General features: G+C 40.0%; 6 protein-coding genes across 9 annotated transcripts; 3 read left to right on the top strand and 3 right to left on the bottom strand.

Annotated features, from left to right (window-relative positions):
- Nucleotides 1-9,832: 9,832 nt before the first annotated feature.
- Nucleotides 9,833-12,436, top strand: pmch (pro-melanin-concentrating hormone). Its single transcript, XM_042510940.1, has 3 exons — nucleotides 9,833-10,075; nucleotides 12,067-12,208; nucleotides 12,378-12,436. The coding sequence occupies exons 1-3, from the start codon at nucleotides 9,833-9,835 to the stop codon at nucleotides 12,428-12,430; spliced, it is 438 nt and encodes a 145-aa protein (XP_042366874.1). The 3' UTR covers nucleotides 12,431-12,436.
- Nucleotides 12,437-13,291: 855 nt separating this feature from the next.
- LOC121961732 (PARP1 binding protein) lies at nucleotides 13,292-31,942 on the bottom strand. Its single transcript, XM_042511790.1, has 11 exons — nucleotides 31,892-31,942; nucleotides 31,339-31,494; nucleotides 29,389-29,625; nucleotides 29,171-29,275; nucleotides 26,730-26,900; nucleotides 26,428-26,582; nucleotides 22,578-22,761; nucleotides 22,252-22,433; nucleotides 20,069-20,150; nucleotides 14,209-14,395; nucleotides 13,292-13,664 (listed from the first exon to the last, which is right to left on the bottom strand). The coding sequence occupies exons 1-11, from the start codon at nucleotides 31,916-31,918 to the stop codon at nucleotides 13,345-13,347; spliced, it is 1,806 nt and encodes a 601-aa protein (XP_042367724.1). The 5' UTR covers nucleotides 31,919-31,942; the 3' UTR covers nucleotides 13,292-13,344.
- nup37 (nucleoporin 37) lies at nucleotides 18,394-48,464 on the top strand. Of its 4 annotated transcripts, none has more exons than XM_042511794.1 (10): nucleotides 18,394-18,554; nucleotides 33,754-33,951; nucleotides 34,160-34,281; nucleotides 38,210-38,282; nucleotides 38,491-38,585; nucleotides 45,671-45,761; nucleotides 47,136-47,317; nucleotides 47,422-47,472; nucleotides 48,068-48,161; nucleotides 48,252-48,464. In XM_042511794.1, the coding sequence occupies exons 2-10, from the start codon at nucleotides 33,796-33,798 to the stop codon at nucleotides 48,363-48,365; spliced, it is 978 nt and encodes a 325-aa protein (XP_042367728.1). In that variant the 5' UTR covers nucleotides 18,394-18,554; nucleotides 33,754-33,795; the 3' UTR covers nucleotides 48,366-48,464. The 4 variants fall into 4 exon arrangements, with proteins under 4 accessions (XP_042367728.1, XP_042367726.1, XP_042367727.1 ...); XM_042511792.1 differs by lacking the exon at nucleotides 18,394-18,554 and adding an exon at nucleotides 32,211-32,287; XM_042511793.1 differs by lacking the exon at nucleotides 18,394-18,554 and adding an exon at nucleotides 32,286-32,345.
- A 7,373-nt stretch (nucleotides 48,465-55,837) lies between these two features.
- Nucleotides 55,838-63,572, bottom strand: th2 (tyrosine hydroxylase 2). Its single transcript, XM_042511027.1, has 12 exons — nucleotides 63,327-63,572; nucleotides 61,579-61,753; nucleotides 61,287-61,375; nucleotides 61,127-61,194; nucleotides 60,366-60,416; nucleotides 60,132-60,274; nucleotides 59,149-59,287; nucleotides 58,999-59,068; nucleotides 58,031-58,087; nucleotides 57,296-57,391; nucleotides 57,077-57,210; nucleotides 55,838-56,293 (listed from the first exon to the last, which is right to left on the bottom strand). Exons 1-12 carry the CDS (start codon nucleotides 63,564-63,566, stop codon nucleotides 56,128-56,130), a joined length of 1,428 nt encoding a protein of 475 aa, XP_042366961.1. The 5' UTR covers nucleotides 63,567-63,572; the 3' UTR covers nucleotides 55,838-56,127.
- A 1,145-nt stretch (nucleotides 63,573-64,717) lies between these two features.
- On the bottom strand, nucleotides 64,718-81,392 carry pah (phenylalanine hydroxylase). Its single transcript, XM_042511026.1, has 13 exons — nucleotides 81,282-81,392; nucleotides 79,413-79,535; nucleotides 73,383-73,566; nucleotides 71,311-71,399; nucleotides 70,785-70,852; nucleotides 69,811-70,007; nucleotides 69,497-69,632; nucleotides 69,339-69,408; nucleotides 68,775-68,831; nucleotides 67,830-67,925; nucleotides 67,189-67,322; nucleotides 66,919-67,034; nucleotides 64,718-65,061 (listed from the first exon to the last, which is right to left on the bottom strand). The coding sequence occupies exons 1-13, from the start codon at nucleotides 81,351-81,353 to the stop codon at nucleotides 65,018-65,020; spliced, it is 1,386 nt and encodes a 461-aa protein (XP_042366960.1). The 5' UTR covers nucleotides 81,354-81,392; the 3' UTR covers nucleotides 64,718-65,017.
- Nucleotides 81,393-97,198: 15,806 nt separating this feature from the next.
- Nucleotides 97,199-135,315, top strand: LOC121961685 (histone-lysine N-methyltransferase 2B). The gene is made up of 11 exons (XM_042511751.1): nucleotides 97,199-97,399; nucleotides 101,309-101,374; nucleotides 107,745-107,928; nucleotides 110,219-110,668; nucleotides 112,243-112,725; nucleotides 116,277-116,429; nucleotides 120,613-120,813; nucleotides 123,372-123,448; nucleotides 125,021-125,123; nucleotides 131,120-131,350; nucleotides 135,203-135,315. The coding sequence occupies exons 1-11, from the start codon at nucleotides 97,232-97,234 to the stop codon at nucleotides 135,313-135,315; spliced, it is 2,229 nt and encodes a 742-aa protein (XP_042367685.1). The 5' UTR covers nucleotides 97,199-97,231.
- Nucleotides 135,316-144,179: the final 8,864 nt, after the last annotated feature.

Raw genomic sequence — 144,179 nt, 5'->3', positions numbered from 1 at the left:
GTCACAAAAATTTAGCCCTGTATATTTTTCATAAAAGGCAAATTAGCTATAAAGACCAAAACTGTTTTTTTGTATGGCTGTAAACATGTTTGTTTCTTCTGTAAAGTTGGACACATTAACATGGGGGACAATGGAGACTGACTTACTTTTGGAGCCACCCCCAAGCGGCCATTAGAGGGACTGCAGTGTGAGCGATAATGGAAAGTCAAACCCTTTATACATGTGATCGGCCACATATGAGGGGTTTCTGGGAGGTGGATGAATTGTGGGTTCCAAACCTCAGGATGAGCTGAATTTCGGCTCAGCTTTTGAAGTTATGTGATGCAATAACACCTCTTGTAGCACCTGCTGCATCATACTCGAGGGAGACAGTTCCTACTGACACTCTTTGGTATACATCATGTGACTTAGAAAAGAGAAAAAAAAAGAGTTTCCATTGCAGTTTTGCAAAATAAGGCTCTTTCAAATTAAGGGTTAATGGAATCCCACCTTTTGACCCAAGCGGGAACTTGCAGGCGTAGCCCCACAGACAGTGGGTTGCATATCATTGAAGTAAATCTGAGAGCTTGAAACTTTTTAAGCGTATTCACCAGGTGAGCAATTTTAATTGGATTGAATAGGCGCCATCTTTGGTCCGGTATCCAGAGCTAGTAATACATCCATGATCACCTAACTCTGCTTTGTGTAAAGTTAACGAAATCCGCCTTCCAGCATCTCCTAAGCTCACAAAATAACACAAGAAGCGACCACATGAAACCTTAGAGCTGTTTTTGCACCTTAGTTCCTTTACAGATTGAACAAATGAGATGTGTTTGTTAATACGCAAGTTTTAGAGGTGCTCATTGGCAAGCTAGCCAATAAGCAGTTTCCCCTTCTTTACAGTCTTTATGCTAGGCTAACATAATTGGCTTCTGGCTTTTGCTTGATATTTAGCATTCAGATATGAAAGTGTTCACATATTCTCATCTAATTCTGGGAAAGAATGCAAATAAGTGTATTTCTGTAATTGTCAAACTATTGCTTTAACTTTGCTTACATTTTAGCTAACATTAGCCTGCATAAGCTACTGGTCAAATAAGGCTGTAGTGACAAAACCCCTGAGTGTTAAGCAAAGCAAAGATGCATTATGCTGATGATGAATTCAAATTTAAATTTGGGGAAGAATGTTGTTTTTCTTCAGAGCGTTACATCGTCTCACGTTAAGAATAAGCCAGGAGTTGACCAAAACATTTTGGGTGCCATGCCATTGTTCCAACCGCCCCAAATTTCGAAGCATTATTAGTCTGAAAAATATTTTTAGGATCAAAAGCCCTTTTCTCCAATAGTCTGTTTTTCCAACAACAATGCCAAATGCTTCAAAATGAAGTTTATTTGAAAATACCCACTCCTTGCAGTTAATTTCAGTTTCCCATCTGCAATTTTTGGCTACAAATTCAAGGTGTTTTTACCAACACTTTGCAGAGTTTCTCAGTGGTATTTGAGCCACCAATCTCGAGTGTTTTTTATTGATCGTTCATAGTGTCATATGAGTCACAAATACTGGATGTTTTTACCAACCCTTAGTGGAGTTGCAGTGTCGATTGAGCCATTGATTGTAGGTGTTTTAACAACCCTTCACAATGTTTCTCAGTGGTGTTTAAGCCAACAGTAATCTTCATGGTGTTTCTCTGTTTAAGCCAAATTGCAGGGAGTATATATGGAAAAATGGGAGCAATGGACGTTTAATTTTAGGAAAATCGGGCTGTTGGAGAAATGGGCTTTCTGCCCGATGGGACATTTTTCAGACTAACGTTGCTTCAGAATTTTGGGCTGATAGGATCATTAGGCAGTCTGAATTAAAATTTATTTTCACTAATTAATTTAAAAGTGTATTTTTATTTGTTACTATTAAAAAGTCATAATTTGTATGTGTACAATGTGTCTAATCCTGACAAATTATATTTTCAGTCGACCTGGCAGCTGAAGTAAAAAAAGACGCTGGTTGTAAAACAACTCTGGTCCTCCAAGATTTTCAGATATAAAGTACAAACCAAAGACTTTTTTAAAGAGAAAGAAAAGCCTCACTCAGCATTATTTTACCATGAACTAAACTATTAAAAATCCATTGATGCCATCCTTGTCTGAACTGCACTGCAGCTATGAAAAGCCCCTCGCGCACTGTCTGAAATGCAGCTTATAATGTAACAGTAGCAAATTGAGCCAGACAGAAGTCCTTCTGTGTAACTGGTATAAATTTGAAGAAAGCTACAGCTAAACAACTATAAATCATGTGACTATGAATCATCCAAACATGTCTGTCTGTCACTTGTGTGAAATAATAATAAAGTCTAAAATGTGGGAGTGAGAGATTCACGACTCTGTGAGGTGTTCAATGAGAAAACGTAATTTCCTGAAGCTCACTGTCCAAGAAAGTGTTTGATTACAGCGCTGTTATTTATGGTGCTCGATTGCCTTCTGTAGAAAAAAAAATACTGACAAATTGTTCACCATTCCTGCTGAATAAACCACTTGTCAACATCACAGAAACGGCTAGGGTGCTTTTTTCATGCAGCTTGCACATGCACTACAGTCAGAAAGTATTCACTTTTTTCACATTTTATGCTGCAGCCTTAAAATAAAAGACTAAAATATCACATTGACAACGACATTCAGACCCTTTGCTGTGACAATTCAACTCAGGTGCCTCCAATTCCTATACCTCGATTGGAGTCCACCTGTTTTAAATTCAGCTGATTGGGCATGATGTGGAAAGGCACACAGCTGTCTATATAAGTTCAGAGAGAGGACTGTCTCGAGGCACAGATTTGGGGAAGGAGACACAAACGTTTTTGCTGTATTGAAGATTAGAGCAAAGTGGCCTCTATAAGTTTTAAAACCTAGTTTGGAAAAACCTAGAGCTGTCTGCAGGGCCAAACTGAGCAATTGTCAGAGAGATGATTGAGCTCCAGAGCAGAGAAATCTCCAGAAAGACAACAATCATGGACTTTAATTGACTTTTTGAGGATTAATGTCATTCTTGCTTGACACTTTTGTATTCAATCTGTAATCTTGTAAAGGGACCACAAAGGTGGCACAGGATGTCAATACAATGTCAGACAAACAGACATTAAATTTTTGTAGGAAGAAAAATTGGGTTGACTTTATTTTTTTATGTCTAACAATGTTTTGCAGATTTTGAGGTTTGGTTTGCGTACCTCACAACTAAATGTCATTATTTTCTATCAACATGGCATTGAGATGAGATGTTAGGAAGATGTTGGATTTTGGTTCCACAACACAACTCAAAACCAACATCATCTTTCATCGGTATTCTGTTAAAATGGAGTTGGCATTAGATGTTGTCTAATTTTGGCTGCCCAACATCATAACCTAAATTCAACCTAATATCAACAACTTTGGTGGCCTGCTGGGAGCCCTATGAGTTTTTTTTTCTTTTCTTAATTTGCGACAACTTTAAATATCTGTTGAGTCTGTCATTGTGATCAGCCTGTCATGCAGCAAGCTTTGCAAAGCTTGTTGCATCAGACCCAAGTAAACTCGGGGCTGTATTGCTGCCAAAGTGCTTCAACTAAGTGCTGAGTTAAAGGTCTGAATGCTTGTGTCAGTGTTTTTCTTTTAAAGAAAATGTGCAAAAAAGATCTAAAAATTCAGTTTTTGCTTTGTCATTATGGGGTATCAAGTATATTTTCAGGGGCAAAATAAAATGATTTAAACTTAGGGCTGCAACATGACAAAATGTGAAGGGGTCTGAACACTTTCTGAATGCACATATACTCATAAAACCTTTTGGGGAAACACCATCCCATAAAGACACAACTCCCTCTATTATGCAACATCACGCTGGTAAACTCTATGCAGCTTTAATGAGGAACCCTGCAGATTCAGACACATAAACAGCAGATAATTGCAAAGCAGATGTTTGTCTCTTAAGCATGTACAGTACAAATCTTTTAAGCCATTTTAGTTATAGAAAAAGTCGTAACTCAAGCTGCAGCTTGGAGCACCATGCAGTCTGAAACTGTGTGCAGAATGACAAAGTGATACTTCCTAAGAGGTGGCGGGGTCTGCCAAAGCAAACACGGCGGGGCGTGGTGCTCCCTGAGGCCAGAGCTGCATGTTCAGCTCTTTGGAGGATGCTTGCAGTGACAGCGCCGAGCTCTAACTCACTCACTGTCAGCACTTTTAAAAAAACGGATGTATGTGGGACAACAATCAAACCCTTATAAATTGACTCTCTGGCCGGCGTGGAGCAGACGGCAGAGATCAAAATGTGGAGCAGCAGGGAGGTTGGCGAGGTCCCGGTCATCCCGGCCATGCTGGATGTTATTTCATCCATCTCCATGACTAATACAGAATCAATTATCTCACCCTAATGGTCCAATTGCAGGCTGCAAGCTTGCAAGATTTAGAGTTCAAATAAATCAGAGAGTAATTGTGTGCAGAGAGGCCTGGGCAGTGGCGGGCAACCAAGCCATCACAAATAAGCCAATTATCAAAGTGAATACGGATGTACAGTATCGTCCAATTGTAATTATCATAAAACACAAACGTCAGGACGTCTTAAAAATGCTCTGTTTATCCTCTTATTTGTGCTAATTTTGGATTACATGGTGACTCACAGAGTGCAACGCAAAGATGTTTGAATAACCTCAAGAACCAGGATGGTTCTGGAAAAAACTGTTCCCATTGATCTGCGTGCACTCAGGATACAGTGCATCTAAGGACACAGATTTTGGACAGAGCGCTGAAACACAATCTCTCCACACTCTTCAACTCCTCATCTTAAGCACACAATTGTCTTTTGAATGACCTTGTGGTCTGTTTTACTACACTCACCAATTTTACTACTTATTCTACTGGTTGTTTTACAGGAAAAGTGGTTGTAAGGCTTCATCAGTCTCCATTCATTTTTTTATTCCCCCAATAGGACACACAGGATTTCACTTTGCTGAGTTTAACCAAGTAGCAACCGCCAAGGCTGAGAAATGAAGCCAATGCGGAAGTGCCAAAAACTGCAGTTCCTCTAATGGCCACTTGAGGCTGACTCCAAAACAGAGTCAATCCTCATAGACCACTATGTTAAAATGTCCAACTTTACAGTAGAAATGAACATGTTTACAGCCTGGTGCAAAAAATGGTTTTGGCACATTTTAGTAGGGCTTAATTTTACACATGATTAATGGTGAGGCTGCCTTGAGTGGCTGCTTTTGTGTTGTTAAACCTCTCAATAATCATTAGGTACTGTTCGTCATGTGATGCTTACAGTTAGCCCTGTTACTGTGTTTCTTTCCCCAGACACTATTTTACAAGGGCACTGTCGCTGGATCCTGGGCTGCCCAGGACGATTGTGAGACATGCAGACAATCCAGAGCGCTTCTCTCTTCTGTAGAAGAGTGAAAATGTGCATCCAGACCTTTTTACAAGTGCTGGCAACATGTGCTTTAGAGATATGTCTGGCTACACAAGACTGTTGTCTTGCAAGTCTCAAGTCTTTGCACTCAGGTCCTGTGTGAAGTTCCAAGTGAAGACCGATAAGTCAAAGTCCAAGAGCCTAACTTTGAGTTTCAAGTCCTAAAAAAGCCATAATACCCACTTCACGAAATTTAATGCATTTTAACAACAAACTAATATCAGATTTCTTTTTAAATTTACAAAAAATCATGAATGAATTTAAACAAAATGTGTATTTATTTGTTTAAACAAGGTTATTTAAAGTTGTTGCATCTCAGTCTTTTATTTCCGACACTGGAATTTGTTTTTTGTTCACCACCACGTCGTTTTTTTATGTGACCAAAATGATCTTAGTAATAATTATTTCCAGCTGGTGCTCAGCAGCGTGTTAATTCTTCATGGTTCTCTCCTGCAACTTGAATGGATGCTGTCAGATTGGTTTAAGTGTCGACTTGCTGGAATTGAGTAGCATTAATGTTCAGATTCAAGTAATAAAAGGAAATTAATTGATTTGTGGCATGCTCTTTAAATAACATACTCTTTAATCTTTGGGCTTGGGGGAATGTATCAAGTATTTTTAAGTCAAAAGGTTCAAGTCCAAGTGAATTCACAAATAGTTGGTGTTATAGTCCAAGTAGAGTTGTAACTCTTTTTTTTTGATTTTGTCAAGTCTAAAGTCATATTTGTGACTCAAGGCTAAGTCATGTGACTCAAGTCCAAGCCTCTGACTCTATAGCTTTTATGTCATTTCTTGTCTCTGATCCCAAATACTGTCACATCCGGAGGCTATAATCCAGCCTTGGCTAGTGATGAGTCCATCATGACAAATTTACAAGTAGTCTTGTGTCACATTTTATTGTCACAGCGAGCCAAGGCCAGATGTAAAAAGAGAGAGACACAAGAGTCCAACAAGTGCACCGTGAGCCTCGCACTACTACGGGAATGTCAGCAGTTACATTAAACCATGTGTAAAAAACACCATTGGAGGAGATTCTCCCTCTTTCTCAATTTCAGTCGACAGTGGAAATTCACTGAGGCTTGATTATAGCAGGAGAGAGTGTTGGCTCAGCTGTGTGCTTTAAGAACCCATGATGTCAGAGCCTTATTTTCCTTGGAGAGACTCTCATCAGCTGCATTGTTCCAGGAAACCATGGTCTGTTCTCTGGGCAACAAAAAAAAAAAAAAAAAACTGCCCAAAATGTGGTCCCCCTCCGTTTGCACCCGCATCTCTGCTGAATGCAGCACGCCGTCCTCTGGCACAGCTCTCTGCAGCACACACATATAGAAGACGGAGCATCACATTTCCCTGCAACCGGAGCCACTGTTTGTTTTTTATATTTTCTATTAGAAGACGAGTGTCGGTGATGAAAGGCAGCGTGTTAATAGAGGACGAGGAAATAATGCGTTGGCCCTCTGAGGATTATAAAACAATGCTGCTACTGATGTCATAGGGCCCAGACTTCTGAGGCCTCTTTATGCACAAAGCTGTAGGCGGTGTGATTGAAATACAACACCGGTGACTGACAGGTGATGCAAGCAGCTGACAGAGCCAATGAAAGAAATACTTCAAAATTTAAAGCATGCACAAGGCCGAATCAAATCTGGACGCAATTATGACCGAACAAGACCAAATATAAATCAGTGACAGTAGTTGAATAAACTTTACTGGCATCGGCTGAAGCTTTGAGGAGCTGTGTTGTGGAAACATAAAGATTTAGTAAATAATGTTCATGGATACCCACCGGATCACATCTGGTCCTCATAAGATTATTCAACTCTTGGCTTTTTTTTAATGTTCTTTGTTAGAGAATTATGGTAATGATTTCTTAGAAATTCAGACCAGGGAAAAATCACAGTTACCAGATAAAGACCTTCACCACCACTCAGAGTTCACTGAATCTTCTCTGTAAGCGCCAAGGAAGCTGATAGAAGCTTTAAATCAGGTGGTATCGGTTTCCAGCGTCCATATCAGCAGGTTAATACGGACAAAATCAGGAGGAATATGGGAAAAAGAGAAGGAGAGATTATCAGAAAGAGAGAAAAAGCGAGAAAGGTTACAACAACAGAGCACGAAGCTCACAAGTTCAGTTGTGCTTCTGCTGGAACGGCCGTGCCCCTGTGGACAAGTTCAGTCCTTCAGTAGAAGTCCGCACCCTCCAACAATAATACTTACAAAATAAAGGCTGACCGCTCCAAGTAAAATCACTTCAGCTGAGTTCAATAGCTATTATTCATGTCCCGGCTCTCCATCCCCTGCGCTACGGCTCCTGTGATGTTAATAAGGTAAGCCTTTTGAGCCGAGGAGAAGCCTGCGAGGAGCTGTGTAAACATGGAGGCCCTTTTGGTTTTTTATCATCAGCTGATGGGTGCATGTCGATGAAACGCTCCAAAAGTTTGATCAAAGAGTCGTGGTATATTAAATTCAGACATTTGGGAATATATGTTTATTTGCTCTTTTGTTAAGAGTTAGATGAGAAGATTGATACCACTCTCATATATATAAACTCAGTATGAGGCTATCCATCAGCCTGTTACCATAGCATTGCAGAGAGTTTGGAAATACGGTGCATACGGCTAACCTGGCTGTGTTCAAAAGCAACAACCCTTTGCCTACATGCAACTAAAGCTCGCTCAAACGTGATTGGTCAATACTACCTTGGACTATAAATGGACACCACAGTTACCAAAATCTTGTCCCATTGTCTACAAGTTCTGCCTACAAATGCAAATATCTTTTTATCAGCTTGGTCCCAATTATATATTGACACTTGGGGCACCCTTTTGCATCTGTAGGAGACGCAAGGGGCTTTCCACCAACTTTGATGTAAAATCCGTCCATGTCATTATTAGAGGTTCGGATCAACAGACATAATTTAAAGAGCGTGAAAGTCTGTTCATGGTGGGCAGGACAGGACGTGGATAGGCCCAACAAACACAGGACTTTGACCCAAGAGAGCAGCGTTCTTGTCTCATGTGAAACTAAAACTCAGTCTTGAGCTCTTTTGCCTCGTCAGTCATTAATCATTTGAGTTGTTAGATACGTCAACGGCAGACTTTTCTTAACCCTAACCAAGTGGGTTGTTGCCTAAACCGAACTGAAACCGTGAGTCGACACGTGATTTACCATTGACCCCTTCTGCATTAACTCTTTGAAACCTGTATCGACATCCCTTTTCTTGTGCTGCATCCAGACACCATCACGAGAATTTAAAACTTCAAAATCTGAGCCAATGGGTTTAATTTTGGAAGGTTTTTTTGGTGGGAGGTTTTGGAAAAAAAAAGGAAAAAAAGGCAATGACCAACTTGGCAAGAACTGTTTTTGCAAATTGGAAGAAATTAGTACATTTGAAAAGTTATTTTAAAAAAAAAAGCCAGGGAAAAAAGTAAAAAAAAAAAAAAAATGAAACAATCTAATTTCTGTAATTAGATATTCAGAATTATTTTACAGAATTATCATTATTCTTTAAGGACTTTTTCAGATCATTTTCTCGTTTCTAACTTTATTTTTCTTTGGGTTTTTTTTTCAAATTTTCAGGTAATTTTCTCATAGTTTTTACTAAGATTTTTTGCTAATTTTGGGTCATTTCTTCTGAGGTTGCTCATTGCCTTAAAAAATAGGTTTTTGCAAGACATTAAGCCAATTTTCTCAGGTCTTAAAGAGTTAAGATACAACACGAAACAACACGAAGGGCATTATAGTGACTTATACCCAAGCATTAAAATATGACAAGAAGGGATGAGACAACTTTGTGTTCATAGAGATTAGATGTTAAACAGGTGTAATGTTACCATGTTCACCATCTGAGAACATGGAACTTTTCTTATAAAAGTCCTCATAATAATTTCCTGCAGAAAGTTGTGATCATTAATCTCACCAGCAGCTACAGTCTGGAGGCTTTCATGCATGTAGCTGACCTTTGCAGAAGGTCCATCATGTTTAGTTACTGATGCCACTCAAAAAAAATGACGCACTTTGACTCATTCAGTGCAGTCAGTCTCTGTCCTCACCTGCTGGGCTCATTTCAGATTCTGAAGGAAAACATCCAGAATGAATCCCTGCCCCTTTGACCTCCTGTGGACCTTTTGGACGCCTCTGTGATGAGGTGGAAATTACAGCCCTCCATGTTTCAACACGTCTCAAAACAGACAAAACAGAGCTATTCAACCTTTTATTTTACAAAGAAACACCTATTAATGGAATTAAAGCTGTGACCTCTGAACGTCCGGTAACCTTTAGCCTTTAAGATGGATGCACCTCTGCAGGAGACTTTCCTACATATAACAGTTTTAAGTTGTGAGCATAATGCTTTCTCCTGGATATATAAGACAGCTGAGAGCCCGGTCACAACACTCATAAGCTGAGAGACAACTCGTAGACACCATGACCTCGGTCTACTCTTCCCTGTACTCTCTGCTGCTATTCTCTCAGCTGAGCAGACTCTCGGTTTCAGTGGCAATGCCTTCAGCTAAAGGAGAAGATGGCGCAATGGAGCAAGATGGCCTGTTCCTGGGGGCCGAGCCCATGGCTGAGCCCGCTGTGGTTTCCCCTGTGTACAGGCGAAGCCTCGTGCAGGAAACGAATGAGATGAATGAAGATGGAAGCCCTAAATTCTTCATCCTCTCGGTAAGAGGCACATCGCAGCTGTTTGAAACAGTTTTAAGGTCCAGTGAGTAGGATTTAGCGGCATCTAGTGGTGAGGTTGCAGAAATGAAACTTCTTCCATGTGCCAAGCGTGTAAGAACTACAGTGGCCGACGCAAGAACGCAAATGACCCTATCTAGAGTTAGTGTTTGATTTTTCCATTCTGGGCTCATGGCTGACTTTGTGAGAGAGGACTGTATGTAGATATAGTAAACAGCTCATACTACGGCAACAAAAACACAACAATTCTGATTGTCAGGTGTTCATAAACTACTGAAAATATAGTTGCTAATATTATATGCCATTTCTGCCAGTAGGTGCCTCTAAATCCAACACCCTGGACCTTTAAATGGTAACTAATAAATCCTTGTTAATAAATCTAATGCTTTACAAGCCATTAAAACGATAAACATAAAATATGCTGCAATTTTTTAAGCTAGAAAAAAATAAAAAACTTACTCTACAAGGATAATTTTTATCAGAGAAAAATACATTTTCTTTTTTAATGCGGAAAATACAAAGTCCCAAAAGGTGACATTTTTAACTTGTGTGCACAAAAGAAGTTAATTATCTTTTGTGGAGAAGCTGTAATTTTTTTCATGCTGTGACCTAGAGGGTTTTCACAGGTCTACCCAGACCCTAGGACCCGAGACCTGACCCAGAACTTATACTGGGTCCACGTTTTATTATGGGTCAGTCGGGTCTTGGTCCCATTCTATTACCCAAGTCTGTTTATTATACCAAAGTGGAACTGAGTAGACTCATGATCAGCGCTGATCCCAAAAGAAACGCATACTAGGGAATCAGAGGCAGATATTTTAAATAAAATAAAAATAGACACCTGAAACAGTATCAGACATTATGTAAAGTGAGATAAGAACAGTATCTGACATTATAACATTTTTAGCTGTTGAATGGCATTTTTAGTGGCAATTTTAACTGCCTGGTTTATCAGATCTGTAAAATAGACTCTCCTCTTGGACATGCACCAAGTTGAGTCTGTAATGTCTCAGGCAAATATACGTCTGGTATATACATTTTTAACAAAGATGTGGTTGGAACAAATTTCCTGGGTCCATAAAGGTTCAGGTCTATCATTTTGGACTCATGTGGCCTCTACTGTGAGCCTTTTTTATTAGGGTGAAGCAACCCTTTAAAGCTGTTTGCTCAACAATAAATTAATCCAATCTAAAGTTACCAACTATTTTGACTGCTCGCAGTTTATCCCAAATAAATGTATCTGGCTAGTCTCCGTTTGCAGCCATTGAACTCTGCCAACAACAGTCATGCATCATAACTTTTCATTGTATGACATTTCTTTCCATAAACAACCGCAGCTAACCAGAGTTCAACAACAAAGAGTACATTATCTCCATCCTGTGACTGATCATTTGACCCCTTTCAATTGGTCACCGTCCTCGTGTCTACTGTTAAGTCAATATTTCATGCACATCTATGAAAAACTTTTACGGCAGCGCTGGAAAACCGGGAAATACTATTAGCCGAAAAGGTCAAATGATCACAAGCCTATAAAGATTTATTGGAATCACAGTGGGAAGAATGATGATATATCTGTGCTCCCTCAAACGTTTGGCCGCAATATGCAAAGAGTTTATCTGGCGGTTGCGTCTCCTGTGTGTCATGAACATGGTGGTTATCTCTGCGGTAATGGGGAACAGGCAGCCATGTTGGAGAGAACAAAGCCATCTGGGTGAAGCAAGGGGGGAAGTGGAAGAAAACGGGCCACTGTGATATAATAAAAAAACGGGGAAACACATTTCTTCCATTTGGGGTTCCTGCGGCTTGGATCAGCTGGTAGAGACAGATCCAACACCTGTGCTGCAAGTGAAAAGATAATCTTTGAAAGCTGTTGCAGATTTCGCTGTGACGATCCAGAGTTCAGATCGTGCAGTATGTAAATGTGTGTGGTCTTGCGGTGTCACATGCAATCACTGATCAATACTGTGTTTCAGGACATGGGGCTGAAAGAACACGGTATTCGTGGGCTGAACCCGGCCTTCACCCGGTCCTTTCCACTGCTCACAGACCGAAGCTTGAGCCACACTCCCGCTGAGCACAGTTTGAAAATTGATCGCAGAAACACCGACATCGACAGTAAGTATCTGTGAAACCATATTTCTGTTTAAACATTTAAAAAAAAAAAGTTGAGTAAAAGCTTTTTTCTAAAGTACAACCTCACCAATAAAGTTCGTGTATCGAATTTCTTCATGTCCACATTCACTAATGCAAGTATTCTTCACTTTCTTTCTTTCTTTTCTTCCAGTACTGCGGTGTATGATAGGAAGAGTGTACCGACCCTGCTGGACAGCAGTCTAAATGTCTCCCACGTGCTGCCGTCCTGTCCTGACTGTGCTGTGAAAATGTCCTTATGTTACACTGAAATGCATTTTCTTGTAGAAAACATGCACTCACAAATATGTAAAACAAAAATAAAAGTTTATTAAAAGTGAAAAGTGTGCATCATATTTACAGAGATCATTTGTGGATTTTACAAGTTAAATAAAATGTACAATTAATGATTAAACAGGCTACATTTCAAGCGCAAAGCAGGTCTCAGTGAAAGAAAGTGTACTGACCAAATTTCCCAACAATGAGCTGTCAAACTGATCTACTCATGTTGCAACCACACACATTTTCCACACAGCTGAATATGTAAAAGTGGCTCTTAAACTAGTGTGGAAACAACAAATTGCTTATAGTTTATTAACAGAAAATTAATCTGCAGTAATTTTGTCTAGCGATTCATAATTTACGTGCTTTTTCAAGGAGAAAATGCTAGATAATTTGCTAGTTGTTGCTTCTCAGATTTAAAGATTTTGCACTTTTCAACCACTATCTATTTTACATTTTGTAGTCCAAGCAATTAAATTAATGGTTTGGCATTTTGGGAAATACACACCTCTCTTGCTGAGAGTTAAATGAGAAGATTGATACCACTCTATTTCTTGTTTAGCACAGCCAAATTAGCTATATTTAGCTCTAATATATGCTAGAGACAGGCTGTAATTTAAATCTCAGTAAGTCATGAAATTAGCATATTTCCCAAAAGGTTTTCATTGAAACAACAGTCAATAGATTAACTGAGACTGAAAATCTTCATTAAATGCATCCTTCATTAGGACACTCACATAATACACGAGATTATTAGTGATAAAAAAAAAAACAGCAGCTGCTTTGTATGAACTTAGAAAAAGTCCACACTCCCATCATGAAACCAGTACAAACAACCATTAGACTCTGAAGAAGCTGGTGAGCTTTCCCTGTCCGGCGATCAGCTTCTTCTTACTCGAGGCCTTGCTGGCAGTCCTGCCAGGCATTTTGACTCCAGTGACCTGCTTCTTCTCTGGCGGCTCGTTCTCAGACCCTCCATGCTGTTCAGAATCCACCTGCTTCCTCTTGTTGCCCTTTTTCTGCGCCTCAGTGCCAGCACTTTTTTTCCTATTGCCCGCTCTCGCATCTCTGTTTTGGGCATTTCCACTTCTTGGCGCGAGAGCAGCCCCCCGCTGTACGCCACTCTGCTCCTTATTCGGGCATTCAGATGTCGACTTGGCTGGAGAGATTGAAACAAAGCAAAAAAGCAAGTGTGACAACCCGGTAAGGAAAAAAAAAGGGGAAATGTTGTGACGAAATTGCTGACGTTAGCTGCTGGTGGAAGCAGGCTGTGTGTTTATTCTGCGAAGCTGAAATTTAACATTTGTCATGTAACCTGATGGAGCGGAGCCTGAATTCCCACGGAACAAAAGACAGAAGGGGAAATGGGCAAAAAGTCTGTGTGAGCGTGTGTGTGTGCTTTTTGGTTTTTACTACAGATGTGGGTGTGAGCAGGTTTTATAGAATAGGAGAATAGGGGTTCATTTAATGGCTGATGGTAAGTACCAGTCCCAGGGCTGGGGCTGGGACTGGGAAGGGTTCAAGGCTGGAGCTGAGAAGGTGTGCCTGGGCCTCCGTCCAGCTGTGTGGCGTCAGAGGAAACAGAAATCTATCCCAGCAGAGACAGAACGCTGCACCGCTTGTGTTGACATTTGGAGATTTTCTCTGCACGCAGTGGAGCAACAAAAGTAGAATTTGATGAATTTAAAAGGTTGATTTTGTACCTTTGGTCGTCTCTTCCACATCGAAGCTGCTCTCCTCATCCTCAGCGGGGCTGGTTTGGAGTTTGGGTGCTGGGTGCACACAGGTTGGGACCTGGCTGGTGCTGGGGAACTCCAGCACACGGTTGAGTGGCAGTTCGTCATCTTTGTATGTGCAAGCAAACTGGGATCGAATAACTCTGTCTCTGGGCTGGAATACACAGGAAAAAGACATAAATCCAGCTGATATGATATAATTACACACAGATGATGAGCTGTATCAGTGCCTCAGGGCAGGTGACATAAATGTGCTTAATTTATGGTATTTACTTTGGTCTTTGGAACAAAAAAAAGCCCCCTCGTTCACATAAAAATTCCAAGACAGGCTGCGCCAAATCTCAAGATATTTCACTGAAAGAATATATCAATTATGTCAACCTTATGGTGGCACTAAAGTCAGGGAATCACCAGGATTCATCCTCTAAGAACCATAAATATCTGTACCTACATTCATGGCAATCCATCCAACGGTTGTCTATACATACATGTCTTCAAAAACATTGTTGCAGTATCAAGTTGTGCAAAAAGAACATCACAAAAACTGCAATATTGTACAATAATTTATTTAAAACCTTTACTGAAATAAGAAAGATTACGTGCTCTCGAGCCTCATGCAGCTCTCAGCTCAACAACTCTGCACGACATTGAGATTAAACGATAATCGTTTTATCAAAATTCAGCATGCATGCATTTTCATGGGCGGTATCACTGTATAACAATATACCAGGGTATTTAGGATACCTGAAGGAATGTCTTTCAATTGTCTCTTTTAAATTTAAACAAATGGGTTTTTAAGATGAGTTAACAAGGCAATTTTCTTAACATTTTGTGGATTTCTATTTCTATAGATTTTATTTTTAAAACAGTCATCTTTGTCTTTTAAAAACTAACAATATACCTAATAAAAAAGCTTATTTTTAGAGCACGAAAATCAGGTTAAATTAAGGAGTTTGCAGAAACAACAACAAAAAATAAAAAAAAATCCACATAACATGCTGTTTAGCCATCCTTAAACACCGCAGGGGAAATTCCTTTTCCATGACAGCCCTGGCATAGATGAAATTGTGAATGCCAGAGAGGAATTTGTGCTTAAGAAAAAAAAGGATGTAAGGCATCTGGCAATATTTTGGATAAAGAAGAGATGATGTGGCATGAGCACAAGTAGTCTACAAGTCTGAGCAAGGAACTGAGAACATTTTATATCTGTCTATTTATAGCACGTAATGTAGTCGCCATTATATTCAACAATAAAACAAGGGTGGAAATTGACTTTTTTGTCTGCCTTGCCACTGAGTGCAGTGGATTCCAAAATCTACCAATTCAATAGATAACCTAATAAATCTAGCAGCTACTTGAATAATTCACATTTGGCTGGTGCTGGTGCTAATTCCCAATCCTATTACCGCGTATTTTCCTCATATCGTGTAGCCGTATTTGACAGTTTACTGAAAAAAAACTAAAAATACCAACTGTGACATAGTTGATGATTTGTATCATTGCCTACAGGGTCATTTCCAAGATTCCTCGAGATTTGAGGAATGTCTTTCTTTGAAATTAAAAAAAAAAAGAAGTGCTTTCAGGGATTACAAGCCACTTGATGATTGCATTAGTCACTAATAACGGTTGACGAATCATACACGAGCACAACTTTAAACAGGAAAACCAGTTTCTCCAATCTCATCATGTCTGAGACAGTAGCACAGCACCTCATTAAAAACCCTTTTTCGGACAGTTGTGAATGATACTGAAGGCTCCAATCCTGGCCCTGGGGCACACAGATCCACAGCTTTTCAACCCGCTGTTTGATCTACGTCTGCTTGGGATTATCACAATCCAAGGATTTCACCCTTCAGGCCAGTGGGCCACAGTAGGGAGGAGAAATCTGAGGGAAAAAATACAGCGAGCAAAGCTGGGTGGGTCCGCGAAGCACAAAGGGATCAAAGCCTTTGTGCTTTTCAAAAGAACTTCTTTAAAGAGCGCCTAAAACAACAGTAACCCTAAGAACGAGGCACACTTCAATAATGTAAAAATGCATGCTGCCCTGGTTGCATGCTAATAAAAAATGTCTGAAACAATGCAAAACAAAAAACAGCCAAACTGCGATTGATCGATAATATCTAATCCAATTACAACAGGTGAGAGCCCAACGTGGCACCGCGTGGTCAGACGGCCATCGTTCACGTGAAGACGGCCGTCCTGAAATAACCCCTGCACGGCGCCTGAGCCGACGCTGCCAACACCTGACCAACACATTCTTGATAGCGCTTCCAAAAGCAGGTGCAAGCAATTTCTGCAGCCTTGACACGCAGGTGATAGAAGTGAGAACAGGTGCACCATTAATATTATCACGGTCAGACGCTGAAACAATCACTCCGAATTAAAATCTATCACGTAATCAAATCTTTTTTTAACAAACATCACGTCAGAGAGGAGCAACGCTAAATAGTTTCAGAGTTATCTCTGCGTTTGGATCATCTGTGGCACAGAGACAAAGATTTGGAAACCTCCCAAATAGCAGAAACTAAATCTGTCCATCTCCGTGTGTGCCAGTTGACGTCAGTGCATGATGAAACCGCTGGAGAAGTCTGGGATAAAGTCATTCAGCAGACAACAGGAAACAATAACCTTTCAAGTTTCCCTTGCTAGTCGAATTACGCGACTGATATGGCATCTTCAAAGTGAAATTGATGCAGAAAGCTTCCGCTCACCGAGTTCAGGAAGCGGTGAGCTGCCCAGGGACCATTACAGCGCACTCAAACAGGAAGGCAGCCAGATTGTGGGGAGCTAAAATGACATCTGCTAGCGCAATCAAATAAAGGAGCCATTTCACAAAATGTGTTTAGCATACATGTTTAAAAAGGAGTTCACACAGTGGAGCTGCTTCGTGCTAAAAGAGCAGCCCTGCCTTCACATCTAAAGCTGGTGTTGTCAGTGTTGTTTGGGTGACTCAGCAGTTTTGGAGTGCATGCAGTAGAGGGAGAAGTACTCTTAAAAGTAGTGTGTAAAAGTGTGTAAAAGAGTAAAATTACTTATTAGGGTGCAGAAAACCTGCCTTTAGAGTTATGTTATACTATAAATATTATGATAATCAGTGGTTCCAGCCGCAAGGTCCAGATTTCTCCTTAACCACTATTTTAAGGTCCACCTATTAGATGAACTAACACCTTTCAATTTTATTTTACAAAATGTAAATAAAACATTGGCTTAGAACATGAAGAAATAAAACATTTAAAGAATAAACAAAAAAACCCACTTCAGAGTAAAAGCTCTGTGCCAAAAATTCACTGTATTACCAAATTTATTATTATTATTATTTTTCACATTCTCAAGTTACTCATGGTCCATTCAGAATCAACCTGCGACACACTTTTAGCCCGCAACCCACCAGTTGGGAATCACTGACATATGCATTTGCATGTAAGCAGCTGTATGTTGTGGCTGGAATAACCCGACCAGCAACGAAGTTTTGATAATGATGTTGCTATTTTGTACTTCAAAAAAAAAAAGGATTATTATTATTAATAATAATAATAATAATAGTCAACTGCAATTTTTCTTTTTTACATAAACATATAATGTTTTTTATTTTTTTTAAATCAATGCAGCAGTGCAGAAGTTGAAAACAGCTGTGCTTACAGTGTGGGTTTTTTTGTTGACAGTTGGCAGTTCAGTGTGCTGAGATGCCACCAAAATGCTGGAAAGTGGCTACTTCAAGCCACTACATTCAAATTTTGGAGAATCAAATGAAGTAACTATTTACTAGATTGATCTATTTACTACTAGGTTACTGTTTGTTTTGTTTTGTTTTTAAGATTATTTTTTAGGTTTTTTAATGTATTAATGTAAGTGTGAAGGGGGAAGACAGAGGTGTTGACATGGTCGAGGCTGGAATCGAACCCGCGGCCGCTTCAGCGAGGATGCAGCCTCTGCGCATGCGGCGCCCGCTATAACCACTGAGCCGCCCGCTATAACCACTGAGCCGCCAGGCGTCCCGGTATTATAGCTTTGTAAACGACACCCAGCCCTGAGCTGCGTTATCCCACCGTCGGGTTTGGTGGGTTGGGCTTACCTGGGACCTGTGAGTCTGACAGGTGGCGGGCGGAAGTAATTAGACCAGGTGCGCAGCCTCAGCGGGAAAACATGTTTTCTGAGTGGCAAGAGGAAGATGGGCGGTGGAGTTTCCTCTTTTCCCCGTGAGGTTTTGTTTTCCGTAATTGTCCGCGTGTTTAATGTCTACAATGAGCTGTCAATGGAGAGCGAGCTGACCAAGTGACGGCCTGCGGCCCCGGGCCGGGACAGCGAGGCAACAGGTAGGTCCACATCTCTCACCTTCAGCCCGGCAGCTGAACGCGCGCTCTTTGATAATGTATATACAGGCAGCAAAGCCCTGGGAGCCCTAGATGAGTGTTTGTAGAAAGTAATATAGGGTTTCCACACATTTTCATAGATAAAATTTCAAAACGTTTCCATGACTTTTCAAGGACCCATAACATTTTTTTTTCTTGCCCCACATGCCCAGTGTTTTTCAAACATAAAAGTTAATTTCTATCCGGACACAATTTGAGCATCCCACATGATGTGTCCAAGGGCTGTTGGAAATGTAAAAAAATCAGCAATTATTTTAGTTTTTACAGTTTCTGGCTGTGCTAAATTGTTATTTTGGCATTTTATAAGGTAAATATTCCTTTTAAAAATGCTAATGCCTAAATAAATAAAAAATAAAAAAAATCACAAGAGAATTTTGTTTAAAATTTTTCTATAAAAATAGCCACAAAAAACAAATCTCAATTTTTATAGGTTTCTGTAAAAATTGCCCCGCCCCAAAAAGAAAAAAAACATGCCATGTTTCAAGGCATTTGGCAGTCAAATAAATACAAAATTTAAAAATGTATGGCTCTCCACTAAAGCAAGAAGTGCTTCAAAAAATAATTGACAAACAACAAATAAACAAAAACATAACCAAAACGCTGTTACACGTCGACACATATTAGAGCTACATAACATCATCAGCTACAGGAAATAAATACATTTTCCAACTTTTTTCTGAAAACTTTCTTTTTTTTACTAATTCTATGACTTTTCCAGGCCTGGAAAATGTGACTGTGAAATTCTGTGACTTTTCCAGGTTTTCCATGATCGTGGGAAACCTGTATATATGAATCAGCCTAAAAAAATCCAGTATCAGTCGAGCTGTATGGCGTACGTGTAAAACTGCACAAAGTGGAAAAACTCTAGTACCTAAGCAAATGTACTAAGTTATTTTCCATCTCTGAACATATGTTATGATAACTGTGCTAAATCAAGAGTCAGATGAAATAATACTCTTTGCTAGATTAAATTAAAGCACACAGTGCAGTCGGTGCACTCAAACCTTTTTGGCAGCAGAGGCCGTATAATCACAATGAGACAGATTCTCTCACACTGATCCCAGAACAGCTGAGCGCCCAGCAAGGAAGGAAGATATTGATATCAGATATACAGTGTGTTATATTGTGCACTGTAGGCAAATGGACCGGGGCCCTGACAATAGGATAACTTATCATCAGGATTGGTTAATGGTTTGAATCCCCCACGAATAAGTCTCTTTATGCCACGGATTTAAACAGCACCCTCAAACCAACACTAAGAGCTAAAACACAGCTGTGCAAACGGGAACGGTGGAAGTCAGTTAAGATGTGAGCTTCAGCTAAGCAAATAAATAATATAATACCAGGGAGAAATTACAGGATGTAAAGACATTATTTTCAATGTTTGTACATCTGATTCAATTTGAAGTAACTGATGGTTTGGATTTGGGGCTCTTGGACAAAGGGGCCCACGTTACCTTGGGTTTGAGCAGGTCTAGCCGGCTCTGGACTCGGTTCTTTAGAGGTTCTGGAGAACATCCAGTAGACACTTCAGGGGATCTGAGGGGCGAGCCACAATGAGAAGCAAAGACAAGAGGTTTATAAATTAGAAAAGCAAGAAGGTTACATGGTCACACTAACCAAGAAATCTCCCCGCTGCTGCTCTCTCTCTGTTGCAGCTTTGCATAATATTTTCAACATGTAAAAAGATGTTTTCATTCACGTCAGACCGAGCTGACGTTGGGCTTTTGCAACATCTTGGATATCAGCCATTCAATGTCATGCACCGCCGACATAATGTAGGTTCCCCCCCGACCGCAGCCAGTGGCTATTTCTTTTTTTATATTATTATTTTTATTTCAGATGTTTGACCAGAGAAATTGTTCCAGTGTGGTGTGGGAGGATTTTCCTCCATATGGTTTCAGTGGAGAGTTTCATGTACAGTCTCATGTTGTTTTAATTGCCGTTTCAGGGGTTTTCCCACTCTGGCTGAATCCCGCGGTAGTGAAAATAGTCTAATCTAATTCAAAGCTCTGTGATTTTTCCATAGTAAAATAACTTTTAATTTCACAGAGTTGTACTCGACCCCTGAAGGATGTAACAAAGCATTTAGCTGAATTTAAAGGGACAGGGCAGGTCTTTTTAAGTGGGGTTGTATCTGGTACTTATTCACAATCAGTGTGTTACATACTGTCGATGTCAGTCGGCATGCCACCACTTTGGAGAAACAGGCGGGAGTACCGATACTCACCAAAGAGCTACTGTGGACGGGGTCAGCAACAAAACGTATTTTTGCCACCTTCTTTATTTTCATTATTGTAATTTATTTGTTATTTACCACATCTATTGCACATCTGTCCTGGAAGAGGGATCCCTCCTCAGCTGCTCTTCCTGAGGTTGCTTCAGTTTTTTTCCCCCCGTTACAGGGTTTTTTTGGGGAGTTTTTCCTGAGACGATGTGAGGGTCTAAGGACAGAGGGATGTCATATGCTGTAAAGCCCTCTGAGGCAAACTGTGTTATGTGATAACGGGCTTTGTAAATAAAACTGAATTGACATGAATTAAAAAGATTAATATCAGCTTCAGTGTGTGCAATATTTAGAATATTGTCACCGCTTTAAGGCTCCTTGACACTTTTTGCATTGAGCGTCGATGGACAGCTGCAGTCACATGCACATGGTTCCATTCATAATACAATTAAGGGTCCACGTCCCTCGACACCAGGTATTAAACTGGAGGGCTGGGAGGTGAGCTTATTGTCGTCATGCTGCCAACATTCAACATGTTCTCATCCTCACTTGTCACAAATTGCTGCTTTGCAGTGGCATTTACTGGCAGCATTTTAACGTGATGCCGTCCTGCCACGTTTCATGGTCTGGCAGCGTATAATAACACTGCGACCGGTTCTGTGTGGCCGTATTCTTAGCTGACGCCATCCAGCAGTGTTTCATGTGCATGTGAATGGTGTCTTTTGGTGTTGCGCTCTTACGTCGAAAGCACTGGCAATTTTACGAGTTCGGAGTCGGGTGAAACTGAGAAGATGCTGCTGGGTCCGGAGTGAATGTCTGTTGAATATTCAACTCAAAAGTAATTTCACTTTGGAGAAGCAGCTGCAGTGCTGTGAACTGGACTTAAGTTTGGAACAAGATATTGTACCCTGCACAGTTTGCATGTTTGCCACGCGTACAGTCGGCATGGTCACGTGTGGATGATGACATTTACGTCATTTGGACCTTTGTCGACACAAAAGCTAGAAATCGGCCTTCACCTTGCCATCAGACAGCGATTTCTGGGAAACTGAAGCTTCAGTTGTGTGAGAGCCTGCATCAGCTGACCAAAATGTCAGAAATTCATCTGACTGTTCAACGCCCGCAGTTGCACGGCTCGAAAATCAGGTCTGTTTTTGCGTATGCTTGACTTAACTTTGTGGCAGTACTCTTGCCTGCATCTTCAAACTGGGGGCGCGCTGACAGCCACGCCACCATATTAAATAAAACACTGACTGTGGATAAGTAACTTATATTGCTCTATTTTAAAAGGTCTGAAGTATCCCTTTAAGACCCATCTGAATCGACAGTTACAATCTATGATTAAAAATAAATCTATAGCCCTGAAATACCAAACTTAATCCCACTTTGTGTAGTGTGAGTGTTTGTACCAACCTGAACAAGTTGAGGATGCAAGTCGCCTCTGCTCCACTGAGGACGGGCTGGTCCTCAGACAGCAGGTCTGCCTTGTTCTGACATGGAGGACTCAGCGCCTCCTCATCCAGCAGAGCCATCAGCACCTTCACAGTGTCCCGACCTCCGTACGCGGTGCAGTGATTGACTGCAAAAGCCTTTGGCTGGAGGGGAAGAGCAGCACAGCTACAATCAGCTCACATAGCTCATTGTTGGAGGAGATGAAGTGGGTTTTTGTATGAATGTATGGAAAGACACAAAAGCCAGAATTGCAGCTGCCTGGCTGGAGAGCAGAGGTTATACATTACCCTGGCAGGGCTTATCCCTGTCCCACTTCCATTAGCAATCTGTTTCTGGATCTGATGTAGCTGGCAGATCTTCTCCCTCAGCTCCATCGTCGTCTCCTCGGCTGCAACGTGCACTGCATCTCCGCTGCTGCGTCCCTTCACCAGCGCTGCCCTGATAGCGGTCACCAGTCTGGCTCCAGATACACTGAGACGTAAACACAGTGACAGTCACAATGACATCTTCTGGGAGAGTGTTATTGTGCCATAGGTAGAAAAAAACTGTTTATTTTGGAAAGCAATGGAGTCTTTCTTCTGCAGAGCGCACATACAGGTTTTCATCTGGATGGAATTAATAGTGTTCAAGAGTTCAGCCAATATTTGCCAACATGAATAACTCTCTCCTAAAACTGAAAACCCAGAAAAGCCAGGCCTTAGTCTGAATGTCTTCAAAAGATATACTGCAGCTTCACTTTCAATTAATTGGACACTGACTTTAAGGGCTCAGAGTAATTGTTTCGGTGTTAACATCCAGTTGAGCTTTATTTCACTGTAGTGCTGCTTTGCCAATGTTAACAGTTATGAAGCAGAAAATGTGCTCCAAATCCCTGTTAAAGTCACCCTGGGCACGGTCACTGCGCTCACCCATGGACTGTCAGCAGACAAACTCCAGGATTTTCCTCTTTATAGTTCTGGGGGATTTTTGCCCGTGCTTGGTTGCGCTGCATGTCCAAAAATCATAGCAACATATCACTTCTGTAGGTTTCTACCAGTCACGTGCAATAAAGGTCCCATACTATGTGCATTTTTGGGGTCATACTTCTGTTTTTTGGATACTCTGGGTTTCTACCAGAATATGTTTACATGGTGTAATATTGAAAAAACACATTATTTGTCTCATGCGGTCTGCCTGAATACACCTGTATTCACTCTCTGTCTGAAATACACCGTTTAAGCGCCTGTCTCTTTAAGCCCTCTTCCTGAAAAAGCCCAGTCTGCTCTGATTGGTCAGTGTTTCGGAGTCGTCCATATAAAAGTACAGAACACTGTAAATGAATAATATAATAAAAATTACACCTCAAAGTAGTGTTGTAGCTGAACCTAACATTCTCAGTCAAAATCTGCTGAAATTTAGCTTATAATTCCAATATAGTACAGCTACTTCTCTAAAAATGAACAAAAATTTCATTTCCACTTAAGTGGAGTAGTGATGGATTCTGAACATGCAAAATAGCTGTTTCTACTTATATGAGTATCAGGATTACTATAAAACCTGAATATCTGTTGCAAATTATGCTTTCTGTGTACGACACCTGTGTGACTGTGGATAGAAACAAAGATTTAGGCAGGGAGCATGCTCAAAATAACCAATACTAATCAATTAAAAAATGCATCGACCGGGCTCGATACTGATCCTTCCGATCGGGACATCCCTAATTCAGTCTGTAGTTGTGACATCACATCTCACATTAGTCCTGATGGCTCCTTTAAAGTCACAGTTTCTGAATATGGACTGTGTGCATTTCTCCATGAATTGTGCATTTTGACACTTTTTTAGTATTTATACAGAACTATGCCAGTGCTGCAAAAAAAAAAAAGACATGGGAATCTGACTTTTCACAATATGGGCCCTTTAAAGCACGCTCAGACAGATTGCAGTGAGGTGGAGAGGCGGTGATTCAGCCCTGACCCAGCTCTGATGTGAGCGAGCGCGGCTCAGTAACAGAATCATTTGGGAAAACAGATGTTCAGTGAACACGGGGCCCTGAACTCTCCATAGAAGGTGTTTGTATGAGGAAATACAGTACTCCGCTGAGAGCGTAACGGCACTGCCTGTTGAAAGACACATGTTGGCTGAGTTCATCAGTGTCTCATCAGACGTGCAGCGCTCTCATCAGCCTGCATGAACCGAAAACCCTCAGAAGAGCAGCGGGAGTCGAATCCACTACTACACAAACATCACAATGTGTTGTTATGGCTCGGCCGAGTGGAGCTAACGTCGCTACTGGGACTGCTACAAAGGGTGCCTTCAACAGCTTCACCTCAAAAAGCTCAGCCCTCACATGATTGAACGGCTAAATCATTTCTGATAACCGCTTCTGTTGTGCTGCCAGACGCTTTGACATCCAAAATAATCTGTAATGGTATGGAGAATGATCTGCGGGACTCGAGGTTTGATGATAATTCATCAAAGAAGGAGCTCCAAACAGGGAACAAGTTATTTAACAAAGACAGGCTTTGATGTTGCAAAGATGAACATGCTTTAGCAATCCAAATGTTATCATGAGGAGCTTAGATGGGAGCCATTACGGGGATTGAGGGAAATAATAACGAGCTGCGGTGGGACAGGTGCATTTTATGATCACAGGTGTGATTTCGGTACACAGGTGTCTGCCAGGCTGTGAGTATTCCTACCAGCAGCCCCCTCACACAGAGCTGATATTTTAATAAATTCACAAGAATTATTTCAGCCACACCAGATAGGAAACTGAATTAATCTGATCTGCTGGAAGAAGTGAAGAATTTCAAAGAATATCCCACTCACTCATAAATCACGAATTTCAGTGTATTTGATGTAATTTGCTGCCAAATACAGAAGAATGCCCAACTTTTCTTTGAATCTGTTATCCTCCTAATCAGCTCAGATGATTTGACTGGAAATTGAATATGTGTTTATGAGTATTAGACTACAGTTGGTTAAATACAGCTCTTTTTAACGATGCAGTATTTGAAATGAAGTGTTACTCATACTAGAATGTTTAGCTACCACAAATCATTGATTTAAAACATGGCAACTAAGGGAAAGAAACTGCAGTAACAGTTAGGATGACTTTATTTTACTCAGAATATCACAGTTCAGAGAGGGAATAGTCATTGCTGTTAACTGGTATACTGATGTCTATGAAAACTAAAGTTTTCCTCCAAATTTTGCCTCTTGGCCACATGCAAGCTGAGTTTTAGGTAGTTTTCCAGTGTATAATATCAGCGTGCCCAGTTCTGACCGTCCGCGCTCTAAACTGACGCCGTCCACTGTCATTCCATACACATGCAAAAGGTGCCTTTTGGCATCTCATTTTGCACCAAAACCACTGACAAAATGAGTTTGTAATAACAACGGGCTGGGGTTACTGTTAGTGTTGTTTGTCAAGTTTTGGAATTGAAATTCCTTTTTCTTTTTAACCTTTTGTTACCGGAGCATATTGGCTTGAGAAGATGTGAAGAAGGCAGTACAAAAGCACAAAGTTAGTACAAAAAAGGAAAAAATTAATTAAAGTTAAAAAAAAAAAATATCTAAGTTTCTAACTGCTTGTTGCCCCCTCCCCCACACTTTTACCAGAACCCCCCCTCCTCAAAAAAACAATATGCTCAACTGGGCTCAAAGGTTAAAAAAACATCGATCCAGGTTTCAAAGGGTTAAAATATTTCATGTAATTAGAAAATAAGACTGCAATTTGTTTGGTTTCTTGTGGATGCCTTTGTGAATTCTTAGTGTCTCTGACTGGACCACAGACAGGAAGATTGCGATGACTCTTAGTGGCTTGATTGTCTCAGCACGAGGGTCGGTTGACCAGAACGAAACAGTCTGATTAGTTCCTAGAAATCGCCATGCCCTGTGGCGATCGTAATTTTTCTGTCTGATCTTATCAGGATTTCAGACGCAATTACAACAAAGTCCTGCAGTGTTTTGTAGGATCAGGGCCACAAACAAATAGTTTAAGAATAGAACATGAATTTAAAGTTCAGTCCTTGAATGGAGCACATGCCAAACTCCGAACATTTACAGCCGATTGTGTCACACGAAGGGAAGCATTACCTCAGAGGCAACAGTAAGACAGGGAGCAAGTGGAAGCCTGGATTAAGCTGCATTGTGTACCTTGGGTCCAGAATCTCCCCGAGTATTTCTTCCAGGTTGTCTAGAAACTGGACAAAGTCCGACAGGCCTTTGACATGTTTCCTCAGTGGGTCAGACTCAGCTGGAGCGTAGCCCTTCCCTCCGAGCTGGATGGCCCTCACAAAAGATGTCACAGCCTGCAAAAGCATAAAGGAGACCCAAATGTTGCGCCAGAGAGGATTACCCCGTCTTTTAAAGTAATTGTTTTGGATTTCTAGTAATGTAAAGTGTGAATACATAATCGCTGAAGCCTGAGCACGTGCTGAGAGTGCGGGCTTTCTCACCAAGAAGAGGGAAGTGTTGTTTTTCTGCGCAGCGTGCTTAATGTCGGTAAATGCCTGACGTCCAAGAGTGCGACTCGGGACATCGAGGGTTAGCGCCAAGGCCAAGTCGTTCTGGGCGTTCACAAGCAAATTTAGATAGGAGCAGAAAACCCGTCTCAGTGATGTTTTCACCTGTTGAAAATAAACAAAATGAATAAGTGCACCATTATCATTTTTGGTTCGAAAACAAATTGAAAATCGGTTAGTCCAGATGAAACAATATTTTGAGAGTTCATAGCTTTGGCATCGTGACAGATTTCCAAGTAAAACAAGATAGGCAGGCAGGGTATAATGTTGGGAGAAATTTGGGAACTCAAAATGACCACAAAGAGACATAACAACACCATAGAGGTCCCAAAAAACTGCAAAGAGACACTAAATAATTACAAAAAGGGGCAAAACAATGATAAAGAGACACAAAACAACCACAAGGAAACACAAAATGATCAAAAATTGAAAAATTACCTCGGAGTCACAAAAAGACTCAAAGATGCAGAGGAACTCCATAGATACACAAAATAATTACAAAAAGGGGAAAAACAAACATAGACACAAAAAACAGAGACAAAACATCCACAAAGAGACAAAAAATGGCTACAAAGCATCACAAAATGACCAAAAAAAAAGACAAAGTGATATCAAAGAGAAAAAAATTACCTCTAAAGAGACCTAAACAACTACAAAAAGACCTAAAACAATCAGAGCGAGACTTAAAAAGACTCCAAACCTGCATACAATTACCAAAAAAGACATAAAACTTCAGAGACCCAAAAAATGACAAAAAAAAAAAAAAAAAAAGCGACACAAAATGACGAAAAAAAAGGCACAAAACTGCTAACTTCGGCTGGCTGCTAGCTTCCTGTTTAGTGCTAACTTAAATTGAGATAAAATGATTTAATCATGCTGCTTTTTTAAACTTTGGAGCCGATAGTAAGGGTATCGATAGAGAGTCCCGGGGGATTTTATGCTCTCAAAATTTGTATGCATGTATCCACAGATTTACAGATGTCTCTTTTATCATGCAAGTCAATGGGAAAATTTTTTTTTGGGCCCCATGGCATCACATGACGGTATAATTTCACCTCTGGCTAGTATTTAAATTTGGCTTCAAAGCCAAAGCGGTGCTGTTCCTGTTCAAAACAGGACTCCACAAATCAGTGAGTGTTGTCACGGTGGATACGTACATTTTTCAGAGTTTCTATAGAATCAGCGTATTTCTCAAAATGTCAAACTATTCCTTTAGTAAAACTTTTGGCTCGGGTCCAGTCCATGTTGTGTTTATAAAACTACCAAAAACGGACAGTAGCTTTACTGCATGAGTAAAACCACTGAAAACAGCAGCTGACAGCCCGCGTTAAACTCCAAAAAATGACATCACTCTGCTCTAGCTGTTGGTGCGGCAGCAAGTGAGCCTCCACTAAAAACTCATAAATTCACAAGTGACAGAGAAGAAGTGGAGGAAAGAGACTGTGTTACAGAAGCTCTTGTCCAGCCCCACGTTGTGTTGTTTTAAACATCTGCCTGGTAATTGAATTCACATTGCGCTCTTAAATCTGAGTGATATGATATAGAGTTCCTGTCAATAAGAGCAGGATGGATTCCAGACAGAAATTAAGTACGCTGAAGACTGGGAAAGTGAATGCATGGATTTTTGCCAGCAGGAGAAAAAGCATTTCACTCTCCTGCAAAAAAAAATCTTTATATGGAGGGTAGAGGGCAAAGTGGAAAGAGAGGTTTCTTATGAAATAAGTTGCACATTTTATTAGTGCGTGACAGTGATGGAAGAAGTATGCAGATCCTTTACTTAAATAAAAGTACTAATACCACCCTGTGAAAACACTCTGTTACAAGTAAAAGTCCTGTGTTGAAAATGCTACTTTAGAAAAAGTAAGTAAGTAAAATCAGGAATGTAAAGTAAAAGTACACAATGCAGCAAAAAAAAAAAGCACAAAAAACTTAAAATTAAATTAAAAACAGAAAAAACAACCCAAAAACTCAAAATGATAAAAAATAGAAAAAAAACACCCCCCAAAAAACGCATTATTGAAAAATTAATGTTAATTAATGTTAATAAAATAGTTCAATTCATTTCCTGTGAATCAACAGGTTGATTTATCAAATGTACTTTTATAACAAAACATTAAACATTATATTTTATAAAGTGTGTGTTTTTATACAAAAATCTCAATTTGTTAAGTAACTAAAGGTGTCAGATAAATGTTGTGGAATAAAAAGTACAATATATCCCTCTGAAGTGTAGTGGGGTAAAAGTATAAAGTGGCATGAAGAGAAAATACTCAAGTAAAGTACAAATGCCTCAAATTTGCACTTAAGTACAGTACTTGAGTCACTGTCGTTAGTTAGACTGCAGCAGTGGTGTGTGACAGCAGGACTGGGTTTACCTGTGAGCTGCAGGGCCTGATTGTACTGGACGGCGTTGACGGGACGGAGGAGTCTGGTAACTCTGAGACCTCCGTGTTCCCTGATAAGAACTCAAACAGCTCCATCTTTGCAAAAAACAAAAAAGAAAGCAGTTAGAGAGATACATTGATTGGACTTTTTTTTGCTCAGGAGCCAATCTGATCGTCCACAATCATCAGTGTGATTTCACCCAGCTCACCGGGCTCACGGGCTCCTCAGGGTCCGAGTCCACCACTCTCAGCTGTTTGTACATGCAGAGGATATCAACCAGGTCCAGCGTGTTGGAGCGCTTCAGGAAGGATTCGTATGCCTCCAGGATGAGATCATAGTTCTCCAAGCGTGCAAAGTCGGGGGGTGGCAGGTGAAGTTTGTCTAACAGTAAGTGTTTCCAGGCCATCAGGACATCACTCAGAGCCACTTTGAACTCTCCGCCGTGCTGTCACAGGAAGAGAGAAAACAGTGAAAGCAGCAGCCGTAATTACCGACGGCCTGGAACCAATCAGTTCAAACGCAGAGAGACCTTCTCCCGCCGTCCAAAAATGGGTCAGGAGCGGTCTCAGCCGGAAATCTGTGGGAATGTCATCAGTTATAGACGTGATGACAGTCGGCCTGATGGTTCAATTGAATTATGCCATGATGATGATGATGATGTGAACTGGGCTTCGCTTTTGGGCCGCAGCATAATTTACAACAAGAACACAAGAAAATACTGACTGCTCTATTCCTGTTCTCTGGAAATATGTTGAACTTTTTATTTTGTTTGTTGATTTGCATCCCTTTGGGCCAAGAACAAGAACCGATCGCAAGGTGTTGTCGGCCTCAAAATAAGCAGCAGAGCACAGAGACCCCTCACACAGTTTAATACCAAATAAGCCACCAAAAGGAACAGAGATTCAGTAACCGCAGTACAAGACGGGGCATATTTATTTTGTTTATGGCTGCAGAGGTATAACATGAAACCGTATACCATGGAATAAAACACTGACAGTTATTACATTATGTGCATTTGCCAATCTGTGATATCAAAACAAAACAAAACAAAAGAGAACCTTTCTATTCCTCTTTGACAGCCTCTCTAAACTCCTCTTTTTCGTTCCTTTAACAGTCATTGTAACTACTACTAATAATAGTTGTGTAGTGATGAATACTGCGATATTGTGCAACCTTGATATTTTCTGAGACAGTTATTTTTCTGTTAAAATCTCATATCGTTGCAACCGTAGCCATGGAGTCAAAACTGGGTGGGAGTCCACAACCCTATAGAAAATAATTCAAAGTTTGAAAACTAATTTGACATTATACTATATAACATTGTATTGTATTGTATTGCATAATATATTATTACACTGTTATACTAGAAGTGGTAGTACTTATAAGAGCAATTTGTTAGGTTTACTTAGGGTTATGTTTACATTTGATTAGGTTTTTTTCAGACAGCATTGTGAAGTTAGGTATTATAGCATAGAAAATTATAAATAGATTTTTATAAAAACATTCAAGGGTCCCTCACATTTTCATGGACAATATTTCCAAACTTTCCCATTACTTGCCAGGAATCCATAATAATTTTTATTTTTCTTGTCCCCCTTGCCTGCCGTTTTTCGAACATATCAGATTCAATCTCTATTTCAATATACTTTCAGGTGGTTTGCGCACATAAAGGGATAAGAGAAAGACAGAAAGCGGAGAGAAAATGAAGAAACCTATTTGATATTAAACAAAACATTATGTCATCAGCTAAATTTGCAATTATGTCACATTATGTGGAAGGTTATCCATTGATAAAATTACTATAACAACTTAATAACATGCATGAAAAAAATGACTTCACCGTAACTTTACTTGTTCAGTGACCTTTCCTGGCCTGGAAAATGTGATTGTGAAACTCCATGACTTCTCCCACATTTTCCATGACCATTGAAACCCTGTATTTTGGGGGTGCATTTCACGCGTATTTGAATATTGGTCAGATTCAGTATATATATTGATAAATACACATGCATTTCAACTCCATCCTTGCATTATCATAGGTGTATTTGTATTTTAGACTTTTTTTTATGTTTGTATTTATGCCACAAAAGGCTACAAATTAGTTCATACCGAATCCAATCGAAGAGCTGTTGTTTTAAGAAAAGCAATGATCTGTTACCTGCTTATTCACATCAGCCATGGCGAGCTGCAGCAACATCAGCATGCCATCAGCTCCATGAATGGTGGTCCTCTCAGACTGTAAAACTCTGTGGCACTCTCTCCTGAAGACTTTAACCATCACTTTCAGACGGTCTCCTAAAGTCTCCATTTTCCCCTGAAACAGCAGTATAGACAAAAAAACTCCCTCAACACCTGTAAAAACATCACTTACAACAAAGACAGACTATTGTAACATCACAGAAAGTTGATCATAACCATGAAAATGTAACTTTTAAAGAGCATATCAAAGCCAGTAGCCTTCCAAGTAAACACTAAAGTGATATCTGAACAGGTTGTAAATGATTAATTTATTTTTTCATTAAAAATAAAGTCTTCAGAGTCTTTGGCCTCAGTGGCACAATGGTACTCACTCTTAACTGACTATTAATTACAAAAAATGCCTCATAATATGTCTTTTTGTCAAATAGGAGACGATGCACATATCTAATTAAGCGTATTGTATGATTATGGATACAACTAATCAAAAACAATATTAGTTTAATAGTGCAAACCTCTATTATTGTAGAAGTCTCCGACATCACACACGTCCACAGAAAGAAGCAGTTGTTTGAATTTTTAAACTCCCAATGACGTTATGCCTCTTAACCAATCACCTTTCAGTATACAACAACGGGCGAGCTAATAAAAAAAGTATTTCTCTACTGCATTATTTTTTCCATAATTCATGACAGAAGACCAGAAAATATTAATTAGCACGAATTAAACGATACAAGTCAATAAAATGCCAAAACATCAAAATGTAGTTTTAATATTTTCAGTTACGTTGAGCGAGGTCCCCCTTCGATATGTGAGCTCAATGGTACGTTCCGTGACGTATCCGGAAACAGCTTGAAAACATCCCAAACGCGCGCACTGTTTGATTTAAAGAAATAATTGAAAATAAAGAGGTAAAGTTAACCAGTCTGTACTGAATTCTGAATCGGAATAGTGTCTCATAACCAAAAGGTAATCGTTAAGTTGTCAGTCGAAGCGTTAAATTGTAAAAACGAGCAGTTTAAACCTTTGTTTGGCTAATCGCTAGCTAGCTGTGCACTTACAGATAGCAGTCACGTTTTAGCTCTTAGCCCGGTGACACTTTACCGTTATTAAAACGTTAATCACTTGACCACGGGAGCTGTTAATTTAACGTTAGCTCATATAAGGTAACGTACACAATATCGCTACCTTGTCTTGTGCCAGAATAATCCACTAGCTGTTCAAAATCTGCCTTGTTTTTCATGAGAATATTGGCCTAAAATCTGACTTGACTCCAGCTAAATTAGGGTAATATCCAAATTTGAATTAAGTGTATCTTTAGAAAACAAACTGCTTTGTGTGTTTAATGTTTGCCGAATTGAAGAATGACCAATATAGTTTTGTAAAAATACCTACATGTTCTACTAGCTATTCATGCCAATAAGAATATATAAAATACGCAGATATTTGAGTGAGGATTGGTCTGACGTACCTTTTGAGTGTCCCTGATTTAACTGTTTTAACCGTGCGCCTCAGAGGTCTAGGACCTATTTGATCTATGACAGCTAAAGTTATAGATCCATTATTTTATAGTCTAGAGCATAAATCGAAATATGGGCTGTCAGCATAATTCCCACATTTTTGTTCCACTATAAATTATGTCCTCACAAAAAGCCATACTTGAGGTCCTACTCAAACTCGGGGTGAGAGTTTAGTTTAGTTTAGTTGTATTTGTAAGTACACATGTATAAAAAAGGCTAAAGAGCAATAAAAGTTTAAACACTTTGCAGGAGAAGTTAGAAGCCAAAAGGGGCCCATTGAGATACCTCCCCTATTAAATAACTATAATCATTCAAGAGAAAGATAAAAAACAAAGATTACATCATTAATAAAATAAATAGTAAGACTAAGCAGTAATACAAAGTTGATAAAAATGTACAAATGACAAAAAGTTGGTATTTACAAAGTGAAATGCATTACAAATGAAACACTGAAGTTTTTTGCAAATTAGAGTCCTTTTCAGATGTTTTTTTTTAATAATGATCTATAATGATTTTCGTAATGGAAATAGATTGTTCCAAAGAGATGGATAGATGAATATTGACTAAGAGAATCCAGATAATATAGAAATATATACATGGCAACATATACAATCCTTTATCACTGACATGCAGTTCTATATTGTGAGACTGATTTATTGCAATATAGTGAAAAACATCTCACTATATATATATATATATATATATATATATATATATATATATATATATATATATATATAAATATTCAACTAAGGTGGTTTATTCAGCAGGCATTGTTCTTTTGACAGTGATTAATGTCATTTTTGCTGATCAATAGATTAATGGTTTAGTGTTGTTTTTTCTTTGATTTATTACAGTTCTAGTTCTGATCTGCAGCCAGCGTTACCGGGACACCCAGCATGCAGCAGGACTCAAGCCGCAGTCCCACTTACACTGTGACATGTGAGGACTATGTTCATGTGGTTGAATTCAGTCCTTTCACATCAGGTACCCCTGTCTCTCTCCTGGCCTATGGTGGAAACCAGTATGTGGTCGTGGGCACCTGCATGTTCCAGGTGAGAAATGAAACTTAACACAACCTGTCTCGTGTATTAACTCTGTACATGTTACGTATTACAGGGTTCCCCCAGCCCCTTAAAAAGCCTTAAAAGGCATTCAGTTCAATAATCTAAATTATGTCCTTTATTTGCATTAAATTGACTCAAATTCAACCTCAAAGTCAATAAAATACTTAATAACATTAATAAATACATGTTTCCACAGGAGGAGGATATGGAGATTGAGGGAGTTGAATTCAACGTCCTCCGAGCTTTCCATCATGAATTGCGTGTTGATGCTCTCGCCTGGAGCCCTGAGTCCCGGCTGGACAGGATACCAACTATCAGGTACGTCTACTTTGTTTCCAGCAACTTGTGGTCTGCAGGACAGTATGGTGGTAATGTCTGTCTCTGTCTTTCTGTATAAGTTGTTAGGGTATCAAAATAAAAAAATATATATATAACACTGTACAAATTACGTCACTGCTTCATAGAAAATAAATACTACCAATCATGACTAATCTTAAACGCAGTGTAGTCCAAGGTGAACGACCACCTGCTACAGCCATACTCAGTGAACAGCTTAATTTAGCGTATTGAGAGAAAAGTAAGTATACTGTGTTCATTTTTATATCAAAATTTTAAATGAGTAAAAACGCCAAAACAAACTAGTAAAAAGTTGGGTTTTTTTTCAATTTTTTTTTATGTTTTAATTTAGAGAAGGTAAAGCCAAAACAGGACTGCTACAAATCACATACGCACTCACAATATACAATGACATACCCACCATCATTTTTGTCCAAAGTCCCTCTTCAGCAGTCAGAGGGCCCCTCTAGTTGGCTCAGGAGCTGCTCTGTTGTGCCAATAGTGCCAAACTACTGCTTGGACGTGTAAAAGGGTTTGAATAAAAAGGTACACTAGATTTGGTTTCTGAAAAGGAACCTGGTTAATGATATGGGCTAAAATGAACATTATCTGTTTCATAACATTAATGTAGATTTTTTGTCCGCCTTCCTGATTTTCATATTGGTTAAAAAAATAGTCCCTGAATATCGTGCTTTTTAGCTGAAAACTTGTTCCTACCAACAGTGAACACAACAACTTTTCAATCTTATTGTTGCATTATGACTCAGTACTTGTTGAACCTTAACAAGAAAAGAGGGGACAGAATTTCTGGTTGATCACCTGTTACATAACCTTTATTTAATTTGGCAGATGGTTTTATCCAATGTTAGTTTATTTTTTTGGCTAAGTTATAGGTATTTTTTGTACTCATTGCCGTCTTCTTGTGTTTTTCAAAGAAATTAAGCCACTTTGCTGTGGTTTCAAAGGGTTAAGAACACTTTGACATGTGGACAGGAGGAGCTGGGGATAAAAACCACCAGTGGGCATTCCCCTTTACCAACTTAACCATCCATGTATAATTTGAAGTGGTGCTGACATATTTGCTGAGTCATTAATCAGATTAAGTGCTTACCTTATTAGCACAACTGGCTATTTTTAATAAAAGATGGTGCGACATCTGCAGCTCTCGTTATGTAAGAGGTCATCAGAGCATTGTAATAGGATTAGGAGGTGTCATATTTCAGCAACGTGACATCTCTGTCTTTAAAAACAACTATAATTATGCACAAGCACTCTTCTTGCGAGCAGAACAAGAGGCAGTTGTGGAGAAAGCCGCGCTGTGTGAAAGTAGTCATCAGCGCTCTCACTGTCACGCCGCAGCTGCCAGGATGTGAGCCAAGTTATTTCAGGTGGCCTTGGACAGGAGGGAAGTAGCCTAACTGTAGATTGTTAGAAAGCAAGAGTTTCCTCCTAATTGGAGCGGTGGATGGGAAGGTTCCACGATCCCCCCGGAGGTGTTTAGCCTTTCTGTAATTGAAAAGGAAAGGCAGCGATAATTCCTGGCCTTCTGTGGTTTACTCCACAGGGCCCTCGAGCCAGCGCTGTGACGTGCGCACATGTTATTGCGCTGATGACTGCCCACTCAGGTTCCATCCCTCCCTTCGATCTGCACGTAGCCGTGCCTTCCAGGAAAAGTACAGCGTTCTCACGGGCTTGCCTCAAGCAGGGGCCCCAGAGAGTGAGAGCGATGAGGGGAGGAGAGGGGGCTCGGGCTGCAGCGCTGCCACCAACCACCACAGCAGCTTGTAATTGAAGATTACTGAATCCTACAAAGACCAAACACTCCACACGTAACGACTGACTTCCACCAAATGCACAGATTTTTCACTTTTTATAATCACAAAGAAGCACATATGGGAAAAAAAAAGTCATTTCAGCATTTAATTTGCAATTTACTAATCTAATAAGTAGAATGAAGCCCACGATTGTGCACTAAATAAACCAATTTACTGCTTGGTGGAGACTAAAAAATGTGCCGTGGCATGGCTGGTCGCAAAGACAACTAACAGCCTCATTTAATTACTTTTTTGGTCAGTGCTATTGCACACATGTTGTGGCTGCACGGCAACCGACCAATCACAGTCCTCCTCAGAGCAGATTTGTTCAGCATACAACGGAAAAATCAAGCCTACAAGGAGTGAAGAAGAGCTGTTGTGGAAAGAAAATGTTACATCTGCTATTTGGAAGTATTTTGGTTTTAAAAAAAAAAGATGATGTGGAACAACAGCAGGGACTTTTTTCTCTCTGTCCAGATTCAGGTCAAGAAAAAAAGCTGCATAAACAACATTTTCTGAAATTATGGGGTTTTTTTTGTTTTTGCCAATACACAGAGGTTCAGGCTACCTTCCATTGTTCCCCCTCGGCTTTGCATGATTGTGACCAACCGGTAGGGGTTTCTAGAGAATTGTTAAGTACCCTGACTGGCTTCCCACCCATTTATGATTTGTAATTTATTCATTTAAGAAGGGCCAATGTACATCGGTACTCGATATACCAGCAAACCATCACAACACCTCTCTTTGTCCTCTTCAAACCACCCACAAACTTTAAATTTAAGTTGTTACATTAGGGGACCAAAGAAATTGCAGCTTCTGAGTATGAGCTGCAACCTTTGGAGCAGGGGGTGCCAACTGGTAGTTCGCAGTCCAAGAGCGGGTTGCGTAATGGACCCCAAGTGACTTCGTAAAATAAAATAAAACAATCAAACAATAACTCTATTTTGAAGTACAGGAACAGAGCTTTTATTTTGAAGTGGAATTTCTATTTACTCTTGCAATATGTTTGATTTCTATCTGTTTGAAGCTCCCATGTTGGTTACATTTTATTAAATAAATTTGAAATTAGGTAATTTATCGAATCAGTGGACCTTGAACTATTCCCCCGTGGCTAGACCAGTTAGGGAAGAGCAGCATATTTATGGCACAATATGCAGAATTTTAATTCTTTGCACTCAGATGTCAAGAGTTGACCCTGAATCAATGCTTACACCATATGTATTGCTTTTCACTGAAAATAGTGGTTTTCTGTTTTTTTTGGTTACTTTGTGCTTTCAGGTCTGTGTTGAGGTTTAGTTTTTTGATGATATCACATAGGAAAGCATGAACTCTTGTCTCTCTCTTGTGCTAAAACAATAATCACAGTGCTCCACAGCAACAAATGTCAAACTCACCGGTGTTTCCCTTGTAATAGTGACTTGTATTGTATTACCCAAGATTGTTGGAGATCAATAAAGAAAATGGCTTTGACATTAAAAATTTAAAAAAAGCAAAAAGAGCCAGAAAGTGTTCCATGCTTTCCTCCAAACTAATTTGTAGGGTTAGAAGGCCTATCCTAATATAATCTAATCTACTGTAGCAGTAATACCCCGAAGCACGTTAAGGGTGTTTGTAGTGACATCATGCCAAATCCATCTGTGCCTGCGACTGAAAATGTGTGAACCGCTGTCTGTTTATTCTGGTGATATGTGTGTGTTTTTCTTGTCATAAGTGAGTTAGTGTAATTGTGTGAATAATTGCAGGCGCTGGTGTATACCAGGGCTGATTAGAGGGAAAGTCCTCTGCCTGGCTCCGCGCAGGTTTTTGAACAGAGACATGCGTAAATGGCGTGAGGAATCTTGTTTTTCTCCGTGTTTATCTTAGCTTGCAATTAGAATCTCCCTGGCAGCGTTTCTACTGATCACCGTCCAAGTTTCTACCACACACACTGACACTCTCATCCAGAGGTGTCAGTCTGGGCGGTTTGCAGGCATGCATGTAGGAAGAGATGTCGTCTGTCATTGGGTCGACGCAGTCTGATTCTGTTTTGATGTTCTCTCTTTGTTTGTTTTCACATCCTCTCTTTCTTTTCCTCTTCCTCTCTTCTCCCTCTGCAGATTTTGCACCGCTGCAGCTGACAGAAAGCTACGCCTGCTGACTTCTGATCTTCAGGATAGGCATGAAGTCAAGGTAGTGCAACATCTGGAGCGCATTGGCCAGAACTGCGCTTGTCAGTTGGCATCAAACTTTCTCTACTTAGCACTGACATTTGGTACTTAGTGATACAGGAAATGTAGAACGCAGGGCCAGTGCAGTGAGCCCAAGTTTGCTAAAAATGTTTTTAGTTTATTGATCAGCTGTTTTTGTTTACGTATTGTTTTTCTGTACTGTTGCCTAGGTGATGGAGGGCCACACCAGCTACATTAACCATTTGGTGTTCGAGCCCACAGAGGGGAAACAAATTGCTTCCGTCAGTGATGACCACACTTGCAGGTCCAAACCGTTTTATTTCCATTTGTGTGTGTGTGTGTGTGTGTGTGTGTGTGTGTGTGTGTGTGTGTGTGTGTGTGTGTGTGTTTGTGTGTGTGTGTGTGTGTGTGTGTGTGTGTGTGTGTGTGTGTGTGTGTGTTTGTGTGTGTGTGTGTGTGTGTGTGTGTGTGTGTGTGTGTGTGTGTGTGTGTCTGTGTGTGTGTGTGTGTTCCCAGCTTCTGATTTTCAGTTCTGTTCTCTGTTAATGGTGCAGAAAGTCCTGACTGTGTTTCCACAGTGAAACATGATGCTAAGCACAACATGCGCCGGTGTGGCTGTGCGTAAGCACAGAGCTGCTTTGTAGCTTTTCTAGCTAATTGGTTAAATATGGAAATCCAATTAGCTGCAGAAAGATTTTCCTCTCTAAGGGGGACCTATAACAAGGTCCCCAAATTTTCCTTTTCAATTAACGCTAGAGGAGGGAAAAAGTGTGTCAGTAGCCAGGGTCATGTCAGGGACACCCCCTCTCTACATCAGCAGGCTGGTTCTGCTGCAGCTGTGTTGCAGCTTTGGGCCCTGCTCTTATTTTTTAAGTACAGTAAGTGGATAAACTCTGTTTAAGGTCCCATATTGTAAAAAAGTAAAATCAGATTTCCATTTTGTTCGTAACCTTTTGGAACCTGAGAAAATTGTTCTGATTTCTTTCAAAAACATTGGGGGAGGTGACAAGCTACTTAGCAAGACATAGTCAAAAAAAGGCTAAAATAGTTGAAAAGTTACAAAAAGATTTCCTAAAAATAAGCACAAAAAGAGGAAAAAAACAAGAAAATGATCCTAGAAAAAGTGCTGAAAATAAAAAAGTGTTTTTATTTTGTACTTTTTATAATATGTTTTTCTGTTACATATTTAAAATATAAATTATTATAAATATATAGTTTTCTATTTGTGCACTATTTAATAATAATCCTTTCCCCTTTTTTGAAAGAAATCTTAAGGTAAAATTTGCTGTAATTTGTGGGACAGTTCTTGCCAAGTCGGTCATTTCTTTTCTTCCCTATGGTTTAAAACCAACTTGCTCACTTTTCAAAGGGTTGTATAGCTTGTACAAGTCATCTGAAGGCAGCACAAGAAAACTGATCTCAGTCCAGGTTTCAAAGGGTTAATACAAAGCAGGTAAATAGGCTTCTGTGGATTTGTGATATCACAAATATACTACATTGGCTGTTTTAGACTTGTAACATAAATATTCAAAATGGGTCCGTTTGTTTTTCTGTTGGAATGTTGTGCAGTGTATCGCTGCATTAACAAAGTAGACAAAACATCAACCCCGAAGTTGATGTGTTTGTCTTATTTTGCACAATGAATGAATATTATAAATACTGAAAAACATTGTGTTTCATGTCTCCATCTGCTGGTGGGCCATCACAACAAGAGTATGCATAACATATTGTTAATTCCAGTATAGAGGAGACTTTCACGCTAAAATTAGGTGGAGAAAAAATGTATATATCGGCGTCAGTTATCAGCCAAACGAGCTGTTATATATCGGCATATCAGATATCGGCTAAAAATTCAATATCACTCATCCCTGTTTTCTACCCTGCTCGTCTCTCTCTCCCTCTCACACTATAATCTGTCCTTTCAAATAAAGGCAAAAAGAAAAAACTCTTAAGGAACAAAACACGTCATTTAATCCCAAATCATTTTAACCATAAATAACAGTAGCACCCGAAGCCAGGTAGCAACATCAAGCAGCGGCACATCGATAGTCGCCGACTTGATGATTGTCTTGTCCTGTTTCGTGCCTCGTCCTGCCGCACAAGGCCTCCACTCCGTCCACTCTCCTCTTCCCCAGCCTCCGCTGACCGGCCAGAGAAAACAGGAGTGCGCTCCATCTGCTGAAAGATTTAAATTCTGTCATGTTGAGAAAATATGGGACGCGGGAGGAAGACTGAGGCGGAACAAGGGATAGATCAAGTTAACAGGAGAGGACCTTCCAGTCAGCCCACACAAACTGAGCCTCGATATGAGAGGAGGAAACTAGTCCTGCAGAAAGAGAGGGAGGGGAGTGTTTGCCTGCATGTATAGGCTCATGACCTCTCCATCACTCTGTTAGGTTTGGCAGCCGTGCCTCTACTATAAGTTTGCTTAGCTTTGTCATCACTGTCCCCTGCAGTTGTGGGAACTCGGCCGCTGCCAATATGCAACCTGATGCTGCAGCATCTAGGTGGGGAACCAGACTCCACTCCCTCAGGGGAGTTTACATTTGGTTCATGTAGTCTAAACAGCTCACGGTATCAGTATAGAGGGAGCGGGGTTAGTGTGCGGCGAAATGTGCCACCTAGAGATGTAAAGGGCCCACTGCAGGAGCCTGAGAGGATTTGGGGTCGACTGAGTTCGCAGATGAACTCAGAATAACGCACACCTGCTGCTGCTGCATTATGTATATGCTTTAAAGCATTTTGTTCTGTTCCCAGTGATAATCCGTTTGTTTTCTCTCGATCCCTTATGTCGTGTAAGGGAAACAAATTACAGCTTGACATGCTCTCAGCCTATCTACTGTCCCAATCGTTATGAACTGACATACCCCCACAGCTCCACCTGTCATGTTACAAATGTGCTTGGTTTTAAATTCAGCTGTCATTGTTTTAGGTCAATGGACGTTTAAGCCATTTATTTATTATCTATTACTTTTAGCTAACCATGTTAAGCTTTTATCCACTACTTTAAGCTATTTTAAACATTTTCTGAAACTTTTAGCTATGTTTTAATTTTTTAGTTATTATTTTCTATGTATTTTAAGATTTTATCAATTTTACTTATTTCAGCTATTTATTACTGTCAGCTAACGTTAGGCTATTTGTTTCAGCTTTTTAGCCATTACTTTTTGCTTTCTGTTTGATCTGTTTTGCTATTATTTTCAAGCATTTATCAATTACTATAGCTATTTATTTTTACTTTTAGCTAATGTTATCTATTTCTACTATTTAGCCATTAATTTTAGCTAATGGTAGCTAAAAGTAATGGCTTAGCAGTTATCTATTTCAACTGCTTTTCAACGTTTAAGTTATCTATATTAACCACACATCCATTACTTTTAACTATCTATTTTAACTTTTTTTGCTTTGATTTTCTATATATTGCAAGAAATTATTTATTGCTTTTATCTATTTCAACTATTCATCCATTACTTTTAGCTAACATCTATTTCAGCTGTCTAGCCTTTACTTTTGGCTGTCTGTTTTAGCCGTTGAGTTATTATATTTAGCTGTCTATCAACTGTTTTGATGCATATGTTTAGTTATCTTTATCAACTACTGATCCTTTTACTTTAAACTTACTTTAATGTCAATATGTTGTGTTAATGTGTTACGATGTGGTAGGTATAGGGTGTGCAGTCTGAATAACTTATTGTTAATATTCAAAAGATCAGCTTCACACCCAATTGAAATCCTATTTTGTGTGTTCATTGTGGATATACTTTTTCAGTTAAGCTACTCTACAATATTTCCACGTGCTGTATCCCCTTGCAGCTATAAGTAACCCCTGGGGTTCACGTTTTCCTGGTTGTGAATCAACCTTCTATCAACTATAAGACAAACTTTTACATTTGTGTACATTTATCGTTACAAAGCTTTATAAAGAGGTCCCTGGACTCGCCAGGTGTATGGGAGAAACAAGCCAACCCAATAAACATGTCAAATGCTTTCACATGAGTCTGTCAAAATCAAAAGTTGAGCAGGTCCTGAAAATAAAAAAAAGATGCTGATGTGAACATTGTGCACCTCAACGTGAGCGATCCCTTGACGCACTGTGATGGGATTATATTGTTTGACTCTTCCAGTTCTCTCCCTCCAGAGAGTCACCTCCAATTATTTACTCTGCTCTCTACAATAAATTAGATAACACAGCGCTATCGGCATTTCCCGTTTTCTCCACTTATGGGAAACATTGAAAATTGCTAACGCTCCGGCCGCGCTGTTTTCTCACTCAGATAACACAATACAGGACTTCAGATGTCCTTTTCAACTCTGATGTACATGGAAGCAAAGTGTTATTGCCTGATGCAGTGTTATGCAATTACACAGTGTTTTATCAGAGGCGGTCACGCGTGTTTTCGTGTCTCATGTCTTTCACCTCGTTTGGCGAAGGTTATGTTTTTTTGGGGAGCCGGTGCTCTCCGTTTGAAGGGCAGAGTGGTTGACCACAGTTTGGCCGCTGGTGGTGTAGCGTGCAATTGAGCTCTGCTTGGCTAGTGGTCTGAAAGAATAGGGTTTAGTCGTTGTTTTCCTGGTGTGGTCTGGGGGTTTTTCTTTTTTTTTTCTGCTCAGCCTCACTCATGCTCCACGGTGGAGACTCTGGCTGAGTCGGCACATGGGCAAAGGAAAGACGCCCAGAGTTTCGACAGGGCTCTATCCTGCTGCAGGGGAGATGAGGCAGGAAAAGTTGAGTGTTTACTGAGGTCTTCATCTGAGACGGGGCATATCCTCCCCTACACCGCACCACTGAGGACATCAATCTCTCCAACAACACACTTGACATTTAGATGGTGTTTGGAGGTACTTTTTGGGCTTTATTAGATGATGTCTTCTGCATGACCTCATCAGTCAGCGCCTTCCCATGCTTCACAAGCGTTTGTTTAATATTCCCAGAAACACTTGCCCCCCTACACCCCCAACCCCACCTTTTCTTCTCGTTCAGAGATCGTTCAGATGTGGTTAACCATAGATCCAGGTCTCAGAACCCGCAATTCTCCCCGTCCAAGTGATTCATTACATCCGTGGTCTTTCTCAGCTGCTTTTGCTATCATAGATCTTATTAGCTTTAGAATCGACTATTATTTAAATGAAGATTGGTCATAATCCTCACACGAGCTTTGGTTCTTGGTTGGCGTTTGCTTGCTTGTTTCATTTGCACAAAGTCAGATGCTGTTCAACTTCTCTCCGCTGCTCTTCCTCAACTGACGTGCATCCTGCTGCCCTCTCTGTACTCCGCAGAAAGTGAATGGCAGCGGGCCGCCCACAGCGAAACATTTGCTGTAATGTGAGTGGAGCGTAACGCCGACTCAGGCGAGGGTGATGCCCCCCCACCCTCCCTCTCTCCTTCCTCTGCTATCATAGCTCAATGTAATGTGAGGCTGGCGTTTTCCCCGAAAGAGGAGTTCAGCATAAGTCTGTCTGTCTTCACAGCTCAGGGCCCAGATCTGAGAAAAGAGCCCCTTTTCCCTGGAAAAACACGAAGACCTTGTGCACAACCAGCAGAAGTTAGATCAATTAGGAGCAAACATGGACTTGGATGAAAATATGTTGTCTATCATTTCCAACGCTGTCTGCAGTAACAGCCTCTTCATTGTGTGTCTTGTATAAAAACTTGAGCATGAATTCTGTCCAAAAAAGCATCAGAGGAAACAACTAAATGCATTTTTAATGCCTCTGCACCACTGATAGCTGAGGCCAGAAGCATTATGTTTTCAGGTTGTTCATCCGTCCCATTTGTGTGAACACGATATATATTAGGAAAACCAATGTCTTTAAATTTGGCACGAACGTCCACTTGGACTCACTGACAAACGATTTAGATTTTGGTTGTCAAGGTCACTGTGACCTCATTCATCCTATTCTTGTAAACCCAAAATCTAAGAATAATCGCAATATATAATAACACTTAAGGGATTAAGGGATTTTTTTTTTCTTTTCAAATTTGGCTTAAATTACCACTTGGACTCAAGGATGACCGATTAGACTTTTGTCGCTCAAAGGTCAAGATCATTGTAATCTTGTTTGTCTTACTCTTGTGAATGCAATATCTTAACACCTTGAGGGAATTTCTTAAAATTTGGCACAAACTTTTGCTTCGAATTTTGCACGAATGTTGACTTGGACTCAAGATTGAAGTGATTAGAACTTGGTGGTCATAGGTCGAAGTCACTATGACCTCTTCTGTGTCACTCATGAATGTGATATCTCAAGAACGCCTTGAGGGAAGTTTTTTAAATTTGGCACAAACGTTCAAAAAATGAACTGATTAGTTTTACTTGTCAAAGGTCAAGATCACTGAGAACTTGCATACATCTCATTCTTGTGAACATGATATCTCACACACGTTGAGGGAATTTTCTTTAAAAACTGGCACAAATGTCCACTTTGAGTCAAGGACGAACTGATTAGACTTTGGTTATCAAAGGTCAAGGTCACTGAGACCTTGCATCTGTCTCATTCTTGTGAACGTGCTATCTCACAAACACCTTCGTAAAAATTTCTTCAAATTTGGCTCAAATGTCCACTTGAACTTAATGATGAATTGATTCGATTATGGTAATCAAAGGTCAAGGTCACTGAGATCTTACCTCTGTCCCATTCTCTTGAATGTGACATCTCAAGGAGGCCTTCAGGGAATATCCTCAAATTTGACACAAATGTTCACTTGCACTCAAGAATGAACTTATTACATTTTTAGTGATCAAAGGTCAAGGTCACTGTGACCTTATTTAACATGTTTTTTGTCATAACTCAATAATTGTGTGTTAATTCTGTCAGAATTTCATGACATGGATGTAAAGTGTAACTGCACCTTGACTGGAGTATGGAGGCATAATTGTAGTTTAAAGAATATTTTGGCATAAGGTCATGAAGGGAGCTTGAGACCTTCTATCTGTGGGGATCGAGGCTGTGCGTGTGTTATATTAAGGCCACCTTGGCGATGCCATTTTCGTTTTGGATCAAGCACCACAAAGGGAGAAACCTTCGGAAGGTGAACTCCTTTTAGGGAATTATGTAAGCTTCTCAGGGTAGCTCAAATGCTGACGCTATTTTTGGAGGAGCTCTAAAACCCCATCTTTGTTGTTAATTAAGAGGTAGTGGATTTTGTTTTTAAGGCCAAGAGGGGTTCACACATCAAGTCGAATCAATCTGTAACATTGGTAATGAGAACTGATTAAAAGTACAGTGTTGTTTCCCCATTCACAAGAACTACATGGCTTCTCACAAAGCTTTCAGTGTAAAATAAAACACATATAACATTTAACAATTTTACAAATATGGTGGTACTGGATCATACAATTGACCCATCTTACCAGTGTTACTTTGATTCATCTTGATTTATCTCTGCAGGGTGTGGGACCTGGATGGAAATGAAAGCACTACACTCAGACTTCGCTCTCCTGGCATCAGTGTGTGCTGGCACCCAGAGGAGGCCTTTAAGGTAGGATGGCTTTGATTCAGGTACATGCTTGTATACTGAGTACTGAGTTAGTAACTTGTCTACATGCAACTTCATACTGTATTTTAATTACATAGTCAGGCGTGAGGTGTAAATGTAACTAAGAGACACTTAAACCCCTAATTAGAATGTACATATTTTTCCTTTTACCTGAAGTGCTGTTTATTAATCTCGATTGTTCTGGTGTGAGTTACTGAGTGTTGGAGATATCAGCCTACTCTAACATTTTAGAGGAGGCTGATATCTCCAACACTCAGTGGATCTAGATAGCACTTGGCTTGATGTGTTCAAAGCAGCAAGAAAAACCTATGGCATTATTATGACTTGTGGATATTGGGGGAAAAAAAGAAGAAATAATGGAAAAAAATGTTAATAAACAAATAAATACATTAAAAAGTTTACTTTTTAATGTATTTATTTGTTTATTAACATTTTTTTCCATTATTTCTTCTTTTTTTCCCCCAATATCCACAAGTCATAATAATGCCATAGGTTTTTCTTGCTGCTTTGAATCAAAAATATATAAATAACTTAATATTTCAATATATAATAAAAAAAAAAAAAAAAACCCAAAGTAATTCAATAAAAAAATTAAATATTTAATCAAAATAGAACTTTAAAAAAATAATTAAAAGAAAAAAATTAAAATAGCATATAAAGAAGATTAAATACATTTGAAAAAGTCAACAGCAGTGCTCGCTTTCAAAGACAGTTTCCCTTGCATTGAGCACATCTGAGGGCCAAAGCTTTTAGAGGAGGGCAAGATGTGGAAATTGTTTAAATGGGGGTTTCTTTCTTGATAGCAGTCATGGAGATGTATTTGTTTTGAGAGCGTGAGAGAGAAGTTCAAGCTCTGCTTACTCCTTTACCTCTGCACACCTGAAAAGTCACAGAAATTGACCATTTGACAAGCTTTGGGGATGAAGCCCACCAAACCCTTAAGCATTGAGGGTGTACAACCTGTTGAAAATGTTTCCCTTTTTCTGCCTCTGCATGCTGCGACAGACTCGGCATAACCCAGACTGAGAATAAGTGCAAACTGGAAATAGATTAATGAAAACTAAGAACTGTATTTATCAAAAAAAAAGTTGTGCAGCTGTTGCAGTGCAAAGTAGGAGAGAGTGCAAGTGGAAAATATGCATGAGAAGAGGCAATGTCATATTTCAGCTTAAGGTTAGTGTATATGGTTAATTCTAAATGTTCAGCAATTATGTCGATGATATTGCACTTTATGTCTCTTAAATCAGAACATTCAAATAATCACAATCCAGAAGAGGGATTAAACAGCTGCTGAGTTGGACCAACATGGCAACATGAACCTATATACTGGTTTAAATGACCGTCTATCCTCTCCAGTTAATGGTGGCAGAGAAAAAGGGAACTATTCGCTTCTATGACCTGGTGACCCAGCAGGCCATTCTGTCACTGGACTGTGGTCAGTCCCCACTCATGTCAGCAGACTGGTGCCTCACAAACACCATCAAAGTCGGGGCCGTGGCGGGAAACGACTGGCTCATCTGGGACATAACTCGCTCCAGGTAACCGGGGGAGCGTGGGTAATTTACCATTGATGCTGCATGATGTATTGATTTGGGATGTTGTGCATAACATGATGCTTTAAACCTTGTTGCATTGTTTGCAGTTACCCACAGGAAAAAAGACCAGCCCACATAGATAAAGCACGATTATTCAGGTAACAGAAGTTATTGCTTTATTTTTGCTTATTGTTTTACAGATTTTCTCCTGGATATTATGTAAAACTACATGTCCTTAAAACATTTTAAAATTTCTTAAATTTAATCTCATAAATATTGGACACTAAAAGTCATTAGTCTAACAATTTAAATGTCTAATTACCACTCACAGTTGATCTAATTTCTTTTACCCGTCTTTTAATTACTAAATAAAACCTTCCTTTGCACAGGACCTCATATATATTATTTAACTTTGTACTTACTCAGATAATTTATCCAAAAAGTAATTTTAAATTTGTTAAATATCATCTTAAGGATTAAATTTAGGCACCTGATATCTGCACACACCCTGTTTTTTTGGTGGTTAAAATATGTTTCGCTGCTGCCGCCATCCACAGCAGCACATCGCTGAGCTTCAGTGACGGTACACTGACTGTAAAAAGAACCTCATACAACATCACTTGAAAAGAAAAATCCAACCATTCCTTTAAGTCAGCCAGTTTTGGGTGCAGGTAGTTAAAACATCTTCATTGATTCATATCGATCTCCAGCTGTTTTTAATGATAACTTATAAAGAGATGCGCTCTTCTTCAGGTGGTCTCGAGCCAACGAGAACCTCTTTGCCACCACTGGATGTCCAGGAAAGATCTGCAGTCAGTTACTCATCCACCACCTTGGCCACCCACAGGTGATTAAGATGCTTCTCACACTCCAGATATCTCTGTTTTCGATGTTCTCCGCAGCTCCGATCTCATGTCACATACTGATGTCGTTACAGCCGGTGAGCATCGGGTCGGCCACGGTCGGATCTGGCCTCAGCTGGCACCGGACGCTGCCGCTCTGTGTGATCGGTGGTGACAGGAAACTTTGCTTTTGGATGACTGAAATGTAGACATCTGTACGGCACCTTTCACAGCGGACAGCTAAGTCCAACTAAATGTTTCTATTCTAGAAAATGTCAAATAAAAAAAATATTTTTCTGAGTATCTGCCGAGTTAGTTTGGAATTTGAAATTGGCTTCATCTTTTTAGCTTTGTTCTTTTTTTAAAATTTCTGACAACCCCTCAGGTTAGCTGCACATAAACAGCGGGCCGGTCGGATCTCTGCGAAGAGCTCGTTTTTCTTTTCTCTTAAGAGTAAGTTACATCAGCTGTCTGTAATGTCCTGCCAAGAAAGCTGGGCTTCAAAGGAATGCATCGAGGCGTCGGTGCCAACTCCACCAGTCAACTTGATCATCTTATACAGGTGTTCTCGCTCTGAATCATATCTGTAATATATCTTTGTATGGGCCGCTCCACCTGCTGTGGAGTACAGAACATCCACAGGAAGGTCAGAGTGGAGGTCTGGCCGAGCTCCAGCTGCTGGACAAACCCTGCAGGGGAGCTTGTAAGTGCGATCATAGAAGAGCTTTGAGGGCCGTTTCAGGTCGTCCCCGACCTCGGTGGCATGCAAAGTGAGCGCCTCGTGAGGATGCAGGGAGAGGAAGCATCACCTTACCTTAGCGAGTAATTATCAATCCTCCACAGACCAAACATGGAAGATCATTTGGCAGGAACTTGTAATGCCCTCCAGTGAAACAAGGACTCATTGTACTGTCGCAGGAATGCCATGTGTGAGAAACCGTCGTCTCCATTTTCAAGGCAGTCATACGCCCGCTAAGCTGCAGCGGGCACTCATTTAATTAACTTGATCATGAATCATTCGAGGTGACAGCTGATCACTTGTTTCCACAGATGTACTTAATCTTCACGGGTGCAGCGTTGGATTAATGTGCATTCATACCCCAACAGAGCTGTTTATTGTACTTTATTAATGTATATGTCAGCTGGAACACTAGCGTGTATTGTACAGCAACGCCTCTGCACGACAAGCACAGGCCGCGGAGACCTCCACTCTTTCAAACCAGTTCGTCAACCTCGTATGTTTCTTGGACGGGACGCGTTAACCGCCATCCACAAAGCATAACATGCTACTGCTCTCCTGCTCCACGCTTTTGTTTGAACAAGTCCAATGTGGTCTCTACGTTTGCACTGCTTTAGGTGCAAGTGGGGCCGGAGCAGCTGCATATAACACGGGAGATGTCGGATGCAAAGAAGCTGCCATTTTCATCTGTGCACACTCCAAAGAAAGCTCCCCTGGAATCGCTAACTGAGCCACTTTCCCCTGAAACATGAGTCATGAATCTCAGTGGCTTCACAAACGCCAGTGACTCGAGGACACCATCTGATGGCTGCCGAGCAGAACAGCATCCGGATTTTGATTCTAGTCTGGGAGCTGATTTCTGCAACATATGATCCATCTTGGAGATCTTACAAACTCACCTCTTTTCCTGGAAGCACGTCCTCAGATGTCACTGCCCCCGGGCCTCCATCTGATGATACCTGAATGAAGCTATTGTGCCTCGCAAACAGTTTTGATCTCTCGTGGTGTGTGTGGACTAATAACAAACTGTGAAATGGATGAAAGAGGGATCAGGCCGCCGTAAAATCCTCACCAACTTTCTCCTAATCTCCCCCCCTCAGATAATTCTGCCAACTTTAAGCCCGGGCTCAACAAAAAAGAGCAAATAAAAATAATGAGGAGCATGATATGAAGGGAAACAAAGAGAGAGATTAGAGCTCTTTGAGGCCGGTGTTTGATTTAATCTCAGGGCTGGTTTGTTGTGCAATGCTTTTCCCAGAATGAAGCGATTACGTTCATCTTGATGAGTAGAAGAGAGTCGGCTGGAAAGTGCCCCGTCACAACTTTAGAGTAGTTTGTTGATCATCTAAACCAGGGACACTCCGCTCGATTTGCTCGGAAATGACAGGGAGCCAGGGGCCAGTCGCACGAGCCACATACATGTTTCCAGGATTTCAAAATGTTTCCACGCTTTTAGGACATTTCTAAGATTTTATGACATTTAGGATTTCAGGATATTTCTAGGATTTTAGGACATTTATAGGTTTTTAGGACATGTAGAGAATTTCAGGACATTTCTGGGATTTAAGGACATTTAGAGGATTTTAGAACATTTCTATGTGTACAAGACGTTTTGAGGATCTTATTAAATTTCTAGGATTTCAGGACATTTCTAGAAATTTGTGACGTTTCTTTGATTTCAGGACATTTCTATGATTTTAAGGTGATTCAGGGTTTTAGCACATTTTAAGGACTTTTATCGGATTTCATGTCATTTCAAGGATTTGGGGACATTTAGGATGTCAGGACATTTCTGGGATTTATGGACAGTTCTAGGATTTTAGAGAGTTTCTAAGATTTTAGGATGTTTCTAGGATTTTGGGACATTTTTAGCATTTCATGACATTTCTAGGGTTTCAGAACATTTCTATGAGTTTAGGCCTTTTTAAGGATTTTAGGACATTTCTAGGGTTTTAGGACATCAGGGGTTTAGCTGGACCAGTGTCTGGGGATTAGGGGGTTCCCTCCTCTGGCACTTCTTTGATTGTTTTATGCACTCTGGCACCTTATCTCCATTCAAAGTACAAAAACAAGTGAAAGTGTGAATCATTTTATTTTTATGTGATATTTAAATTGGTTAGGGGGGCACCAGATACCCTACTGGGGGCCAGAGTTGGCCTGCGGGCCGTAAGTTGAGTATCACTGATCTAGAGTTTGACAGCTGCATTACGACTTTGTTTGTATCAATTTTTAGTAAGCCAAAAGTTGTAACCGCCGGCTTTGTTAATAATGAATCAATCATTTACTAATGCTATAAAATCCAGGCATATGTGATTAAAAAGAAAAATTGTTACATAGTGTTTATGCTCCTCCAGTGTGTCCTCCTATGAACCATTAGCTCACTTATTTTCTGTGAAAGTGCTGCAGGGCATCTAGACCAAAGTCCATTAACAAATTGTTAATATTTACATCTCCAAACTTGGCCTGGGTTAGCAGTTAGCTCTGTCGCCTCACAGTAAGAGGGTTCCAAGTTGGAAATTGACAGCTGGCTGGGTCTCCTCTGTGTAAAGTTTGCATATTCTCCCCGTGTCAGTATGTTTTTTTTCCAAGTTCTCAGGCTTCCTCTATAGAAATGTTAGTTAGCTGTTGATTAAATTGGCTTTAAGTTGTTATTGTGAGCGTGAGTGGTTGTCTTTCTCGATATGTCAGGCCGGTGATTGTCTGGTGTCTCGTCGAGGGTGTAACCCGCCTCTCGCCCAATGTCAAATGACATAACGTTACAGAGCATCTATTGGAAAAAGTAATAAAAAAAGATAATTTGTCTACCAAAACAATGCACTGGTCAACAAAAAGTAAATTGTGGTGTGCAAAACTTGGTGGTTTAAAATTTACAGATGAAGATGCAACAACTCTGTTCACTGTTAGAAGTTGCACAAAGAAAGTCGAGACCAACATTAACATAGTTAGCGAGCTAATGCTTACAACGAAGCAATTTCAAGCATGTGCTCACTAATCTAATTAGTGTTACAATAATTGTAAGAAGTTGAATTATAAGTAAATATAGTAATTACATGCAGCTAATATCAACCCTCTGTCTGCATTTGTGGACATTTACTGTAGTAAAGCTCTCCCATTGCGTGATTTGATTGGCTGCCTTTCCCAAAAAGTGTTTATCCCGGATGGGCGTGGTTTTGCAGGATGTAGCCTTGTGCTGGTGAGCTTTGTTTTCATACAAGATCGGTTTTGATTCAGGGCAGAGCCGAGCCTTAGTTTACATTCGTGTGGCGTAGGTCTGTGTATCTTTTAAATTCAACTTTAAACAGGAATTAAGTCACTGCAGTGACAGTAATTAAAGCAGGTATGGGTCATGGAGACAAAAATGTTCAATTAAACCTATCCTATTACATGGGCCACCCCAGTAAAAATAAAGTCTGGACACGCCACTGCGTGCCTTACACTGAAAAGTAGAGAATATACTTTTATATCATCTAGTAAGTGCAACAAAGACGGGACATGAAGTGCAGGAGAGGAGCGCATGCCTGCTGCAACAAATGATTTCGCTAGTGACGCATTTCTTTTGACATATCGCAGAGATCCATATAGGGTTTTTTTTTGAGTGCCAGCGTCTTTTTTCGGCCCAATTGTTGGAAAGATGTGGCTTTCTAGACAAAAAGCTCTCTTGATTTGTGTAGCTGCTCTGAATGCTTTTAGTTGCAAATCTGAACTTAACAGGTAGACTCCGCACTTTTTCTCCAAAAAACAAACAAACAAACAAAACATGACACTCGGCCTTCCTCTTATTATTCCCCACCCTTGCTAAGATGTTGGGTCTCAGTCCACACAGGAGCTAGCTGCCCAGCTCATCAGTCCGAAGGCTGTGCGAGGTCATTGTAGACCTCCAGGTTTTCGGTTGAGTTCATCTCAGTCCAGCTTCTGGGACTCACATCTGCTTTGTTTGTGGCGATGCTTCTGTATATTCCAATGTTGTGGTCTTGTTTAGCCAGGCGACCCGACATAAACTTTTCAGGCCTCACTGTGGAATGCCTCTTTTTCACGTCGCCAGCGTTCAGACAAACAATAGGATGACCTTGTTTCACTGACGGACCTTTAGTTTTCAGGCTGTAGTGCGAAGACGTCCAGATGTTGCAGTGTTGAGAAAATGCGTCTTTCCCCCGTCTGCCTGTGAGGATTTTGCCTGGATGTCCACTAGAGCTGCAATTGTTGATTATTTTCATTGTTGATTAATCTGTCAATTATTTTCTTGACTGATCAATTAGTTGTTTGCTCTATAAAATCAAATCACGTCCGTTATTCCCTCAGATATGGCTGCGTTCAGATATGGACAGATAAAGTACACGTTATCAAGAGCTCATGGTCTTTTAAAAAGAATTAAAAGGAAATTATCATAACATTTAATTCATGATGTTGACTTATATCTGGATGTGCGTTTATATATATAAATATTTCCTTTTCTCCTTTATACCTTGTATAGTGTTTTATGTACTTGGTTTTTATTGGATTAATGATTACTGACTGGTTACTTTTTCTGCTCTTTGTTTTCATATGTTTTGTTGTATTTTTATGTAAAATGTTGTTTTTTTGTTAGTTGAGGGCAGGGTCCGTTTGTATAAGTCTCTCCTGACACTTTTTTTTAATTAATCTTGATTTTATACAGTATTTAATTGTATGCAACTAAACTAAAATATGAGAAAATGGTTCAAATATTAATCAGCGTTTTCCAAAACCTATGACGTCCTCAAATACCTTGTTTTGTCCCAAATCCAAAGATACTCAGTTTACTGTCATGCTGGTTTTATTGTATAAAGCACCTTGTGTTACAGTTTTGCTTGTATGAAAAGTGCCACACAAACAAAGTCTGACTAAACTGAACGGTGTGTGAGCAGCACAAGCAAAGTGACTGCAGGTTTCAAAGGGTTAAAGGCCGACTTATAAAGCGTTATCAAATGATTTGTAAACTATTAACAAAGCTTTGAGCTCTCTCTCAGGCCTTAAATCAGTGGCTTCGCTCACCTCTCTTGCCGTATCTCCCTCTGTGAGCTCAGGCCCGAGGACACAGTGAACCTCATGACCCTGCCTCCAGCCCGGAGCAGGCAGCGCCGCCAGCGCGCGGATGGGATGGCCCTGACATCAATAAAGGAAACACTTATGGTTGGAGTCAGGATGATACAGCGTTTGGGATTTGCGGCGAGTACTCTGTGTGCTCTAAGAATCTAGCTGGATCCCTTTCAGGTCACCCCGTCGCCCTGGCAACCTGCTTTTTGTTTAGCGCTCAGCAGATTCGGGTCCTGGCGGTGGTATCGGGGGGATTTGTGGATTTGAGAGTGCTGGATGTAGAAGGAGATGCGAGAAATTATAAAGTGTTTGCTCGGAGTGTGTGTCCCTGCACACTTGTCAAGCAGTAGATCACTCGTTGCTTTACCTCCTCCTCTCTCTGACTTCACACACACTTTTTTCTACTCCACAAACACTGGGTTTCCTAGGGAGGCCGGAGCGGGGCTTGATTTACTGTACAGCGGAATTATGGGCAGGGAACGCTTCCCAACACAAGGTGGCCTTTTGGAGCGTTTGCCAGCCTCCGTGTTGATAGTGGTGATGCTTTACGAGTCCTGCACATGGAGATGATTTGTCTTTTCGAGCTTTGACGTGCGCAGCTCTGATATGCATTGTCGCCCGTGTGGAGATCAAAACGCTGGACGTCCGTCAAAACCCTCCCGAAGGCCAAATCCTGCAGTTGCACGGAGAAAGAGAAATAAAGAGAGAAGAGCATCTGTCAGCAGTGCAGCCCTGCGGACCGTGCTGTGGTTGACTGTGAGGTCCCGGTGACCTGGCCCTACTGATGTGCTGGGCCCCAGCGCTGGCTCTGGCCTTGACCAGCAGAGGGAACATGATACTTAAATCATTCATAATTAGCTCCTTCCCTTTGCTTAATAACACATGAAGATAAATGGCTTCCAAGAATTTTCCAAATGGAAATAGTCGGTTTGGAATTAAAAAGCAAGAAAATGGCCTACAAGCTCTGTATTGTAGTGGTTCGCTCGCTCTCTCTTCTTCCTCCTGCTGGCAACGACAACTTCTCTCCTCAGCACCTTTTCTGTCCTCGCTGCTGCCGTGTAAACAAGTACTTTTACTCTAGTAGTACTGTACTCAGTTTCACGGTACTTGTATTTGACTTGAGTATTTCCGTTTTAAGCAGCTTTATACTTCAGCTTCACCACATCTCAGAGGAAAATTATGAGGTGATTCAGATTTGGGTTTTTTATTTTTAGGGATGCATTTTTTTTTTAACCCTTTGAAACCTGAGCAAATTAGCTTTATGTGGTTCAAAAACATGGGAAAAAGGCAATGCGCAACTGAAGGAAGGGGAAAAAAGCAAGAAATTTGTAAAAAGTTGGGAAAAAAATGACAAAAAATCTTTGTTGTTTGTCTATTTGAGGGAATTTTGTGTCTTTTTGTAGTTTTGTGAGGTCTTTGCAGAGATTTTGCCTGTTTTTGTAGATGTTCTGTGTTTCCTTGTATTTGTTTTGTGTCTTTTTGTAGACACATTGTGTCTTTTTGTAGACACATTGTGTCTTTTTGAGGATGTTTTGTGTCTCTGTGGTTGTTTTTGTATCTTGGTGTTGATGCTTTGTGTCTTTTTATTGTTGTTTGTGTCTCTTTGAGGTCTTTTTGTAATCATTTTGTCTGTTGTAGTTGTTTTCTGTCTGTTTTCCTCTTTGTGGTCATTTTCAGTCTCCTTCCATTCAGCTCTTGATCATTTGAGTAACATTTTGCAGGTTAAAGCCAGAGAGGCCTGCTGGAGCTTCGCCCGGTAAGCCCATTCACTAATCACTGGCGTTCAAATTCAAGTTCAAGTCTTTCTGATTTTATCAAGTGGAGATGAAAGCCATCACATTTCTGACTCACGTTCAAGTCGTGTGACTCAAGTCCCCACTCCTAATTTTCACGGTGGCATTCGTACTTTAACCGAAATAAAGAATGCTTTGTTTCAGTCTCCCTCAAAAACACTCAAGTTTTGAATGGGCTTTGTCATGAAAATAAACATTTATTTCTTTGTACATAATACATTATACACTCAAACAAATGGCCATGTGGAACCTCACAAATATGACTAACTTATTATCTTCTGTATGTGTTCTTCAATATAGATCTTATGTACAATATTTACACCGGCCAAATGTCCTTTTCGCTTTTGACATGACTGTCTTCTCTCTGCAGAGCGTCTGTTGGGGGTCTTAAGACGAGCTGAACTTCTCCAAGGCGCTGTGAAGGGTCCTCAGGTCTTCTCTCATCTGGCTCAGGGCGTTTTGGATCTTGCCCGGCTGATCCAGGACCTCCACGCTGCAGGTAAAGGGGTCGTAGCGAACTGTGAAGGGACGCTTGATGGTTGCAGAGTATCTCCTGTGGAAGTGAATGAATATATATGGCAGAGTATTAACAGCTGAGTGATTAATATCAGGAAAAACAACATTAGGTTCAACATGGATATAATAATTTGGATACAATAGTTTCAAAATATTCAGAAATATTAACTTTAGACATTAATGATACAATGTGGTTTTGAGAGAAACACTTAATGTAAATAGAAACTAAATTAAAAAATTTCAATAAGTATTTCATTAAAGTATTTAAAATTTTTTTTTTTTTTTTTTTTTTTTTTTTTTTTTTTTTTAGATCTTATGTACAATAGTTAAAGATCCAAAACGCCCTGGGCCAGATGAGAGAAGACCTGAGGACCCTTCACAGCGCCTTGGAGAAGTTCAGCTCGTCTTAAGACCCCCAACAGACGCTCTGCAGAGAGAAGACAGTCATGTCAAAAGCGAAAAGGACATTTGGCCGGTGTAAATATTGTACATAAGATCTATATTGAAGAACACATACAGAAGATAATAAGTTAGTCATATTTGTGAGGTTCCACATGGCCATTTGTTTGAGTGTATAATGTATTATGTACAAAGAAATAAATGTTTATTTTCATGACAAAGCCCATTCAAAACTTGAGTGTTTTTGAGGGAGACTGAAACAAAGCATTCTTTATTTCGGTTAAAGTACGAATGCCACCGTGAAAATTAGGAGTGGGGACTTGAGTCACACGACTTGAACGTGAGTCAGAAATGTGATGGCTTTCATCTCCACTTGATAAAATCAGAAAGACCTCATCATTTCAAATAAAAAAGTGAATACCTCAACTTTGTTTTTGCGTCATCGAAGCTCTCGGACACAAAGTAAACAGGCTGGTAGGTTTGGTCCTGGTACGGCTGCACTGCAGTCTCCTCGGGGTTAAACGTCCTGTACTCCGGCTCATTAGACAGAGCGTACTGGAAGGGACAGGTCAAAGGTCAAAGACTGTCCGAGCACCAAGCAAACATTAACATGATGCAGCAGAACAAAAGAGATACTCACAACAAGCTCTCCGTAGGATGACAGCAGTCCGGCGCCGTAAGCTTTCACCGTCCCGTTCTGCTTGCAGAGGCCGAACTCCACCGTAAACCAGTATAACTGTAAAGAGAGGAGACCAGTAAAAAAGACAGATAACGAGTTTGTCAGGGAGAAAGAGGTGGTGGTTCAATAATGCGCAGTTATTTATTCGAGCCACTAGATGGCAGCAAAGATCCATAAAATGCCCCTTAACCCTTTGAAACTTGGGAGAATTTGTTATATATCTTGCAAAAATAAGGTAGAAGGCAATGAGCAGCACAACAAGACATGGCCCAAAAAATTGCAAAAAATAATAAAAAAAACAACTGAAAATAAGGAAAATTAAAAAAGAAAGGGGATGGAAGAAAAATTTTAAAACGGAACAAGAAAATGATCCAAAAAGTGCTGAAAATTGCTGAATTTATTTATTTTTTCCTCCTTTAACATACCTTATATATATATATATATATATATATATATATATATATATATATATATATATATATATATATATATATATATATATATATATATATATATATATATAATTATATATATATATATATATATATATATATATATATATATATATATATATATATATATATATATATATGAGGTCTTTTTGTCACTTTTTAAGGATATTTCTTGCAAATTTTCTCACTGCTCTCAGTTCCCTTTAAAATATAATATAAAGTTTAGGATTTTAAAAAAACGTACCGTTGACAGTTTTTCAATGTCTTCATCTGAAGCTCCGAGTGAGGCCAGTCCAATCTCCTGAAAAAAAGTTCAAATTAATAAGTATTACACTGTCACAATCAGTGTTGCTGCAAATCACTGACATATCCCAGGCTATGATAATCCAAAAAAATTACTTTGGATGTAGTATATTGAAAATAAGTCATTTTCTTGTGTTCTATTATTCTAAAAAACAGCGTGGCATCATGACAAAAACCTGGTATTTAAAGGGTTAAAGTTCTTAAAATTAATCAATATTTAATGTTTATGATTAGGACTGATTTTGGTTACAATAATTAAGTCAATAAAAGTAGAAAAATCATATTAATGTTTGACAGTTTTTAACACCGCAAAAAAAAATAATAGTGTATAAAAATACATTTTGCTGCTAATAATAGACAAATCCCAGACTATGAAAAATAAAAAAACTACTGCATGTAGTATATTGACAATAATTTTTTTTTTTCCCATTGAAATCATAATGGCATCATGACAAAAACCTGGCATTTAAAGGATTAAAATTCAGAAAATTATTGAATATTTATGACCAGTACTTATGTGGTTAAAAAACAACGCACTGAAAGTATAAAATAATATAATGTATGATATTTTTAAGAGCTTAATTTTGAAAAGCACGTTTTTTGTGCACAGAGCGATACTATTAAAGCGGACTCTTAAGGGTTAAGGAAATATTTCCAACATTTTTTTATTGTAAAAAATGAATTTAACATAAAAGGCACCAATAAAAAAAATTATAATAACATTTTAAAGTGCAATTCTCTACTGATGCTCTCTGTCAACTCAAATCCCTGAGTGCAATATTTCACTGTTTTATGATGTGTCAGTAACACAAGTTGACATCAGGAAGACGATTAAAAAAGCAACATATTCTGCAGCCAAACTAGATTATATTCAATATGTCAAATCTGAGAAACCAGTGCAGCAGTTACCTGTGAAAACTGGGCAATTTCTTTATCTGTCAGCATGGGGATGTGGCCGAGCAGTTCATGGCAGCAGTCTCTGTCAGAGCGGATAAAAATAAGAGTCAATGAAAGAAAAAGCAGCTGAATACGTAAATAAATGATGTCTAAAAAACTCACGGCTCGGGGGAGTGCATGGGTGCAGAGGAGTGACGGATGTGCTGAGTGCACTGAAACACCCTGAAGGCCAAACTGTTGAGGAAGTCTCTGGCTGACAGCAGGCCGGCGACTGGGCGCAACTGGAAACCAGTTTTTCTCTGAAACGAGGAGAGAGACACCATCAAAACACACTGGTGGAGCCTAAAAACTGGTGACGGCCTTTTCATAAAGCTACGCTGTCTTTGCAGAAAATTTACTTTTGACATTTGTGCTTCATGACCAAAGAAAAGAGAGATTCACTTTTGCACAAGTAAATAAACGAGATGTAAAAATAAAAATACAGTAATCATGAACAATTAGCACAATATGGAAATATTTAAATATTTTTTTAAAAAGTACAAAGTACATAAATGTATACATATGTGTGTATGTATGTATACACACAATAATTTACATTATTACTAATACAACGAATGTTTATAATAACTCAAATGCTTTTTGGGAAGCTTCCCTACAATAATCATTCAAATCTTGACCATACACAACTGCAGTTAACCCTTTGAGACCTGAGCTAATTGGCTTGATTTCATTCAAAAAACTTGGGAAGAGGGCGCCAAGCAAAAATTGAAGTATATTTTTTGTTTGTTTTTCGCACATAATTTCAAATTTCTCATGATAATAATTCTAAATATAGTTTACGGGACATGTCTCCCTTGTTTTTTGAAAATGTCTCAGTTTTTTTTTTTTTGCAGTTCGCGGGACATTTCTAACCAAGTTGGTCATTATTTTTTTCCCCATGATTTTCTCAGGTTTCAAAAAAGGTGTCAAAATGCAGAAAAAGACAACTGATGCTGCTCTAGGTATTAAAGGGTTAATCTCCATACTTTGATTTTCTGTATGTAATTAACCTGCACACACTCCTACGCCCCTGTCTGTAAGTCATCTTTGTGTCTTTGTTATTGCAAATAAGATTTCCTCTATTAATTCAATATTTTCATCACCTTTCAGGAATGCAGAGACCTCTCTGAGCTGCGGGATGCGGTCCTCTCCGTAGCCGCACTCTCTCTCCAGCTGCAGCAGCCCGTCCAGGAACTGCCTGCAGGCCAGACTGGGATAAATACTCCGCAGCTGCCGGTAAACCTCCGTCCTGTTAACACAACAGCACATCATGACACTTCAGTCACCCTCCACCGAGCATCTGCATTTACAACAGGCAGCACAGTGCAGCTCATCCTCACCATGTGGATACTTCCTCCGCTGTGTACTCCACGGTGGGCAGCGGGTCCCCTCTGTGACACAGAAAATTCATTTATGAGAGAATATTTCAATGATACTTAGTGCTTAACCCTTTAAGACCTGAGCAAATAAGCCTGATTTTTTTTTTAAGAAGTTAGGTAAAGGACAATGAGTTACTTCAGAGGAAATTACCAAAAATTAGCAAAACAACTGTAAAAAGGATTTTTTAAAAAATTACCGGAAAATTAGAAAAAGGGAAAAAAAAAATAGTAACAGGAATTTAAAAAAGAAAAAACAGAAGAAAATGCTACAATAATAAAAATAATTCTGTAAAATAGTTTTTTGATATACAATTATGTAATTAATTTTATATATAGATATAATTAATTACATAATTATATATCAAAAATTATTTTACATAATATATATAATTGAAAAAAAGTAAAAAGTTTAATAAAATTACATGAAAAATTAAAAGAGAAAATGACCTTGAAAAAAAAGTGTTTAAAGATAATAATAATTCTGTTAAATAATTTTAAATATTATAAATATAGATTTGTGGAAAATATTCCTGAGCTTCTTTAAAAAACTAGTTTTCAAAATCGACTAATTTCTCGCAATTTTCAGGACATTTTTTGCCAAGTTGCTCATTGCCTTTTTCACTATTTTCAGAAGAAAGCAACTCAATTTGCTCAGATTTGGAAGGTTTAAATGCTTGCGAAAGATGCAGGTTTCAGTGATGATGGATGAAAATGTGACTCACTGTTTGTATCTGAAGGCGAGCTCAGAGATGAAAGCTCGTCTTTTTCTGTACTCTGGGTCGCTGTATCCCTGCAGAAAAAGATGTTCAGTTAGAATAATAAGCTTTATTTTGTGCGATTAATTTGATTTAATAGTGTGAGGCAGATATGTAAAACACTCACCGGATGATCCTGGTCCATGTCCGGATCAAATTTGGTTATTAACATGTTGCATTTGTCGAGGTCTTTTATCTGTCGGGGAAACCAGGGAACTGTGACGAAGACGGGAGGAGAAATGATTAATTAGTGCTTTTGTTGTTGGCCTTATTATCATATGATAACATAAAAAAATCCTATGAGCATTATTTGATTTAAAAAGGCATCTAACGATTTAAATTATGCCCCTAACATGCATGTACCTCACAATATATTTTGAAAGGTCTTACAAAAAGGCATTAATTATAAACTCGGGTACCTTTTTCTTCTGGTATGGAACGAACGTCATCGACCACTCTCTTCAGCGAGTTGATGAAAATGTCCAGGTCCGAGCTGTGAACTTCACACTTCATGAAGAACTCCAGGTCCGTCGTGCTGTTCTTTGATTTCCTCCCCGGGCGACTTTCGATGTGGAGAAGTTTAGCCTCAAACGTCTGTAAGGGATAGAAAATAAAGAGCAAAGGATGTTAACCCTTTGGAAAAAAAAATTACAAGAAAATAACCTTAAATTAGCACAACAAAAAAAAAAAGAAAAAAAAAGCTGAAATAGATTTAAAAAAAAAAAGAAGATATTAATATATTCCTGTAACCTACCTTTAAATGTATAATTATAATTTTTAAAAATATTTTTTCCAAGTTATTTGACAGCTTTCTAATGATTCTCTCTCCTTTTTGGAAAGATAATTTACAGTAATTTTCTTGTCACCTTTTACTAATTTTTTTTTGCAGTTTATGGGACATTTCATGCAAAATTGCTAAGTGCTTTTTTACCATGTTTTTTTTTTTTTTTTTAAAAAATCAAACCAATTTCCTCAAGTTTTAAATGCTTCAGGCGTCTGAAGGCAGCACCAGAAAACTTATGTCGATCCAGGTTTCAAAAAGTTAAAAAATGTACAAAGAAAGTCTGAAATGACCAAAGACTAAGATATTGACATCTGAAGAAATCTAATTCTTTAATTCTGTAAAAATAGAATAATTAACTGAGGTTCAGGTCATTCTGCAGCATATTTCATGCATTTGGAACAGAGAACATTGTTTTTGAAACGTTCCTCAAGACAAAATTTGTAACCCTGATATGAAAAACAATATTGGAGCCTCAAAGTCATGAAAAACAGGAGGCTAATAAAGAAAAAAAATCATTATTGTCATCATGTATATGTATTTTTAGAATGCATTTTCACATTAGCTCACATTTGTTCATTTGTTGCTTTGCCAATTAAGATCAGTCAAGACACAAATTCTGACATATAAGTTATATATATATATAACTATATTATATATATAACTAAAAATATGACTAAAATTAACATTAATTTGGTCAAATTAATGGATTTGGGCTGATTTATTTATTTATTGTCATAACTGAAAATATTAACCACATATAAAAGGCCTATGTGCAGAGATGAAAAGTACCAGGTACTTAAATGCTGCCTACTACTGTCGGTTCTTCTATTTCAAAGGAAATATTGTACTTTTTCTTTCTTTTTCTTTCTTGTTTTGACAGCGGTTATATTTTAGATTACAAACTAGAATACAAAATGTGATTATCTCATAAAAATATTTGTTACATAATTCCTACAATTGGCATCACATCACGTAATTGATTAGTGGCTCTGGAAAATAAATGTAAAAAAAAATAAAAAATAAATAAATAAAAAAAACAAGTAAATTACCTGAAAAAACTGGAATAAATGATTGCATATATATATGTTAGAATAATTCGTTTTTGGATATTTTATCCTTTTTTTGTTGTTAATTATTTTCGAGTATTTTACTCTCTCTCTCTCCTTCCGGTTATTTTTCTTATTGCCTTTTTTCTATTTTTGTTTTGCTTTTTTTCCTCTTTTTTTTTTTTTTAAAGATATCAAACTAATTTGCTCATGTGCCAAAGGTTTTAAATACACATGAAAGTCGTCTGAACCGCAGCACAAGAAAAATGATTTCTATCTATAGGTCTCAAAGGGTTAACGGTATTTTCACAGTAAAATGTCTAAATTGAATCCTTACCTCGAATATTTTTCCCGTTTTGAAGAATCCCGCGTTTTTCTCGTTGCTGAGCGTGAAGAGGACGTTTAGAGTGACTCTGCCGTCCTTCTCCTCGAACACGAAGCTGTCTCCGTACCTGGAGGGCCCCGGGGGCCCCGGGGAGCCCACCGAGCCGCTGCCGCGCTCCCTGCGAGCGTCCTCGATCAGACTCTGCTTCCTGCCGCTGAAGGGCGCCGTCTGCACCCCGCTCTCCGTCTTCATGTCTGCCGCGGGCTGCACGCGGGCATCACCTCCGCACAGGTTTATATACTCTGACATCTGACGGACTTATGGAGATGAGTTGCGCAAGTGCTGCACGTGCGTTTGGCTTTTTTTAGGCCCGTTTTGCGTCATGATATTACATCTCCTCATGGGAGAAAAAAAAGTGTTATTAGGAGGGAAAATAGCCCACTAGAAAAAATGGATTACAGATGCATTCAGCCAAAACGGGTCACAGGGTAGGTTACATAACTGTTCTATATTTTTATTTCTAAAAGAAAAAAAATGGAGGTAATTAGTGATGCACCCTTAATTGCAAAATCAATATCCTAAACAATATTTGCATCAAAGTTTTTTTTCCCTTCAATGACTAAAAGCAAAAATTTTTTATTTTATTAAAGCTGTAATGTTTTTGGCAACAGTTTATTTACACCCTCATTTTTGATAATTATAAAACCGAACGATAATGCAGATGTAAATAGCTGTAAACATCTCAAATATATTTTATTAATAAATTCGTCAACACTGAATGAATGACTGAATATAATCCAATCAAATCCAAATATTTTTTTAAAGCACATCTAAAAACAACAGTTGACCAAAGCTATGCAAAAATAAAATAAGAATACTATGACTATAAAAACAATACAGGAAAACACAGACCATCAATAATAATAACAATAATAAAAATTCTATATATAGAATTATTATAATTTTTATATAACCAAATGTATAGATAGATTATTTAATTCACTGAGATCCCTTTAGTGTTACATAGGAGCCATTTTTTCCACTATTAAGAATTAATATGAATATGATTTCACTTTAAGATCAGAAAACTAAAACAATTTACTGTAAATTATCAGTGGTAAAGCTTCTGGTTATTCTTTATTTTAAAACCTGATAACTATAAACGGATAAGTGAGAGCTACCAATAGAGGAGAATGACAAAAAGAGTCAAGAGAAATATTTATTTGTTTCATTCAAACATTTCATGCATATACAAAACTTATTTCAGCCAAGCAAAATGAAATCTAGTGACAAAAATTATCTCTCAACATGCCTTTAAGTTTAAAATGCATAAAAAAAATTCAGGCTATTTCAACTGTTTTTACATGGTCTGAGATATAAAATTTGACTTTTACATTTTGGGTTTTTAATTCATTTAAACCACTGAAAAGATGTTTACTGACAAAACCCTCTTATTTTGAAAAACACATTGCTTAATAACACTAAGACTGTAATAAAATTGACAGTAAATACATTCATTATCATCCTAAATGAGTAACAGGCTACATTTTATTCACTTAACTAAAGTACTAATTGGATTACAGTAATATTGCCATTATTTGTCTTGCATATTTGTTTTAATACAAAGAAAGCTAATTTGCAAGCATGCTAAGCAGAACCACACGCAGCCTCATAACAAGCTGCGGCTCAGATCACACGTGCAGTTACTCCAGTTTCCGCAGGGCTTCGCACAGTTTCCCCAGTTCACCTGAAATCACAGAAAAAAAAAAAAAGTAATAAAAGAAATAATTAAAAATATTAAAATATTCTAAAAATCAGAGTTGTCGAAAATGTCCATATAGTTATTTCTGATGATTCATTTCTATTTAAAATGAGAAACAGGTCAATAAACTTTCATAATCTGACACATTTAGCAAGAATAGCCCCGTTATGTCATCCATGGCCAATATCCCACTGTGCTTACTATTGCATGATGAAGCCAGAGCCACGCTATTATCAGTTTTACTTTTCATAACATGGTCCTTTAAATCAGAGGTTACCACCAGCTAGAAGGAGTCACAAGATAAATCTGAGGGGTGACATGATGATTAAAAAAGGAAGAAATAAAACACCAATGTTAAACAAACTTGCCTTTTCCCCCTGACGTTCTGACATTTTTTTGCTTTTTCCCGAATTTTACCTCTTAAAGGAATACTTCACACCCCAAATTACCTTTTGTCAAATTACCTATGCCAGTTACTCATGCGATTTACGTTTGTTTTTGAATTTTTTTTGCCTTCAATGAATGAAAAATCCAAAAACGGTGAAAATTTGTTATGAATCGCAGTCATGGGGTCCATGTTTAACAACAGCAAAACTTCAAACTCCCGAACAACTTGTGCAGTAAAATCAAAGTCTCATTTATTCAGTTGTATGCTCAGTACTTCACAAACACAGTCCTTATTGAAGTGAATTGAAAGTGAAACTTAAATCTGCTCTATCTGAGCCAGACTCCATTGACAAAAACAGTCATTTTATCTTGGGGAGTACAGGAGCTGCTGATCTGCCACAGCATCGATCAGTTAGTTTGTTTGTGTGATTGTGAGTTTGGCATTTCAAAGGGTTGGTCTGGATTCACCAAAGTCTCACAGTATCACAATCAAACTAACTGGATGAGGCAGCAGCTCCCATATTCAGTGAGGTGAAATCATGTTTTTTGTCAATGGAGTTTGGCTTTGAAGAGAGCAGAGAAAAGATTCACTTTGAGTTCAGTTTTCTGATGGAAAGAGCTGTTTGTGAAGCACTGAGCATACGACTATAAATCAGACTTGGATAATACTGCACGAATCATGTGAGACTTTGTCCACATATGTTTTGATATAGTTTTGCAGTTGCTGAACGTGGACCCCTGTTCATCAAGAAATGTTCTCCTATTTTGTTTGTCCACTGGAGGCATGCAAGAAAAACAGAGCAGACATTGTGTCATCGTAAGGAAACTAAGTGCAGTCTGAAACCTGCGTTAAATAATACATACATCAATTTAAGTAATGAAAAAAAAAGATTTAAGTGTCCACACGGGCTGCCCCCTGAAAGCTGAAAATTCAAATCATCAATTAGAGACCCTCAGTCGACTGAGATTGCTTCAAGGCGAGCAGTTGTTTGTTTTCTGTGCGGGGCACTTTTGGGGACGTTTTGGTCACCAGATTTTGCTGCAGAGTGAGTGCTCTGACTTTCACTCTACTCTTTGGTACAAGCAGCTGCAGATATGCAGCCAGCAGCACAGAGGGAAAGAGAGGCCGCACTGTGAGGTGAAGAGGTGGTGAATTTATAACTCACAGCAACTCAGTGATACTGTCTCTCTTTTGATATCTAGTGTTGCCAAAAAATGTTGTTACGCATATTTGTGATCTGTTGTTAGCTTGTTTAACATATCATGTGAATGCTGCTGTCACAATAACCGTCCCATTGTACTCATTAAAGCTTTTTAACTTTATAAGAAAAAAAACCAAAACCTCAGGTCGGTGAATATTCATATTAATTGACTGAATCAGATTCGACTGGTTTAAATTTGCGACGGGTGCAGCTCTAGTGTCCACTATGAAATAATAAACGGGGCGGTACATACTGTTGATGCTGTCGGCCAGGTTCCTGAGCTGCTTGGTGTTGTCCAGCACTTCAATACTCTGGGTGTAGGGGTTGTAGCGCACTGTGAAAGGTTTTGGGATGGTGGCTGCAAATTTCCTGCGTTCAGACAGATGTTAGTATTAGACAAACTCTGTACGTAACTTAAACATAAAGGGTAACTTTTTCACATTTTTAAATGAAATTAAGGAAATTTTCTCAGGTTTCAAACAGCTGAACTTGAACCAAATTTTAAAAAGCAAAATGTTCTTACCTCACTTTCTCTTTGGCGTCCTCAAAGCTCTCAGCCACAAAGTAAACAGGCTGGTACTCTGTGATTGGGTATTTCTGGAGGCTGGTCTTGGCGGGGTCAAAGGGCAGGATTTTGGGCTTGTCTGTCAGGCAGTACTGAAAGAACACAGTGTATATTTAATCCTGTTTTTTATTTTTTACTGTATGGATTTCAGTTTCTCAATGAGTGTCTCTGTTCCCATCAGTGCTGTCAGTAAACAGGAAGTGCAGCATGATTCAGGGCTCTGCTGTCCCTGCTGATGTGACTTGGCAGAGTGCACATCCTCTGCTCACAGCGGCTGATGTAACCGGTGACCTCGATAGCGAGCTGATCATCTTCTCTCTCTCTCTCTCTGCCCCCACTTACCCACTGAACCACTTCATCCAAAACCCCGCTGGGCAGGCAGGCAGACTCCCCCAGTGACACATAAAACCCAAATCTGAGTGGACCACTAACCCACTGCCTGCACCGCCGCGGTTGTGCAATAAGGTGAATGTGTCATAACAGCTGATGAGGGGTTAAACTATTCATATTGCTTCTGCGGGGGTCCATGTTTGCAGAAAGTGGTGCACAGCTTGTTTTCTTGGAGCCTCTGAGTCATGTGTTGCTCCTCTCCTTCTCACCTGCAGCTCTCCGAAGGATGAAAGCAAGCCAGCTCCGTACGCTTTGATCTCCGAGCCCTGCTTACACAGGCCAAACTCCACGGTGAACCAGTACACCTGAGGACACACGTAAGGTTCATGAAAATGTGATCAGTACTCCAAACTCAGGCAGGAACCCACAAAACAAGAAACTTCTGTCTGTAGGTGTCTTTAAAATCCACAAAGCCAGAGATTTAAAGGGTCAATATGTATTTTCTCATTTAAATCTTTTACTATTTTATGACAAAAAAAGTTAGATTATGACAATAAAGTCATAATTTTGAGAATAAAGTCATAATATTATAAGAAAAAAGTACTAATATGACGAGAATGAGATCACAGTTTTATGAGTAAAAAAGTTGTGATTTTAGGAGAATAAATTTGTAATATTAAAAGAATAAAGTTGTAATTTTTCGAGAAAAAAGTTGTCGTTTTATGAAAAAAAAGCAATAATTTTACAAGAATAAAGTCCTAATTTTTCAAGAATAAAGTCACAATTTTACTAGAAAAAAGTCATAATTTTACAAGAATAAGGTTTTTTTTACAAGAAAAAAAGTGCTCGTTTTACAAGAAAAAATCATAATTTTTCAATAATAAAGAATGAATTTCACTAGAAAAAAAGTAATAATTTTACAAGAATTAAGTCATATTTTTACAACAAAGGGGATATTATATTATGTAAATAAATAGTATAAATTGTAATTTTGGGAACTAGCTATTTAAGGCCCTCAAAAGTGAAATCATTACATGCAAAAAAAAAAAAAATCACCCTCAAGCAAGATTTCAGTTACCTCATTTATATATTTCCAGGGGTCCTTGACATTAAACCTTGTTAGTACTTGTTCTAAATGCAGCTTACTGGAATTTGCTCTCTCTTGCTAATAAGTTAATCAAATATTTATTATTTTTTATGTGCGCAGTACTCACAGTAGCAAGTTTCTCAATGAACTCATCAGGGGCTCCGAGGGAGGCGAGACCGATTTCCTACGCAGAATAGAATCAAAAGACATAGATTAGAAACTGAACAGTTACAGAATCACATATGCAACATAGATTTCTATGTCAACGTTAAAACTTTGAAACAGACGCTTCCTCTCCATATTTCATCCCTTTTAACCCCAAACTCACATAATCTTGGTACTCAGTTGCAGAATATTTTGTTGTGCCACATTCCCCAAATCACAACTGAACTACGAAAAATGTCATTTTCTTACAGTGCTCTTTATACATATAATAATCGGCAAAGGAACTTAAAGTTGGACACTTCCACTATTTCGGCTGTTCAAACCAATTTTTTTGTATGATTTTGTTTCTATTTTAACTGTTATTTGATTGTTTTTAATGTCTTTGCTCATGCTTGATGTCATTGTAAATTAGGGTCTCAACAAAGCACGTCATTGATCCTTAAATTGGCTGATTTATGTAGATTTGTAAATACATTTTATTGTATGAGCTTTTCATCCTTTCTGCTCTGTCAGGACAGCTGGGTACCTGTGAGAATTGGGCGAAACTGGAGTCAGCGAACAGAGGAACGTGTCCCAGGAGCTCATGGCAGATATCCCTGCAGTATGAACCAAAATGACTCTTTAAAATCACATAAATCATCTATTTTCTCGTTCTTTTTATTAATATAGTTTCTCGTCACTCACGGCTCAGGTGTGTACGTGGGCTTGGAGCCGTGACGAATGTACTGCGTGGAATGAAAGACGCGGAAGGCGAGTCCTGCCAGGAAGTCTCGGGATGAGAGCAGACCGGCCACGGGGCGAAGCCGGAAACCTGTGCACGCTGCAGGAGAGACGGACAGATGAACGAGGTGAGTGATTCTGTGCTGTTGAATAAGAGAGGGAGGAATAGGAAGTGGGGCATTTGAACAGGCTCTGCCTCCCACATTCAACACCCCGGGGTTGCCAAAACGAAGATGTCATTTGTGGGACCTTTAGGGTCAAAACAGGACAGGACTTACACTGCAGGAAGCGGGACACGTCCTCCAGCTGTGGGATGTTGTCCTGCCTGTAGCCGCAGTATTTCTCCAGCAGGGGGAAGACACGGTTGTGTTCACGGCAGGCGTGAGTCGGGTACAGAGTCTTCAGCTCCTTAAACACTGTCCCCCATGTGACCTTCTCCTCCTCTGTGTACTCCACCCGGGGGATGACTTGGCCACTGGGACACAGACGGGAGGTTACTGCATGTGTTCTGTACTCTTTGTTGAATTTTGTAGTATAATAAGTATAATTTTAGGGACATTCATATTTTTGTTTCTGTAAAACAGTGATTCCCAATTGGCCCAGCCACTGGGTCCAGATTTCTCCTTAGTCATTAGTTCAAGGTCCAACCGTTACAGAAATAATCAATTAATACATTTTAACTGACAAAATGTAAAAACACAAGGGCTTAAAGCACAATAAAATAAAAAAAAATAACAAGAATAAAGTATAATTAGATCAAGGTTAGTTCAAGGGCATTTCTAGAATTTGTAGATTTAAAAAAAAAAAAAATCCAAAATGGTGTGAAAGGATAATTTTCTAAACACTTCAAACAAACGTGTTTCAATCTTTTTTTTGTTTGTTTGTTTCTTTAATGTTCCTCCAAAATTTCCCTGTGATGATAGGCTGCATAGGCTGAGCATCACTTCATTATTTGTTGTATCACAGTATTCAGATATATAAATGCTCAGTGGGTATTTCATTGGGGTTGGTGCTCTTTGTAGTCCCTGTGAATAATACTTGTTAATTATACACACAAAGAGCCTTTAAAGGCCCTTTAAATCCACCATTGACTGCCTGTAATTTATCCCTATTTGTTTATGATAATTTTCAAGGCAAAGCAGAGAAAGAATTAATCACTTTGGTATAAGAATATTTCAGCCATATCAGGCCTAAAAAACACCCAAAATATAGATGGAGTAAAACATTTAAGATAACTATTAGGAGTATTTACTGTCTGTAGTTGTAGGCGATGTCAGCAAACTCCTTCCTGCGGGTTCTGTACACTGGATCTGTGAAGCCCTGAACACACACACACACAAAGAAAAGCCATGTTAGATCTCATGATCGCGGCCCGGCCACTCACAGCTAAATCAAAGAGTGGAAATCCTCCGCTGAGGCTAAACCCTGTGGCCTTTGACAGCATTATGCACTCCGTCTCTAACAAGAGCACGCAAATACATATTCAAATGAAGCCTTTGTAGAGTGTTTTTCAGCTTATGATGAATACATTTCGCTTTAATGGCGGTGGCAAAAGGGAGCAATTATCTATAATTATAGGGGCTCAATTAAAGCAATGACATCAATTTGTGTGTCTAGATAGTTTCCATTAGAATAGACAGCAGAGTGCAGCCTGTCATCTCCGCAGACCCGTCTTTCATAAGACGTGGGGGCGTGAGTGGACACGTAATCACACACAAACACACACATGCAGAGGCAGGATATGGCACACAGACAGTGATGGATGAGTCAGTCCTTACAGGGTGATCAGCGTCCAGCTCGGAGCCGTAACTGAGGATCTGGTTGGCAAAACGGTCCAAGTCCTGAATGTCATTAGGGAACCAGGGCACTAGAGAGTAAAAGCAGTTATTAAACACTGATAGTTTGTTTTGATTTAATACATATTTATTCATATTGTGCACAGTCTACGCTCCGTAAGTTATTATGTTGTGCGATCAAGATAATTATCTTGTGCAAATAAGATGATTTTTATCTTGTCTTATCTTGTGGGAACAAGTTATTATCTTCAGTGCATGTTATTTTCCTGTGTGCAAAATCAACTAATTAATCAAGTCAATTATTTTGTGCAGTCAAGATAACAATTTTCATCTCTTGCCCACAAATATTTATCTTGTGGGAACAAGTTAATGACTCTTGATAGGACACGAGACGTTTTAAAGACGTCTTGGAATCAGAAAACTAGAATGGGCCTTTTTAATTATTTTTGCAGACTTATTGATTAATCGGCAAAGAAAATAATTATTTGCTACAACCTGAATATTGTGTGATTCTTCACCAATATAACTTCATAACGTTGGCATCGATGTTGGCGATGTGGAAGATGTTTTCCAGTGCCACAACATTTTGACACTCAGCAGAACTGTAATCAAGGGTCATCTGCTTCTTCATATGGATTTATGACACTCAAAAACACTGGTGCTCAATCATTAATCTGCATTTGTGCAGTGTGGTCTAGCCTCAGGGCTCCAGGAAGACAATATGTCCCCTGCCAGGCTTCTTGATAAACAGACAGTCTCCGAAACAGGCCATAAATATCCCCAATCAATTTGACCCTGACCAGCAGACCACAGTGTCTATGCTGAGGTCAAAGGAGAATCCATGGTGGCCCTGTCTGTCTCTGCTAGCCGCGACCTTGGCATGTTCTCCTTCCCCGTGTTAGTGTGGGACGAGGACACACAGCTCCTCTGTTCCTGCTGAGCCTGTTGGTCCTCAGTAGCTAAACTAATGCCATTCTGGAAACAACTAATAAAGGGGTCTTGATGTGAGCGATGGGTCATCCGTCTCATCGGCGACGCTGGTTGTCCATTACCCAGTCTGGCTGGAGAGGGTCATGAAGCACCACCCAACAGCCAACACTGTCCCCCGTTAAAAAATTGACTATTTCAGGCGTATTGATCTCCATTTAATTTGATTTTTTTTTAGCTGTGTGGCCCCAGGGATGGCAGTGTCTGTCACTTTTGTCCAGAGTGAAATATCTTAACAGATATTGAAGCAATTGCCATAAAATTTTAAACAGATATTCATGGTCCCCCATGGATGAACCTTAATGACTTTAGTGATACCCTGACTTTTCTTCTAGCGGCACCAAGTTTTTTTTTGTTTGAAATACCCTGACAATCATTGGATGGATTTCCATGACTTTCGGTTCAAATGTTCCTGATCCCCAGAGGATGAACCATATTATCTTTGGTGATCCGTGACTTTGCCTTTAACACCATGAGCAGGTCAGAAGTTTTTACCTTTGTAACAAAACATCTCTAAATTTAAAGGAAGAATTTGCACAAAATCTGATAAAGATATTCATGACCCCCACATTCATGACCCTCATGTTGGCCCTTAGTGACCAACATGAGGGATAATTTTGTTTTTTAGTGAAATACCTCGATAGTTATTGGATTGCCAGAACATTTAGTTCAGATGTCCTTGAAACCCAGAGGATAAACCCTAATGACTTTGGTGATCCCCTGACTTTTCCTCTGACACCACTAGCAGGTCAAAGGTTTAACTTTTTTAGCAAAGTATCATCTACTGAATGTATTGCACAAAATCTGATGAAGATGTTTAGGATCCCCAGTGGATGAACCTTATAGATTTTAGTGATCGCCTCACTTTTCTTATACTATAATACTTTGATCACAAACCAAAAATCTGCTAAACTCATTCCCATTCCCATACTAAACAATACCTGCTAAAAATCAGCATATAACATTGTTATTGTATGCATGTTACTGTGCCACCAGTACGACTGTAGAGTCTGTCATGTTTGGGATTTGAGCTTATCCTCTCAAAATAGTTACACAAACTCACTAACCTGTGTCCTTCTCTTTGTTGCGTGACAGCTCATGCACGTGGCCACTGATCTGTGTACGCAGGCCGTCGATGACCTCATCCAGGGCCTGAGAGCAGGTGGAGTCCACACTGATGAAGAACTCATATTCGTCTTTGTTCGTCCGCGATGGACGGGACTCGATGTGCGTCAGGTTGATGCCCTTCTCCTGTGGGTCACAGGAAAAAAAAAAGAGGTGAAACCTGATTTGTTTGTGTTTTTAGATGTTTTCAGTTTCCTTTATATTTTATTTAATTTTCTATTGTCTGAGGGCAAACCTTTCATCATGGAAACTAAAGAAATTACTTGCATAAACATCTATAAAAAACAACAGTGTTATTGCTGCAACAGGCTGCAGTACAACCTTTGTACCACCACCAGAGGGCGATATATTATTGCTAAAGTGATGACTATTTATCAGACTTTTCGGAGGCCACCATGACCTCGGGTCGGAGCTGCCTTGAACCCTCAATCTGCAAACTGACACTGAGCCAGACAGACTGGACATGCACAGTAAGGGCATTCAGCACATATTGTTGTGGTTTAGTGCAACATCGTCCAATAAATCATCCTGCCCTGTCCACATTTAGGCTTTTCTCATTCTGCAGCATGAACACAAAACCCTTGGGATGGCTCCAAAAATTTTTGGATGCGAGTTCCTTTTAATGTCCAAAATGCAAATAGCTGGAACGCTCATGGTAAAGAGCGTGACTTAAAGTGGTAATTACCATCTATAGTGTATTTTTGTTTACGTAACTTTGGGGAGGGAGAGGGAGTACGTTGTTCTCCGTCTACTATAGGCCAAGTAAAGAGGAGGAGAGGAGGGTGTGCACAGCAGGGCCTCCCTTTTTTTTCTCCCATCTGGATCCTATTCTGCTTTTAACAGCTTTTTTTTAAGGACCATGTGGTCCTGCATCCTCTGGGAGTGATAGTCGAGATTGGCATTTGAAAGAAAACATGACTTGCTTTTTGTGATGTGCTTTTCTCTTTTCACTGTCATCAGATGTGCTGAGGCTTTCAAAGCACATCAAAGACGCAAAAACTATGTTTTCCGATTGAAATTGTCAATTATTCAACCTAAGTCATTAAGTTGAATAATTGTAATTATTCCTTGTAAATTTAAAAATGATAGACAAAACTATTTGTATGGCCAGCACTGACTTACAACATTTTTAACCCTTTAACATCTGGTTAGACATCACTTTTCTTGTGTGCATTCGGATGCCTTTCACAAGCATTTAAACCTCTGTAACCAAAAAAAAAATGTGTTAGTGTGTTTCAGAAATACATGAAAAAACATATTGAGCAATTTGTTGAGAAATGTCTTGAAAACTCCAAAAATTAGTGAAAGGTGACAAGGAAATGATCTTTAAATTAGCTACCTGGATTATGAGATATAAAAAAGGGGCGGTGCCTGGTAAACTATATTTATAATTTTCTTAATTATATATTTAAAATTATGTTACATAAAAGAAAAAGAAATATTTAAAGCTTTGCACTTGAATTGATATGCTTTTTATAAAAAAACATTTTTTTTCCTTTTTTTTTTAAACTTAATTTGAGATATTTGTAGTGTAATTTTGCACTGGGCCATTTCTTGTTAAGATGCTCTTTACCTCCTTCCCATGTTTTTGAAATAAATCTAGCCACTTTGCTTGGGTATCAAAAGGTTAAAGTTTAGAAAATTCGGATTTGAACATCATAAATGTTTCCCTGTCCTCAAACAAAAGCTTAAAAAGTTCATGAAATTGCTGTTTCTGTGCACAAAGAAACCAACGCGTGTGCTATGGTCCGGCTTAACCCTAATCCTAAAACCAGCAGGATGCTGGGGTTATTTTGTCCGATTTCTGTACCCCTCTGAGCCGTCCCTCGACTGTAAGGCTGGTGACATTTACCCTCCTGTCTCCCTGACTGAGGCGCAAGGTCAAGGCCGGCGCGTGGCTCTGACTTGTCACATGAACACCATGTTGCCGTGTCACATGTGCTTGAGTCCCTCGTGGATAAACAGTGTAGCGGTTTTTAGTGAGCAAATTTTTTGACTGAAATATGGAGATTAGGCATTCACAAGATGAAAATGAACACGTGATAAGATGCCGTGGCTGCTCGGCTAAACGTTAGCACATGGCTCTGCAGAGCAGTCACTTTTAGAGCACAGGGAAGTAATGAAGAGCAGTGTGATTTCTTCAAAGCTGTGTTTTCAGGGAGATCAACATGTGCTGCATGGCTGTAAGGGAGAGAAGGGGTACGTTGATGGTTTGGGGGTAATTTTGCCTATTTTATAGAAAAAATGTAAAGAAGAGGAAATTAGGGGGAGGAAGGGGGTGGAGTAGGGGGAGGATCGGAAAAGTGGGAGTTCATAGGTTCAAAGAGGATCCTGTTGTTTAATGCTGCATTTGGAAAGCAGCACTTACTTGATATTGAACAGATTCAACCCACTTCATCTGTACCCACGCTAATACGTCTGTCCAAAAATGTGTTTTTCTTCAACACGTAATCTGAAATCGTCTTTTGAATTGAATTTTTGAATTGTTTTCCTGCAAAATGTTCTGGACACAAACGCTGTGTTTTGCCTGCAAGAGGAGCAAACTGGAACCTTGATATGACGTCCACGTTGAAGATTAAACAATAAAGGCGCTGCCAATTGGTGTTTACTTCGAGCCTCGGACAGTCACGTACGCACTGGCAAAAAAAATTTACTCTTCATGTGTTTTGTTTTGTTTAATGTTAATCAGTAACTTTCGATTGTGAAAGAACTGAGAGTTTCATCATAGGCTCGTCATGTCCATCTGGATCAGACCATCAAAGGTTAGCTTTGGTATTTTTGGAACTGGACCCGTCCTTAAACTGGCCAAGAATTAAGTGAGATCATTACAGAGATGGACCTTTTTTTAAAGATCCTTTTTGTTCAACCAAAAACAGCCCTGATGTTACCATTGCCAAACCCACCAGACTCCATTTAAATAAACTAATTTTAGTGCATATAGAGTCAGCATATTTTCCACATCTAACTGGGTGACTGGTGATTGTTGTAACAGTGGAAACACAAAACCAAATTATCTTTTTGATTTTTTTTTTTTTGTTTCTGTGGAATTTCGGATTGTGTCTTACAATATGTAGTAATTGTAATTGTTGCTCCTATTGGTCACATAGATACAAAAACGTGAAAAAAGGCTGAAATGTTATCCTTTAACGGTACAAAGGAACTGTTTGACATTTTGGGAAATATACTTATTTGCTTTCTTGCTGAGAGGTACTTGAGAGCATTGATATCACAAAAACTTTGCTTTAGTAAAGTACAAAACCAAATGTTTTTATGACCCAACAGTGGAAAAATGTCAAAACTGGACTTAGTACAGTAAGTTAGTGTACTCTTATTCCAAACTACAAGTGAGAGATCAGTTTTTTAGTTTCTGGTTAGTTAAATGTTTGACTATTTCATTATTATAGAAACCCTGGAGGAGGTGGGTCAGTGGATCAAAGAGCCACCTTATGTTTGCCGATACACAAACATGTGAGATAAGCTCAGTTTGTTTAGTTTCCTGCTATAAAGGGTCTCCAAAGGCCACGAACATGAAAACCGCCAAAACAACTACAATTAAACTATATATAACCTATTTTCCTCTGTTAAAAACTGTTAAAACTATTTGAAATAAGGAACTGGATCTATACTGGAATATATTAACATCTCAAGTTGTAAGGACATGTAGTATTCATGTAGCCTAGCTTGTTTTGCTTAATGTTAATCAGTAACTTAACAAAGATAAAAGAGATGAGGAAGTTTCATCATCAAGTCGTCATGTCTACCTGTTTAGAAAAGAGTTTAGAAAAAAAGACTCCAACATTTGGGAAAAAAAATACTCTTATTTACTTTTTTGTCAGTGAAAATGGAGCCAGAAGCTAGTTAGCATAGCTTAGCATAGAAACCAAAAAGAACTTGCTGTCTAAAAGAAACTAAATCTGCCAACCAGCAAAAACACAGTGTTAAAATGACAGCTCAACATTTTACGGAGGAATTATGTGTTTTTCAATTTCTGGGCTTGGACCCATTGGCTTAGCTAACAGAAACATGACGTCATCAACAGCAAGTCGGCCATTTTGGAAGAATAGCCTAAGGTTAGTGTCAAAACGAACTGCAGAACCAACACAAAAACAACTAGGTAGTAACAAAAAACACAACAAAACACATGTAGTTTATATAGCATACAGCCAGCACAAGCTAACTTTATTTGTTCCTTTTTGCTTAATACCGGAGGATTAATTATCCATGATAAGGCGACTTTTTTGTAGCATTCAGCTAGCATAACATTAGCGTGCCTAACTTTGTCTGGATGATTGTTTGGCATTTTTAAATCTGAAGATCCTATACCCACCTGTTTGTACATTTGACGTGGGCCTCCAAATATTTAAAGTTTTTTAATAGCTGACAGGTGTAGGCGCTAATGCCAGACAGCAGAGGACAATGACACCAATCAGGGACGATTATGGGTGACAAGCTGTTGAAGTCTGTAGGGATTAATATCTTAACTTCAGTTTTTGGGCCTAAAAACATCCTGAGAACAGTACAAAGTAACCAATTCAGTGTTTTAGTAACATTTTCAGTGGCAAGTTTTCTTTTAGTTCCCAGAACCTAAAATCTATAAACATAAAAAAAAGTTTTTTTAATTTGTGAACATATCACATTACATTTAATTAAAAATGGTCTGTAATCTCAGCCCTCAATAACATGTTCTGAATGTTGCTTTGAAATTGTTCTTTCTTTGTTCTTATGTAACATTTTGGGAACATTTTATAAAACAATATTCTATGATCTGTCACCAAAACATCCTCACAATGTTGCTCACAATGCAGTTAAAACATTATTCAGCAACCAGGTAAAAAATGAGCTGTAGAGGAAGCAAAAGCAAATGTTGCTAATTAATGTACCCAGCAAATCGCAGAAATGTTGATTTAAACACTTCAGCAAAATGTTAACTGACAGTCTATTTAATTCATGTTCTGCCAAAATAGACCATCTTTCAATACACCATTCAGTCCTGGTAACATCAGCATTTTTTGTTTTTTAAATAACATCACAAAACTTTCCCTAAACTTAACCAAAGTGCTTCTGATGCTGAAACCTAAAACATGAGCCTGGTTTCACAGTCCTGCACTTTTTTCCCACCATCCAAGGTTGGAAATGAACTTTTTTGTCCACCTGCCACTGTGGCTGGTGGATTATAAAATCTACCACCCACTCAATAGATAATCATTGATTGTTTTTTTTGTGGCTGGTTAGTGAAGAAAATCTAGCAACTACTTGCACATTTACAAGAATTTGGCTGATGCCAATTTCCATCCCAACCACCAAGTCTGTGTTTCGTTAACTCAAAGAAGCATCTTGGCATGATTACTTTGTCACCACAAAACAATTCTGAAAACAATTCAGTTAAGTTACAAATGTAATGTCTCGCAGACAGAGCTGTTTTTCTGGTGAAATGCAAGAGTGTTGTGGTTAGATGTACAATCAATGCAGCCACTTGAAGAAAACTGGTTTTAAACCACACCATGGAGTGGTTAGTTTAACCCCAAATAGACGTAACCACCTCAGTGGTAAATTAACATTCCTGCATGCTCTGGTTGTTGTTAATCTGCAGGAGAAACTATGCCAATTTTAACAAATACAGTTAAAACCACATCACCTGTGGCAAATTCAGACCAGGTTTCCTTTTCTGTTTGTTACCTTGCATCTTATTTTATGATCTGACAGTAAGGATTGATCTTTTTTTCTCAGAATAGTATGACTTTATTCTTGAAATCTGAAATTTCTTTTTCTTTAACATGGCCCTAATCCTCCGTCGTAGCATTGTACCATTCTCAGAAGGTTTTTAGAATCAAAAATTGCTTGCTGGGTATATATGTGTCGGTTTTATCGTATGTCAGCCCTGAAGATGACTAAGCAGTCTCAGGGGGACCATGAGGCCTCCTGGTCAGCAGTGATGGCATGTGTGTGTGTGAGCTATCAGCAGAGAGATTTACCTCAAAGAGTCTCAGGCCCTTGGCCAAAGCTCCGACCTCCTCTTTCAGGGAGAAGATGCAGGAGATCACCTCGGACTTGTTGTCGGTCTCCTCCTCCAGGTACATGGAGCCCCTTCTCTTCCGCTGAGAAAGGCACATTTCAGAAAACAACACAGGGCTTTCAATGTAGAGTTTACGCTTTGTTTTAGGCATTTTTTCACACATCTCAGGGGAGCGTCTACTTTACTGCAAGAGTTAATGAAAGAGAAGGGGGAACACATACGGTCATTCAATTGATCTTTTTATGATGTATGTGATGAAAAACACATGTTTTTAAACCTAAGTGGCAGCTGAATGGGTGTGATAGTAACTCTAACAAAGCTTTAAAACTACTTCTAACTGCCTTTAAAACCTGGAGCGACTTCACTTTTCTTGTGCTGCTTTTAGATGCCTTTCACAAGTATTTGATCCTGGACCAAACTGGTTTGAATTCTTTCAAAAACACGTAGAAAAAGGCAATTAGCAACTCTGAAAGAAACATTCCTCAAATTGCAGGATTATAGATTTTCTCCTTTTTTTTTTTTTAAAGGAGAAACAAAAGCTAGGGAAAAATGTCTAGGGGTAAAAAGAAAAAGTCTACGGGACATTCTACAGAATATTGTAATAATTTTTATACACTTTTTTTCAAGTTATTTTTTTGTACTTTCTCTTTTCTCTTTTTTGTGCTAATTTTCCGGTAATATTCTTATTATTTAAAAAAAATTCTCGTTAATTTTTCAGTCATCTTTTGTTAAGTTGCTCTTTGCCTTTTTCCAATGTTTTTGAATGAAATTAAGCCAATTTGCTCAGATTTCGAAGGGTTAAGTCAAAAGGATGTGTAAATCTTAGATTTTAAGAGTCAGTCTAATTTCTGCATTTCAGATTCATTAGGGTTCTGACCATATTCCTCACGTGTATTTAAGTGCGGCCACATGTAGGAGAAAGTGCATGAAATATGGTTTAAGGCCATGACATTTGCATTCAAGGTGTGTGATCTTGCAGATTAAAGCCTTCACACCTTTAACCTTTTGACCCAGACCTTTGCAGCGGGAGTGCTGGCATTAACCAAAGAGGACCATGTTTCAGGTGCGTGACAGTGGAACAGAATATATTACAGATGTAAAAATTCCTGCACAGTCCAGATAGCGATTTATTAAATCTACCATTTTATTTGTAGCTCCAACACAGTATTTCAGTAAGAGAATTTATGGACTGAAATGTTGCATTTTAAATTAAATTTAACATTTAGGTAAAGATAGTCTTCATTCAAGCAGTTCATCAACTTGAATGTTGCTTAATTTAGAGTTTTTAAATAGTTGCAGATTAGTTTTGTGTTGACTGACTAAAGCTCTAGATATAAGTGTATGATACCTGTAGACACCCTGCTAGCTTTTATAAGAATAACTGAGTGAATATTTTCACAAGTTTGGCAAAATAACTGCACACATATAACATTTGTACATTTTTGTTTTTGCAAGGCCTTGTCATATTTTCCAGGTGTTTTATGACAGCAAATATTGTCTTTTTTTCCAGTAACATCAGCTGTTTTTGTCGCCCTCTTTTCACAACAGCAACATCCCCTGCTTTGTCTTCTGCAGGCCAATACTGCCAGAATATTCCAGCTATGACTGGCTCCATCACTGCTGTTTTATCAAAATCAGATTCAGTTTAGCAGATGGATGATATTTATACCAGCTTTAAGCTTTTTTTTGCTTTAAATTGACCATATGATGACAAAAAAACACGAATATAATGATGAATTACTGAAAAAATAAAAAGTGGTGCCAAAGCCAAATAATTTTTTTTATCAAGTTATATATGCGGTATCATAACGTGATGAATGAGATTTACCCCTGTCTCCTGCTCCTCTGTCCCTGCCTCTGTCCCGTAGTTTCCGTTCACTCTCTTGTACAGTGCGTCCATCCTCTTGCTGTGCAGGTGAACAACCTGTGTGTGCTGATGCTGAACTCTGATAGACTTTGTGCGTGCAGCTCCTGTCTATAAAAACCTCTCCGCTGCAACACCCAGCCACGTGACACCACACCCCCTCTGCATCGGTATGTCACGGGACGGTTGTTGTGAAACAGAACTACAATGGCACATCTGGTTCTTGTTGTCCGGCGCTATAGGGTTGAGTTCGGCCCTCACTGCTGGTTTATAGCTTGAAGGTTTTTTTTTGTTTTTTTAGCTGCTGCCCCGATGTATGTTTTTTTATTTGTGCAACATGACTATGAACGTGACTGACCTGAGACAAGGTAGCATAAGTTACCGACGTTAATAGGTTAGAATAATAGAGAAATACTTTATTAAAACTGTGAGGGAAATTGTTTTGCTGCAGCAGCAAATAAGAGAGCAGCACTGAATAAAATATTCGTTAAAAAGTGCAAAAAATTTAAATATATCTATACAAAGAAGGCACTTAACATAGTATAAAATAAAAATAATAATAATAAAGAAATGTACAGTATGTACAGTGAACAAACACAAACAAACAAAAAGCCAAAAAGATTAAAAAGAGCAATAAAAAAGAAAAAAAAGTGCAATCAGTTAGATTAATGAATTAGTTAATTAATGTACACTGTAGAAAATGACAAGTTGATTTCCTTTCTATGATACTATTCTTCTATACAGAAAAATAGAAAGAAAAATACAGGATGGATGACCTAATTTTTCCCGGTGCTACTGTAAAAACTGGAGCACTTTATTGGAAAACAAAGACACATCAAACACATTTTGTTGTTATTTAGGTGTAGGCCTAATGAAATGTTATGTTATGTTATGTAAAAAGCTTAACTAAAGAACTGAATAATTAGCTACAATAAAAATAAGAAAAAGATATGATTAAAAAAATGCTGTTGGCCTTAATATGTACAAAAGCCTTTAACTGTTTTAGAATAAATTAGATGAACAGTTTTGTGCAGGATGTGTGATATCTGTATAATAGTATAGGAATAATAATCCAAAATGTGCTTTAATTAAACACACATTTTGAGGTGGGGTTTGAGGTATAGCCTGTGTCAGTGGGGGTCCTCCGTCATTTTGATGTGGCCAGCTATAAACAGGAAGAAACTATTTTTGTGGCGCCACATTTTGGTGCTTCAAAAAGTCAGCCTGAATCTTTCCTGCCTGCAGATTAAGTTAATGCATCATTCGGAAAAACTATATGAAGTAATTATATACTGCATAGTCTTTACCAGCTGCAACAGTAGTGATGTACACATAAATGCACCAATTATCCAATAATCCTATATTATGTATGGTCCTTAAATCCTTCTTAATGAGCACAGCCTCAGTACTTCAATTTTATTTTGATGCAAACAGTTTTGTGATTTTGCTTACTTTTACCTAAATAAAACATCTGAGTTATACACTTTAGAAACTGACAAGTGGATCTTACTTAAAATAATCTCGTATTGCCTTGAAAATGGAGAGTAAATATAACTAGGAATCTCAATTTATGTTTGCGTGATATCTAATTGTTAAGTTTACGTGAAATTTAGCTTCACTTAATTTTGCAAAGTTGTTGCAACTCAAACATGGCAGATGGAATTACCTCATTCTTTCTAATTTTTTGCAGCTTCAGTAAACTAAATTAGTCGGACATAACTGAGATAAAATCAATTCAAAATAAAACCACTGAAATTTGTATGTTTCTCCCCGATGCAAAATAAAAAAATATGTAATTCCCTCCTTCATGCTTAAAAAATATTCGTCATAAATAATGAACACTCCCTAATAGGCTATGCACTAAACACCAAGGCAAATTGCTTGTAAATTAAAAATATATTTCGTAACAAACCTTATTTTGATATTATGAATTAAAGCACAACCTCCAGTACTTGAGTCAGACATGGTAGATGCAGGGTGCTTGATAATAATTGAGATAATTTGTTGTAATGATTACTAAACCGCGAAGTAATCCAATATTTACATATTTTCAAATGAGAAAAATAAGTTGCTAAATCTGCGTATTATGATTGGCCAGAACCAACCAATAGGGTTCTTCCGCCCATATTACGTAATGCCGTAGTCGCGTGGGCGTGCCTGATGAGCGCGAGCGCGAGGACGTTGGCAGTTACGCAGTTGAGAGGAGAGGCTAACGGCTAGCCAAAGAAAACGCTGAAAATGGGGTTAAATATCTTCAAGGATATTGTAAAATGGCTGAAAAACACGGAATGTACAAACGTAAATCAAGAGGCTTCAGCATGAACAGACAGCAGCGAAGCAGGTGCAGCAGAAACCGCCGGTACAGTCAATATCGCTAGTCGCCAAGCTAATGTTAGCCTCAAACTTGTCAACCTCCAAATTAGGCTACATCAACTTTTTACTCTGAGAGTTTTCTTAAGCGGAAAAACGCCACCTTAAAGAGCTTAATGGTGAGTTAAAGAGTTGTTTCATATGTAAGAGTGAATTTCTTTGTGTCATGTTGGTGCGGTAAAAGATCGTGTACATTATATTGTGTTTTGCTCTGTAAAAATGATGCTGGGGCTAACTCTAAATTTAGCCTGTAACTTCATTTAAGGTTATTTGGACTGTGTATGTGTCTGAAGCTCACTTAATTACAGTCCCATGAACAAGGCAAATAAACACAAAAATATCAGTCTACAGTCTTGTACTTAACCCTTTGAAACCGGGGGAAATTGGCTTGATTTCTCTCAAAAATATGTCAAAGGGCCATGAGCAGTTAAGAAATGACCCAGAAATTATCAAGGAATTAGGAAAAAGTAACTGTAAATTAATAAAATAATAATAATAATAATAATAACAATAATTGAAAAAAACAACAACTACAACAAAAGTCAGAGGACATGACATTAAGGGATAAAAAAATGGCATGAAAAAAGTACTTAAATTTATAATAATCTGTAAGATAACTTAAAATATATAATTATGATAATTACAAATTGAGAGTTCTCTGGACATTTACCCCAAGAATTTTTTCTAAATTACTAATTTCTCGCCAAGTTGCTCTTTGGCTTTTTCCCACTTGTTTTGAAAGAAATAAATTTTCCAAGGTTATTGGACTGATTAAACACATTTTGACTTAATAGTGCGAGATAGAAGGTGTAAGGTGATTCCAGCTGTTCTTATTTATCTTACAGTAATCCTGCTGAAATGTGCAGCTGTGCACATGTCTTTATTTGCTTATTTTATTAACACTGCTATTTTTGTTTCACCTCCGTGCATGCTGTCTATTTGATGTGTTGTTTGTTGTTGACTATTAAGGTGTTGTCTTTTGTTGTATTATGCGTGTATGTACTTGCAATTCAGCTATATGCACTATGTGCCCAAGACAGATTTCACTCCAGGCACGATTAAGTTTATCTTTTCTCATCTGTTCTAATCTTATCTTATATTTGCTCACTGAAACTATATTGGAGCTTTAGTCCTCTGGACTGAGAATTTACCAGTTTGTGCCACAAGGTGTGGCCAAAAATCCATTATGCTCAAGGTGGTTGCAGAGGTTTTCCTGGCAAAGCAGACTGCAATGTGTGTCTGCAAATTCTAAATGTTTATCACCTTTTTCTCAGGTTATACCATGGCGTAGTAAGATCAAAATCAAAACAAAAATCATTATTTTCATGTTTTATTCATTTTGATGTATGCAATATGGTGTGATTGTGGTGTGATTGGTTTTGACAAGATTGCATCCAAAGTCAATGAGACTTAAGCTTTCTGTTCATCCAAAGTCAGCCAGTCATAGCAAAGAACACAATCGGTCAATACAAAATAATATTTATTCAGATTATGTGAAAACTTGTGAAGTGAGAGCTGAACATCTGTTTATTTCCTTTGTTAGGTGAAGCCTGGATGACTAGCAGAGAGAAGGCAAACATTGCCCACTGAATGCTATTAAAGGGAAGAACTGCATCACCTTTCTATGTTCTCATGAAGAAGAACAATCCCGAGTCCTGCTTTACAGGTAATGATGCTCCTTCAGCTGGTTTAGGTAACAGAGGTGAGTCATAATAATACATTTTTTTAAAGGTGATCCTATAGAGGGCATGTATGAATTAAATACAGTTAAAATTAGTATAAGAGACCTATGTAATGACCAAAGTACCTTAAATCATGTTGAACACAAAGACAAGAAGTTTTGTTTGAAAATGTTGGCCATTTGTTTTAAACTTTTGAAATACTGTATGGTACAACAGGTGTCATACAGGTTAAGTTTTACATTTCTCCCCATTTGCATTTCTCTTCTGTACCATATTATTGTCATTCTGCAACAACACAAAGAACCTTACAAAAACAAATCACTTGCATAACCTTCTAAGATTGGGGACTGTGCAGCACTTAGTGATAAATAACATTTTTTTAAGTGCACCCTACATAAAATCTCCTAGCAAGCAGTACAGACAACAAATTTGTGTCTATGCACCAACTATCACACCTGACACTGAGGAGATCCACAGGTGCCACATGAGGGCAGTGTAGGTTTGGTAATGTTGAGAGCACAACACCAGTTCAGCACACAGAGCAACACATCCAAAATCCACTTGTTCACAATTTGAGAAAACAATTTCAAACCACATTAAACTTCTGAGTGACCCAAGTATTAGTATGCAGTATCTAACAGCATAGAGATTAACCTCTTTTACTCCACCCCTCCCTACGTAGACCCTTTTTTGTCTTAGAGGGAACAAGGGATCTTTATGGGGAGATGGCAGCTCAACAGTACATGTGGCATAGAAGTGGTACACACTGTCTTATAGCTGGAACCTGAAGATTAATTTGAGGAGCAGCTCAGCACTGTGTGTCAATTTTTCAGTCATAAATAAGTAATAAACCTTACGTTGTCATTTTTTGGCATTTGGATGGTGAAGAATGAATGAAGAATGCCTTTTTTGTCATTGAACATCTGTATAACAAAATTTAAGAGCAACTCCTCTCAGTGGTACAAACGGAATACATAAAAATGACAAAATGATCAACCCAACAACTCATAAACTAAACTAGTATCAGCAGTAAACAAATAAATATCTCACAGTCTGTGTATTGCACAATTCCACCAGGATAATATAATTATTGCAGTCAGCTGTGATGTTGCTTAGTCCTATGTTCAATTAACAGTTCAAGTGAAACTTTAAGTCCAAACAAATATTACTCTCAGTTTTCTGGATGTGGAAGAGGTCATTTGTTTGCTTAGATGTTACGAACTTTATAGTTATGACATGCCAGTGTTCTGTTTATAGCTTGTTTCTCTGCCCCAAGTTGCCAAAATATGAGTCAATACATCTTTAAGTAGAATCTAGCCTACTTGAAATGCACACAAACACACTGTAGCAGCCCCTTTATTCTTGCAGAGGACTCATAATGGGCCACTGTATGTGTCGTCTGCTTGTCTTCAGTAATTTGGGACGTGATGTCACACAAAACTCCCAAGGTTCCTCAGTGTCCTCTTCATATTGTACAGTTGATAGAGAGCTCCCCACTGCGTCATTTACTGTCTTTAATGGTGATGGAGACAATTGCTCATTTATCATGAGAAGTGGTGCAGTGTGTGCCTACAATGGGCTTCTCCATATGGCCTCAGTCTTATTCACACACTGAAGATCCATTCTCACACTAATGATTCGCCAGATGCGAGTCAGTTTTACTGCCCGACTGGTCCAGACTGCGAGGAATGAGCTCTTTTACACGCTGCAGCTGTCCTCTCACTTAAAAAAAAAAATTGTTTTGTCCTGATTATGCAACTCCAGCTTTTTTCATAATTATTGCTGTGAAAAAGTGCAGTTGGATGAGAAAAAACAACTTCAGCACAGAGCATTGCTCTGCAGGAGTAGTGGCAGGGGTGCTTAGAGATGATAATCTGTTATAGAGTTGTGAAGTTCCTAATTGTGCTTTCATGAGATGCCGTTGATTAATGGACTAGTTGACGGACATCCTGTGAATGTTGTCCACATGTGCACTGTCCACAGGGGTGCTGAAGAATCCACTCCATCCCTCCAGCAGCATTGTGGAGTCTCTTTTCTGAGAGTACGAGAGCAAGAGAGTGAGGGTAGGAGGGAGGAGGGGGGAAGAAGAAAAGGAGTGGGAGCAGAGAAAAGAGAATTAAACTTTGAGGCTTTCGGCAGTGCTGTTGTAAAGGGGAGTGAATGAGAGCGGGGGCCGTGCAGCCAGCCACATGGGCTGTTCTCACTCGTGATAATGGAGGCCTTTCTGTGGTTCTTAACCCCCTTGTCGCATGCTGGGAACGGGCAGCCGTCCGCCCAACGCTCACAACAGACACGCTCACCCGCTAGATAATTGAATTTTACACCCAGGAAAGTCACCCCCTTCCCTGGCTGGGTCCCCAGCTACACGTGGCCCTGACAGGAACTCTCCCAGGATCAACATCTCATCCAGGGAAAGAGCCTGATTTAGGCTCAGTGGTAGTTAGAGTAAGAAAGAGGGAAATGGTGCCATGATGTGTTTTTAGTCAGTTGGTCAATCACTTTTGTCCAAACTAAAACTTCTGAAATTTTGCACGGACATTCATGGTCACCAGAGGATGAGTCTTCAGAAATATGGCAGTCCTCTTACTTTTCCTCATGCGCCCCCATGAGTTCATAGTAGTGGTTTTGAGTGAAATATCTCAACCACTTTTGGATGGATTGCTGTGAAATTTGGTGCAAACGCCTCCTGTTCCTCTTAGGCTTAATTGGTACTTTTACGATCCCTGAACTTTTCATCTAGCACCAACTTTTAGTGTCCATTATTTTGGTTAATGACCTCATAGTGTACTTTCTAAACTAATAACTTTCACATCAGACTGATGTTGGCCGTTATACTGGCTGTAATTTCCTGTAAGAGATGAATTTTACTGCTATACCGGTGCATACCTAAAAACAAGTACTGCAACTTTTCAACAGGCTGCAAAATATAGTGTATGCACTGTGGTCAGCAAAAACAAAACACGAAAACACATTGATATTTACTTACAGCTTGGGTTGCGTATCACTTCTGTTAAAGTGTCAGAATGCCCCCCACATGTTCAGGAAACTCTCTTTATTGACGTCCGCTTGCTGAAGGGTATAGAGAAAACAATAAGCAATAAAGACCTAATATTTTGTGCGCCTGGTTTATGTCTCTGATCGTTTAAAGCTATAAAAGTTGATTTTACTCTGATGTTATATACACACTAATTGCATGCCATAAAGGCTTAACTTGGTTAGACAGCTGTTTTATCTTTAGCTTTGCAGAATGTGCAGCAGATAAGAGAGGCATAGTGTTGCCTGCAGGTGGACACTGTATCATAGTGCCATCTCGTTTCCTACACATGTGGTAGAAATGCAGATTAGATTGAGTGTGTTTTGAGGGGTACAGAGATGAGGTCCCTAACTGAGGGGGATGACGTGTTAAGGTTGTGATGGTTGGGGGGGTATTGTTAATGTGAGGAGAGAGTGATCCAGACCCTCCCTCTTTGCCCTCAGGCTGATGATCTCGTCGGCAGGGGGACCTGGTTCATCGCCCTCACCACCTCTCTGACCAAACACAAAAGGCGTTTCCTCCCTGCAGCCGTGGTCACTTTCACCTGTCAGTCAGACTTTCTCCGTGTCACTGAGGGTCTGTGGAGGGCGGCTCCAGGTGAGCGCTCGAGTGGATAACGGCTCCTGCTGAAGGGCCTTCTTGTCCTCAGATACTAAGACTTTGGCAAAATCCTGCATTTACTGTAGTTTCCCACCACAACTTTAAGCCCAGTTATATTTACTGTATATATCTTTTTGGGTAAAGTTGAGCAATGAATATCTAATGACTGACTTACTGTAAGTCAGCACCTTATCCTCATTTTAACATCCTATTTTTGTCCCTTTTATCATTTCAATTTCAGCTAAAAAATGGCAATGGCAAAACAACAATAGTTGTGGATTTAATGGATAATACCCCCAAAATGCCTAGAAACATTGCATTGCATTGTGATTTTCTTAGAAAAGCTGATGTAAAATCAAGCATTTTAGGCTGCAACACGCTGATGAAATCCTGGTGAGACTGTCCATTATTCTAATAATACAGAAATTTAGGCCATACTTTTGATTAAGATATTTATATTTCGCAAGATAACAATAAAAAGCTTCTCATCTAACTCTTTGCAAGAAAGTGAGTGTGCAAATTTCCCCAAACTATTCCTTTTTACCCCTCTGAGCTATTCAAAGGCTCCACTTGAATAGAGATTTCTGGAATGCTGGATTATAGGGATAAATGTAATGCTCATGGAACTTCAGCAGTGTTTATAAAAGTAATGGAGTGCAACAATAATGAACCCCACACATTTCATCGTCACTTCTGAATTAAAACAGTTAAAATGATCAGTGCTTGTCTATTTAAACTAAAGTATATGGTACGTTTAAATCTATGGTACTGAGAGCTGTTGTTCAGTGGTGTCCCAAACATCGGTTGCAGTCATCGGGTGTATTTCATCTCCCTCGTGTTTGCTTTTTAAGCTGTCCTCGGGGCTGTGTTTACCCAGCTGTCACTGGCAGCACATACAGTGTACTGTAAGTGGGGGAACACAGAGACTTAATAAGAACTCTGCGATTGACTGACATTCATGCTGCTTGCCACACAATACCGTCCTGACTGCTTACACCCAACACAACCGGACTGTCACTCTGCAGCAGCTAATCACATCAGAGTCTGATGAGTCATTTCCTTATTTTAGATGTGTCGTACAGTTCACTTTAATTCTCAGTGCAACTCACAATTTTATTTCACTCTCCCTTGTTTGTAACACAGGCTTTCTGTTAGAAATCATGAATCTTTAGCGAAAGTAGAAATAATGTACAAACTCACACCTCACGATGACCTATAAACTGAACTTTGTGTGTAAAATCAGTGCAGTGCTCTTTCAAAGCGTCCACAGACTTCTTTCAACAATGCTCATACTTCCAAAAAAATAAATACATACAACAAACTACAAACTAATTTATTTTATTGAAAATAATTGTAATTTTTTGTGCGTTCTGAACTACTTATGTTAGACAAAATGTTGTCCCAGAAATAATTTTGATTAATGATATATTTAAATTGAGACTATTTTATGACACTGATACAATGATGATTTAATAGCAAAACAATGCAAGTACAAACTTTTAAATTTAACCAGAAATGAGAGCAAAATGTGTAACATTACATGAAATATTGTAGTTTATGTATGTGGTAACAACTGTATAATAATAGTGCAGGTATGACTAATAATAAAGGCAGTAGTACTTGATAATGTAATTATTGTGAAGGCTATTTCAATTAAACATTTTTTTGAGGAAAAGGTATTAATGTGAGAGACAGACAACTCAAAACATGGGTAAATAAAACCAACGATATCTGCATACCTTGGTATCACTACATGTAAGAGAAATACGTTGTTTCTGTGATTTGGGTGAATTCACTTTTAAATGAGTTCTTGAGCTTTACTGCCTGATTATGCTAAATTCTCTCCTCAACACTGAAACATTTACAGCAAGTGGCCTCTGTGGGAGGAAGCTGTGCCAAATATTGATGTTTTGTTGGGAAACTGACTTTAGCTTTCTCCACCAGCAGAGGACGACATTCGCCCGGCAACCTCTCTCCCACCAGCCCCCCGGCCTCCTCCTCCTGCAGTCAACCTCCTCTCTGTCCCCAATGAAGGCCCCTCCCATCAAAGCCATAACCTCTCCTAATCCCCCCACCCTTGTTGCCCTGGAGACGGCTCAGACGAGCAGGTGATGCATTGACAGGGAGCAGATGGTTCCCTGTGGAGGTAAGCATGGCTGAACAATGCTTCCATATTCATCATAAAGTCTCGCTTACTCTGTGTGTCTCCCTCCTTCAACTGCGCGTACACACATAACTTCAAAGTTGCACTGACACACAGATATCTGCTCGCTCGTGCTGATTGAAAGCGACCACATTGTGACGGGTCTGTCAATGCGGCGGACTGAGCGAGGTGATAGTGATGTGACAGGTTATTAGATAGGACTTGTAAATGGGAGCATACAGAAGACTACAGTACCTCAGAGGGGAGACAAGTAAAGTAAAGACAAACAATAGGGGTTCCTTGCCTTGGCCTCCCTGCGCTTGTCTTCTGCAGGTGTTTTCGGGCTTTTCGCTGCAGTAACTCACTCCTCTAAAGAAGCTCCTTCTTTAGCCCCTGTCTCCCCTGGAGATAAAGTACAGACACCCCACTCTCCCTGTCTCTTTCTTTCAGCTAACTCCTGAATAATCCAGCAACAATACAGGGCTCTGAGGCGGTGTGCAGCGATTCGCCGGAGGCCTGACTTGTTTTGGGGTGCAGCCGGGGCGGGGGAATGGCATTATGGAGATCAGCTAATGCATGTAAAACACTGCATCCATTTTTTTTTTTTTTTATTGGAACAAGTGGTAAAGAAAAAAAAAAGTCTGCGGTACAATAGAGGCCTCGGAGCGCTACGCTTAACCCACCACACCTGGAGCACACAACAGGGGGTGAGAGTGGCAGCCCCCCTCCCCCCTTGTGCCTCACCCGTCATCACCAGCACCTATCAATACAAGCTGTAAGGAGTTTGGTTGGGCTTCAGGAGGAGGGGGCTGCCTGTATTCACGGCCTGACTATGATAAAGACGCACAGTTAGAAGCCATTCAAGGGCCCTGTGCCCATAATGGAGTCACTAATAGGTGCCTATTCAGCAAGGAAAGTGTTTTCTGGAGGAGAAAAAAAAAAGTTTTGGGGAAGCAACAATCACTTTGTCTGCTTCCTTGTGTATGTAAAATTTATGCAGCGCTCCACCCCTCCACCCTTTTCCAACTCTTTTTTGCTGTCTTTTTTTTCTTTCTTTAAAGAGCGTCGCCAGTGAATAGACGACATGCATAGTTTGGAGTCTTCCTTTCATCCTTACTTGAAAATAAATTGAATGGTCTGTTCTCGAGTGAGTCCAGTCCAGCGGCAGGAATACACACTCTCTTTTTCTCCTCCCATCTCTTCATAAAACTGTGAGCCATATTCACAGGTGGCCAACTTTTACTTTAAGTATCTTTGTTACTGGATCTTTTGGATCTCTGTCAGGGTTCATCATTTACATTTAGGTAATGATGAGTGCATAGTAAGCAGATGTGTTGCTGGTCAGAGTTAATGAGCGAGCCTGGAAACTGTAAAAATATCGCACAGAAGTACATTACATTATTTATTTATATATTTAGCCTTTATTTATCCAGGTTTGTCACATTGAGATCAAGGATCTCTTTTACAAGTGTCACCTGGCCAAGATCAGCAGCAACACAGAGTTTAATAAAAACCAAAAAAAAATCACATAAAAGCACCTAGATTTGCTAGATTTGCTAGATTGCTGTTACATAAAATAATTAGATAAAATTAGGGCTGACTGCGTTAACACGTCAATCGTAATGCAATTCATGCCTTGATTCCACTGGCACCGTGTTGATGATATTATGTCTGCGGTGCTGTTTTGCGCTGTTCTCCATGTGGCTCTTTATCCCACTGGGAGCATCCGTGAGTGTTAAGAAGCAGAGTGTCCTGCCTTCTGATACAGTAGACTTGCTGAGATTATGCTTGTTTTGTCATTTTCCCTTGATTTTGTGGTCATTTTTCCTTTACTCTTGTGATTCCACCATGGCTGAGTAAGCTACATATATAAAAGCTTTTCTTTTCTGTTGTTAAAATTATGTTTATAGATGTTTTTACCCACTTTGTGAGTAAACAAAGAGGAGGGCCCTTGCATTAATTCTCCTACAGGACAGAAAGCAGAGGTTTGGTGGAAGAAGGAGTTGATACTGCTGATGTTGATTGGTGTTTCTCCTTGATATGTTTGCTTTTCTTTCTGCATTATGTTTGTGATTTTTGTAGCTTCCTCTCTGAGTCTTTGCATATAAATACACTTTCACACACTTCCTCCCTAGTGGGTCCTAAGTGATGATTGAGAGGGATTACTTCAGTATGAGTCTATACATTGTTTTTTTTCCTTTTGAGTTTTGTTTTGCCTCTTTGCCTTTATTTGATATGTCAGCGTAATTTCCAACCCTGGCATAAGTGTGAGGCTGTGAGGACTGATTTGATGTATCTTCAGACTCATAAAATGTACTTAAAGTCCCTTCTATATATGAATCAGTAAATAAGCAACAATAAATGTTAAAGTTCATTCTTAAGTATTTTTTATTAACAGTCAAAAATTCAGCTAATCTGCTTCACCAGGATGGTGTAGTTGTGGTTTGATCAGATTTTAACAGCTGTGCCTGCAACATTAGCCATCAGCCCCACAACTTGATCGAAATGATTTTCAATTTAAGGAAAATTCCTCCTTTTTGTAGTAAAACTTGTGTGTCATGCTCAAACTTTGAAGCTCAAAAAAAAGTTTTCACACACATTTGGTCAGTGTTTGTTATGTGATAATTTGAATGTGGCAGAAATTTAAAGATTAATCTCTGGCTGTTGTTCAGGCCTGAAAGCTGCCGCTGCTTTACTTTTAGCAACTATATTTGCCGCGGACTCCCCCCCTTGGTCCCGAGGCACCAGGGGAGCAGACCTTGTGGGTGAGCCGACTAATCTTGAAATGCTGGAACCATATTGAAAAGAGGGGGAATGAACTGAGAAATACTGGGACCATATTGTGCTGCGTGTCAAAGGGCTTAGCTGACAGATTGATGAGATGAGGAAATAACGGAGCAAACGGGGGGGGGGGGGGGGGGGGGGGGGGGGGGGGGGGATCCCAGCATGGCATGGCAACCAGGGTTTGGAGTCAGAGCAGGACTCCCCGCAGGCTTGCCGGGCAGAGCCGGCGCAGGTCAGCGCTCTTTGATTCTGGGTCCCGCAGCCGACAAAGAGCAGCACGCTGTGGGCAGGGCTGCTTTCCTTAGAACAGCATGAAAGCCCTTGTAATTGTATTTTTATGTGTTTTGTGAGAGGCTTTGTCAGCTTTGTGTGCTGATGTATGTGTTTATTTATGTGTGTGTGTGTATGTGTGTGAGGGAGAGAGTGTGCCTCATCTGACTAGTTTTTAATCTAATTGAGAGAAAAGATTGAACATTATGTAAGCTTTTATCTTAAAAGCACGACTTTTATTACAACAACTACAGGGGCATTAAAAGTCAGTGTGCCAGTTTTAGCTGAGTAACCTTCTTTGTTGTGTTAGATGTTATTTTAGCTGTCTAACAAAGAGAAAAGATTGGACATTAAAGCAAATGTAATCATATTTTATATATTAATAGTGAATCACATGACTACGTGTATGAGAAAGGTGTTGCTCTTACTGTAGCAAAAACCCCCACAGATTATGATTACCCAACCTTGCAGTTTTATTGTCTTTCATTTATGATCTATCATATTTTTGGTTTTCCAGCCCACAAATTTACTGTTAGATTCATTCTCATCATCCTCATTGTCGTTTTTTGTATGCAGTGGGCGGCAGTTTTCAGAAAAAGCTTTTTGGACACCGTGTTCCTAGCACCTAACAGCAGCATGTAGGTGCTAAAGCACCAGATATTTCCCTCAGGAATTGGTGGAGACCTAAAGCAGAGCAAAAATGAGAGAACATTGGACTTTGATTTATCTTGTAGTCAGTCAGTGTACTTCTGGGGACGTTTCAGTCCCCATATTTAGCTGCAGAATAAGCGCTCTTAGCTTTCAGGCTGCTCTCCTGTACAGGCAGCTGTGGATCCAGACCCAGGAAGAGTCAGAGTGAGACGGAGGAAACTGCCCGAAAGACGATAAGCTTTGCCCCGTCAGGCTCTGAGATAACGTTAACTTTTGCCTTCTACTTAGAAGTATTTAATTCACAGCTCACAGCAAATTCATACAATACAGTCTCTGGCTTTTGTTTGATATCCTGTGTTGGCCAAAACTGTTGTTGCACGTTTTTGATCTGTCGTTAACGTTGTTAGCCTGCATTAGCTTGGAGGGCTTACTTGTCTTGTTTTCCATATCATCTGAATATCATTGTCACCCTGAAGTTGTGTATAAACTCTATATGGAAAAAAAGGAATGGAAACATCAGTGGTAGTCGAATACTCGTATCGAACAGCCAAATTCAGTTTGACTGACATAAATCAGCTGTAGCCCTTGTGGACATACATGACACCAAATGAATGTTTTTCTCTTTATCTGCTGTGTAAATAGGCAGCTGTTTGCTAGCAGATTTTATGTTTAATGCTTGTCTCCGTTGCCCACCTTGTGACCAAAAATTTATTTAATATGTTTCAATTTTGATCTTGAGCTTTTGTTTTTATCTCTAGAGTGATGCACATTGATCAATATAACTCTAAATGTGCTAGTTATAGCCAAGTGGCTTCTTTTCAGCTATTTTCCCTCCGCCAGATGCTAAATTTGCTGTTAAAGTAATAATATAACAGACTTCATGTTAAATCCGAACAAGAAAAATAGAAAATTAGGTAAACAAAAGGATTTAAAAAAAGGAAGAATGGCAAAGGTCAAACAGCACAATATATAACACTACCGGTTTGAGTCATATTGGTTTTTCAGTTTAAGTAAAACTGTATTAAAACATCCTGAAAAGACACACAAGCTTGTATTAAAGAAGGCTTGTACTGACAACCCAAATGTTCTCTTCATAAAAAAAGCATTCACATCCATGCCACAAAACGACTGCGATTTTCAACCTTACTTCCCCTCACACAATGCATTTTCTGACTGTGTCTTAGCAACTGGTATTGTGGCATCTGGATTACCCAAAAAGCAGTGCAGAGCCCCCGTAGGGTCGAACAGAGGGAGACCTCGGAGAGAGCGTGCTTTAGGAAAGGAGATGTAAAGAAGAGGTTGATCTCAGATTGTCCAAAGAGGCTTTTGTACATGTCACAAATCGTGCTATTGTGATCAGAGTATTTTCATGTTTCTTCTTTTTCATTTACTTGTCAGTTTTAGAGAAATTAAACAAAGCACATTTTTCTTTCTGCAGCTTCTGGAGAGGAAAAATGTATAAAAAAGATTTCTTTTGTAGCTGAAGTGGGACATGGGTTGTGAGGGGGTGGCTGCTTGTGTCACCACTCTGAATGTTTGGCCTGGTCACCATGGAAAACACAGACTACTCCCCACTTGTCCACAGCCCTTGTTAATATTACACCAAGAGCGTATTTACTTGTTTTTTCTTTCCTACAAATCTTAAGATCAAGAACCTCAAACTCAAGTCACACTCAGGATAATAAGCTTTGATTGGAGATACAGATAGAGGGCTGTTCACATCATACACACACACAGTAGCACACACACACTAGGCCGAGCTCTGATTTGTGGAATTGATAGGGTCCATTGTTTCCACAGAGCTTGCCACTATATGCCCTGTAATGTAATTAAGGCCAGGAGATTTATGCTGTTGTGAAGCAGCCCAGAACCTGATCCATGTTGTGTCTGGAGTCGGGCTGAAAAGCCCTCTCTCTGTCCAGCTGCTCCTGATTTCTGTTCTGGCCTCTGTCACTGTGTGGGGCTACAGTGCTGTTCACTTCTTAATTGAAAGCTTTGGTTTATTGTCGGCCTCGTTTTTGTGTTGCATGTGGAGGGAAAACAGAGTTTAAGTTTGTTATTTCCCTGCAAATTTGTAGCAAACTCAGAAGGGACATAGCTCTGTCCCTTTTTTCTTTCCAAGGAAACGACATGCTTGAGAGAGTTGCACCAGTTTAGCAGGGTGGTAATTATTAACAGGCATAAGCTATTTAAATAGAGAGCATGATTTAACCTCCCACAGAGAGGCTCTATTCTTAAATCAGTCAACTACAAAGCATGGAGGTATATTATTGAACCTTTTGTGGGGCAAAATGGCAGTGCTTTCTTGTTACTTCTATGATGAAATATTCACATTTTTACCAAGAATATAAGTAAAATGAGAGACTAGAGGTCACTGGAGATGTCTGCTGTCGAGAGAAGAGAAGCTCCAGAGCCTCACTGGGAAAACAGACCTTCCAGAAATCAGGATTTCAAGCATCCCCGGAGGCTTCTGGCGCAGCCCAGGCATCCCATCAGCACGAGCACCTGGCTGCCTGACGGCTCCCGCTCTGCACACCACGCTCACAGGGTGAGTCCATCCATGCCCACCCAGCTCTTCCTAAATCCACAGCTGAGCGGGCCTGCTGCCGCCACCGCCCACAACTCCAATATCCCAAATGAAAGACACGTCAAACGCTGCTGAATGAACCCCATGTAGAGAACATGTGAGAGAAGATCCGTAAGACCCGGAGCATCTGTCCACCTCACTGACACTAATGAATGTTAAGTAGGTTAGCTGCTGGTGTGCCACTGTCCCACAGGTCATTGTGACTGGTGGTGGCAGTGGGGCTGCGCTTTTGTCAGGGTGCGCCAACCCCCTGTGAGACATCTAAAATGGCTGGACCGCTTACTCCAGCAGCAATAGTTGCCATATTGATCCCCCTTGCTTGCAGATTAAAGCATAAAGGGAGCTCTGTCCTGCCAGCGGGGGTCCCCAGTGACTCCGGAGCTCATTTCAGGGTCACAGAGTCCTTGCAGCCCCCTGACCCTAACCCCAACGTGAACACACACACACCGGTGCAGGACAGGACAGAAACCTTTCCAGGGATGAACCCCATTAAACAGGATTGGTCGGATGCTCACATTCACGGCTCATTATAGCTGACCCCGGGCTTTCTCTCTCTCAATCTGGGTGCGTTCCTATTCTGTCTCTGCCTCTAACCTGGCCAAAGCCATGCTGAGGTGGTCACACTCGCCTTTTGTTTGCCATTGATAGCTCGGACATTTGTTTGATTGTTTTCTGAACTGAATCTCCTCGTCGGTTGTGTTGCAGTGCATTTTAGAGTTCCTGTGGTGTGCTTTTAAAGTTTTTGTCTAGGCTTTAGAAACTGTGCAGCTCTTTTGTCTCAAGGTTCGTTGGTTTATCGACAAATCCGGCAGCTGATTCATGTGTTGTGATCTGAAGCCCTGCTGCCATTGCTGCAGTGGCAGAGTTGAACTGAACACATTTACTTGAGTTGGAAGTTGACAACAGACAATGGACAATATATCAAATGGATAATTTTTGCAGAGCTCCAGACTGTGACTATTTAGTTGCATAGTTACGGAGCACTACTGAGGTTTGCAAATACTAGAATTAAAGCTTGTCTATTTCCACATACGTCTATATGATGTGTGTTAGTGCGTCCTCAGTGCTGACCTCACCAGGATGCAGCTCTGATATGTTGCTCTCTGTTCAATGCCTGCTCCCTTAATTAAATGTTGATTAAATGCCTATTAATGTGGCCTGACTCACAGACAGGGTGTAATCAGGTGAAACAGAATTAATAAAACATCCCGTGTGCTGCTCAGGAGAGAAGGAAGGGCTCCCCTGAGAAACACGGACAGATGGCGGCCGCAATCACAGGAGAGAGAGGAGAAAGCAGAGTGGGAGACGGGATAAAGCAAAGACCAGCCACCACTTTGGTGATTAGTTCGAAATTGGTAATTTGATCTAGCCCCTTCCACCTACTCATTATTGATAAGGCCGACCATATTTCCCCCTGCTGGCTCACACCGGCACCACAGCACTTCCTGCCTGCCTGATTTCTGCCAGCCCACGCCACTTTGCTCTCAATGGATCTGACAGGAAGTGCCTTGAGGTGGGGTTTGCGTGGAAAAGGGGGGGGTACATGATGTCGACACACGCACAGTGGAAATCCCATCTGCTAGGAATCTCCCTAATCTCATCATCTTAATTGAACAAGGAAAAGGGGAGCAGCAATCACTTTAGACAAACTCTATATGGGATTATGTGTTGTATTTGTGATGATGGGTCAAATGACAATATCAAAAGCAGGAAGAGGCCGCAGAGTGATGCAGTTTTGTTTGAGCCACAACACTAGCTTTGGTTGTAGCATTGTAGCATGTTTTTACAAATTGATATGATTCCGATTTATGCCATTTTATTCTTTATTGTCACCAAAGTAGTAAATTAATCAAACCATGTTTATTGAGATTAGGTTTATTTAGTTGCTGTTACTTCAACTTTGGATTGTATCACATGGTCTTCATCGGCATGTGAAAGTTTGTTCAGTTGTCATGGAATTGTAGATGTTAACATTTCTGCATTAAAAAAAAAATAATATATATATATATATATATATATATATACATTGCAGCTTCCGTTTGCACAGCTTCAACTTGTGGTCTATGACAATGGCCCAATGTGACAGTTGGTCTTTGTAGTTAGTTATTTGTCCCACCCCTCCTCCACTGTGATTGGGTGGCTTGGCAAAAAATGACAGTGACGAGCGCAGCTTTACCAAAAGCTGAACATTTTTTATATGTCATTGAAATCTCCAAAACATGCAGCACCCACCACAGAGCAGACACTCAGCGTCGCCTCATGCTGCTGCCGTTTATGGCATAGTGTAAATATGGAGTGCTTCCAATTGTTGGTTGTTTCGCACGAGTGGCGTTCTTCTTCCTTTGACATTTAATGGCAGACGAAAACACTTGCAGGCGGTTTTGCTGCCCCGTCAAGTCCAAAACAATTGCATCCCTAGTACGAACAACACTGGCGACAAAGAGTTTCATTACATTTTCAGAATTTTGGCATCGACTTTTTACCAATGTAACACTTCTCGTTTCATCCCTAGTACTTCATATTGAATAGAAATACTATTAAAAAAATAAATTAATTAAAAATATATTTTTAAAGGCACAGTTTAGGTAATTTCTTTGTAACCTCTTAGAAAACGTAAAATTGACACAATATTTGCAACATTTATTTCTGTAATCATTTTCTGTCCCTTATTTTCTGTTTCAGGTCACATAATTTCTCCACATTGTCCTGGGCCAAACCCCAGCCACTTCATCCTTTACTGTCTCAAAATGTACTTGATTTCACATTCAGCATATAATTAGTAACAACAAGGTCATCAGGCCGCAAGCACCCATGATTCACTGGGAAATTGGTCGTTATTCATTATTTGCCTGCAATTAAGGCTTTTATTAAGCATGGAGAGCTCGTGAGGTATTTCTGGCATAATGCGCATAATCATATGTGATGGGCTTTGTTCAATACAACAGGTACGCTCTAAATGAAGCCAGCAGACAAAGGCAGTGAGACGGCCAGGCCTGACGCTGCCCTCTAGCCTCTCATAGTGGCACTGAATGGGTTTGAGTGTCTGGCACAAGCTGGCAGAGAGCTCCACACCAGTGCACTCCAAAGGAAAGGGAAACACACACACGTATACACACATCAAGCTCCATTGTCCTCCCACCCTGGGAGCCCCTCTTGGCCCTTGTCAACCCACTCCGGTCTGGGGTTACAGCCCATGAATGAGGGGTGAGTCCTGGGAGGATCTGCTCTCTTGCTCCCTGGAGTGGACCGACTCTGGAGCTGACTCAGGGCTTCTGAGAGCTGCCAGAGGCCGCAAAGAGAGATGGATGAGCCGCTCTGCTGACCACTGGGCATCGGCTTGTGATGTGTCTCCAGTGATTGATGAGTTAACACAGCGCTCCCTGCTCCACGGGTCAAACTGATGCACCCTCACCATAAAACCACCATACTGTCCCGAGGCAGCTACATGGTAAAGAGAAAGGGGAGAGTTAAGGAGCAGACCCTTTGTAAAGTGAGCAGATGTTAGAGAGCGGCTGCGTGGGAGAGCAGACTCCATCATAGCAGCTCAAACCACTGGAAGAGTTTCACAGCAGCTCAATAAGCAAGACGGAGGGGTTATTAATGCACTGGTGGGGGTTAAATGTCTCTGGAGAGCCCTCTCACTGTGTGGCTTTCTGTCTGTTTTGACAGGCATCAGTCATTGTTCTCTGTTTGGGGGCCCACGCAGACACTGAAAGTAGTTCATATTTGAACTCTTTTCATTGATCAATCTTAATCTGTGTGTGATTAATCTGGTTGTAAATTTGAATGTGAACGCTATTGTACCCTTTTTCTGTAATTAATGCTTTTTTTCATATATATGGTTTCTCTTATTTCTTTCTTTTCTTGCAGAACCCCATTTATGTGTCTTTTGTCAGCAAGGCCATCTTGTGGGATAGAGGACTCTGCCACTACACAGTGAGTGCACAAATACTATTTCAACTATAAGGAACACTTAACGCCCCAACTGACCATTTTTGTATCAGTTACTCATCCCACATTATGCTAAATTCAGATAGAAAACTTTAATGACTTTCTTGAATGCTTCAACGTTAAACAAAGAATCCATAAACTTTGAAAATTCTCGATGAATTGAATTAAAAGGAAGCAGGAAGCACATTTTGTTTTTTGTACTGATGCGTGCAGTGTGTGTGAGCCGGTAATGTGGTAGTCTTGTAATAACAATTCATTTCATTATTGATAAGTCTGTCAGATATTTTTTTGCAGTTCATGATCAAAAGTAGACATGCACCGATTGCAATTTTCTTCGTCAATTTCCAATTTTGTAAAAGTCTGGGTGTCCGCAAACCTCCCTTTTCATTTTGTGTATGTGTGTGGGTCCCTTTTTAATCATTCTGTGCCCCCCCTCATTTTTGTGGATGAACACAGTGCAGGCAGAACTTGTCATGAGTTCCTTTTTCCCTTAGCAGCAGTGTGAGTTGCAGGGTAGATGATTGATCTGTTGATACGGTTAGAGCCAATCAGATCAGATCAATGGATTAGAAGAGTAGCTGCAGACTTTTAGACTTAACAGAGTGAATGATTAAGTTTCACTCTCAATGCACCTCGCTTTCTGCTCCGTCTGTGCCCAAAGAGCGCTCTGTGCTCCGAGAGTGTGATGCAATCAATAACTTATTTGTTATAAATATTCCAGTAAGGCTCTTACCAAAGCTATCTAATCAGCACGTGGTGTTTTAATAGTGGCGAGCTGCCATGGATAAATCAATGTGTGGGAAACCCTCCAGAATTGGCTATATATATATGGCAAAAATGGCAATTACAGTTTGCTGGAAGTGCATGTTTTGTCTGACTAACCATTCAAAACCCAATATTCAAGTTATGATAATGAGTCAGAGAAAAAGCAGCAAATCCTCACATTTGATAAGTTCAAACCACCAAACGGTTGTTTTTGTTTTTCTTTGACAACACAAATTAATTAGTTATTAAACTAATTTCACTGATAGAAAATGTCTTAAGTTCTAATTCAATAAAAATTCCCAAAATAAACCAAATCTCAATAATCTTGCCTTTCCTCCACCAAGTGAAAAGAAACACACACACTCATCTTTCTCTCGTCCAACACTCAAAAGTCCCCACCTCTCCCCTGTGCTGAAAAGAGTCTGGGAGTGGATGTGCCACAATTAACAGTGCGGTTGCCATGGGGACAGCAAAGTTGTGTGGGCTGGCTTCCTGTCTTGGCCTCTGGTTAAACAAACAAGTAAAGTCGGCAGACAAAGACGCTCGCTGGTCCTTACAGCCTCATTTACATCCTCAACTGCCTTCAGCACTTCTGCATTCAGCAAGTTCATCAGGCCGGGCATCACCCTCCGCATCACCCTCCATCTCTCCTCTGCTGCTATATCTAATAAATCACCAGGGCATTGTGATGGTGAAAATGCTCCCGTCATACAGAGAACACAACTTTTATAACAAGTGTGTCCCTGTCTAAACAGGCAACAAGAGCCTGTTGACCCAGCAGTCCGCTTTATATAGGTGTCAAAGCTTGGCACTGTCACCCAGGACACGAGCTGCAATGGGACAGTCCAGGTCAGAATGCACAGGTGCCCAAACAAGCCAACAGAGCTGCGCAGCTTCAGTTTAAAACTTAATATATGTGTTTGTTTGGTTTTTTTTGCAAGAGGAGTTCAGCAAAGGTTTTATGGCTTTAGTTCTTTTCTTAAATAGTGAGTGAATCCTCATTACTCTCCACACGTGACCAGTCTGAAGACTCTTGACGATACACAGCAGACACACTGTAGCACTAATCGCTTTTTAACACAGGTGGACCATGCAAGACCACCAGTATGGTCCTTTTAAAGAGAACTCCACTGATTAAGCATTTTATAACAATGTCAGACTCAAGATGAAAGAGTAAAAAAGGGATCAAATATCTGGTTCTCACTTTTCTGCTGAGAACTGCATGTGCACAGTATTAGTACGTTACATGTCTCACAGTACATGTGAGAAAATAGTGTGGGTAAAGACAAAGTTCATAAGCTGAAGTGCAATTGAGCATTTCAATTGTCCTGGAAACAGGAGTTTAAATGTATGGTGTTATAAAATGTGGGTGAACTATGTTTTGCACAGTTTGCTGAAAGTTTTAAGAGCAAGGCAGATAAAATGGGGTCATTTTTCATGAGGTCAATTAACTTAACTAGTTTTTGTTGCTATTTGATATCCGCTAATAAATAAAACACTTTGTAGATACAATTTGTATGTAGATCTCTGACCCACTTACCTGATCAGGCAAGTACAAAAAAAAAGGGAACGATAAACCCTGCTCACACAGCTCCCTCGGGAGCCACAGTGGAAATATTACATAAGCAGTAGTACTCCCCAACACCTGCACACAGACTGGGATGTGTACAGTGGGTGAAGTTCCCCTTTAAATGAAGTGTTTGAATACTTCTTCCACCACTGTATGTAATGCAGTCCTGTCACTCTGTGCTGTGTTGTGTTGTTTCAGGATGTTGGGGCTTCAGGGGAAGAGTTGCCGTGCCCTCTGGGGCTGCGATGGCCTGCAAAGGGGGGTCATTGTCTAACCATCGAAAGTAGAAAGTTGCTCTGAATGCTAAGCTGTATCTGAGCCTGGCTTCTGACACGAGCTGATAATCAGATTTACTCCCCTGAATCCGCCGGACTCCACAATGCGCCCCACTGTCGTCGTCCCCCGCTTCGCCTCTCGCCAGCCCCCTCACCAGCATCCCGACCCTTCATCCACACCCCCTCTTCCCCCGCAGCAAAGCTAATTACACCCCGCAGAAACACAAATCTCCATGATTTAAAAAGTCACTTTTTTTCAGGGGTTTAACCTTGTTAGGGCCTAAGCCTGGCTTTCTTGTGCATCAGCTCTGTGAAGAATTCTCTGTTCCTGCAGACACTGGGACATAGACACACTTCTGTCTTTGCTTGTAGTCGTCCGCCTGTCAGAGGGTTCACTCAGAGGCAGTGTAATTAAGTGTGTGTGTGCTTGTGTGTTATGTTGCATATGTGTGTGTGTGAGTTTAGAGGTGAGGGGGGGTGAAGGAGCACACGCAAGTCTGTCCTCTGTCGGCCATCTGGGACTCTGACTAACTAATAGACTTCCTACATTCATCGAGCAGCGCTTCTTGTACATCTCAATCAGGGAGCCGTTGACCACAAACAGGCCCGTAATGACATTAGCCAGCTCTGGCTGTGTGAGGACAGCGTGTGGGTTGCCTGACGCCAGGAGGTCAGCCTGTTTCCTGGGGGCCTGCAGGGGCCCGAAGGAGCCCACACGAGTGTTATGGGTGTGGACAGAAACTACATTATTACATACTGTCTTTAATGGACATGCTGTCCTATGTGACATGTTACAGTAACGTTACTCCCAGTAATGTCCATTAATGGACAATGCAGCAAACTTATGTTTTCTTTTGAATCAATATTTTAACTATATATTCTTGAGTTTCTCTAAATATTAGATTGACGCTGAAGTGTCAGCAAACAGTACACAGCCCTCAACATGTGATGCATCTTTATTAGGGCTATGTGATATGAAGAAATTTTTCGTCCGAAGATCGGTGGTGTGAATGTGAGCTTGAATGGTTGTCTTCTTATGTGTCAGCTCTGTGATAGTTCAGGAACTATCAATATATCAATTAAAATCTCAAGACCCAAGTTTTAATTAAAGTTATCCCTTAATGAAAGTATTTTTTCATCAGTATGTTTTGAAATAGGGCTGGGCGATGTGACGGAAACCACAATTTACAATATTTAGACTAAATACCTTGATATCAGTCTTGCAAAGATAAAAGGTTGACTATTTGTACGTCACACAGACATAATGACTAAGTGGGTATATAATGTAAGGCTCAGCCCTGTTTGACATATGAAATACTCAAATTGATAAACTGATTAAACTAAACTGCCATTACTTATCAGACAAAACTCTTCACGCATTCAAAGCAAAAACTTAAAGAACTCCTTGAAGGTCTACAAGTGTTGCAGAAGTTTCAACTTTCAGACTTTTTCCCTTCTCCATGCATCTTGGAAATCAGTGAAGTTGTGTAAGAAATCACTTTGAAAATTGGTCAATCAAAGTGCTTGACCTAATGTAAGAAATTAATTTAAATGAAAGTTAAAAACAAAAAGAACAAAGGAAAAGATCAATTGTAGAGGATTAAGAAATAGGGTAAGAAAAACAGTTACAGTGCAATAAGGTAGGAATACAATCACCTATTTTGTCATTAACCCTTTAATGCCTGTATCCACATCAGTTGTCTTGTGTTGCATTCAACATTGAAACCCCCAAAAATGGTTCAGTTTCTTCTAAAAACACAGGAAAACCCCCCACAGTGAACAGCTTGGCAAGAAATATCACGCAAACTACAAAAAATAAACTAAAGGTTACGAGGTAATGATCTGAAAATAAGCTGGGGGAATTGTTTGATAAACAAGGAAAATAAGTCAAGAAAAAAAATTATCTAAATTTTATAAATATTTTTTATGTATAATTAATTCTCTCAATTATATATATTTTAAAATTATCTTAATTATATAGTTTAAAATTATTTTACTGGAAAAAATGTGTTTTTCAGCACTTTATTGGGGTCAGTAGTTGTTAAAGAAAAGACAAATAATAAAAAGGGATTAAGAAATGTTTAGTGTAATGTGATAAACATCAGGTGTCACCTGCTCTTTCGGGGTGGATCTCTTACAGAAAACTCTTCACTGTGACCGTATGTGATAAGAAACAGGACACGCAGCTTTGTCCTGTATTGTACGATTGTGTTTGCGTGTGTGGATGCATTAAAAGAGCTTTTGCGTGGGCCGTAATGACACAGACCTACGCTAAACATTCATGCCTGGACCTGCTCTGCAGAAAGGTCACGAGTTTGATGACACCAGCCGAGTCTCATCTCACAAAGCCCTCCTCAGCCCTGTGACAGGTAATGAGGAGGCCGTAGGGGAGGAAGAGGAGTGATGAGGAAGGAGGGACCCCATCAGCGGCTCTTGTTCTGCTGTTTCTACCTCACTTCTCCCTCTTTACATCACAAGAATGCAAATCTTTAAAGCCTCCAGATCTGAGAGAAGGGAATCAGTGGAGATGGTGCAGGGATTTAAAAGCTGATCCTCCCTGTGTGAGTCACAGACAGTGACCCCACCTTCCTCCCCCCCTTTCTCCCCCCTTTCCCTCTCTGTCTGAAGGTCTCCTGGTTCATCATTGCGCTCAGACAGATGTTGTATCTGTGCATTTTCTCTTTTGTTTTTCATTGTGTGTTAAAAGGGTGAGGGGGCTGAACTTTGTTTTAGATGAAGCTTAAATCCAAGGCAAATAAAGCGCTGCGTCTGTGGGCCATCTATTACAACTGTTTGCTCTCTAAAGGCCAGAGAGCGACTGAATGAGTCACTGGCACTGAGACTGTACGCTGGGATGGTTTTCACTGGTTGGCGTGCTGCCGGCAGCCTGCCGTCCCTCCACATTTCCAATATTGACCGTCCTGCCTGCTTTTATCTTCAGCGTCCCGACAGTGTACTCTGAAGAGTTTTATCACCCTTGAGATAATTTTCTGCCTACTCTCTTTCAAGGAGGGCTGTGGGTTTAGGAGGGCAGCTTGAGTTACTGGGGAGGTGTGATCTGTTTTAACAACACAAGGGGGCAGTGGTGGCGCCGTGCGTCATTTGAATTCTCCACTAACAGCACAGCAGAGTCTCTTATTCAGGCTTTTATTTTGTAGTAGTAAGGGACACAGATGTTTCTCACTGACTTTTATTTTGTATATTGATTGATGTATCTGACATATTTTCTTGGATCAGAAGTAAATGTCAATCACCGCAAAGTGTAATAACAAGAGAGCATTGTGAATATAATGCCTATTTTATTTTAAAAAAGTGTTTATTTTATTTTTTTATTCATCTATTTCAAATGATTCACTAATGTTTTTGTTGTTTTTATTATTTAAAAAAAAAAATTGACCGATTTCTGTTTTGTAACTATTTGTTTGTGTTTTCTTTTTACTTCTTTTTGACTGGTCTAAAGTTGTAATTTATTGACTTTAATTTTTCTTAATGTAATTGGATTTTTAATTTTTTATTTATTATATATTATTTATATTTGTTTAATTTTTGAAAATGCTGACTAATGTATAGATTTGAACTTTTTTATATTCACTTAGCTTGCATTTATTACATTTTATTTTATTTTACTTTATTTGCTTTATTTTATTTAAAATAGCAGACATTTCATATCAAAACATACTGATAGCAGTTTTTCTCTCTAATTTTACACTATACTGAAATTTTTTCTCTCTTTCTTGTCTTCCAGGCCCCCGATCGTCCAACTCATCGTCCCTTATTTTGTCAACGGTTCTTATCTCACATGAAAACTCGTCCTGAGGACCTCAGACCTCCTTGTTTCCTGAGCTCCAAGTCCAGACCACAGCCTCCATCTAAGGGGAAGACGCCAAAAACCCACACTCTGACTACCCCAAAGACACAAACACTGGAGGGTGAGGCTTATCAACAAAACACCTGGTGCTTTCACACCATCACAGCCACAACAGGAGGAGGGCGCTGGCTCCTTTTGACTCTGCAGCTCTGCTCATTAACAGTTTTTCTCGCCTTTTCTTCCTCTCCTGGAGCAGTGGCAGTAGAAGCCACCAAGCTCGTTGTTAGCTCTTAAGCTCTCTCTGCGGTTGTGTTTGGTTAAGTGCAAATCTCCTCTCTGGCGAGGAAGTGCCCACAGCGCCGCCCTCCTGGTGATCCTCTGGTGGGAATGAAAGGCCCGGGGCCGGGAGACCTGCCGCTCCTTTCAGAGCCCGGCTTCTGATGTGAAGGCATTTTTTTCCAGCATGCACCTCAGTGCCACAGCAGGGCACTGCTTTCACTATGCTGCTGTGTGTGTGTGTGTGTGTGTGTGTGTGTATGTACACAAGTGTGTGTGTAGCAGGAGGGGGGCATTTCTCAGCTCTGGGGTCTAATACTAATTATTCTGCCATATGGTGGTCGGCTCCCTCACAATCGTCCTTAACCCTGCTCTCTGAAGAAACGTGCTGCACCCTACGCCGTGGCTTTGCACTCTGACACATGTCATTCATATGCACATCAGCGCACACACACATACACATGCACCAGTTCATGTACACTTGTGTGCGTGCGTGCATGTGTGTAACAGATGGGAATGGCAGGGCATTGTAAGAGGAGGCAGTGCAGAAATGTGCTCTCCAGTGCGTTCTCTTTATCCCCCTGTGCTGACTCCTCTTGGTGGCAGACCCCCAGAAAACAAGAGCAGATTGTCTGACACCCTCCACCCCCCCATCACACACACACCCAACACACACCCGCTCAGTGGTCAACAAAAAAATAGGAGGAGAGAGAAAGGAAGGGGTTTGCAAAGGCACAGGAGGAAGAATGGAGGAGGCGAAAGGGAAATGGGCGTCGCTGGAAGGAGTTGATGTTTGTGGAATCTCAGAGGGATGAAAGGAAATGTTCAGCAGAAGAAAAAGGAGTTGGAGAAGGGGAGATAATGAGTAATAAGAAAGAAAGATGTGTAAAACAAGTGTTTTGCAAATGAGTTGAGTTATACACTCCAAAGTGCCAAAATGGTTAATTAAGACTTTGTAGTATTAAGTCATTTATCTAAAAAAAAATGTATGAAAAAGCCTTTTTTAAAAAACTGTTTTATATTGTTGTGGCCTGAATATCTCCAAGTTTGGACAGCTGCGTGGACAAAACAGATTAATTAAATATGTCTCCTTTGGCTCATGGAAATGTGGGACATTTCTTCACTGTTTTTGTAAAAGTGGCCTCAATTTTAAAAAAAAATTAGAACAAGGTTTTTGGTCCATCCAACATCCAAAATATTAATAAGATAAATGATTCGTCTGTCGGGTTAGTCACTGCGTTTTTAAATGATTGAGCTTATTGGAATATGACTGAATGTTGTGTTGAAGGAGCCTAGAGCCCAAATTACCATAACCATCCCCAAAATATTTTATGTGCCCAATCAAATGAAAAACAAATCAACCCAAGTGCAACTGACATTTATGAAGCACTTACTCCTCAAAAAATTTAGGACACCTGTGGCTGATATGATATTTTGCATACAAGCTCCCCTACCCTCAGGTCTGATTCTTATTGTGAATATTGAGTTGGAAACAGGCAGCTGCTCCAGCGGGGCAATTTCTCGCTGTCTTTGTTAGCAGGCCGACTCACCCAGCAGGGAGACAAACGTTTGCATCGGGACTGAGCGAAGTGGGAATAAGGACGTCACAAGCAGACTTTGGCAGTTATAAAAAATGACCTACACCATGTTGGCCGTTGAAAAACAGTCTTTGTTGAACAGTGAAAAGTGGCGTCTGTATGGCTTTGGGTCTGACATCAACTTTAGTTGGCTGAACCAATATTTAGAGTCTATTTTTAAATAGCACTCTGAATGAAATACTGTTTATCTTAAACCTGACCAAATTGGCTTGATTTTTGTCCAAAAAAATGGGAAGAAGGCAATGAACAGCGAAAGACGAAATTACCCATAAATTAGTAAGAAATTATTCTCAAGTACCAAAAATTATCTGAAAACTAGTTTAAAAAAAGTTAATCCCCCCCAACAACATCAGAATGACCATTTAAAAGTGCTTTAAAATGTATAATCGCCCTTTTCCCATGTTTCAGAAAAAAAAATTAAACCAATTTGTTCAAAGGTTTAAATACTTGTGGAGGGTGTTTGAAAGCAGCACAAGAAATGTGATGATGCTCTTGGGTTTCAAAGGGTTAAGTGGTTTGTTTTTGTCTTTCTTGAAGGTCACTTTCATCTCAATCTGGACAGAAGAAGAGAGGGTGTGCAGATCACAGCGAGGCGCTCCGCTGTTGTTGTCCCCTGTCCTCCACTCCCTGCTGCTTCACCATCATCCACCATTAATCCAACACCTCCCAACCAAAACAACCTCCACCCCGACTCTGCGAGACAACAAAGCAGGCCGAACACTGCGCCAGTGTCTCCCTCCCGCCCTCATCCTGCTCCAAAGGAAGAAGATGAAGTTCACGAGAGGGAGGGAGCACCACAACCTGCTGTGGTGTCCATCACAGAGTCCGACTGGAAGCTGCAGCTTGACCCTGCTGGACCAGAAGGCTCACCACCGCCGACCTCCACTCTCTCACACGGGTCTCTCTCAGACTTAAGTCGTCCACCGTCCAGCCTGTTCAGTCGCAGCACTGACCTCGCCAGTGGCCGGAGCAGCGTCCTGTCTGCGGGTAAAACTTCAGCTGTCACGGTGGAATTAGCATTAGCTGTAGCCTCCTTCATATGCACTTTAGGAAGCACAAAAACTCTCTCATGTGAAATGTCCAGTACGACTCTAACTTTGAAAGATAACATTGAGTTCACTCACAATAAGAATATGATCGAGAGGGTAACGTTTCAGGATCTTTAAAGTTAGGCTACATCCACAGTGATATATTTAAAAACACATAACTATTGCTACATTCATGCCTAGCGTCCACACTACTCTGGCGCTTTAGATCCCCTAAAATGGAGACCTTTGAAAATGCCTCTGACCCTGTTTTAGTTTAATAACTCTGGGGTTGTGTTTTATTCACTTGGGTCTTAACAGTCATGACGTGTCAAGCAAAAACATTATAGCTGAGTCTACATACCGTCAGTGATTTTATGCGTCTGTGTGGGTACAATAACTCCTCTCTTATTGACCTATCGCCAAGTCCCGCCCCCTTAAGCCTAACACACACTAAAAGCTTTTTAAAATATTAACCGATGTAGGAAATGTGAGACATGGCACACATGACGACAAATAATGACAGATTTAACAGTTGTCTTCTTACAGAGTGTGGTGTGCGACAAGATGACCAACACAGCACACCACACACTAACAGATTTCGTTCATTTTCGAGTCTCGCTGTTAGCTACCTGGTACATCCATTGTGTTAACAATTTCTGTCCAGCTCCTCGCCTTGTCAGTTAGATCGTGGTATGTTTTACAGATAACGTACAAACACTCAGCAAGTTGGTCCTCCATTTCTGAGGTCCATCTCACTTTATGCTTTGTGTTTATCACCGTTGTTGTGCACCTGTCTTCAGTCATCTTGCTTTCTGATTGGCTATTGTTCCGTTCCACGTGACAATCCACAAAGTGTGTGCTCGGCTAACCTCGGTCTTCATTCTTAACACACCTCACACCACAGGAAAATCTCGCATGATGATCTTTAGAGCCATCAGATCATCGGGCCTTCGCTGACTTTGGTCAGGAGGGGGGAATCGGGCCCAAAATTGCGATTATCTTGTAGTGCGTACCCCGCTTTTGCTCACTCAGACAAACAATTTGTGTACTGCCTAAACTAACAATGGTGGCTGTCAGTGTCAAAAACATATCCAAAGATGTGATGCAGAATTTTTGGGGACAGAAACTTCTTATTTCACACCGAAGAGGGTCTTCACTATGCTGTAGTGTTAGCGTTAGCCAGCTTCTGCTTTCTTTGTAACATTACAGCGAAGTTAATGTTAATGGTTTTCAGTTGAGTGGACTTTGACCACAACCTTTTACTATAGTAAAAGTACTATGTTCAAAAAACAAAAACATAAAGATCAAGTTGAAGTGATGACATGATTAGTTAACATTACGAAGCTGAAGATGACAATAACATTAGCTTTTCTAATAGTTGGGAACTTTTATTTTCACTCAGATTTTGTGGATACTTAAGAGACACTCAGCTTTGATATAATATGTGCATTCTTACTATTTCAAGCCACATTTCCAGAGACTTTAAAGTGGAAAACACTGTCTGCCCTCTAAATTTCCTCTGTGGTTTTGCAGCAGATATCGGGAGCTCAGACCCAGAAGACAGCGTTTGTCTCTCGCCGCTCCAGCTTTGTCCTGTGATGAAGACACCTGTGGCTTTTTCCCCTCCAGCAATATCCAACCCTCTCCAATCATCCACGAATGCTACGGCCACCCCTCCACTCTGTAAACCTCTGTTTGGCCAAACCAAACCCCTCTCACCTCGCCCAGCGTCAGCCGTCTTCCCTCAATTAGTGAAACCCCTGAGCAGGCATCAGAGCGCCAAAACAACAGAGAATCTCCACCTAGATGTATCTGCTGATCCTGGTCTCCACCCACCCTTGGACTCCGATCGTGGCCTCGTCACCCTGGCGTTCCCCTCCACTACTTGGTCTTCCTGCCCGAGTCCACAGAGCAGCACTCGCCGCCCAGGCTCAGGACCAAAGCTGACCCCCTCTGCATCAGATCGGCTGGAGTCTCATCATTGGCCTGTCCTGCCTCCTATCTCCCCTGTCAGAGGTGAGAAATGAGCTCTGCTGGTCACATATGGACCGTTCACACCCTCTCCCCGCCCGGGGTTACGCTCATGCTCGTGGTCTTCAGGGCCCAATTGTCCTGAACATGGCTGGACATCCACACATAAACAAAGACACAGAGGATTCAAAGCCTGCCTCCATAGTGAGGTGTTATGATGCTCCTCCCCCATCAAAACATCGTGAAAGCGTTGCTGTCAGCCTGTTTTCCCACCTCCTCCCACCCCATAATAAATAACGCAGAAAGCTTTTCTTTTTCTTCTAAATCACCAATAGAAAGGAGAGCTTTTGATGAAAAGCTGGTACCGTTTGATTCCCTGTTCAAAGGCGTGAGGCCCCAACAATAGAGTCCGGGGAGCCGATCTCGTGTGCCGTGCCTCTCAGCTTCGGCTCCCCCGTGCCTTCGCTATTCTCTGGGCTATAAGAGGGAGACGTGTAGCCGATGGTCATAAATCCACACTGACCACCGCTCGCTGACGGCAGAACACTGAGGAGGGCCGCCACAATAGAATACCTCCGCAGCTTTCCTGCGAACGCTAATTTACCGTTCCCAATGGGGATAAAGGACGGGGCCACTGACATCTGACTCCTCCTGGAACTTTATGAAAGAAAGCAAACAATGTGGAAATTGTGTAGGGATTTTCTCTTTTCTATCAGAGACATCTACTGTTCTCTGTGTGGTGCTGTACTGCGGGGGGCCCATGCTGTATCGGAGCACGCTGTTCTCTTCACGGCAGACACAGAGCGAGTGTCACTGGTTCATTTATTTCACTGCAGATGGAGACAATTCAAGCTCAATGAGGCCTCAATGAGGCAGCGTGTAAAGAATGATTTTTTTTTTTTTTCGAATTGGGCCTATTTTCAAAGTTTTGGTCATCATTTTTAGTCGTCATGATAACATTTTTCTCACTGAAATAATGTGGAACATAGCAACATCGCCTCAGTGAAGTGCGTCAGGGAAAGAAACACCACAACCATTGCACAGACTGGACATTTTAATCACTTTATTTGGAAGTAAATCCAAATCTATGTTCCTGTGAGCTGCAAATTCACCACTTCTTCACTTTACAGTGCAGTCTCTTTCTCCCTCTGTGCTGCTGCAGTATGTTGCAGCTGCAAAGACTGGTGTGAAAGTCAAGACTGCTCACTCTGCAGCAAAATCTGGGGACCAGAATGCCCCCATCTATACTGCAAGAAAATAAAGACTGATCAGCTTGAAGCAGACTCAGTCAACTGAGGGGTCTCCAACTGATGTTTCAGTTCTCCACCTTTAAAGGGGCAGCCCTAGACAGCGGTGCAGAGGCCAGACCTTTGGTCGGGTTGTTGCAGTTTGAACTCAGTGATCACAATGGGCTGATAGCCAGCGGTAGAGCCTGTAGTGGTTGGAAGTGCATACATATGTGAAGGATTATTTGTGTTTGCTCCATGACACCCTTTCACCTAGTTGTATGAAAATGGGGTTTATAGTTTTTTCATAATGCTGCTGATGAACAAACAAAAAAAAAATGAAAATAAAACAACTAGATGGGTTGGTCCATTTTTTCAGAAGCAAATATGGTAAGATAATATTTAAACCCTATGTATTATGCATACTGTATATTGCCAATGGGAGTCTCTCAACCCTCTGAGCCCTTTCTGACCCCCATCATGTTTTTTCCAGATACTCTATAATCCATAGAATGACCCTGAGCTGACCTGTTTTGAGCAACATCACCAGAGTGTAACTGTCCCGGACAATGAAGCGGGTCACTGTCCCGGCCCGGCCTGGCCTCTCCACTTTGGGCCTTTTTAGCCCGACGCTGTCACCAGGAAAAGAGGGCCACAGACACACAGAGACAGCCTTGTGTGCCTCTCACTCTGTCATATCAAACTCACTGACCCTCCACCGCCACCTTTAACCTCCCCGAAAAAACTCAGCACAGCCCTCCTCGTCTGCTGAGAATGACAGCTGAGTTGACAGCAGCAATATGCTTTGAAGTGTCAAGTCAAGTCCCTCCATTGTCTCTGTGAGTAGAGCGCCGAGCCGCTCAAGTGCACAATGGTGCAGCGGTGTGTGCGCGCCGTTGTTCACATACTTGACTGTGTGAGGGCGACGTCATGTGTACATTTAAACTTGTCCATGTGGGCAGACACCGAGGAGCTGAGTTTGCCTTTTCCTTTTAGAACCTCCGTATATATTATCCTTTTGTCCAGGCCAAGCTGTTCTGCATTTCTAATGTGAGAAAAGCCTCGACAAGCCTCTTTCAGGACGACCACAAAACACGCCACCCAATGAAACACTTTCTCTCGCTAATCCTCTGGTTTCTAAACCAGGCACAGTAAAACAGTTTTGTTTTGATGGTTTGAGAGGAGATAAGTAATTAGTGATTAGCCTGACAGTTTTTACCATTCCTTTGAGTGAGCTCTGTGGTAATTGGAGCTTAAGGAAGGAGTTTTGTGTTTATTGAAGGTGAGATGAGACTACTTTTGCCCCAAAGGTCTGACTGTAACGCAGCGCTGAGACCTTCATTCCTCGCCTGAGGGGCTTCACTCATGGAGGTCCTGGGTTTGTGTGTTCCACTTGTCAGAGTGAAAAACCTGGAAGGGACAGGCTTTAACTAAACCCACAACAACATTCAGCTCAGATTCATAGTCTGATAGCTGCACCAGGAACATACCCCCCCACCTCCCTCCCCAAAGGAGCTTTCCTTAGCTTTCGGCTACTGTGAAATTCTTTATTTATTTACATCGCATCAGTGAACGGTCCGATCTGCATCCATGAAATTTACCAAAATCATAGCAAGCAGATAAAATTCAATTTGATTAATTATTTATTAATATATATATAGCGATAAGATTATGATTTTTTATTTTATTTTAATTTATTTTTTGCTTAACCCTTTAACCCCCTTGGAGCAGCATCACTTTTTTTTGTGCTGCTTTCACATGCCTTTCACATTTATTTAAACCTTTGAACTCTGAGCACATTGTTGCAGTTTTGTTAAAAAATGTGAGAGAGAAAAAAAGACTATGACCAACTTGGTGAGAAATTTTCCACAAATTGCAAGAAATTAGATGTGTTTTTAAAAAAACTAGAGAAAATGTTGAGATTTTAAAAAAGAGCTTCCAAGAACATTTACTTGTTTTTTTCAGCGTTTTTTTCTTCTTCTTTATAATTTTTTTTCTTAATACTAATTTTAAGGTAATTTTCTTGTTCTTTTCGCTAATTTACTAATGTCTTGCTATTTTTTTTCTTCTTTCGTTGGTCATTGCCTTCCTCCCATTTTGCCACTTTGTAAAAACAAGTAAACCTGCAATTTTTGGTAAGAAAAATAAAATATTTAATCATCCTCAAAGAAAATAATGTGACTTTCACGAGTTGCCCCTCGTGCGCTGTGCTCATTTAGTTCTCCCAGTTGTTTTATTTTTTCATACACCTCTCTGCTGTTTCCTATTATTTCCTAATGAAGCAACCCACTGTGCCCACGTGTGCTCTAATCGTCATCATCATTGTGTTTATCATCGTAACATAAAACACCCACTCTGTGCTGTTTGCAGGCCGCTGTGGCACAGCGGCGTCTCGCTGCTCGGAGCTCAGCTGCAGTCAGTCTCATGTGTTTGATGAACTGGAGGCCATCGCCCCTCGATCCGCTTCCTGTCCGTCTCTGGATGAGCCATCAGACTCATCTGGTAGCCCTTCACCCGACACAGGTACACACACAAAACACACACAATTTGTAACAGAAACAGAATAACTGACTATATAATAATCACATTCCCATCAGCCTCAGCTGTACTTTGTTAGGAGTGTAGTTTAGTCCCGTGATGAACATCATACCTGCTAAACATCAGCATGTTGACATTGTTGTTAAGAGCATATTAGCATGCCAATATTTAGCTTAAGGCACCTCACAGAGTAACATTCTTAAATTGCTGGTTTTGTCTGATTAACAGCCCAACACTAAATGATTTCAATTGACATGATAGAAAATAAAGAAAACCATGAAATTATGGGACTTTTGCCTGATAAGTGACTTAAAGCTGTAGTCTGTCAAGTGTTTACAACAAACATTTTGTCATATTTGCTGAAACCGTCACTATATTCACACAGTATTACATGAAACAGATAATCTGTGAAAAAAATGATGTTCCTCTTACTCTGCGTACTACTTCTAATGACATTTATGGCTGTAAAACAACCAGTCAGAGCCGAGGAGTTTCTAACTCAGCTGTCATAACTGCCAGGTTTGTGCCATACTTATTGTTTAGTGTTTGTTTGTTGTTGCTTCCGTATCTTTGCAGCTTCCAGTAACGTCTCAATTAGGCATGCTCTCCCTCCTCTGTGACTTCTGCCATGTTACAGACAGAATGGGCTTATCTGAGCGCTCACTGTGTCAGCTCTTTGTGTCAGCCCATGTTGGCCAACAAAAGCAGAGTAAATGCAATGTGTGTGTGTGCACGCCTGTGTTAGATGCCATGTGTAAATGTGTGTGTGTGTGTGTCCTGGAGGTTGTTCAGCGAGCTGCTGAAAGAGACATTAGCCAATGAAGACTTCCTCCACCTCCCTCATACTCGGCTAATCCCCGACAAGGTGTTTAACCTGCTTGCTTGACCCCAAACCTCCATCTGACCCCAGTAACCTTTGCCCCGAGGATGTGGAAGGATCAGGGTGCCTGCTGCTATAGCAACCACAGCTTGATAAAATCAACTCAGGGCTCAAGCCAAATGTGAGCTAATGCTCCAGACAGATTTTTATCAGACTGACATGAAGCAGAATTTACATTTGTATAGAATGAGGCTGATTTAAAGCTTCACTGAGCAGGATTTTTATTGAAACATACAGATATGTTATCAGCCTCAATCACAAAGCTGCAGAGCTGAGAATAATTCATCTACAAATACATATGAGGACCAAGGTCTTGTGTTTGATTGTAAAAAAGTAAAAAATATTTGCAGGCTGCTGAAGCGTCAGTGAGCAGGTAAGAGAGAGCGAAGCAGACACCAGCGGAGACACAGGCGGAGGATGAGAGCGGAGCGAGCACTGGCGAAGAATGAGTTTTTTTTTTTTGTTTTTTTTTTTTAGCGTGACTAGTGGCGCCCCTCCAGTGCATGGTGCTCTAGGGGACATCTTATATCGCCTTTGCCATGGGCCGCGTTGGACAGTATATTTCCTCCTTATTCACTGATGATCTAAATAGGTCCCTCAATGTTTCTCCTGTTGCCTTTTTTAAAACAACGCCGCTGAGAGGGTCCAAAAAGTGGCTAAATAGCGATAAAGTCGGCATGTTAGTGGTCCTCTCCTCCTGTCACTGGGACCTTAGACCATTTTGTTCGTTTGTTTTCGGACTTGGAAATGTTGTTTTATTGTATAACATCCGTAACAGTGTCCTCTACACTACAGTGTGAAAACATTGATTGACGTACAGATTGAGTTTTATAAGCACATTACAGCAAATGACCAATGCTGGAAACTGTGAAAGTGAAATTAAAAATTAATTTGGTGTTAGGCTGGTAAAATACATGAAAGATTTGCATTTGACTTTTGATAATTTGTTCATGAGGACATGTGACTTGTAGGACATTAGAGCTGACTTGAATATACATAAAAAAACAGCTCTATGCACATTAGCATCCTGTGTGATGTTTACATAAGTCACTCTGCATTAATTCCAGGTATATTTAACCCAGATGCTGTTAAACAGTTACCTTTCTTCTTCAAATATCATCTTTCTAAAGTATGACACATCTGAATTAGAAGTGTGTCCATGTTCTTTTGTCTCTGTCACTCTGTGTGGGTGGTAACTGGTGTGTCCAACACCATATTCACGAGATTAGTCATTTGTTATCTGCCACTGTGTTTGCTGAGTGTCTTTCAATCTCATGGCTACTTTTGGCTAATGATGGACTAATACCGGGCCTAACTGAAAGTGTGTCTCGTCACATTGTGTCACACCCGCAGTTATCCCTGGGATTTCCTTTCAACGACTCCTTAATTTATCAGCCGCCGCAACAGTTCCTTTTTTCTCACCTGAGGGATTACTTAACCAAGCGTCAGTGCACCCACATACATGTGTGACATCCCAACTGAAAACACTTCACAGGAAAGTGTGTGTGCAGCATGGACATGTTACATAATTCAGTTAAAACAAACAGAAAATCATCTGTCTAAGGAAGTTTTTCTAATGTAAAAGGGCTTCTCCAGAGCTTTTTGGGATGTGTTTGTGTGTGTAGCGGGGTACCTGCAACAGAGCGTGTTGTGTGAAATCCCCTCGGAGAGGAATGGCAGCTCCACACCCAGCCAGCGTGGGCCAGGGATTTGCATGGGCAGCGAGCCACACTGTCACTGATCCGCTTTTAATTGGGTGTGACGGTGAGAACTTTGGAGCCTGAGGGAGGAGGACGGGGTGGTGGTGTGAGTTGCTCCAGGATTGAAGGGGTTCGGGATCGTGCGTGTGGAGAAGTTAGTGTCATTTGAGGTCATTTGATAATCCAGTTCAACAAACATTCCATGTAATTTTGAGTTATTATTTTTCAAAGGTCAACGGTTGCAAATTTATTTCAGAACATCTATGAATGGTTTTTGATTCTCTTATTACATGAGGGGAATTTCCCTGTATGTTATGATCTTCTAGGACTTGTTAATCATCGTAAACATGTTTACATTTGGGAAAAAGTGCTCTTGTTTTTATTCAACTTTTAACAATGGCTGTAGGGATGGTAATGTCAGTTTGTTGTGTGGTATGTCAGTCTGTTTCTTTGGTCTGAGCTGAAATATCTCAACTTTTAGAAAGGTTGCCCTGAAATTTTGTACAGACTTTCATGGTACCCAGAGGAGGAATCCTACTGACTTTGGTGATCCCCTGACCTTTCCTTAATGAGGTTGACATTAATTGAAATTTGGTGCACACATTTCCGCTCCCCTCTGGATAATTTGCAAAAACTTTGATGATCTCTAGAAGCTCAGACATACATTCTGCATTGAAAGTCCACTGTGGTCACGCTGAGGCACACACATTCACAGGGTTTAACGACTTCTTTCTGCCGACATCCAGTGAGCATGAAACCAAGGTCTGGAGTAAATGTCTATCAAATATCCTACTTAAACTGTGGGGAGGCAGCAGTGGCAGGCTTGATAGTGTTTTGGACTGGACAGGAGTTTGAAACAAGAGTTTGGAGCATGTGCAGTTGGCACCTTTACAATCCATACAGTACGCACAGATACAAAAAATGGGCTGCATGTAGACGTAGTGCTCCATACTGGATGTTGAAATTCATGCAACTTTGACCAAAGTCGACCCTCGCAAACACGCAGAAACTATGAAACGCCCCTTAAAAGTCCCCCTAAACTTACTGTGTCCTTCTGTTTATGTCCCTTAAAATTTCTGACCTTTACTATACTGACTTGTATTTGTGCAAAGTTTGTCACTAGAGAGGTGTTGTCACATTCCTCTACAGAAAGGGGTGATGTCTGTGCACCTCCCTAAAATCTTAAATTCAAATGTTCACCGGGCAGCTAGGTCATATATGTCGCTAATTTGAAAGCCAGTCACTGTATATTACAGGAAACACATGTCAATAGGGGACCAGAATTTGACACAACACTAACAAAGACACCTTAAACCTCCAGTGCAGAGCGAACATATTAGAACAGAGAGCAGAATTAGCATTAACATAGTAAAAGTTTTCACAGCAAACATGGCAGTGCATGCAGTTTTTGGTTGTAAACTAGAACAATGTTAACACACTGTAGCATCATGGAAGATTTTATTTTATGTGTTCTAATGATTCACCAATGCAATAGCAAACCAGAATTTACACTGTCATCATTTGTTCTGTGCTGCAGCACTGCAGGGCATTTTTCTAGTATGTAACACTGTGTAGTCTCCCCCTGCAGAGCTGTCTCCTGGCTTGGCAGTGCTGACTGTGGGCTGTGACTCAGGGAATTTGGGCTCCCTGTCCCGCGTCCAGCTGCTCCTCCTTGACCGACTGGAGCCTGACATCCTGCCGAGTCCCTTCGATCAGGACGAGGAGCTCTCACTACAACACGACTGGTCTGATCTGAGGATGCAGTATGATCCAGGATTGACTCCAGCAGGTATGGAGGAATATATATATATATATATATATATATATATATATATATATATATATATGTGTATATATATGTATGTATTCATGTTGTTCAAAGAGAGGGCCCTAAATGCAACAATTCCACATTTGACAACTAATGATGACAACAAACTTCTCCATGCAGAACCAATATCCATTTTCTCAGTTAGACAAAAGTGAATTTCCAATTAATGAGAGAAACTGATGTTCCTGGAAATCTGAGGGCAAGCAACACACACATTTTAAAGCTGGGATTAATCATAATCCAACAAAAACATCCAGATACCATCAGCTTGATAATGCCAGGAGCCAAAAAGAGGAAGTTCAGTCTAGAAAGACAAACTTTTTTTCCTCTCTAACTAATGAAACCCCTTTTAGTCAAAGTATCTGTGATTTATTAGTGATCCTGAAAATCATCACTTGTGATTTATTTGAGTGTTTTAATGAAGTCGACTGTGACTGACAAGCAATCTCAGTTCACTGAGCGTAAACCTCCCACTCTGACAAATCTTTTTGACAGTTTGAATGAGATCGTTTGATAAGCAGAAACCGTCACTTTAATAACAGGGAGCAGTCAGACAGGTGTGTCCGTGTGTGTGTGTGTTTGTGGTGGTGTTAACACACATGGCAAAACAGTGGGGAAAAAACATAACAGTGTAGGTGTGTTTTCTCGGTCCGCGGCCGGCCTTGAGATTAAGTGATGCCTTTATGGCGTTAAGCGGCTTCCCTTTTAACAAGCTGTGATACCGCCTCTCATCTGCTCCCAGGCATGCCGCTGCGAGCTCTTAACTGCTTTTTCCCGAAGGTGTGGCAGCTCAGAGTGAAGGTTTGTAGGGATATCAGGATGTGCCATATTAATAAAGATCAAACCGCTGGAGTGGATCATTAACTGGGAAAGTCCGACTAAGATATCAGGAGACACTTAGAACCAAGCGTTGCATACATAACAGTGGATAAGAAACAGACGAGTGTTCAGAGAACTCATTCAGTCTCGCGCCAGTTGTTTATAGACTGATAACACGTCGCTGAGTGAGATAAAAACTGCAGACGTTTAAAGGTTCAGTTTAACCAAATTACGAAGGAATATTTCTCACTGAACTTTAGTGTTACACGGATAGTTTATTTTTCCAGGTTTTGAGATATTTGTCACTGAGATTTCTGCCTATGTTCCAATACAAAACACCCCAATTCTGTCATCAAAAAGGTGTGAAGGGAGGGAGGGAGGATGAAGGGCTCTGATGCTGTTCGACAATTCGACAAGTTGAGGCATACACACTTGAAAGCACCGATGGCAGCACATATTTGCTTAGTCACTTCGTTGAAAGCCAGTCAGGACGTTTACAGGATCTTAGAAAAAGTTGAGTTACTGTGCTAGTACGACTAAAAATGGACCATGTAAACATGTTTCTCTGACTAAATCGATTTTTTTTTTTTAAATCAGACTAACACACCCAGCTAATTATTGGAAGTCGAGCTATTCTGTCATGTAAAAACTTTAGTAGGACTTTAACTGGACTAGGTGGTCTGCGCATGCTCCTTGTTGCTGGGGTGCTGCAAAACGGATCACAATATATTTGAATATTTTCTCCTCTTAACCAACACAGCAGCTGATAGAGGTAGCAGTAAACCAGCAACTCCCTGCTCAGAATTCTGTTAAAGAAACTTTTTGTGTTTCAAACAAGTGCAACATCATGAAGGCTTTTGAGACAGAACTGCCCAAAACTTTACTAATTTTAATTTTATTGTTTCTTTTCTTTCTCCATAACTGTAGCTTTTTATGCTCCTATGAGTGTGTCATCTTTCAGAACAGATGTAAACCTTTGCTTTGGGATGAGACTTTGTGCGAATTAGTTTGTGCCTTTATGTGACTTTACCTTTACTTCAGATAATCCACAGACCTCACTGTGAATGGTTTGAAATGGTGTGAAAAGTCTGTGGATTATTATTCAGGGAAACAGACACAGGAAGAGGTATTGCTGTTCCAATAATCTTAATTTTATTGGCACGGCTGCAAATCTCAGAGGCTGATATCTCAAAACCTTTACATAAAAAGAAAAATCTATTTGCAGGTTTCTCTAGAGGTAATTGAGAAAATGTGTTTTTTAAAACTGATGAACCAGCAAAAGAGAAATATGATAACCACAATTGCTTTGTTTTTTGGCATTCATGCATCTGTGCCACTGACGTTTACAACCAGAGTAAATCTGTCTAAGTTTGCTGGAAGCTTGTCTTTCCTCTCCCTGTGTCTCCAGAACAATGTTTGCACCTGGCACGCTTCTGTAGACAGGTGCTCCTCTGGGTTTTGTTGCTCTATTTTTTGCCATTATTTGCTCAGAGGTTAAGAGCCATAATTGGAACTAATACACGACATTACTCATATCTGTGCACACACACTCAAGTACAAAAGAGAAGTGCGTGTAAGTGTGTGCCGGAGGCTAACACTTATGTACACACATGCACAGGCACACACGGCCGCCTGCCTGCAAACACACAATCGCTTCCTCTGCCTTCAGCTTGACGCTGTGTCTTGTGTGGTTTTGTCAGGTGTTCTGAGGCCCCTCACAGCTGGCAGCGTCTCTGAAAGGTGCGACTCCGCAGGGAAAGTCCAGGAGAACAAATCAGTGAGTGCCACTGCCTCTTGTGAAACTGCTTTTCACTCTCTACCCCCCTCCTCCGTTCATCTATCAGATTTCCTCCAAAAGCACCACTGCGTCTTGTCGTGAGCAAACACTAGACCTTCAGGAATCAACTCCTGTCAGACAATAACCCCGAACCTGGCGCACACAGTCACCCTCCTGCACAAAGACCCCCTTTTTACAAACTTGAACTGGCATGCATTTATAACTGTCATTCCAGCAAGACGAGCCAAATTGTTGTTGATAATTGAGACACAATAAAACAGAGGGCACGCGGCGTGCAGCAGGTGTGTGGTTAATCAGTCACGGGCTGCAGGAGGGGGGAGGCCTGACTGTACAGGAGCAGGCAGGCTTTTACACCAGCTCATTGCTCTGTCGCAGGGGGTACACTCGGCTAAACGCCCTGCACGGTGGGATTCTTTCAGAGGATGCACCAGCACTAGGATCAGACAGGGGTTGAGGGGTGAGGGGTCAGGGGGGGTAAACAGGGTTTGTGCATGCTGGGCTGCAGTGGAATGGACGCAGGTGCTCCACGTGATCTACGATTAATCTCCCCTTTATGACGAATGAGAGAGGGCCCCTGAAAAGCATGAATGAGACTCATAAGCCCCCTGCAATTATGCCAAACCACAATGACGAGCTGGAGTGCTCCGAGCAGGCTTCATACAGCCATTTGCATAATGCACCTCACTGAACCAAGTATCCACACACTGGATTATTTATAAAGAGGAGAAGCTGATAATAAACCAGTGGTATGTTTGGAGTGTGGAGGAGGGAAATCTGCTGGTTCTGGGTCAAGAATGTTTTTAATCACTGTAAATTCCCATTTGGACGTTTTCTTTCAGGGATTTCTCCAGTGTTCTGCAACAAAGAAACCCAGGACTGATATGATAAGATAAGATTATCCTTTATTAGTCCAACAATGGGGAAATTTGCATTGTTATAGCAGCTAAGTATGTACAAGATAAAGCAAAAAGAACAATATAAATAGTAACAATACAAGACACCAAACTCAGATAAAATGTATTAACTCCAGTCCCACATGGAAAAAACTGCACATTGTGATAAATTGCTCTTTAGTTTAAGTCCAGTTGGTGGGCAACAGGAAGGAAGAACCTGTGGAATTGGAAAGAAATAGTTTGACATTTTAGGAAATATTTAGGGCTCCCCCTATAAAGTTGGATATTCGAATCATTAGACCCCTCAGTCATTGAGATTGCTTCAAGTCGAGCAGTGTTTTTTTGTTTTTCGTCTGGTCAGTGTACTGAGCGGTGTACCTCCAGAGGTGTTTTGGTCCCCAGATTGTGCTGCGCAGTGAGTGCTCTTGACTTTCATCATACTCTTTGATACATGGAGCTGCAAACACACTGAAGCTGCACAGATGAAGAGTCACTGTAAGACTCTTTGATAACACTATAACATTAATATTAAACAGGCCCTCCAGAACCTTAGACAAGCCAAATAATATCTCCGCTCTGCAACTGATGGCTGACTAACTACATCACACTGTGGTTGAATTGTTACTAAAGGTTTATTCTGTCTCATGTGTCCTTGCAGGATCAGTCTGAAGGTTCCGAATCACCATCTTCATGGATCATAGACCAGAGTCCGTCATACAACATGTTCAAATCTGCTAACTCTCCCTGCGTGTCCAATCAAGGTACTGTATCTCCTAGAAAATCATTATTTCTCAGGTTCTGCTTGTGCTGCTATGACACCACCTTGCTGTAAAAACGGCGTTCTCTCTTAAGAGCCTATAACAACAATAGTTAATCAATAGAAAGAGCCCGTCTTCACCATTAGCTTCTGATCCGGTAAAAGCCCACTCAGTCCCTGTCAGCTCTGGTTTATGAGGAGCCATTGTCTCCTCACTGTCAGCGCTGTGTTTGGCGTTCCCTTGCCTCCGGTACACTTAAGCCCGCTAATCCTTGCGAGGGCCAGCTGGCTCGCGGTATCACCTTCACCTGTGTGGCTGGCTTGTGTACATTCATGAGTGATGGTTCATAGGCAGCGCTTACTGTACGGGCCACAAACACTGGAAAACACTGGAAAGCTGGCAGCGCAAGACAGGAGAAAGGTCCGCTGAGGTACCGCCACCACATGAAAGCCACCCTTGAGCTGATAGCTGACTCTTTTTTCTCCCATCTTCTTTTGACCACACCTGTCACACTCTAATCATGCTATTTTTTTCTCACTAGTGAATCTTTACCAGTATCAGTCATTGTTCTGTCACGCTAATGGGCCATGGTCTGGTGTGCTCCTAGAGGATGTTACGGAGTCATCTATCATATCAGAGCCTGATATGTCTGAGGGTCAAGATGCAGCTAACCGTTTAGACCAAAGTGCCACGGCTGCAAAGCTTAATTATTTTATTGCTCAGTTTTTGTGTTGTTTCTGATGAAATACACCTAAGAGTGAAGTCAGAATTAGAAATACTTTATTGATCCTCGGGGGGAAATTGTGATTCGTTACAGTCGCTCTGATACCATCATAGAGAATTATCGCAAGTAGAAATAAGTATCAACACAAGAATATAAAGATATAACATAGAAATACAATAAAAGTAAAAAAAAATAGTACTAATATGTGACTATTTAAATCATAATATCGATAATGTGCTGAGCGTGTTAAGTGTGTAAAATACAAAAACCGTGCCTCAATGCAATATATAAAACTAGTGTGTAAGATAAAAATATAAAAGTGTGTGCAAAGCTACAACAACAAACAAAATTTCAAACACATATCTAATAGGATCAGGTGATGACATGTTATATCCAAAAGGTCAGAGATCAACTGCAAAAACACTTTCCTGACTGTTATTAAAAGTCATAAATCAGGAACAGAAGGAGACACTTGATCCGAATTGGGGACACTAATCTTGGGTGCTGTGCTGATTTTACAGATCCTCTGTGCTGCCGGGGGGAAGATGTGTGAAAAATCCATGTTGTCAAAGACATGCATGTAAACTCTATCTGCAACTTGACCGTTGTGTGGATTTAATTGTAGTTGATACCTTTTTTTTTTTTAAAGTCCCCCAATTCTAATGAGGTGCAAAAGTACTAAAATGGTAAGAAAAACTCAATGTAGAAAAAGCAACGGATTCAGGAGGCTCCAATTCGTCTATGGCCCTGGAACATACAGACATTTATATAGACACTCGTTGACTCTTGCTGCTGTATAATATGTTAGGCGATTTTTTGTGTGACCCACCAATCTCATCCCTCCACGAGGGAATGAGTTTTATATGATTAGGGGCTTTTTATTTACAAAGAAAGATTGATTTATCAGCCTGTTAAATGTATACAGCCCAAATCTATTGTCAAAGCACACATTGTCTGAAATTTCCTTCAGCTTTAAAATGCAGCTTTTCTAGCTCCTTACACATTTTACCACCAGGTTTTCTCTGTTTAACTACCCAATAAGAATTAAGCAAACTGGAGTAATGAAAGAAGATGTCACCCAAAGGATCTCAGTGATGGCTTGTGTACTTTGACCTTTTAGAGGCCAAAGGCATGGTCACTCTGTGGGGGAGGGGGTCATCAGCAGGGCGTGGAGGGGTCACGCCTTAGGTCACACAGTCTGTAAAAGATGCCCAGTGTGTGGCATGTCTTTGTGTGGATAGGTGAGATTCAGTTACCCTGGAGGTGCGTGCAGTTCAACTTTTTGAATAGGGCTCCCGAGTAATGGAGGGAATGACCCCATTATGACTCAGTGTCTATGAGACAGTTAAGAAAATTGGCTCGAGACACCATTTGCTTCTGGAATAGTTGGATCAGTTCACACAACCAACCTAGATTTAGGGAAGATATATCCACTTTCACTTTTATTCCACTCATGGAAACAAGACAGTTGAAAATCAGACCAGTGAGGAAGAAAATCTTATTTTACCAGCCCCTTTCTCAAAAATAAATCAACTAACAGAAATTGATGGTCTGTTTGTCAGTTACTCAGCAGCCAATCCTTACAGAAAAATAAGAGAGAAAAAAAAAATCAAAAGCCATACACAGCAACTCACCATTAATTATATTAATTATATACAACTTCATATTGTCTAATTTTCTTCTTATACATTTTATTGAACTGAAGGATATTGATATTACCCTTTAGAGTTAAGGAATTCCACAGTTTGTGTATACTGATAGTGTGGAAATATTAAGTATTTGTGTTAAAATTATGATTCAGAAAATGAATCTGCTGAATTCTTACACAACAACATAGTTAGACAGAGAGCACAATAAAAGGCAAAATGAAAAGGAACCAAAAATCAAGCATATATGGAATTCAAACTTCCATCCATCCATGCAAATACATATACACACATGTACATATGCATACATACATCCATATTCACATACATTCACATATTTAAGAAAATAATTGATTAGGTTAAAAGAAAAATAAAAAGCTAATGAAATAATAAAAAAAGAACAAATATAATATAAAAGAAAATAAATACATATAAATATATTTGTACCTATAAAAGGTAAAAAATGAAATAATATTTTTTAAAAAAAGAGGATAATAGAATCTGCTTTTATTGAATCATAGAACAGGGATGTATGGAACAATGAGGCAAAATATAGATCAAGCATATATGGAATTCACACTTCCATCCTTCCTCTCATCCATCCATTTTTATCAGCTTATTTGGGCCATGTCGCAGGGACAGCAGGCTGAACAAGGTACTCCAGATGTCCCTCTCTCCAGCAACACTTTATGTCTTATTTTCCCAGGCTAGATGAGACACATAACATACAATCCAGTGTGTTCTGGGTCTGCCCCGAGGCCTCCTACTAGTTGAATGTGCCTGAAAAACCTCAAATGGGAGATGCCAAGCTGCACCAAGACATCCTCATTAGTGTAAGATATAGCGCAAGCTCCTGTGTATCCATAATTTTTCACAATGCAGCTTAATATTGTTAGAAATTAAAATGATTTTTTGATTGCGAGCTGTCCAGCATCATGCAATGGTTTTGTTGGGCGAATGATGCACATTATAATGAGCAAACTGATGTGTAAAAACAGTGAAATAGCTTTACAAGTTTTTTTTTTTTAATTCAATAATAAGCTATTTTTCTAATGCCAGTTCCATATCAATGAATTGTCCACCCAGTCCATAATGGTTGAGCAATTCAGAGATTAAATTGAAGCCAGAAATGAGCTTCGATGAGATGCTGCTGCTCCCCAGTGAGGCTCATGTTAAGACCTTTGTCCGTTTGTGCTCATCAGGAATTCATAGGTGGAATAATCCCTCAGCTCATAATTGTTTCATGACTGTCTCCCCGCTGCCCCGGTCACTCTGCGCTCACTCTCTGTGTTTAGCATTCAGCTGCTACTAAAGATGTGAGCGTCCAAATGAATGTAGCGATGTGCAGGGCCACAAAGAGCACTAATCTGAACTGACCCTGGCGGATTGTTCCGGAAAGCTGAGGAAGCTACGGGACAGATTAGCTTCCAGAAAGACAGAGATGGTGCAAGCAGAGATTAGTCGTGTACTAAGCAAGGATCGTTTCCCCCCCAGAGGACCACACACTGACAGTGTAGCCATGTCACCATTGTCTCTAAGCCACCGCTGCTGTGGACTCGTTGGCTATTGTCTCTGAAATCCTCCAGCGCTTCCCCAAAAACCTGGACTCAAGCCCTTTGATTGGCACTTGTCAGGGCTGATAGAGAGGGGTGACGTGTTGGGAAAGGCTTCGATAAAGGCGCCTGAAAGGAAAATCCCCTCCCCATGAATAATAAATTGGCAAGGATTTTCCTTTTTACTCCACCCTGCTCCTATTCGGCCATTCTTAGAGCAGATAGAGGAGTGAAGGCTTTGGGTGGCATCAGTGAATAGCCTCGGCACATTGATTGTCTCGCTGATGCTCATCCCTTTCTCAAACATGCAAAGAAAGAGATACAAGTCCAACCTTCTTGCCTCTGCCTGCTGCGCTGGATGGTAAAGGGCAGGCAGTGTGTGTGTGTGTGTCGGAGAGAGTCAGGCGAAGGGTGGGCGGCGTATGTGTGTGTGTGTGTGTGTGTGTGTTTATTGTCTTCTGTGGCCTTTTCGAGATCAGCTAGGGGATTTGACTCGGCTGCTCGCAGCCAAATCCAACTATCTGCTGTGTTCAGATGCTGCGGTTGGTATGGTAACCTGCTCTGTGTGTTTTAGATGGGCTCTTGTTTCCAGCTTGAACTGACCAGTAATCACTGCTGTGCATTCATGGATTAGGCCGTGTTTGAGGTTAGGAGCGTTTCAAAAGGAAATCCTGAATAATTTTAGTTGTGGATTCACAGTGTTTTAAAGATTGTACAGATAGAAACAGTCTGGACTCATAGATTTAACCAGTGCTGAAATTACTGGTCACAGTGTTTAGTTGATCATCAGAAAATTGATTATCAGCTAACTTTGTCTTTGAAAAATCATCTTTTTACCAAGGAAAAACTCCAAACATTTGATGTAATATGCTTCTGAAACTTGGGATTTTGTTGCCTTTTTTCCCTTTAACATCTCTGCAAAATTCCCTCGATCAGACAAACCAAGCACTTTGAAGATGTTACCATGGTGCAGCGGCTCTTAAAGCACCACAACTAATGTCTAGTTCACACTACACAACTTTAGTCCTGATTTTTGCTGACAGTTTTTGGAGCTCCCTAACAAAAGGCCCAGATCAATCAATCACAGGTCAATCTAAAATGAAAAAAGCAAGTTTTATTATATTCTAATTTTGTATGCATTTAAAGGGAAAGTTTTTGATTTTTGAAAGTTATTATCTTGACATCACATTCATCATGATGTCACATTTGCTTCATGTTGCATATGAAAAATCACACGACGTGATGAATTCTGCACTCTAAAGATGAAAACATTTCTCATCTGGTCGTCTGTTTTGGTGACATTGAGACTTCAGCGGGACGAGGAGGCTGATGGGAGCGGGTGATTGTGTGCAGTGTGGTGGAAGACGGCCTGTCAAATGAGACATGGCTCCATCGATCTGTGCCGCTGACCTCTGAGCTCTCACTGACGGGATAAATGAATCCATGCTGCCATGTTTGGAAGGCTCGATGAATCTGCTGCCTGTCAGCTACTCCACTGGTCAAGCTTTCCCCCCCTAATGAATAGAACTGTCTCTACATGTATCACATTTGAATTATCGCTCATGCGGTAACACAAGTAACACTCTCGTCTGCAAAAGTAGCAGGAAGAAAAGAGTCCAAAACTCTAATGGAAACTGTTGCAGACGACAATCGGAGCTCTCCTTAAGCTCAAGTCTGCATTGATGGAGCTCTTTGTCTCTGCGCTGCCACACCAAGAAGTGTATTCTGCAGACTTTATTTTCAGAGATAATGGGGCTCTTAATTGGCTGGTCAGTAACAAAATGGACGGCTGTTTAGTTTCAGGGAGGGCGTCCACTCCTTAGTGAGACACTGAAAGGACTGAAGGGAGACACGACCGTGGCATTTAGCAGAACAATGTGATGAGAATTAGCGTTTATTAAAGGAACTAAAATGGGTTTTAGTGCTTTTTACAAAGTGGCTACATCCACATAGACGACCTTGAAGACAGATGATGATTACCATCTTTATTTTCAAAAAAATACCCACATACTGAGCAAAAGAGTGCAAAATGCAAGACATTTTTAATGTATTTTATGTTGTATTTCTCTGCTCCAGGCTCCAGCACAGATGAAGGGGGCCCCACTGAAGAGGAGGCCAATTATCCAGGATGGAGGGACCATGTCGAGTCCTCAGCTGGAGGAAGGAGGCCCGGGAGTGACAGAACTGCAGAGAAGGACAGAGAGATGGAGGAGAGAAAAACGAAGGTGCTGAACCTGCTTTCCAAACTGCAGGACGACACGCCTCATCAGCCGAGTAACAGCAAAGGTTGCTCCAACTTCGATGACTGTGAGTTTATTATCCAACTAACTTAATTACCTAACGTAGGGCTTTAAGTTTTCTGACTCGCACATTGCCCTGGTGCTACAGAATGTAGAAGTTTTTGTAGCCCAGGCCAAAAAATTGTAGCATTAATGTAAAAGTATCAGATAGGTCCAGAAAAAAAGAGAGATGACTGGTTGCTGTGTAGGCTATGATCAAACAGAGGTGAAGAACCTGTATCAGTGCTCATGGGAAATGAGAACCAACAGGATAAAGAGGAAGGAAATCCAGGCACACATGAAAAACGAGGAGGAATTATATTAAAAAGACTTCATCATAATGGTTATATCATTAAAAAAAAGCCAACATGTATTGACCACTGCTGATCTTTGTCAGGGCTTTAAAAACATAAACAATACAGGCATGGCCCCGCCTATATAGCGGTAGGAACCAATAGGAAGCATCACGTGACCCAGATGATGAAATGAAGTTAAAACAGAAATATATCATAATAACAAACTATATTAACAAAACAAAGAGAAAATTATATATAAGTATTTATAATAAACTGACTTCTCTTTAATTAAGTTTTTGTTTTCTCTCCCCAGCTTGTTTTTAACGTTTTTGGAGTGCCTGGATTTCCCTCTTGTTTACCAAATAAGTCCATTATAGTCTGACATGATTCAAATTTCATTTTGGGGCCAGTCTAAAGACCATTTTTCCACGACTGTTCAAAAGACACATACGCTTATATCGCACTGTTCAGCCCGGTTTGATGCCAAAAACAAAATTGTCTGCAACTTTAACCCTGATCCTATTTTGCTGTCGTTTTCCATCATACATACCTTCACTAAAAACCATATTAGTTTCCTCTCAAACAACTTTCATACACCTCCAAAGCAATAACATAAAACACAAAAAGAAGTTACCACAAGGAAGGACTGGAAAGTAAGCTATTATGCGCTAAAAATTAAGAGACAAGCTAAGATAATCCCTGACATTGACATGTAGAAGATGACATACATTGCAGTCTTCTTTCCTGTGGCTGTCCTCATTACTCTCATTCAGTACTGGACCAATTCCATGAACTTGTATTTCTATTAGTCATTTGGACACAATGAGAAAATTGGTTTAAAAGTTACACTTTAAGGCTCAACTGGAAGCTGTGCACAAGTCAAAACAAGGTGACCTGCAGGAAGCAGCTGGGAAGATTTTTATCAGAATGAATCTTTATTATAAACAGATATAAGACAATATCCTGATTGAAAAGTGTTATACTCAACTGTTTAAAATCAACTCATCAATGTTTGAAGGCTGAATCTGTCTCTGCTCGCCAACTCTCTTCTTTACCTTCCTGCTCACACAATAGACCATCCATGCAATAACACAAACACCTGACGCATTTACCAACACTCCTCTCGACTCTAAAAATGTCCCCTCAATTACGGCACTTGATTTTTTTTTAGAATTGCCTTTTTTGCAAACAGGAGTTTAGCCAGGAGTTCTCCAGTTTCCCTCAAGTGCCTAATTTCTGGCATCCAAGCCTTTGTGAGAGCGCTAGGGCCGGTGGGTCCGACAATAAGCATCCACACCTAAGGTCAAGGCTGAGGGGCCGGCCCTCTGCAGAGGTCAGGCGGGTCAGAGTTCTCCCGTGAGTGCTGGCACCCATGAATGGGACTGATTGGACAGGTTTGTTCAGACGGTAATCAAGCAGGATGAAGAACCCTGCAGCTGGCCTCACTATTCTGCAGCAAGGTTATTACTAATGGAAGCTTTTGTTGTGTTACAGGAGTGTGGACTTTGGTGTGTGTGTGTGTGTGTGTGTCCTTGTATTTGTGCAAAAAAATAGGTTGAGTGTCACATATACATATATGACGGCTTTAATGATGTCAGGTTTTGGTTGTCCTTGTTTCCTTAAGAGACGTCTGTCAGGCTGCAGCTTTGGTTTAGAGTTTGAAGATGATGATAAAGCTATCAGCAGTGGCTCAGTGAGCAATATCTCAACAACTATCAGCTGGATTGGCATGAAATTTGCTGCGATTTTTTTATGTTCCTCGGAGGATGAATCACAAGGACTGTGGTTATTTCCTGAGCGCTACCATGAAGTTAACTTTTGTGGTTTTCAGTGAAATATCTCAGTGCCTGTTGGGTTTGTTGTTGTAAAATTTAGTCCAGACATTTATATTCTCCCCAGGATGAAATATAATAACTTTGGTGGCCATCTGACTTTTCCTCTACACCCGTCATTAGCCACAGCTACACTCTGTGTTAATGGCTAACCAGTACACTAAACTAGCACAGTTACCTTGTTGAACATTACTTATTATGTTATTTATACTCTTCTTTGTGGCCATATTAGCTTACTTGTGGGGAAAGAAAGACCGCTATTAGGTCTGTTTAAGGATATGATTTGTACACAAAAGTAATGCATTCACTCAGTAAAACATTTGTCCTGTTTTTTGTGAATTAAGACAATTATCTCAGAATGCTGAAAAATTTTGCAATTTTTTTTTCTTTTTTTTGCTGTGTAATTTTTGAATTCATTATTCCAATATAATAATATTGTGAATTCAGAAAAACAGAGCAGAATTTTTATTTTTGAAGTGAATGCATTACACGTCAGTAGTTTTGGCCTGGGGATATATTGTTTTTTTATTGTTAGTTGCCACTACCATTCTCTTCATCATAAGATCATTTTACTTTGTGTTTTAAATTGATAGATTCAATCATTTAGTGTGAATTTTTCACAGGAAGTACATTGCACATTAATCACAAAACACAGTTGCTGAAATACTTGCAAGTGTTTCCTGAAAGTAACAGTGTGATTACATCAATATTGATAACTTTTGTCTGTCGTTTATAATCAGATACTATAAAATGATATATAAAGATATGTTTTTTCCGTTTCACACAGCATTTTCTTCTGTTTATCAATTAAAAACATTTGCTGTTAAGGTTAATTAATAATTACGTTCAGGTTAGATTTAGGTTTAAAGGACATTTAATGAAGTTCCTCATTATACTGGATGTATGATGATGTGTCAGTGTGTGTGCGTGTGTGTCTGAGGTATTCATTAGAGAAGTACACACTCTGACTGTCCTCGCTGTGCTTGTGTTTATGGGTGTGGTGTGTTTACAAAGTGTGTCCTGATACAATCTGTCATTTTTCACTCCTGAATATTCACCAGGGTCCTTTTGTTTTGTCCTGTGTGTGTCCTTGCACATACACACACCTTTAGTTTTTGTGCACACAAAAGTGTGTGTGTGTATGTGTGTGCGTGTTGACTACCTCTTGTCCAGACACTTGTAACTGTGGCTCCTCATTAGGCTCTGAAAAGGCCTAACTGGTCATAATTGTCTCTTTTCGGTCCAACGTTGACCACTTGCCAAAGGATTCCCAAAATAGAGCATGTGCGCGCACACACACACACACACACACACACACACACACACACACACGCACACACCCCCACACACACCCCAATAACTTTTTGTACTCTGCCACCGTTCATCCATTCAACTCTGTGACCCTCCAAGTAGTCATCATCAGTCAGCAGTCGCTACCATGTGGCAGCATGGTTTAATTCTTTTTTTTAAATTTCAAGTTTTTGTTTTTTCTTTTAGACAAAATAGTAACAATACAAAATGAGGAAGACAACAGTGAACACAGGCCAGTTAACAAGATTTCATTAGTGAATAAGAAAACAAGGTTATGCAGTGTCATGTTAAAAAATAAAAATAAAAAAGGAACAGTTAAATTGCATGAAGAAACATTGCCATTGAAGATACTGATGATAAACAATTTATACATGCTTTTCTTCTGGACTCCAAAGGCCAGTTTTGCCTCATAGACCTTTAATATGTGCCTGTGGTGAACAGATTGTAAGTGCGTTGAGTACACAGTGACACTGATGTCAAGTAGCGGTGGTCTCCTTTGTGTTTCCACACAGCGGCAGCAAGTGCCTGTTAACCAGCGGCCGAGTGCGATGTGAGGGACTCTGTGGGCCCAGGTCTCTGATGAATGTGAGTGTTGATAGGGAACACCTGGCGGCCTTGAGGCCAGCCTCGCTTTGACCCCGCCCACCACCACCAGGAGTCTATATTACTGTCCTCTAGCAGTGGGCGGGGATGGGGCCTAATTGTTGTTTTCAAACAGTGAAGAAAAATACGGCTGATCGAATGAACAAGAAAGACCAGTCGCTTAAAAGAGATGAAGGGAGGTTACGGGCAGCAGTGTGAGGTGTTTGTGAATGTGTGCAGGGGTGGGGGATGTCTCATAGTGCGTGTTTGGGTACAGTGCCTTTATGTAACCCCTGTTTGCTCAGCCTTTGGTCTGGAATACCTCTATGTATTTACCATCAGTCCAGAATGACTGGGCAAACAAACAGCTCGCCCATTGATGAGCGGCAGCGTGGAATATGCCCGCTGTATTCATGACAGAGAAAAAGAGAAGGGGTAGAGGGAGAGAGAGCAAAGTAAATCTGTCAAAGAGTCTATTATACGGTGTCCAAACAGAGAGCGCCCTCCACAATGGCCTTATTAATGGCACAATGTCAAGGAGCGGCAGGGCAATAATAGCAGATGATTTTGCTTTGTGAGGTTATCGCTGGAGATCTCATATTGCAATACAGCAGATGATTTGGTATCTGGGGGCATATCAGTGCGGATCTGCGGCAGGAGCTGATTGGGCGTAGGCGTGTGTGCTTGTGTGCGACACGCTGCGAGTGTAAGTTTGTGGTTTGTGGTGAGGCCGATGGCGTGCAGCCAGAGACAGGAGTGTGGCCACTACGTGTGTCTTTGTTTGTTTTCCTAGCAGAGCACAAACCCCCCCCTTTCAACACACTCACACACAAACACACACACACACACACACTCCTCAATCTTTTTGGAGAAAGTGAGGGGGAGGAGTTGTGCGCTCATGGAGCGACAACAACAGCGTCTGCAGTAGAATGCTGCCAAATACTGTCACCCTCTTTTACATTGTAGTACCCACTCAAGAGACACCAGCACATGCTGCCAAATTCTGCTCTGAAAGGACTATTTTATACAACACCAGTGAGGCGCTCTGAATATTGATGCAACAGTAGTCATTTGTAAAATTGGAGTTTTTTGACAAAAAAAGGTTATTTTGTTGCCTTTCAAATGGGGATTGGAAATCGATTCTTAGATCAGCGTTTCCCACACATTCATTTATTTGTGGCGACCCGCCACAATTAAAACATCCACTGCCACAAATAGATTTTTTCATTTTTGGAGCTGGATCATTCATAAAGAGCGCGGTTGAAATATATATAAAAACTGTTTGGTTATTCATTGCTCCACGTTCTCGGAGTGCAGAGAGTACTTGTGGCACAGCAGACTGAGCTGCAGAACTTCAGGCGCAGTGAAAGTGAAAGCTAACTTTTCATTCTTCTAGGTCTAAATATTTTGCATTCACTCGCAGCAGCTGCTCTTCTTATCCATTGATGTAATCTGATCAGCTGTGAATGGATCAACAGATCAAACACAGAGAGGAGAAAAACTAGTGCAACAGTAACTGACGGTAAAACGCAGTTAAGACTCGCACACTGAGCTGAAAAGGAAACAAATAAAGTTAAATAAGTAAATAATGGGGATGAACGTTTTAAATCATTTCCACACGCAAGTGTTCGCATGATATTTTTGCTACTTTCACACACAAAAAAACATCATTAACAGTTGATAAGTAAATTGGCCAGTGATGGAAAAACAAGAGGAATTTGAAATGTATTTATTTAACCATATAAAACCTGGATCGATGTAATTTGAACTAGCTAGGAAACTACATTATAGAACTAATTATATATTTCAATTTTTTTCACAGAATTATTTTAATTTTTAACCATTTTTTTCCAGGTCTTTTTTCTTTTTTTTTCTTTCCCATTTGTTTTTTGTTTGTTAGTCTGGGCCTTTTTGTGCTAATTTTTATACAAATTTCTTGTACTTGTTACTATTATTTTACCTTGTTAATATGGACATTATAACTGTTTTGAGAAGCAGAATAATGAATACATTCTATGAATTGAATTGATTTAAAAAAAAATTGACAGTCCTAGTTTTATTGTTTTACAGCATATACTTAAATACAGCTTTTTATTATACTGCTAAACAGAGAAGACACTAAAGTTGAGATTCATTGCTCTATCTTAGAAGTGATTTTGCTATTTTTTTTCCTTTATTTTCATCGTCATCAGAAGAGATCAACATTTATGTGAAGTGATAAATGTGTGAGCTTCATTCGTGGGAATGTGAAGTTAATATGCAGTTTTACTGTCAGTAACAGGGACTCTTATCCTTTAAACGTAATCCTTTAATCTTCATAGGCTCAGTTAAATCTGTATGACATACAGTTGTACTGTATCAGAGCATCAAACTCATGCAAGAATAGACATGAAATCAACCTCATAAATTAATTAGAGATCATAACAACTACATCAATTTTTATATAGAAGTGCATTGTAAAAAGGCAACAAGCCCGCATTAAATCTGCTCTGTTTGCACGTGTTTTATCTGGCAGCTTCACCAGTCTGAAAACCTGCTCAGTCACTTGTACTGCACCTCCTGCTGGTGTACACAGCTTTTCCTGTAACACTTTTATCAGATAAGGTTTCGATCTTTACGTTTGAAGTGGCGCCTGCTCAAAACGCCCAACAATACCTCATTCTATACTATTGTGAAACGATACGCTTGGCCTGGTTTACAGGTCTGCGTTGGCGCTTAAGACCTCTCACCTCCTTATCTCACAGCGCCACACTTGATATTTTACGCCTTTGTCTCATGGTGCTGAGGCAGTAGATTTACAGCACTATCACATTATTAAGCACTTAAACCCAAAACATCCCATAAACCCATTTCTCACAGACTTTCTGCAGTGAAAGATCCATTTAGACTGTTTATCTCTGTTGGTGTGTGTGGATGCTGTTTGCTCTAAATTCGCGCTCTTAATCGCATATTTTCGGGCTTATATGTGGGGCATGCTGCACTCTGACATTCTCCTGCTATTAAAAAAAGGGGGTCACCTCCCCTCCGCCGCTGAATGTGACCTTTGTTAAAGGAATTATGGGACACTTTATACAGTGTGATGATGATGAGCAGAAACAAAAGTCTGGGATTAAGCGGGAAACAGAGCAACAAACAAAGTGAACTCGTTAAAAAACACAATAGAGCCCTGTGTGTGTGTGTGTGTGTGTGTGTGTGTGTGTGTGTGTGTGTGTGTGTGTGTGAAAGTAATAAGTTGCATCATACTCTGACAGTGTTTGGCAAGTCAGTTACATTATAAGCTGAATATACTGTTTAAACACAAATGGTTGAACAAGAATACTGCCGAAATGGAAAAATGTCTACATTGGCAGAATTATAACTTTCAGGCGAACTAAAATTATAAATAGTTATAATTATAGTAATATTTTTTTTAAAACTGCTCATTTCCTTTTTCCCCATGTTTTTAAAGAAGAAATTAAATAATAAATAGTTATTAATAATTAAATAATATGCTTCATGTTGCAATAGTTTTGAAAGGTGTCTGAACATAGCACAAGAAAAGGGAAGTCGATCCAGGTTTGAAAGGGTTAAAGTAGCTTATTGCTCTATAGCAACTGGAGTGATCCCATTATAAGATGGTCGCCAGTTTCATTTATTAAAAGAAGTCAAACTCCTCAACTTCTCATAAATATTGTATCAAACTCTTGTCTGAAATGGCAAAATGAAGGTTTAAGGTGAAGTGTGTAAAATTTGGGGGATTTAGTGGCGTCCGGTGGTGAATTATAGATTGCAACCATCTAAAACTTTTCTCAGCTAGAATTCCTTCAGTTTTCATGATTCAGGATGTTTTTGTAAGTAGTCGAGTTACCCACAGGTGTCTCTCTCTCTCTCTCTAAAACAAATCAGGCGATTAAAACAGCTATAAACATCGGGTAGAACAGGTTATCGTTACAAAAAAGTGAATCTCTGATTTGGTTTGGCATCTTGGGGACAGGCTGCTCGCCCACCACATGCTCACCCTTTTCTTTCTCATAAGTTAATGTGCTCACCTTTTTCTGATCCAGATGTTCAGGAGGTTTTTACCGTGAGCCAAATTACCCGTCAAGGTCTCTTCTTTTCCAAAACAAACAGACCCAATGCTTTAAAGTGATCATAGTTGAATGAAGCCATTTCAGCTTAAAAATCCACGTATTTTGACACACTTTGGCATGTCACAGCGGGCAGATAGTCCAACACATACTAATGTGAAGTCACCTTTTTTTCTCCGATAACTTGAGATCCAAACATTTAGGAGCCACAGAGGTCAATTCCTTTCCAAAACCAACAGATCTGCTGATTTGAACAGCTAGAAACACTGAATAAAGCACTGTAATGTTATAAATAGTGTAATAGTGCTCATTTCAATTCGGCTTATTGCTACTGTGTCTTATGTAAAAAGGCAAATGACTGTTTCTGGTGTTTGGTTTGACCATTCTGGGATACTGTAGAAACATGGCTGTGCAACATGCTGATCTACATAAACTCGGACCCCCTCCCTATGTAGGTATAAATGCCTCATTTTAAGGTAAAAAGAAAACAACCATTCTTATTTTTAGGTGATTATACACCAAAGAAAACATTCTTCCTACATTATATTCCATTTCTGCCAATATATTCCCCTAAATCCTACACACTGGGCCTTTAAATGAGGAGCTATGAAGCAATCAAGGAAATTAGTAACAAGACTTTTACATCTAACAGGACATTTGAGGCCAGCTTTCATTAGGCAGCACAAAAAAACATGGAGGTCACAAAGGGAAATATCAATCATACACAGATGAGTACCAATAGTTGTCAGAAGAGCAGCCAGTAGTGTTTTTCATCTGTCAGCTGCAGACATTGAAAATGACATCCAAGTGTGTGTTAAATGAGTTGTGACCCGCGGCTGTTTGCAGCCTGCGGACCGGTGCACGAGCAGTGACTCTGCAAGAGAAAAGGAACAAAACAGGAAAAACAAACGCCGGTGAAAGAGTGAACCTCCCTGCTCATCATCATCATGGCCCCATTCTTCCTCTCTCAATTGCAACTGAATCGCCTCGGTCTCATTACAGATTATGGCCTCAGCAGAGTGACTCTCCCCTTTCTCTCGCCTTTCTCCACACAGTCCTTCTCTTGATTAACATTTTCTGCTAGGCTTCACACCAAAGGCACAACCTGTGCGCTTTAAAGGCAGGGTGAAAAAAAAGCCATCAAGCGCTGGAGTGGAATCAGATAAGGCTATCAGGCAGGAGGCTTTACTGCCTCGGCTTTGTCCCGTTCCTCCACCCGCCCTCGCTTCCTCCCTCAATCTCTCACTCCACTGCACCTTTTGTCCGACTGGTTCCCTGACGGAGTGCTCCCCTCAACCAGGGCCCCCCCCGACCTCCTCCAGCACCACTGCACTCTGTGCGTGTGTGTGTGTGTGTGTGTCTATGTGTTGTAGTGCCAAAAAAAAAGATCGGGCAGGGCTGTGGTCAGGGCTGATGTTGAGTTTGAACTTCTTTGAACTCTGCTTCATTCAGAATTGAACATCAGAAAAAATTACCATCACACTGTATGTCAGAGTCAACAGTATAAACTGTAACTTAGTTTTATGATATTATACGTCTTAATGGTCTTTATGCATACATTTGGTGCAAAATAAGCCCCTTTCTATGCAAATGAGCCTCAATGCAAAAATAGTTTACTTAAAGATCAGCGCTTCATGCCAAATGCAGTTACAGTTGGCGGGTTTCCATTAAACCTCAAATTGCGAAAATTGAAATTGCAAATGTAAAAAAATATGGAAACTCTTTAATTTTAAAAAAATTGCAAAAAAGTTTTTATGCTCACATGAGGTGGTATTTCAGCTGACTCAAAAAAGCCATATTTTGCAAAACTGCAATGGAAACACTTTTCACCGATGAAAGCCTCATTCCCACTGCACAAAAAACCCACCCTAATACTTGGCTTTTTAATGCAGTGAGAATGCATCCGATCGGCATTCACGCCCGGGTTAAACGACTGCAGTAGACACAGGTTTTTATCGCCTCCAGCTCCTACCGGCATTGATGGGAACACAACACCCGCGTGAACGCGCTAATTTCAGCTCAACTCGCGAAATGAAATAACGCACCATCACTAGTTTAGTCTCCTCCTAAGCAGCACTAATACATTATTCCACATTTGTCTGCACTGAGTTTGAAAAAGAGACTGAATAAGAAGTAGATATAGAAAGAGAATAACCACTGAAACGTTTTCAAAGACTTCTGTTCCTGCTGTTGTCTACAGTTTACCTGTTCTCCGGCAAATAACCCACACACACTAGCTGACAGAAAGGCAGACTCGTCAGCTGCAGCGTTGTGTTCACTGGCAGTGGGAATGCAGTCGATCACCTATGTTTAGCAGGTTTATCTGTTTAAAAAGGGGACAGGGGTATAAGTGGCGGTAATTGATGAGCTGGGAATGAGAACAGGCTGAGATGGCGATTGAAAGTTATGCTTAATTCAATGCTATTAGCAGCCGCAATACGTTCAAAAATCTCAACCTGCAAAGTAACTAGCAAGCAGAGCGGTCACAGATGTCCAAAGTTTGAAATATGAATGTATGAAGTTGAATAGATGCAAAAAATGGAAACAAGTGAAGCTCAAGTATATTAAAAGTTAATTTAGATATAGTTTGAGTAAATGGTCTTCCACCTGAGGACAAAAAAGATGAAGCCATCAAACAAAACCTTTATAACCTCTCCTCGCACGCACGCACGCACGCACGCACTCAAGCACGTGCACACCTGAGTAGTTCTGATCGGTTAGTAGAGGGTATAATAATAAACCATCATGGGTCCTTTAAAAAAACAAAACAACTGTATTCATATCAGTGTTTCTGGACTCTCTGAAGTCAGCACAGGTCAACTGCTCACTCTCCTCCAGATGGTCAGTGAACCTCAGCCTGCCTCGCTGTGAAAGAGAGAAGGTGGATCCATTCACTCCGTCACATAAGCTGCCATTTCACTTTAGCAAATTGACCAGTGCACTGATCCAGCCACTGTGTGAATCTTTTGAAGGCAGAGGACTTTAGATGTGGTCTCATGCCAGGCTGAGCAGAGTCTGCATGTGTGACTCCTGCAGCCTCCTTCTCATCACAGATATTTGCAAACAGATGCGCGAAGCCGGCCCGCAGGTTTTTTGATCAATCAAGCTTAAACAAGTCAAGTTGACTAGATGCGAATGTAACATTTTGCATGTGAAAGGACGAGGCCGGGGAAGGCCTGGTTTCGATTAGGCCTAAGCTGATAAATGGCAGATTCAAACGGCCCCCCTGCTACTGTGGCGAAACCCCAGAGGTCCGGGGGTTTAAGTCCAGACTGATATCAACTCTGTTTCTCCTCTTTCTTCTGCAAACCCATGAATAGATCCATTATTCAGTAGACTCATTCTCATCTCCTAAATTGAAGTGGCAGCAGCTTAAAAGCCCCCATTTTCTACCCCCCTTCTTTTTCCAAGTCATTCTCCCTCCCAAATTTGCCTACTGAAATATTCATGGGTGTGGTTCACCTCAGTTTGTTCCTCCTTGTGTAATCATCGTTTCTATATTGGAGGCTTCGGGATTCATTTTAACAATAATGTGAGTTAAAGAGATAAGATGCTGTTTTTACCAAAAAGAGTTGACAAAAAATCTTAAGAGAAAAGTCTCTCTGGGTTTTTAGGACTTTTTAAGTGTCGCAGGTCCTCAAGTCTTTTAATTTAATTTATCCATCTTTTAATATCTTTTGTCAAAATGAGTCAAGTGCACATTTCTGATGTTAAAAATCTGAACCTCACACCGTCTCATTTTACTTTATACTTGCACTCACAAAATGTAATTAAGCTGATTTACTCTAATAAAAATATTCCTACGTAAAACCAACTTCTGCATAGAAGCACATACTTGCCTTTGTACTTAACCACAATGTTTGAATAAGAAAAATATGTTTTCAAAAAATTGTCTTAAATTGGTTAAAAAATATCCTAAAAAGTCAAAATAAATATAAAAATAATTATTTTAGATGCAAGTGTCTAATACCTGTAGACAATCTATTCATGTACAGAATTGTACGCTATGAAAAAACATTTGATTACTTGTGGAAGTTTTTTGCACTTTCTTGTGGCTTGTATGTAATCAGTGCTTCAGTCGTAACATTTAAAAGGCACAAACCTGAGTGAAGGTGTTTGCTGGATTTACACATAAAACTGCAGCAATCAATCTCAAGTCATCATTTTCTTGATTATTTGTTTGGTCTATGAGATGTCAGAAAACAGTGAAAGATATCAATTCAATAGAGAAAAACACAAAGATATTCAGCTGAGAAATATTTAATTGTCTAAATTACCGAATGTCCCGTACCATTGATTTTCATAGTGGTAATGATCATAACATTAATAGCAGGCATTCAACAAGAGCTTATTTATCTCTTCATTTTTCAAAAACTAAATCAAGGCGTGTTTTTATTTTCAGTTTTGTTTTTACAGCAGAAGTTACGCAATGGATCTGAACTTGTGTAGAGCCTTTCTATTTGTCCGACCACTCGAAACGCTTTATGCTACATGTCACATTCACACAAACATTCACACACACATTCACACACCAGGGGTTGAGGCTACTTTACAAGGTGCCACCTTCTACTCAGTGACAGTTCTCTTGTACTCTCAAACCGAAAGAACAGCCATCGGGAGCAACTTGGGGTTCAGTATCTTGTCCAATGGCTGGGTATCGAACCACTAATTTTCCGATTAGTGGACAACCCGTTCTACCTCTTGAGCCACCAAAACTTAAAAAAAAATAATATATAGCAATCTTCTTTTAAGTCTGCTTTTTCTGGCAA

Source organism: Plectropomus leopardus, chromosome 22 (assembly GCF_008729295.1).
Source record: "Plectropomus leopardus isolate mb chromosome 22, YSFRI_Pleo_2.0, whole genome shotgun sequence".
NCBI classification, from domain to species: domain Eukaryota; kingdom Metazoa; phylum Chordata; class Actinopteri; order Perciformes; family Serranidae; genus Plectropomus; species Plectropomus leopardus.
Note: the sequence above shows the minus strand (reverse complement) of the source record. Positions and strands in the feature narration are given on the sequence as shown.

Coding starts and splice junctions, on each gene's coding strand:
- LOC121961732 (XM_042511790.1), bottom strand. CDS start 31,918: ATGTCGGAGACTTCTACAATAATAGAG. Junction 26,583..26,729: donor ACAACACTTCCCTCTTCTTG/GTGAGAAAGCCC, acceptor ATGCTTTTGCAG/GCTGTGACATCTTTTGTGAG. Junction 20,151..22,251: donor TGCATCCTCAACTTGTTCAG/GTTGGTACAAAC, acceptor CTCGCCCCTCAG/ATCCCCTGAAGTGTCTACTG.
- LOC121961685 (XM_042511751.1), top strand. CDS start 97,232: ATGTCTGCTGTCGAGAGAAGAGAAGCTCCAGAGCCTCACTGGGAAAAC. Junction 97,400..101,308: donor CTGCACACCACGCTCACAGG/GTGAGTCCATCC, acceptor CTTTTCTTGCAG/AACCCCATTTATGTGTCTTT. Junction 107,929..110,218: donor AAAGACACAAACACTGGAGG/GTGAGGCTTATC, acceptor TCTTTCTTGAAG/GTCACTTTCATCTCAATCTG.
- pmch (XM_042510940.1), top strand. CDS start 9,833: ATGACCTCGGTCTACTCTTCCCTGTACTCTCTGCTGCTATTCTCTCAG. Junction 10,076..12,066: donor CTAAATTCTTCATCCTCTCG/GTAAGAGGCACA, acceptor ACTGTGTTTCAG/GACATGGGGCTGAAAGAACA. Junction 12,209..12,377: donor CAGAAACACCGACATCGACA/GTAAGTATCTGT, acceptor CTTTTCTTCCAG/TACTGCGGTGTATGATAGGA.
- pah (XM_042511026.1), bottom strand. CDS start 81,353: ATGGACGCACTGTACAAGAGAGTGAACGGAAACTACGGGACAGAGGCA. Junction 71,400..73,382: donor CAACAAAGAGAAGGACACAG/GTTAGTGAGTTT, acceptor TTTACTCTCTAG/TGCCCTGGTTCCCTAATGAC. Junction 69,409..69,496: donor CCCACGTACACACCTGAGCC/GTGAGTGACGAG, acceptor TTCATACTGCAG/GGATATCTGCCATGAGCTCC.
- nup37 (XM_042511794.1), top strand. CDS start 33,796: ATGCAGCAGGACTCAAGCCGCAGTCCCACTTACACTGTGACATGTGAG. Junction 33,952..34,159: donor TGGGCACCTGCATGTTCCAG/GTGAGAAATGAA, acceptor ATGTTTCCACAG/GAGGAGGATATGGAGATTGA. Junction 48,162..48,251: donor ACCACCTTGGCCACCCACAG/GTGATTAAGATG, acceptor ATGTCGTTACAG/CCGGTGAGCATCGGGTCGGC.
- th2 (XM_042511027.1), bottom strand. CDS start 63,566: ATGAAGACGGAGAGCGGGGTGCAGACGGCGCCCTTCAGCGGCAGGAAG. Junction 58,088..58,998: donor AAATTGCCCAGTTTTCACAG/GTAACTGCTGCA, acceptor ACTTTTTTTCAG/GAGATTGGACTGGCCTCACT. Junction 56,294..57,076: donor GACGCAAAAACAAAGTTGAG/GTATTCACTTTT, acceptor TCACTTCCACAG/GAGATACTCTGCAACCATCA.